Below are 121,896 nucleotides of genomic sequence, written 5' to 3'. Positions count from 1 at the left end.
TGGGTATCACTTTTGTTTCTGGGCTTCCCACAGGGCATGCGGTTTGGCCACTGTAAGAACAGGATGCTGGACTGGGTGGGCCACTGCCCTGATCTGTTTTTTTTTTTTAATTAAAGCAGTGGTTCCCAACCATTTTTTGGCCATGCCCCACCTAAGCATCTCTAAAATCCTGACCCCCCCCCAATATAATTCTTATTCAAAAAGTGAACTCCTATTCAGGTGGAGGAAGCCTAAACTTGGTCTAATTCATTCTCGAATTGCCCCCGTTAAAAATCCAACTGCCCCCCAGTGTGTGTGGGGTGCCCCATGTTGGAAGCCACCTGCCTAACAGCATAGCTCTGGGAGACAGAGAAAAGGAGGGAGAAAATAAAAACAAGGAAGTAGAAAGCAAGGAAGGTGCGTGGCGCCTGGTGACGCCCGGCGGAGCAACGCCGCGCTGACTGGCTGCCGCGTGCTGGTGAGTCACGAGCGCGACGCCCATTGGCTGCGGGAACGGCTCCCTGGAACTGGAGCAGCGCTGGGCTTCTCAGTTGGCTGCGGGAGAGGCGAGGGAGCGGACCTCTCGTCTCTTTCGCTTCATGTCTTCGGACTGGTTCAAGAGGCGCTTCTTGAGCGCGGCGAGCCGAGGGAAAGGCGCTCCTCAGCAGCAGCAGCAGCAGCAGCGGCGAGCGGAGGAAGGAAGCACACGGCCACAGCCGCAGCTCCCCCGGTTGCCGTACAGGCGGCCCAAACTCCTGCGCGGAGCTGCCTCGGCCGGGGAGAGGCAGCCTGGCAAGCGCCCCGTCGCCTGCCCGCCGCGAGACAAGCCCCTCCAGTGGAACGCGGGCTATGCAGAGTAAGTGGGCGGCCGGGGCGCATGACTTGGGGATGCCTCTTGCAAAGCAGCGGCTTAAAAATAAACTTTTAAAAAACAAACAAACACCTCTTGAGGACTACCATGCAAATCGGCAGCGGCTGGAGGTTAAGCCTAGAGGTGTGCAAAAGCAGCAAGTAGCCCCGTAGAGCTTAAAAAGCCAGGACTTTAAAATATGGCACGATAATCCTACTTGCCTACCTAGTTTAGTGCATTTATTTTTCACGCACACGTGTGCGGACGCCCCTTTTGGCTGAGAGTGAGACCTGGCCCGCACGTTTCTGTTTGTCCCTGTAGTATCAAGGAGATCGAGAAATCTGATGCTGTTTTGAAATTTTAAAATGTTTTTTTCCCTAGTCTTACATCTGGGTTCCCTGGTTCAAGTCCCTCTCTCACTATTTTGCCACGACTCACTTTTAGTGATGGGCTGGACCGCTTTGGTTAAATCATAATTTTGTAGCCTTTGTTCTGGGCAATATTGTAAGGTTATTAAAGGTAAAGGGACCCCTGACCATTAGGTCCAGTCGTGACCGACTCTGAGGTTGCGGCGCTCATCTGGCTTTATTGGCCGAGGGAGCCGGCGTACAGCTTCCAGGTCATGTGGCCAGCATGACTAAGCCGCTTCTGGTGAACCAGAGCAGCGCATGGAAACCCTGTTTACCTTCCCGCCGGATCGGTACCTATTTATCTACTTGCACTTTGATGTGCTTTCGAACTGCTAGGTTGGCAGGAGATGGGACCGAGCAATGGGAGCTCACCCCGTCGAGGGGATTCGAACCGCCGACCTTCTGATTGGCAAGTCCTAGACTCTGTGGTTTAACCCACAGCGCCACCCGCGTCCCTGTAAGGTTATTACAAGTTACAATAATGCACAGTCTGTAAGGGTAGGTACAGATAGCAACCACCTCAGCATAACCTGCATGTTCCTGGCTGCAAGTGGTAAAGCAAGAGATTGTAAACCATAATGGTGCAATGTGGGGCTGCTTTGAATTGCTTGATTCTCTACCAAAGAGAACATTTGTACTTTTAATAGTTGTATGGCAAGGAAATGTGTGGCAAGACTGGTTTCTTCTGACACAGTGGTGCTTTGACGACAGCAGCCTGTCGCACAGAATGGATAGAAAGGGGAGGCAAGTGAGAAATAAGCAATTTGCTTCCCCCTTCTTGTACCTATGTAGTAATACCACAGACCCTGATAAGGGAGCAACAACCTAAATGGTGTGACTTAGTGCCTACAAGCCTCCTCTTTATTTTAATGCTTTGACTTTGTGGGCAGGATTCTGCTAAAGTGAAGCACCTGAAGTCCTATTGAGTTCAGCTGAAGGGATTTAACTCCCCAGTAAAATCAGTGGCACATACATGAGCTTCACTTTGGCAGAATTGACCTCTGTGCTTTAGGATGAAATTTGTCCTTGGCTCTGGCCCAGTCTCTCTACTTAGACAGTCCATTCTAGAACTAGGAGATTGAGAAGTTTAGTGAGCAAAGCCAACTGGGATCAATACATTAATACTCACTTCCAGGATCTCTCCATCTCATACCCAGTCTTCCTTTTTTGGGGTTGGGGGTGGGCGGATTGGAAGATTGCAAGTGCAGTACTCGAAGAAAGGGGGGAGGGAGAGGTTTCCGTTGATGAAATATTGGGCATTGAATGTGCCGAAAGAGTGTACTCCCTGGCTTTTATGAAAAAGGTCAAATTCTTTACAGGGTTGCCAGATTCCAAGAACACTGATACCATGTTCTCCTGCTTGCTCATTGCAACACACCTGCCTTTAATTCAGGAATATTTGCTATGTAATAGCAGTAGCATATGGTGTGTTACTGTAAATTGCTCAGAGGTTGTTATTACTAATATTATATTTATCGTATTATATTATATTATATTATATTATATTATATTATATTATATTATATTTATTATATTATATTGCAGTGGTACCTTGGGATGCGAACGGGATCCATTTCGGAGCCCTGTTTGCATCCTGAATAGAACGTAAGATGTGACGGCGCGTCTGTGCATACACGGGTTGCGTTTTGCCGCTTCCGCACATGCACATGACGTCATTTTGAGCATCTGCGCATGCGTGAGCGGCGAAACCTGGAAATAATGTGGTCTGTTACTTCTGGGTTGCCGCGGAGCACAACCCAAAAACACTCAACCTGAAGCACATTCAACCCAAGGTATGACTGTATATCATATCATATCATATATCATATCATATCATATCATATCATATATCATATCATATCATATCATATCATATCATATCATATCATATCATCATATCATATCATTATTCCACCATTCCTCCAAAGAACCCAATAAATAAGTAAATAAATGTTCAATTTTCCAAGAGTAAAGGAAATAAACAGCACAAATAAACACATGACTAATTAACTGCACCATGCACAGTGAACTGCTCAGTTGTGTATATTGTGCATTGCACTGGTCATGAGAGAACGCCAAACTATTGTGCACTCATGATGACGTGCACATCGTGTAATACACTGCATATGATCTTTTCACCTTCTGAACATTATACTTCATGTTTTTATATTTTAAGATTGTTAATGTTTTACTTCTAATGTACTTAAAAAAATACTTATGCCCCTACCACCTGGTTGAGAAACACTGCTCTACACATAGAAAAACACATTGAATTTGAGGTTGAAACTGAAACTGAGGCCATTGTATCAAGTGCCTCTTTTTTTCTTAATGATTTGTTTGCATAAAGCTACAGGAAATCTTATGTTCTCTGCCTGTTGAAATTATAAACCTGTCCTCAGACTGAACTCTTCAGATGAGTTGCATTCTGTGAGGTCAACAAATCCTCAAGGGGGTGGGGGTGGGGAGCCAAACACAGCAGGTTTTCTAACTCTATATGAACAAACACTTTCAGAGAAAATAAAGAAGCAACACCATGTGATTGACAAAAACTGCTTTCAGTGTGAAAGAAAGAAGACAAGTTGCTTATGTTGAGGTTAGTGTAGTTGTAGGAATAGAAACAAGAGCTTCCTTGTTGCAGGAGCTGCCTCAGTGATATTGGACCAAAACAAATGATAACGTTTTAGCCCACCCAGCTCCTTAATGTATTAGGGGCAGACAAATTTTTAGTTGTTTCTGCTGCTTTCCAGACAATTTGGGAAATTGCTATGCAGCGGGCAGGGAAAAGACTGTATTATTACTGTCAATCAATATGACTGGACTTCAGTGTGCCAGAAAATCTTTATTGACCTGGACAAAATAGGTAGCACTTAAAATATTGCAAAAATTGTATCTCTTCCCTATATGTTTAGCCCATATTAGCTCCTCCTATTCACCAAGCTGTTGGAGAGGATGTGCAATGTTAGGATTTATTCAACATATGCGGTGGATATGCAGGAAAGTGGCTCAGTTCTTGGGAGGAAGTATTTGGTGAAATAAAAGCAGTTCCTGGACAAAACAGCTCTAAACGTGCTCAATCTTTTTGTGGGAATAAATTAAATATATGAATCCCTATGGACCCATGTGTTTGGGTGAACAACAAAAAGAAATGGCTGGGTGCCTGGATTCAAAATGTGGGATCAGCGCACAGAAAGCCCCCAGTAACAGAGTATTAAACTCATAAAGGTTGCACAGCAGTATAGCATTAGGAATATAGGTTGTTAAACCCTTTTATTAGCATGTAATAGCTGACCTCTTTCTATCCCTTTTGCAATGAGCAGACACAAACTGTTAAGTAAGTTTAAAATACAGTGGTGCCCCGCAAGACGAACGCCTCGCAAGACGGAAAACCCGCTAGACGAAAGGGTTTTCCGTTTTGGAGGCGCTTCACAAAACGAATTTCCCTATGGGCTTGCTTCGCAAGACGAAATGTCTTGCGAGTTCCTGTGGGTTTTTTCCCCTTTTCCTAAGCCTTAAGCCGCTTATCAGCTGATCCGCTGATAAGCCGCTTATCAGCTGATCCGCTAAAAGCCGCTAAACCGCTAATAGCGCTAATCCGCTAAGCTGTCAATGGGCTTGCTTCGCAAGACGAAAAAACTGCTATACGAAGAGCCTCACGGAACGGATTAATTTCGTCTTGCGAGGCACCACTGTAATTTACTTACTGATTCAAGATCTCCATTGTTTCATGCAGCAGCAAGGATAATATATGCTAAATTCGGTGGAAAATGCAGTAAGATAGCTTCAGACACTTGCTCCCAATTTAGAGCTAGTTTAAGCATGTCTGTTCTGGTTTATTACATGATGCTGAGAGGGGGGGGGGGGAGTAGAAAGGCTTCACTTCCTCCGCAAGGAGAAGGGGCATGACCTAACTGAGTCTGTCTAGCAATATAACTCTGTGGTTCTTACCCCTTCATGCACCACTAGCAGTCAGGCATAGTTACGTTGGAAACCCTAACAAGTTCTCTTTTACTAGTGGGCAAACTCCTAATAATAAGATACTGGAAGAATTTGGAGGGTGCTTCTTTGACATCTGGTACACTAAAGTAAGGCAAAAAGCACTTGTGAAAAAAAAAAACTAATAAAATTGACACACGGTTTGATGCATAAAGAGTCCTTTGCAACTGATTAGTACATCTTTTCCCATAAGTTTATTGTATTAGCCAAAGGCCATGATACAGCTTTATTATGTACATGACCAAAAACGAAAACAGATTACTCCCACCACATTACAAAACTTTGTTAGCATAAAGCAGGCTTCCTCAACCTCAGCCCTCCAGATGTTTTGCGACTACAATTCCCATCATCCCTGACCACTGGTCCTGCTAGCTAGGGGTCATGGGAGTTGTAGGCCAAAAACATCTGGAGGGTTGAGTTTGAGGAAGCCTGGCATAAAGTTTCTATCACACTCCATACAAATGGTAGTCTGAGATAGGAATATTATATTATTTGGGTGTAATTTTGGATGCAGTGCTTAAACTTAACTTATTCTGGGGCTAATACTTTATTTTGTGTGTGAAATACTTTATTTTGTGTGTGTGTGTGTGTGTGTGTGTGTATGATGTTAAAATAATATGTTGTAGGAATCTAATAAAATAAATCAATAAACTTAATGTTAAAACTATGTTGACCCACTGCTGCAATAGATTATGCTACATAACAAGAGCACGGCAAAATAGCAAGTCTTGCCTCTTGGTGTGGGTGAATGTTGAGTCAGTCAGTGGGGCAATATCTTTTGAAAGAGGACACATTTTGCTCAGAAAGAGGAAAGAACATTTAGAACGTCAGCCATTTCCTGTGCTAAGTCATTCTCTCCATAATGCAGAGGTTTTCAACCTTTTTGAGTCCACGGCTCCCTTACTCTGTGGCTCCTCTCTGGGGAAACACACTCCAAGCCTTGTGGAGTGTCTCCTCAGGCCGCCCCCCCCCCCGGGGCTGGGAAGAGGATGCCCTCAGCCTTAGCAGCCTGATGGAGACATAGACATGGGAGGACATCCAAGGAGGGAGGGAAGTAAAGAGGGACAGAGGCCAGTGTTGCTTGCGGTGCCCCTGACCATCACTCAAGGCACCCCAGGGCGTAATGAATCGGATTAATGGGAATTCTGTGGCTAAATTATATTCTTGCTGTGCCCCTGTGCTTGGAACAGCGGAAAGGCGACAGGAAAGGCACCCAGTTCAGCACCCACAGAAAAGACGTGGAGCCCCTAGAATAAACGTAGAGGACCCAGAGTGTAAAGGGAGACCTGCTCCCTGCATAGCTGGGCTGCTGCCCCTTCTCCATAACCACGTGCAATATGCAGGTATTTCCTATCACACCACTTGTCACTGTTTTCTCAAAGGCCTTATGAATGACTGTGGCACTTGCTTGCTCTAGGATTATGTCTGCTAGCCCTGAACTAAAGGCCTGCAGCTTGGATTTCTATAGATTCTCAGTCTTTGGGTGTACTCTCCTACTCACCAGTATCTTATAAGGTCTGATAAAATAGATTGCATCCTGCTTTTAGGCTCCAAGACTACAAAGCTTCTTGGCACCTGCAGGGTGTCATTTGAAGTCAGTTATGTCACCAACCATAAAATGGCTAGTTTTCAATTACATTGGACCTAATAAAATGGAATTGCTTCAGTTATTCTAGTGATTTTGTTTCTTGTGCCATCAGAACCATCAACGCAGAAAAATCAGAATTCAATGAAGACCAAGCAACATGCTGTCATATCTCTATCAGAAAGAGGGAACATGGCAAAGAAGAGGACCAGGAGTGGCTGATTCTGTGCACTACTGAGGTGAGTTCAGATGTAGCGTTTCTGTCTACAGCAGGGATTAATTAGAGCCAGGACTTATCAAGGCTCAGCCTATGGCAGAACCTGTTTTGATTCGGTTCTGAAACTTCATGAAGTCTATAGGTGAATATCTCTGAACATATACAGAGTGCATGAGTTTAATTGCTTGGCAGTTATATTTGTCCCCAACTTTGTAACGTCTTGAGATAATTTTCGAAGATTCCATATTCAGTATAGTGGCTGTCATGGACTGGCTGGAAACAGAGGAAAGGTGGGCGGCACCAACTGGGGAACCCCCAAGGGAAGAAGGCTCAGAACCCAGGGATTGGTGGTGGGATGACAATGAGTGGTCAGAGGGAGAAGATTGGGAGGAGGAGGTGTCAGAAGCTGAAGAGGCAACAGGATTTAGTGAGCAGGAAGAGGCTGTGGCAGAGAGCAGTTCCATAGTGGCCAACTTACTAATTTAACTATTGTCAGTCAGAAAATTGAAACAGGACTTACATAATCATTATATCTAGTAAGATATTTTGAGTGATTACAGAATGCTATATTCACATCCAGTCAGATGTCAGGGTAGGCATTCTTACATTGTGGGAAATGGAGGTTGTGTCATTTATTTGCATTGATCAGATGACAACGTATTTCTTCTTTTCCTCTTTGGACTGCAGATCTTTTCACAGTTCACAGACAGAGAGGTGCGAGGTGCAGTACCCATTAAAAGTGGCAGCTATGTCTATCTAGCTCCTAGCTTTGTCTTAAGTGGCTTTTGCTAACTCTTTTGCTCTCACAAGTATGACATTCTCTCCCATTTATAACTATCTGGCTTCCATTCAGTCGGCTAATTATTTCTGGACCATAGTCATGTGGGGTCAATATGAGTGAAGCACAAGTATTTCTAAACAATTAGGGCATCTTCCTATTCCTCTTGCGGCAAACGCTGAATGGCTTGGTTTGTTCTTCAATTCCTCATTCAACATTCTGAGAATCCCATGAAAGGCATGAGCTGCGGGTTTGTATCTGCCTGGCAAATCCATTTAGATAAAGGAAACAACAACAACAGCAAAGCTCAGAGTAAAACTTGGAATATAGAGGAAGTTTGTACGTCAGAGAGTGGGCAGCTGATGCCCTTGTGGAACTAGCAGATTCTATGGTGCACTTTGGAGTACAGTGGTACCTCGCGTTACAGACGCTTCAGGTTACAGACTCCGCTAACCCAGAAATAGTACCTCGGGTTAAGAACTTTGCTTCAGCGGTGGCAGCGGGAGGCCCCATTAGCTAAAGTGGTACCTCAGGCTAAGAACAGTTTCAGGTTAAGAATGGACCTCCAGAGCGAATTACCGTATTTTTCGCTCTATAGGACGCACTTTTCCCCCTCCAAAAATGAAGGGGAAATATGTGTGCGTCCTATGGAGCGAATGCAGGCGTTTGCTGAAGCCTGGAGAGCGAGAGCGGTCGGTGCGCACCAACCACTCTCGCTCTCCAGGCTTCAGGATGCTATCCACAAGCCTTGGGAGCCCGGCGGGAACTCCTGCCACGCTCCACAGGCTTGCGGATAGCTGCCTGCAGCCCGAAGCCCAGGGAGCGCGGCGCTGCGCACTCCGGGCTTTGTGCAGCTATCCGGAAGCCTTCGGAGCCCGCAAGAATTCCCGCCGGGCTCCGAAGGCTTGCGGATAGCAGCCTGCAGCCCGAAGCTGTTTTAGTTTTGGGATGGCTGCACAAAGTCTCCGCAGGGCGGCGGGGTAAAGGCACCCCACCACCCTGCGGAGGCTTGAAAGGCTGTCCCCGAAGCCAAAACAGCGAGATGGGGCACTGCGCAGCCTCCACCCCGCTGCCCTGTGGAGGCTACAAAGGATGTACCCGAAGCCTCAAGCCTTTGGAGTGCAGCTGCGCTCCAAAGGCTTCAGGGATCTTTGAGGTTGGCGGTGGGGGGAAGCGCTGTTTTCCCCCACCGCCAGCTCCACAAGCTCAGGGGGCAGCAGCAGGGCCTGCTCTCTAACCTTGTTTTTGAGGGGGAGAACAAGAATTTTTTCCCCCCTGTTCTCCCCCTCCTATGGTCCGGTGCGTCCTATAGAGCGAAAAATACGGTAAGTTCTTAACCCGAGGTACCATTGTATAATTGTGGCTTACAGCAAAAGGAAATGCTTGCTTTTGTGTGAATGAATTTCTACCCAAAGTTCCTAACAAGCAGATGTGAGGGTTGTGTTTTAGAATGTTTCAATAATAATATGAATTGATTCCTGAAGCACACACCTGTCTGCTTCAGTTTTCAGACTATAGAGTAGTTTATAATTCTAATCCTCACAACAACACTGAAGCAGGTGAGGTTGAGTGATTGGTGACTTGCTTAAGTGAGAAGTGTGAGTCTGGCTCCCACATACAAAGCAAACATGCAGCCTGCTGCACCCCCAGATATTCTGGCAACAGCATGGAAGAATGTACTAAATGATGGTAAAAGTCTCAATGCTTTGACTTTCAGTATCTGACTGGCCACTACTGGGCACTGTTTGATGGTCATGGTGGACCAGAAGCATCTATCTTGGCCTCCAACTACTTGCACTGTTGCATCAAGCAGAAATTGGAGGATGTGGTGGAAGGCATCACTCAAGACCGTCCCCCAATGCACCTCAGTGGGCAGTGCGTTTGCCAAAGTGACCCACAGTTCGTGGAAGAAAAACAAATTCGGCAGGAGGATGTGGTAATTGGAGCACTGGAGAAGGCCTTCCAGGAATGTGTGAGTGACCTTGTTTCCCCCTTTATTGTCTCCGAGAGGGTTAAGGCTCCTTATGTCACAGATGGCCGTTGGTGCAAATCTTGCTCAAGATCCTGTTGTTTTCACAGCCAGGCAAACCAGCTGCCTCAGCCCTTGGAGGTTTCTGCTGATGAGGCTGTTTATGCCATGACTCATTGTCAAATGTTGTGCCGATGCAGACTTAGTACCCTATGCATTTCTGCTTGGTATATAAAGTTTACTATGACATATCTGTTCCCATGCAAGCTGCCAATTCACAAGAAACGTTTGCTGCACGATCATGTATGTGAAAACATAATCGCACGAAAAGAAAGTGGCATGTGTTTGTTTCAACTGACTTGAGTGTCCGGATGATTAGTTATCTAACGGTGGTCTTAAAGTTAGATTTCAGACTTTGCTGAGAAATACGGCATCTGCATTGCATCATCATCAGATGTTTTTCCCCAACAGGATGATGTAATTGGTCAGGAGATGGAAGCTACTGGCCAATCAGGAGGTTGTACTGCACTAGCTGCACTTTATTTGCAGGGAAAGCTCTATGTGGCAAACGCAGGTGACAGCAGGTGAGTTCACATCCAAATGCAACCTAGGATGAGACCCAACATTGTCCTTTTAGCCTAGTTATATAGCAGGATTCTTCATGTCTCTTGAGTAAGAAAGATATTCAGTTAATGTTAGTTTTCTCTGTTTAACAAAATTAGATGTTTTTTTTTGTTTGTTTTTTTTGTTTGTTTTTTTTTTTATTAAGGATTTTCTTGTTTTACAGAAGGGTAGTGCCTCGTATTTTTTTTTTCTTCTTCTTCTTCCATGTAACATTTTTACAAATCCGTTTCATTTGTTGAGGCATTAGGGGGAGAAGAAAACAGAAATAAAAAAGAAAGGGGGGGTGGGGAGAGGGGGGGATGGATGGGGGTGGGGTCGGGTGGCGGTGTTTCTATTATGTTTAATGTATGTAGAGTTTGGTGTCAGCGTTGCTTGTGTTGTTCACTTGTGTTCCTTTGGTGGTGAGAGAGGTTGGGGTTGGCTTAGGGTGTGATTGTTTGCTTGTGATTGGCTGTGGTGATCTTTGTTTTCGTGTGTGAGTGAGGTGGGTGGGTGTTTTGGATCAGGTTAGCCATATTGATTTGTATGCTGTTGGTGGATTATTGTCATTGTCCTGTTGGGCTGTGTATGTGATAAAGGGGAGCCATACCGGGGTGAAGGCGTCTTCTTCTGTTTGTCCCCGTGTCAGTTTCAGTTTATTAGTTAATTTTTCTAGTAGGGCTGTTTCCCATACTATTTGGTACCATTGGTCCATGCTTACTCCTGACAGGTCTCTCCAGTGTCTGGTTATGATGCTTCTGGCTGCTGAGAGCAGGTGGGTTATGAGTTCTTTGTGGTGTAAATGGGCATTGTTGTCTTGGAAGATGTTTAGTAGGGCCAATTCTGGGGTGATGTCTATTACTTGCTTAGTTATTTTACATATTTCTCGTATGGCTGTTGTCCAGAATAGTTGAATTTTGGGACACTCCCACCACATGTGGAGGTATGTGCCTGAGGAGGTGCACCCTCTCCAGCATTTTGGTGAGGTTCCTGGGTGTATTAGCGCTAGTTTCCTTGGTGTTAGGTACCACCTGTAGGTGAGTTTCAGTGTGAGTTCTTTTCTTTTTGTTGATATGGATTTAAAGGGGGGTTTAGACCACATTCTGGTCCATTGAGTGGGGTTAATCTCATAGCCTATGTCATTCTCCCATTGTTTTTTGATTGTGTCTAGGGGATTTGCGGGATTTTGGAGTAGTATTTTGTATATTGCTGATACCGTCCCTTTACCGTTTCCCTTTGTTGTTAGGAGGAGGTTTTCGAAGGCTGTCAGGGGCCTAGTTGCTGCTGATTTTACTGTTGGGTTGTTTAAGAAGGCATGTAGTTGGTGTTGTGTTAACCAGGTCATTTGGGTGTCTTCTAGTTTGTCTTGTATTTCTTGTGTTGACAAGGGTTTGTTATTTTTATAAAAGTCTATTAGGCGATATAAGCCTTTGGTTCGCCAGGTTTTTATCTGGAGGTTTTGTGCTGCATGGTGGAATAATGGGTGGTACGCCAGGGGGATTAGTGGGGATGGGGTTGGGGAGAGTTTGCCTATTTGTGTTTTCCATGCTTTGAGCATGGTCTGTGTGTACCTGTTAAGTGTTGTGGGAATTTTCTTTAGTTTGTTTGGGAGGAGTGGGTATGTTGTGGTGCAGGTGTTTTCAATTGTGTCCCTCTCTAGGTGTACCCATTGTTTTGTCTCATCTTCTAGTATATATGGGATTATATGGCGTATTTGGTTGGCATTGTAATATGCTTCTATGTTGGGGATTCCCCATCCTCCTTCTGAGGTGGGGAGGTGCAGGTATTTGGGGCTTATTCTTGGTTTTTTATGTGAGAAGATGAAGGAGTGTAGTTTTCTCTGCCAACTGCGAAGTTGTGTTGAGGGGATCCAGATTGGGAGGGTTTGGAATAGGTAAGTTAGTTTTGGGAGTGTGATCATTTTGATCATGGCTATTTTGTCTGAGAGAAAATTAGATGTTTTGTTAAGTGTTGAATATATTACATTAAGCATGTTTGTTGAAATCGAAAAAAAAAGCAGCTGGCAGAGGCCTTAATCAGGGTCAGGAATGGTGTTTAACCCTTTCCTCCCTACATCGGGTTCCTAATGAAAATCCCTTCCCTGTTTCCTGTTTGAACCTTTGCGTGGAAACAGGTGTGTGTGTTTTGTGTTGATTTTCAATGCTAAACTGGTGCAGGGAGAAAAGGGTTAAACCTCTCTTCCCAGAATTTTGAAGTCCTGATCTGAAAGGAGGTCCTGTGTGGCTGTTTTTCCTTGGGAAAATATAAAGATGCTGTGAGCATGCTTTTTAAAGAAGAATTGAAATTTCACTTTTTGCCTTCAGGAGCAGAGTGTTGGGACAGCTAACAGCTGTCTTATGGATCTACTTCTTGCCACTCTTCAGGCATAGCTTGTGGAGAGATAGTCTCTTTGTTGTAATATTGATGAAAGGTGTTTCAAATGTATACTTGTAGGGTGGTGGCATACACATCTTGAGTTCTTGGGCTGGCCCAAAAAGGATCTTCTTCCCCACCTCCTGTATTACTAAAGAAGCTGGTTGTATAGCAACAATCACATACACCTGTCAACTTATTCCTATGTCTGAAAAATGTAATGAGAGAAATCCACTTGAAAGAGTTAACCTTAGTTTTTATATTATTTTATTTAGGGCACTCCTTGTTCGAAAACAAAGCATTGTCCCCCTGAGTACTGAATTCACTCCAGAAACAGAGAGGCAGAGAATCCAACATCTGGTAAGAAAAACACACACCTTTCTGAATATTTTCTAATGGCAACATGTCTGTCTTGCACTACCCATCTCTCATGAGTGGTAAGGTCATCCTGAACAGCAGATTCATTCTGAGATATCACTACTACTCTTGCTTTGTGTTGCACTGAAGTGGTGTGAAGTACTAAGTGTCTGAGTATAGCCTTATATAGAATAGATCTATATTCTGCCATTCAGAATAATGTTAATTAGACTGCACAAACAGTGGTGATTTACCAGACCTTTATTCATATCCAGTGAGGAGAAATCTCTGTAAGGAAACAGGTTTCCCTGCAAATATCATTCCTGTTGCTTTTATGGTTTTGGGACCCTTGTTTTAATTTTGAAATTAGAATACTCTACCAGTAATTTAAGGATTTTCCCCCCCATTCTCCATAGAAATAGAGTATTATGCCACTGATAATTAGGGACTTACTTTTGAAACTGTTACAAGAGTGGAGCTGGGGAATCTCCAGCTGCAGGATAAGAGCTGTGAGAATCAAGGATTGACCTTGGACCATTTAAGAATGTCGACAGGAGAAGCCTTAGTGATTGTATTATGTAAGATAAGCTATTCGTTGGAACAGCTTCACAAAAAGACGGATGCTATGGCTACTAAAATTGATAACTTGGGACAAAAAGTGATTAATTTGGGGCAAAAAGTGAGCACCAATACAGAAATTATTCAGGATTTGCTGCAGGAATCTACTTTAGCAGAACAAAATGTGGAGAAGGAGAAGGAGAAAGTTGTTGTAGCCTAAAGAGGCAAATTGAGGACTATAAGTTGAGGCCTTTTATGATTGAATCCAGAAAAAGTCAGATTTTGAGGATCGAAGCCCGGCCTGGACTGGAGAAGGAAAGTTGGAAAGATTCCCCCATGCAGGGATTAACTGACTTTAGGGACATGGACCTGGGTCAGGAGGAGACTGGAGTTCTGGGGGCCTTTGGATTTGGAGGAATCTTGAAACATGTTCTGAAATACTTCATGGACTTTAGTTTCAATTATGGAAATTTGGCTGACCTGTCGAGAAGGAACAAAAGTATTGATAGGTCGGAGTTTCCCTGAGATCTGCTCTATAGCATCAAAGAATATGAAGAAGACCTGCAGAAGGGACTTGGAAAAGAGTTAAGAGCCTCGAACATAAGATCTCCAGGTTGATGGACTGTATGGAGTTGACGGAAGTGACTGGCAGAGTCCGAGACCGGGGAGAGGAGATGGTGGAAGAAGATTGGAAAATTTAAAGTCTATATATAGAAATATTGTAAAATTAATGAGTGATAGAAAAATGTTGGAATGAAATTTTATGGCCTTAATAGAAATGCTATAAGGAGTTAAGCCTAAATAAGTATACTAATTTTAACGGAAATAAGATTAAAAATATGTTAAGACATTTATATGATAGAAAATAGAGAAAGATGGAAAGGAATTGCTGAAACAATTAATGGAAGTGGAATACAAAGAGGGAGGTGAGAGGTCGATGAAACAAGGGAATGAAAGATAGAATATGGAAAAGGTATGATGTATGTTTTTAAATTGTTTTTGTTTTGTTTAGTTTAGTTTATTGTGTTTAGTTTAATGTGTTAAGGTTGTGTTTTGTATTGTTTATATACTGTATTGTATTTTTTTTGGTATTGTGTTGTTTCCCCACTTTCTCTACCACATTCCCCTGAAAATGATGCTTCCACTTTAAGTATTTTTGAATGTTCTTTTTCTTCGCAGGCTTTCATGTACCCAGAGCTTCTGGCAGATGAATTCATACGGTTTGAGTTTCCAAGGAGATTGAGAGGAGATGATGTGGGCCAGAAGGTCCTTTATCGAGATTACTCAATGGAAGGCTGGTGAGTCACTCAAGCCTCTTGGCTTGGATAAGAGGATGCCCCGGATGAGCAGTGTTTGTGTGGTGGAATTGTGTTGGAAAGGGCATTGGAGGCCATCACTCTGCTCAATGCAGGATGCTCCTGTAACACCCGACAGCCACCCAGCCCCTGCTTAAATGCATCTACAATCTCCCAAGGCAATCTATTTTACTGTCAAATAGCTCTAGTTGTTAGGAAGATAATTCTAGTCTTTAGCTGAAAATCTGCTTCCTTGCTGTTTACACTCTCCAGTCCTACACTTAATCTAGTCTTGCCCTTTGGAGCAGCAAAGTACCAGCCACTGTTTTCCGCATGGCAGTCCTTCATCTCTCTCCCCTTATTGGTCTCTAGTTGCCTATCTGCTTCAGCCATGCTATTTTCTTAACCTGGCAGGATGGCTTACATCAGGCACAGGCAAACTTGGCCCTCCAGATGTTTTTGGGACTAAATTTCCCATCAACCCTGACCACTGGTCCTGTTAGCTAGGGATGATGGGAGTTTGAGTCCCAAAACATCTGGAGGTCCAAGTTTGCCTATGCCTGGCTTACATTATAGGGGGGAAAGGTGTTTGGCTTTCAAGAGGAGACAACATCAAATTCTGAGATACAGTGGTTGTCTCACTGCTCTTGTCGCTCAATCCCTCAAAGGATTGAAAAGCCTAAGTTTGCTCCCAAGAACCCATCAGTAATGTGCAGCTGTTTTTTTTAACATAAATGTGAGATGGAAGCTGCTCAATAATGGTGTTAATTAATGGTAGTCTGGCTTCTGGTTAGAGTATGGTGCTGATAATGCCAGGTTTGATCTCTTTGTGGGACAACTGCATATCCCTGCTTTGCAGAGGGTTGGACTAGATGAGGCCCTTCCAATGCTGCAGTTCTGTGCTTTCTGGGGATCTGAGCTGCAATTCTGAATCCACCCACCTGTTAGGCCTGTGCTCTGAAATGGCTTTGGGATTGACGTCACTGATTACTTTCTTAACTGTGCTACAGGCTTCCTGTACAACCTTGTATACCTCCTTGTGTAACGGAGTACTGCAGTTAGTAGAAAAGTTAATATGTCTGCATTAAAGGAACGTTTATATACAAAGACTGCAGCCACGGAGTAATATGTTTTACATTTAGTGTGTTTGAACATGTTTATCTTCATATTGGATTGTGGCCATGGTATGAGAGAAGGACCGCAAAAATGACCTTTCTCGTTTCAGGGGATACAAGACGGTAGCAAAAGATGACCTCAAGTATCCTCTCATCCATGGACATGGAAAACAGGTGTGCCTGCAGGACCCTTGCAAGCAAAAAAAAGGGGGGGGGGAGAGCCAGTGTGTCCTTCCTATACTGTTTTTTATGCATGCATACATACATAAATTTTAGTTGTATGCCGCCTTTCCATAGTTGGAACCATGCTCCACATGTAAAATATTGCACAGCTGCATACATACCAACAGTGTGGAGCTACCTTGTTAGTGGTGCCTCCACTATGAAACGTCCCCTTGTCAGTTTACATGTTGTCAAGTATGATTATCTTTAGGGACCAGATAAAAACAAAATTGCATTCCCAAGCTTAATGGCTTTTATGTGGCTCTTGAGAAGTGTGCTGCTGCTGCTGGAAACATTGTTTTTTTTAGATTTAATTACATTGTTCTTTGTGTTTAAATGTGTATGGTGATCTGTTGTGAATATTACATTGAAAAGATGAATGTTTTAAATAAGTTTATACTTGATACTTGAAAATACTTGAAATTACCACTGGCTCTATGCTTGTGACACTCTTCCACTCCTTGATGCCTCATCCTTTTTTAGGCTCGCTTGCTAGGCACCTTGGCGGTTTCACGAGGCCTGGGAGATCATCAGTTGAGAGTTATTGAAACAAATGTTGAAGTCAAGCCTTTCCTGTCCTGCATTCCAAAGGTAGGAAATTGATAGGACACACTAAGTCTTTTCAGCCATGGTTTTACCATTGTAGTTCAGCTTCTTTCCCCTTTCTGGGTCCTCTGAATATCTTCAGGTAAAGTTAATTCAGCTTTGTCACTATTTCTAGTATTTTGCCTGATTTTATTTTTTTAAAAAACCACCCCAAAAAATGTAGGTCCATATAGTGCTGCAGCCCTAAACAGAATGGGTAGCTAGTCATTAGGAACCCAATTAGACATGCATGTGTATACGGACTTTGAGGGTCTACTGATGTGTTTGTCAACAGGGGAGAGCTATTGCCTCCATACTATGCATCTAAGTTTCTCAGGAACATCAGGCTTCCCTCATTAGAAAAAAAATAATGCTGTGCTAGAAGATAGCCTTTGGTCCCATCCAGCAGACCTTGTCTTGTATGCCCTTATTGTAGTGACATGTATTTAAAGCATGCGTGGCAGACCTGTGGCTCTGCACAAGTTGCTGGACTCCAGGCTCCCCATTTAAACCATTCTCTAGGGAGACTGCAAACATCCAGCTGTTTTTTTTTTTTTTTAAATATTTTTATTGGATTTTCAAAAATTTTTTTTTTTAAACAAACACAGACATATATCATAAACACAAAACACAAAACAGAATATCTGTAGTTTCATACCCTTACAATCATTACCCTCTTTCCGTGACTTCCCCCCACCCCCCCAACCACCTTCCCATTTCATTAAATATCTCAGCAAGTTATTTGTTCAAATCTCTTAAATATTATTCATATCTTTTCTTATAGTTTATCCTTTATCCATTTTTACTTTAAATCCATTATACACATTAAGTTGTTTCTCTAAGGTCGGCCTAATTTCTCTCCCATAAATTCCTTGCTCTTTATATTAAATCAAAAAAACAATAATATTTCTATTCTAAACCCCAGACTTTTACCACCCTACACTCCCCTCCCCCTCTGTCCCGGTTTTTGCCCCTTCCCGCATTAATGTCCAAAATAAAAAAAAATAAAAAAAGACAGATTTAACCCGGATTTCTCACATCAGAGGCCCTTAGGCCCTAGTTAGTCACTCTCCAGCAGTTTTGTTTATAGTCCTTTTTATTGATCTTCTCTTCTCGAAGGAATTCTGTCACCAGTTCCTCATATTTTTCAAACAAAAACAGTCTTTGTCCAGGATCAACAAATCTCCCATGTTGCAGCTTAAAGAAGAAGTCTCCATCATACTTGTTCGTTCTTTCGTAGCTTAATGTTTCAGTTGTTCCAGGGACTTCCATCTTTCCAAACATCCAGCTGTTTGAGGATAGCAGTTAAGAAAGCTTGCATCTTTTCGTCAATTCTGACTAGGTTGAAGTATTAGACTTTGCCAAACAAAACATCAAGGAAGGCGATGTCCTCATCATGGCAACTGACGGCCTTTGGGATGTTATGTCCAATGACGATGTGGCTCATATTGTCAGGAATTTTGTCCAGGAGAACACATCTGACCCATACAGGTATGTCAGCAGAAAATATTTGAAGAGCATTTGTGCTAAAAGAATTGGGGAATGAAACACACTGGAAAATATTTGAATATGCACACCTCTGCTTTTGCTTATGTTGACATGTGTTCTGGCATAGCAGTGGTAGGGAAATGGCAGTCCATGGGCCAGATCTGTCCCACAAAGCCTCTCTTCTCAAGCTCCTCCTACCAGGAACTGCAGTCAGCTGTTTGATGAAAAGATGTGGGGAGCAGAGAGAATCCTCCCCACAATCTTCCTCATTGCTCAGCTGTTCAGGAAATAGCTGCATGAGAATGAAGCAGTGGCTAGCTCATCTTTGCACACTGAAAAATGAAGCCTCTGTGAGGTGTATGTTCTATGTGTATAAGAGCCCATGTGGGTGCCTCTACCCACCCCCCAGGCATGTTTACTGTGAGGGAGTTTTTTTTCTCAGGCTGAGTTATCTTGATCACCTATACAGTTGTACCTTGGTTTTCAAACAGCTTAGCTCCCGAACGTCGCAAACCCAGAAGTGACTGTTCCGGTTTGCGAACTATTTTTGGAAGCTGAACGTCCTGCTTCCTGCAGCCAATCAGAAGCAGAGTTTTGGTTTTCAAACATTTTGAACATTTTCCATACTTAATGAAGTTCTCTGTAACTGATACTGATGTACAGAGAAGCATTTTAAGCAGAGGTAAAGGCAACAAGAAGCTAACCTGTGTGGTCTCAAGTCTTCAAAATTGTTAGGAATTGCTGGTGGGCAGAGAAGTGTTGTACTCCAGACCTGCTTGTAGCCTTCCCAGTCATTTGGTTGGACACTGCGAGAACAAGGTGCTGGACTAGGTGGGCCACTAGCCTGAACCAACACCCTTTTCTTATCTTCTTAGAGTTACTCTGACAAAATTCTATTCCTTTTACATTTAGCTGAGATTGCTTTGCTAGAGAATTAGTTTGCCAGAGCTGTTGGCAGTACTCAAGACTCAAATTGGATGCTGAAGTGGTTTGCTTCCACTGTAGTGTGTGGGCAGCAGTACCAGAACAGTAAACCAAACTCTCAGTGCCTTAAGTACTGTAGTTCATCCTTCACCTGTCTTTAGGATTGGTAATCACTGCTTTGGGAGATAACAAAGTAATTGTTTGTTTTTATAGGTTTACAGAACTAGCCAAGTGCCTGGTGCAGAAAGCAAGGGGAAAGAAGGATGGATACTACTGGACTACGGGCAGTAACAGGCCCGCTTCTTATGATGACATTTCTGTGTTTGCCATTCCACTGTACAACAGTGGAATGGCAAACACAGTTCTGAACACCCCATGACTACTGAGCAAGTTAATTATGGTATGATGGTATTATTGCTATTAGTGACAACATTTCCAGGCCAACAGCTGCCATGTGGAAAAACAACAACTTTTCACTGTCATTGGAAAGCAAATGCAGAAAACGCAACTTGTACAGTTTGGGTGTCATTCCCTTGGGGCAGCTGTAAAGTCCCACTTCCTTAAAGAAGCTTTTCTAACTCAGTAAGTGGAGCAAGATGGAAGCTTCCCTCTGGACTTTCTTTTGCAATAGCATTAGTATCAAAGAAATGGCCTGCTGCCACTAATGTGAACTTAATCCATTTTATTCTTAAATGGGATTTTAGCAGCAACTTTGTATATCTTACAAAATGTACCAAGCTAAACAGCTTCTATCATGGCTCACAGAAGTTACAGCAAGATGTTAAGCTACATCAATACACTGAAAACATGACCACAAACCACTAAGTGAAAGTCCCAGTGCTTTTCATGTAATAATTCTGTACAGGGGTTTGCCCAGTCTTTTAATGGAATCTATTAAATATAGTGTTTACCAAGTTTTGCCTCAAAACTTCAAGCTGAAGCTGAGGTACTGGTACGTGGTGAGCACTTTTTTAAAAAAAATAATTCTTTTTCTAGGTCAGACAAGCTTGTATTTTGTTTATAATTTTGTATATTGTTGTGACAAACATGGTTATTTTTAAATGCAATAAAATATCTAGTTTTTATTTTAAAATAAATGGTACAACTTTATTCAAGTTGACAGATATACCCTGCAGTAAAGTTCAGCATAAAAAACACCAAATTGAGAATCAATCTAACTGCATAATGTATTTATCTCTTTAGTTAAAACAGAAATAATTAAACAGAATCAGCTGGTCTGTCTCATACGATTGCATCCTGCTTTTTCCATTGGTGGTAAATGGGTTTTCCATCAGAAACTTTAATATGTTCTGAGTATGAAACAGCCCTAGCTAACATGGGATGGGGTTGCTATGGTAACATGTAACATCCTCACTATGCCTCAGAACAATTCTTCATGGCACATCCATCTCAATGCAAATCCAAGCCAGATAGGTTAACCCAGGGGTTGTCAACCTGGTCCCTACCGCTCACTAGTGGGCGTTTCAGGATTCTAGGTGGGTGGTAGGGGGTTCTACGGCACAAGCTGAATCCTTCCATCAAGCACTGGTAGACGGTAAGGAAATTTTACCATCAAGAAAGATGCATTAGTAGGCAGTAGGTATAAAAAGGTTGACTACCCCCAGGTTAACTAAAGCATATTGCTACCTCCCCTCTTACAAGCATACCTAGAAGACAGAACATTATTTTAAAAATAACACCATCAATATGGGCCAATGAGGGCCAAACTACTTAGTAGCTTCTAAAACCCTACAATTTTGAGTGCCATTTAGAAAAGGAAAACTGAAGGGAGCAGAAGGAGATGACCAGAGACAGTCTTGTCTCCTACAGGTACAATACTCTCTTCAAACAGCATACATGGTTTAACAGTAAAATCAACCTACAATATATTTTTGTACAAACACTGTATTTTAGCATTTCATGACAACTTTACACACATTCTGTTCCTTGTTAGACAAGCCAGTCAGGTTTTAATGGGATTTGTTTCTGCATGAGACTGCAGCCTTAGCTCACATACCCAGTGAAGTTCATTCTTTGATTAAAACTATAATTCCTAATGCATCCTCATTTATCTCTTTTGAAATGGGCAATACTCTATAGAGCTATGAAGCTGAGAGTTAAACGGGCAATAGTAAGTTGTAAGCACCAAGACAGTAGCTTGCATATGGATCCACTTAACAGATATTTTTAAAAAATGAGTCCAGATGGAAGAGTAAGCAAACAGGCATACATATTAAAGCTAAACACATAGTCTACCATACACCTACATGCTATAAAAGTCTAAAACCAAACTACATGTATTTTTATAGAATAGAAGCAGAAACAAATTACCCAAGTTTTTGCCTAGAATTGTTTGACCAACAGTGCTCCCATTTCTCTAATAGACTATCTGCACACAGGTGGGGAAAACTTTTTCAGTCCACGGGCCACATTCACTCATGGGCAACTTTATGGGGGTTTTAAATAGGTCAGAGCAGCAGTTGTGACTCTTCCCTTTATATATTATTCTACGTTGCAGTCTGGTTTTTATTAGCTGCACAACCCTCAGTCTTCCATCTAGGCAAGTAAGACAGATCAAGAACACATTGCAGACAGATAAAATCACTTGGGGAAATGGTGGAGGCTGGACTCTAGTGAAGTTGTGTGAACTAGAAGGCCACATTTGGCCACCCAGGGATAAGGTTCCCCTTCCTTGGTGTAAAACATTTAGGGCCAATAAACCTATGTAAAAATAAAAAGGTAAGAGGTTTGAGGGTCACTTTCATAACTGAACAGGCCTTAGAATCTTACCTCCTGGCAGTGCAGTAGATCTTCATAAAATCTTAACATCTAGCAACTGCTTCAGAAGATGCATCTATTTTAGCTTCGGTAACTCTGGAAAAATTGATGACTTGCACACTTTGCTGGAAGGATACAGTATGTTCAAGAGTGAAGAAATACTGTAGCCAGGAAACATCCATTACATACATGGTGGGAACACTACGTGGCAAAGTTAATGGAGGACAGCAGTGCTCCTTGTGTCTTAATACTGCAATTTATTCTTGACTTTAACGTATCTGTAAAGTCTGCAAATACAGGTTTACAAAATGCAACATGTAACTTAGGATACATAATACAGTTAACAAATATGAGTTCATTTGCAAACAGTGCTTTTCTTTAAAAAATGGTTTGATCAAAACTAGCTCCCGGCAAAAGTAAATGCAGTACACATACACTCCGCTGCCTACTGAGAACCAGCTTCAGTAGAGTAGCAGCTTACTCAAGGTAAAAAGTAAAACACTCATTGACTTCTCTTTTTGTAGCAGAGTGGGCAAGATTTTATGATTAAAAAAATTAACTGAACTGCTCGTAGAAAAGAACATGCAGCTCAGTGCAGCACCATGCAAATGAATTACTGCCAAGAACATAATTGATGTAATAGCGCTGCCCCTGGATCTCAACACTGCATCTGACAGTCCTGCTAGTGCTGCCATACTGTGAATTAAAACAAAGAAGCCAGGAGGTTGTGTGCTGATGCAGTTGAGGCAAATCCCTGAGCTGCGGCTACCTGCATCCTTGAACTTTGGCAGGCTCAGGAGAGATCCAGCCATTATCTCTGCAGAGTGAGCAACCGCTGGAAACAAACACAACAAAAACCCATGCAATTTAGTTAATAATAAGGCAATTGGAGTTATCTACCCCAGCAGCTCAAACTTAAAATGTTACATTCCTCAGCACGGCTCCTGCGCAGCAGCTCTTTGTGGAGGATGTAGAGAATGCCTGGGATGCAGTACTGTAACATGTACCACCAGAGCGTGTTCTAAATGCAGAGGAAAAGTTCTCCAAAGGTGTGAACAACACTTAGCAAAGCCAGGACATAGCCAAAGGAAACATGGTTCCGTATCAAAATGCTAGTGGCTTTAAGAGTGAGGGTTTCATGGGAGTTCAAAATCACTAGAGCATGAAGCACTGAAATTGTGCTTACTTGGATGATAATTATTGAAATGTGCAGGCACTAGTTTTAAGTACTTAGTAGGGAAGACTACAAAGCAGTAGGCCCAGATGCACATCACTATAATAGAACAGCTGACCTTGATTTCATTTCCTGTTGCCACATGACATGCTTACTTACATGTCCCTTTGTTCTTCAGCAAAAGGACTCACAGGCCAAGAAAGCAAACAAGCTGGAAACAAACTGGAAATTCTGCAGTCCCATCAAGTTAGTTTGACAGAGTTAACTAAATTTGCACTAACAGAATGACCCCATTCACAATGGGTGGAAATATTTAGGGAAGGGGGCAGTACAAGCTGTGCCTAGCCTTGGAGGAATGGAATGGAAGTATGGAGAACAGGAAGACCGATGTGTGAAAGGCAGGTGAAGAACCAAGACTAATTCCACAATACTGTATTGGTCCAAATGCTACTTTTTAATATCTAAAAGTAAAAAAATATGCTCCATCCACCCCCTCCCCATATTTACATAATCAGTTGCAATTACACTGAAAGAAGGGGTACAGAGAATGCATTTCCATCCAGTCTGTTTTTAAATGCATTTTACAGCTGAAAACTTCTTTATTGCTTAGGATCATCCACGCCAAGTCCCTGCATGTCCTCGACACTGCCATGTCAAGGAATCCAAAATGTCTATAAAGTCTCATGGGAGTATTAGTAGCATAAGAAGCTTTCTCCAAGAATGGTGTAGTTGCTGTATATATGGCACAAAGATTTATGTGGCACAGAGAAGCACTTAAGGAGTGCAGAGTGTATTTACTGTTGATATTTCAGAACAGAGAAAACATTCTGGAAAGTTTGTTTTTAAACAAGCCCAGAACCCTAGGAGCTTACAATTGATAACCCTCACTTAAAAACAAAAGGGACTGATGTATCAACATGTATTTGCTGTGCCAATATTAAACCAAAGCTCTGCTACAATTCGGGACGATACTTGCTAGGATCTCAAGTTCCTGAACTGGTAGGTGCACAGCCAAATGAAAAAATCCTTTTGAAGGGATGCAGCAAAGAGCCTGGCATACCAAAATATAAATAGGATGTGCTGCATGGGAGCATTCAAGTCTGCGATGTAATCCCAGTACTTCTATTACAGTCTTCACAAATACGTTGCTGTCAGTACAATTTGAAAACTGTCCAATGGAAAAGATGAATCCGGAATTAGTCATCTATAGTGGGTAACCAAAAGGCCTGAAAGAAGAAACAAAATCAGTGTGATTCTAGTATGTCTGCCAATTTTCTAATTACAAAGAACTGTTCAATATAAATTGAGAGTTTATACTTCCTGCTTACATAGTCCATGTGCATTTTGAGGTGCACTGTTCTGTAAGTATGTTAAGGGGACGAGTGCACACACAAGCCTCACAGCATCGTATGCACACACAGGGTCCCCGACCTTCCCCTGCAGGGGGCTTGAATGCAAGTAGATTTCTCTGCAATCAACTCTGCTTTGACAAGGTTCTCATCCCTACAAAAAGCTGTACTCACTTTCAAACACCCATAAGGAGTGCCCATTTGTCCGAAGCATGCACATATTCAATTTGGCTGGGGTTCTGTAGAAACATATTGTCTCCTTACCATATTGGAGCATGCACTGGCAAAGGTCATAAATCTTGGGTTGAACTGTAAACAGGTAATAGGGCCTGTGTGCTTCCCATCTAGCACTGCTACTTTCATTCCAGTCTCTCCATTCCAGACGTGGATCTTCCCATCCTCTGATCCTGTAAATTGGATTATGCAATATTAGTATGAAGCACCAACAGGAGACCAATTAATTAAGCAACCCAACTGATTTTCAACTGATGGCACAGCCAATATATACAAAACAGCCAGATACACCCCAGAAGGGCAGAAATCTTTTCAGGCCATAGGCTGCATTGGAAGTGACACTGAAATTACTTTTCAAACTTGGTGTTCCCCAGTTACATAAAGGAGTGTGGCTCTCTTACCAATCATTATAAACTGAGAGTCTGGGGTGAATGAAGCTTCCAGTGTAACAGCTTTTGTGTTGTTAAATCCCTGCAAAGAAAGAGGAAAAGTGAGTTTGGAGGCAAGAAAAGCAAGTCAATGCCTCATGCTAAGCAGCAAGAATCCACTAGAGTCCAGAAGATGATACACATAAAATCCTTTAGTTACCTGGGTTAGAAAGAGTGATCGAAGATTTTGGGAAGTAAATGGCAATTAGGCAGAAACTGTAAATATTTGAAGTATACTTGAAATTAAAGGGATATTAATAAAAGAAACTGATGTGCTGACAATCTAATCCTGCCAGACCTAGAGAACTACTGGGCCCTTGATGAACTACTGCAGTAAAAGAGTTTGGCTCAGCATAACCTGTGTCATACAGAAGCAGCATGTGCAACACCTTGGGCTGATAAGAGAATGAGGAAGGTCTTGTCTGGTGACTTGGTGAATGATGAAGCCACTAAATGAGAGAAGCTAAGATGACATTACAGGAGAAAACTGGGTAAACAAAGTGGGTGGAAAAAATTGGTCCCACCTATGATCAATATAAAAACCTATAAAGGACAGGAGTAGGGTAGGCTTACTTTGTCTCTCAAAGGATAGAGAAAGGACCATGAGATCCATTGATATTGATGGCCACTGTTAATTATGAACTACTATGGAACTTAGAATAATCACGTCTTAAGTAGATAAACAAGAGGACTGTAGGAGGACGTTGCAATGCAATACCAAGTACTGTTATGTAAAGAATTCATGCTTTATCTGCTTTCTTTATCTATTACACTTGCATTGGGTAGTCTGATTAATAAATTACTGTTTCAGTTGCACTATTGACTCACTTGTCACTCTTATTGGTTTAAGCCTTGTCTGCTAGGCTGCAATATTGAACCCTGATTTCCACCAAACAGTAATAGGTTTATGGAAGAAGCGCCTGATAGTGCCTCCTAAAAATGTCTGTAGCATAAACATTTAGACAGAATGATTGTTGAAAGATGAACAGCTGAGAAATCTTCAAAACAATACTAGTGGATCTGTGCAATACCATATTTTTTTGCTCTATAAGACATACCCGACCATAAGACGCACCTAGTTTTTAGAGAAGAAAAACAAGAAAAGCCAGCAAGAGCCGCAGACACGCTCGCTCGGCGCGGCTCTTTAAAGATAAGAGTGGCTCTTGCTGGCTTTTTCGGGAGGTGGAAAAAGGGACTGATGGACTTCCCTCTGTCCCTTCTCCCACCTCCCTGAAAACCAGAGCAAGCTGCGCAGCTATCTCTGAAGCCAGCACAGCAAGAGGGAGAGCTGCGCAGCGCCTCTTGTTGTGCTGCCTTCCCAGCGAAGCAGGATTAGGGACGGAAGGGGCTCCGGAACGGCTCCCTTCTGTCCCTCCTCCCGCTTTGCTGGAAAGGCAGCACAACAAGAGGCGCTGCGCAGCTCTCCCTCTTGCTGTGCTGGCTTCAGAGATAGCTGCACAGCCTGCATTCACTCCATAAGACGCACACACATTTCCCCTTACTTTTTAGGAGAAAAAAAGTGTGTCTTATGGAGTGAAAAATATGGTACATCTCACCTATAACTAAGGAAGTTTAAGACAGAGAGCACCCCAGAAAGTAAGGAAAGCAGCCTCACCGCAAATGTATGAAGAACAGCTCCTTTAAAGGCATCTATGAGTCGGATGAACCCTCCATTGGTTGATATAAGAACAAGTTTACCATCACTGCTGAACTTCAAACCAGTCCACTCACAGGTTCGGTCATACTGCATCTTAAAGGTAGCAAATGGACCCTTCAAGAAAGAAAACCAAATGAGGGCATATAGCGGAACCATCTCAATCATTCTATTTATGAAAGTTAACATGAACCTGCACAAACACAGTCATACAGAATTATTTTTGTTGTGAGAAGACTGAAGGGAGCCAGTGAACATCTCTTGGTCACTGGGATGCTGGCAAAGAATGCTGGTCTAGATAGACCCTGATCAGATAGGGCATTCTTCCAACATGAATGAAATCTCAGGACCACTTAACAAAAATTACGTTTTACTTTAATAGATCTAGAGTATGACTTTTGTTTTCTAGAGTTAAATGCATTATATCTGAATCACAGGAATTCTGCCCGTTACAGACATGTTTATAGAGATCTCTTGGGAATGTTTACAATCTCAAATGTACCTGAACATTACATACCTTATCAAATGAGCGAAGATCATAAAGCTTCACCATTTCGGAATTGACCCCAGCTGCAAAAATCAGCCCCTCTGGATCAAATGAACACACAGGCTTCCCTTGAGGATGCATCAAGCCCTATAATTTGGGAAATTAAAATAAATTACTCCACATAAATCACAATACAAGGAAGAACGCATGCACGCTCTCTCACAGTCAACAATATACATTATACATTATTTAATAATAATAATAATAATAATAATAATAATAATAATAATAATAGAATTCATGCCCACTATATTTCTAAACCAGAATACTGAGTTGGAATGATTAAATGTGAATCATTAACAAAGATGAATCACTAACAGGTATGCATGTAATTTCATAGAATCATAGAGTTGGAAGAGACCACAAGGGCCATCGAGTCCAACCCCCTGACTACTGTGTTTCCTAACTACTGTGGCAAGCAATGCCAGCATATAAATATAAAACTAATATCACAATATCTAGTATTGCTCTATCACAACACTGTTAAGATATTATATAAAATTTCCATGGTTCAACATATAATTGAAAAAACTTAGCTGTGAATTATGTCTATATGATTACAGCCAAACCCACATTTTCATTGGTGCCACAGATACCTGTAAAACTCCATTCAATATATATGGGTGGCATTACTTGAGTCTAAGCTCCGTGAAGAACCAAGGAAAGTTAGTATTTATAGGTAATGTGCCTTGGCATAATCTTATGAGAAACATATTATAAATTACACCATTTTTCTGGACCTCATAAACAATTGCTAAATAACAGTTTACTTGGTTTTTTTGACAACTCTGTATCTGACTGTCAGGGAACTGCCATCAGAACAGGGGTGGGAAACAGAGGGGCAGTTGTGTTACAGGGAGCCTCCAAAAATCTTGCGAAGCAGTTCTTCTTCCAGTGATGAGGAAAACCCCACCTCCAGTGGGGAAGAGGTGAAAGGACCAGAGGATGCCGGTGGGAGCCTCAGCACCACTTCTGGCAAAGCCGGCCAGGAGGGAAGCACACCCCCCTCTGTTGCCCACCCTGTGCAGAAGTCTAAAGCGCAAAGAGGGACGGAAAAGGCTGGGCGTAACGAGGCTTTTATGCTGGAGGAGGTCTAGGAAACAGCACTCCTGGACTCTGCTAGCGATTGAGGCAGGCATGAACTTTGGGTTTCTGAACTGTAAATAATTTGCACCGAAATAAAACCTGTAAAAGACTGGTCGGAGTCCTGCCTGCTTACTCGTGAGCAGCCACCCTTGCCATCTGACACTGACCCTTAGGTGTTCCAATGAATACAATTTAGTTAAGACATATTCATTTTGTTTAAAGGTAAAGGTAAAAGTAAAAGTAAAGGGACCCCTGACCGTTAGGTCCAGCTACAAATGATAAGCTAAAGTTGGATCTAAGAGGAATTGATGGTGTTCATATAGGGAGTCCCAAGATCTTTATTTAAAATTTATTTAATTATAGTTCTGATTTTACTCCTCCCCAAAGCTCAGCCTCAAATAATAACTGAGCTAAGCCTTGGCAGAGAAAATACTCAAAATAGGAACTATCTGCTTTTGAATCTGAACAGATGTTTTGACAGCAGCTATCTGAAATTTCACCAAGAAAAAGGTCGCAGGTATCTAAATGCCTGTTTGTGTTTACACATTTGGCCATCAAGCAGCCATTTACGTTTTTGGAATATTTAAGCAAACATAACCTAGGAGTGCTTGATTACTTCCTACAGTGATTCAAATCTAGACAATGTTAGTTAAGCCTACAGTGGTACCTCGGGTTACATACGCTTCAGGTTACACACTCCACTAAGCCAGAAATAGTGCTTCAGGTTAAGAATTTTGCTTCAGGATAAGAACAGAAATCGGGCTCTGGTGGTGCGGCGGCTGCAGGAGGCCCCATTAGCTAAAGTGGTGCTTCAGGTTAAGAACAGTTTCAGGTTAAGTACGGACCTCCGGAACGAATTAAGTACTTAACCTGAGGAAGCACTGTATCTTATTTCATGATAACAATGCTAGGTTATTGGCATAAAGCAGAGCTGAAATCTTTCATTCCACCAAAGCAGACATTTCTGCAACAATGTTGTTTATGCAAAAAATGAAAAGTGGGACCGAACTATAGTTCTCCTTTACCCGTTTTTATCGAAACTGCTTATATTAAAACATCATTAATGCACACTCTTAATTGCAGGGGAGTGTTCTAATGCAGAGTCTGTACAAGTCACAGTAACATTTTGTCAATATTAGTACTGGCCTACTTGTGTGCCACAGCTGGTCCTTATTTACTAAATCAAAGGCTAAGATATCAAAGTTACAAATTAATGTTTATTTGTGTCCTTGATATATTTAGAAATCAAATAATGTAACAGAGATATCCAATCAGATTCCAGTGCTTCCTACAACTACCTTGCTCTTCATCAATAGAATAATTCTCTTCATCCCAGAGTTGCAGCTTTTGAGGAAGAAACTGGATACATACCCAAAGGCTGAATATTTGCTATAATTGTGTGGGTAACAACCATGCATAAGGTTTAAAAATATTACTAAGAAGTGTGTGCATGGAGGGAGAATGTTCTTTAGGACCACAACACATGGGGAGGTGAACATTTCCCTCCCCAGTTGTGATTCCAATGCTGAACCACCACAAATTCTGGCAATTAGTACTGTATTAGAGAAAAGGCTCAAACTGATGCACAGAACAGATTTATAGGCTTGTAATTCCTTTGGTAACACACCATCTTTTAGTGGAATTGAATACTATGCTCTACAGTCTATTCTACATTCTGAAGCAGCCTTCCAGTGCACCTTATGCCGACTACCCATTAACCAATACTCAATACCTGGCAATTTGGAGATCGAAGATCCCAAAGTCTGATGGTCTTATCAAGCGACCCAGAAATAAAGGTATCATCCACTGGAGACATGGACAGAGCAACAACTCTGAAGGTGAGATAAAAATAAATGACACAAAACTATTTTTTTCATCTTTCATTCTTGCCAATTTAAACAAGATAAAAATTCAACAAAATGCACCGTTATTCCTGCTTCTTTACCAGCAAAATTACGAGTGCACTACTCATCTTACCTTTTGCTATGTCCTGGGAAGTATCTGATGTATTTATTGTCGTGCAGAGAGAGGTATCTGATTGTATCTACAAGAAATCAACAAGGCAAACAATATTATACAGCAACCCTGCATCACCTGGCCAGTAATAACAGTTTGTTTATTTCAATAGAGACAGTTATTTTTCTTGAAACACAGTTATTGTGTGGGTTAAAACTGAAGCCATGAAGTACAGTCTTCTGGCAGAGCCTGAGCAAAATAGTACAGTACTTGCATGTCCCAGCATGAAAATATTTTAGGTTTGAGCCAGTAGGAATAATATACTGTACTTTCTGTCTAAAAAAATATAACCATTTCTCTACCTGCAGTTTGTTTAACTTTTAGCTGTGTTAAGAATTTAGCAGTCATGTAAACCTTATCCAAGTGCCAACCACCTCAGCTCAACAACTGCAGTTAAAATGAGAATTCTGGGATACTGAACTCTGAAAACTACTTCTGGATAAAAAGAAACGAACAGAAGTAAACAAGTAAAAGACAACTAAATAGCAATACTTAAACATGTATATAAACAGGAATAAAACATTAAGATTGATCACTTGCATTATATTTGCAGTATTTCTCAATCAGTATTTTCAACATACTTTTTTGGTTTGTACTCCAGTTACAGTTAAGTAAGTTATACAGCAGATAAAACTAATCTTGTAAAATTATTTCTCAGTCTTTACTCAAAGTTATATTTATAAATATTGATGTAAAAAAGTCAGCTTCTTCAAAAGACAAACTACAGTGGGAGAGCAAATAAGATGAGAATTTCAACTCCCAAGTGGAAAGTAAGGATGCAGAACTCACACATTTTGCAGCCCTTTAATTGCATGAAAAATAATGTGCTTAAGTATTTTCCAGTGGAACTGATAAGAACATGCAGAGGGACGTAGACACATTTTGAAGAACAATTTTGCGAGCCAAAATGAATGCCCAGGACAGACATGCTAGTCTGAAGAGCCAGCTCTCTACCATGCACACTGCAATGCACAGGTTTTTTAAATTCCTGAATCTATTGTTTAAACACACACACATTTGAGAGAGACTGATGGTCTTTAAGTAGCAACAGTTACCTGGCACCAAACGAATGCAGGGAGGAAGCGCTTTGTTTTAGCAGATAAAGCTCTGTCCCAGGCAAGGCAGTGGCTTGTACAGTTATCTCCTGTACCGGGTGGTATCATAGACCCTCAAACTGTACAAACTACTACCTCAGCCTGGAATCAGGCAGGTAGAATTAGGCTTGAAAACTGAGACATTCTTCATAGAGGAGTACATCAGCAGAGCTGGTTCAAGCAGAAATTCAGAAACACCTAAATATTAATTCAAATACACAAATTGTGGCAAGCCTCCTGCAGGAAAGGACTTTGACTTGCCTGCCTCTTCCAAGAACATGTCCATACTGTATGAGTTCTTGAAATGCTTCAGACATTCAAGATAGATACCTTTTGAAGCACATGTCAGTGATGCAAGGTAGAAAAATTTTCTATTGTTTTCCCCCCACTTGTAAAAATCCATTATTTCATAAAATTGATTAGTTACACATAAAACAGTCAAATTCTGCAGTTTCAAAGTTGTGATTAACATTTTGTAGATCACTATCCTTCAGAAGTGTGCATGAATATGTAATAAATATAAACATATTTTTGTGTGTTTGTTTTCCTTTAAATTTCAAACCCTGAGTTGTAGCCAAGCCTAGTAATACTCAAAGTAGACCAATTGAAATTATTAAACCTAGGGTCAGTGTCAACTATTCCATACTACTAGCAGAAGTCAGAACAATGACTCCCACTAAAGCAATGGGACCCCACCCAAAGCTGCTCTGGAGCGGCGGGAGAACACTAAGAACAGCATGTCATGGGAGAAGAGGGGAGATCATTCCATAAGACAAGCAGAAAACACTAGTGCTGACAGAACAACATCCTTCATACGACAATGAATTCCTCCCCTGTTAGTAACGTCCATTAAGTTCAACAGGTCTACTCTGAAAAGGACTAGCATTGGACATAGCCCTATGTAAGGAAGTGTATGTTGCCAAGCTGTTATATCTCGAAAAGTATTTTCAAGTAAAGCTTTGGCTTGAATACAGCATTACAGCTTCAATGGCTAAGTTCGCATGCAACCCTGGTAGTGCTATGCAGATGAGCCTCAACTAGCCCAAACATGATTCACCTAATCCCCACTTCTTATTTTTACTAAAACAATCAATTATGTAAAATCAGACTCAATTGATTTAGGGTTTGGAAATTATTTATTTTTAATTTATTTGTTTATATCCCATCTTTCTTCCAAGGATCTTAAGGTACATATAGTTCTCCCCTGAATTCCATTTTATCATCCCATCGACTTGTGAGGTAAGTTAAAGTGAGAGGCAGTAACTAGTCTAAGGGCACCCACTGAGCTTTAAGACAGAGTGGGGTTTGTACTTTGGTTTCTCAGGCCCTAGTCCAACACTCTAACCAGTGCACCGTGCTGCTTCTGGAAAACCCATGTCACTGCATACTTTAACACTGCCAACCATGGCTGAGGACTGTTTCATAATCAAGGAATGTACACACATTTTGTTTTTTAAAAAGAAAAGTTAAGGAGCCATATCATAATTTTGTACACCCAGCAAGAGAAGGATGTGGTTAATTACTGCTGTGGTATCACCTCTATGCAGAGGCCAGAAAGACTGGCCAGTTCTGAAAATATTCTGAATTTTAAGCTTTAGAGTAAAAAACCTCAAGATATTATTCAAAATACTTTTATTACCCTCTATGAATGCCTACAATTCTTCTCAGATGATTTTTAGAATATTAATGCCTTGATAATAAACTTGACTATTCTTTAAAGGACACCAAATATCTTAACATCTTACTCTCAGGTTATAACTGCTGAATTTGACAAAAGTTTTATTATTTTACTCAAGATGTTACTACATTGAGCCAAAATAGATATGAGTATAAAATAATTTCCTTGTACTTACAGCTTAAAAAGGATAATTTTAGAAGCTTGCCCTACAAAGGGCGAAAAACCTCCACCCTGCGGGCACAGGACCCAATATGGCAAGCAAGGCTGCTTTCCTCAAACATGCCCGCCCACCCCACACCTGATGGCATATATATGAAGACAGGTGTGGGACAGGTAAGGATGCAGCTACAAAATAACAACTGGGAGCTTAAATCAGCACCACCATCAAGCTTTACTAGAATTGGTTGCACTAAGGCAGGCTTCAACCTCGGCACTCCAGATGTTTTTGGCCTACAACTCCCATGATCCCTAGCTAGCAGGACCAGTGATCAGAGATGCTGGGAATTGTAGTCGCAAAACATCTGGACGGATGAGGTTGAGGAAGCCTGCACTAAGGGGTTCCCCACTGAGCCCAGCTTTGTCCATTTGCAGGTGGAGTGTTAAATCAAATCATACTCACAAATGGACTTTAAAGGTGCTCACTGTAACTGCCAATAATTGGAGGATGGCCCACAGGGGTATGTGGGCGAGGGAATGAAGCTGGCCAACAGGGGGGTGGGGAAATAAATTTTTCACCACTTCCAGAGGATGAAAAGCAAGCTAGAAAACTTGTTCAGTGTTTTAATCAAGCATGGTTTGTTCAAATGCTTAAATGTCAACTTAAGGAGAGAACATTATCAAGTTAAAAGTCAGAAATTAATGATTACCCACTAGATAAATGGTAGATGAGAAGCAGAAACTGCTCATCTGTATTAGAGCATGAACAGAGATATTGAATGGATGGAACAAGCCAGGTTTCGAGATGAGAGAGCTGTTGTGAGAGAGGAGCAAACATGTCAACAGTTGAGGAAAGGGTTGCACTGGTAGGATTGGGATATAAATTCAATAAATAAACTGAAGGTGGGAACTGCAGAATCTGCAGAGCAAGCACAACAACAGAAGTGAGGAGAGTAGTTTGGGGAAATGGATGCAACTGAAAAAGAAGCATGAAAAAGTGTGGGAAGGATAGAATGAGTAGGGAAAAAAATCAAAGCCCATATTCATAAATCTCTTTCAGGTTCACGTTTCTGCTCAAGACAAGCTCAAATACTAAAAAATGTACATCTGATGTGACCAACAGAACCCAGTCTGATAAAGATAATCAACATCGTTAACCACATAGAGTCATGTCAAATGAACTGTAATGTTTTTTAGGAATGAATTTATGAATTTACAGACCCCAATATATATTCCTAAGTAAACATAACACATTTACGGTTGGGGAAAACAAGAGATGAGGGCAAGTTCTAAGGCTGCAATTGTAACCTCACATACCTGGACGTAAGTCACACTGAACTCAATAGGACTTACCTCTAAGTAGACATGGTTAAAATTGCATAAGCCAGTAGCAAAGTTAAGAGACACCTGCATACATGTTTAGCTTGCATCAAATCAATGGTTCAGGCTTTCATTTCACCCTGATTAAAAGTTCAGTCAAGAATTGACTAAGGTATCTCTTTAAAATAATAATTTAGAGATTAAACATTAAGAGCAGGAAAATATTCATTTACCTTCTAAAAGCTTGAATGAATAAACCACTCAATGTAGTCAAGCCCAATCTTTTGCTCAAGTATTTATTATCTATCCCTGCCAAAAAGCAGGCAGATATCAGAGACAATGAATAGATCACTTACCATCTATTTTATTGGAACTGTACACCACAGTGTTGGCAGCATGCGTGTATCTGATGAGATCCACTCCATACTTTTTACTGTATAGTGTTCTCTTAGGTCTGCCAGGAAGAAATACAAGAACGATTATACTTGTTCCAACATACAAGAACTCCGCTTAGCCATATCAAAACCTTTAAAAAAGCAATTGAACACCTTCACTCAAAGAAGACAACTGCCATTTTAAGACTGCTGTTTCTGTCACCTTTGATTACCACAAAATGAACTGTGACTAACAAATGATTTTTTTTACATGCTAGTGTATGCCATTAAATAAAGAGATTGTGGGACTAGAAACAGTTCCAATGAATATCTGGTCAGATTCAAAACAAGCTCACTTCAAACCATGGTGTCTGAAGCTGGTTTGTTAAACCACTCAGAGTTTATAATAAATCCTGGCCCAGATGACACAACAAGCAAAGATTCAGAGAAAAGTGAAACCAGATGCAGTCAAAAGCTCCCTTCTGGCTACACAGAGGTAGGGGAGAGGCGGTGGCAGTGCATAAGCCTTATTTCAGCTCCTTGGTATCATGTTAAACCATGGGTTAGCATGATGTGCAGACACAACCCAAATCCGAGCCCTAGATCTAATCTTCCACTACAGTAAGAAATTCCCTCACATCTGTCAAATCTTGTAACATACGCAAAAGGACTTTGCTCTTTACTTTACACATAGCCAGGCAGAAGTAGCACAACAAGTCAGCACTTATTTTGCCTAGCCCAGAGCTCAGCACGATATAGAAGACCTCTCCTATAACACATGGAGAAAACATGGGGGAGGGGAAGGTTCAGAGGAAGTCATAAACATGTTTGGCTACTGAGTCATGCCAGTATTTCTGAATCTTTACCCAGGAAATTTAAAAGCAATCATTGTAGCTTGCTGCAAGAAGAGATTTGTTATCTGTCTCATCATAAAAACTATATATTGTCCAGGAGCTTATGAACATTATGGATGAGTCAATTTTGAACTTGGGCCTTCCGCATCAAAACCCAGTCTAGATACTGCATCTCATAGGCTAAGTTACTTTGAATGTACCAGTAAACTATAGTTTAGTATTATAGGAATGAGCCATGGGATACACCAGGAAGGGGTGGTCAGAAGCATCTACAGTCGTACCTTGGTTTTTGAACGGAATCCGTTCCAGAAGTCCATTCGACATCCGAAAATGTTAGAAAACCAAGACGCAGCTTTGGATTGGCTGCAGGAACTTCCTGCACTCAGTTGGAAGCCACAGAAGACGTTTGGGTTCCAAAGAACTCACTTCGGGGTTTGCGCAGTTTGGGAGCCAAAACATTCAAGTTGCAAGGCGTTTGACAACCAAAGTATGACTGTATTTTTAATTTTAATTACGATTCTTCCTTGTCCGCACTCCAGGATCTCTGGTTTGATTCAACTGATTCATGTAAGAATCATAAACCATGGCTAGAGAGTTTAATCAGAGTCCCAACTTTGGACATAATTGTAGTTAGTTTAAAACTGAAAGCAGAAGCTTTCAAGTTCATCCTTCTCACAGCAAAAGGAATGTTGGGAATGCATAAGCCCAGGTTTGTGGTTTGCTCCTGTAACACTAAACCATGGCCTATAGTGGTAGATTATAGTATTTAAGCAATAAACACAAATACATTTTATTTTCAAACTTGTTGATACTGTAACATAGGTAGGGGAATGAAAATTATGTTCTTGCTAAGTGAAAGGGTGTTACATACGCTTCAGGTTACAGACTCTGCTAACCCAGAAATAGTACCTCGGGTTAAGAACTTTGCTTCGGGATGAGAACAGAAATCATGCTCTGGCGGCACGGTGGCAGCAGGAGGCCCCATTAGCTAAAGTGGTGGTTCAGGTTAAGAACAGTTTCAGGTTAAGAACGGACCTCCGGAACGAATTAAGTACTTAACCCGAGGTACCACTATACTGTGCCACTTCTATAACATCTAGCACTCAAAAATTCATTGCGCTCTGGTATGTTATGTCCTCTTCAAACTGACAAAAGCATTAGGTGAATGTGGGACACTTAATTACAATTCGTCTATCTGTGGTCAGAGTGAGAATCAACAGAGTAGAAGAACAAATATAAAAAGAGCATGTAAACTGTGATTCAACAACAGGTGGCAAAATCCCCTTTTTGTTTATTATTTATTTAAACAATTTATATACTGCTTAGCTATAACCACCTCTAAGCAGTGTACAAGAAATATAATACACAAAAAGGAATTTTTTGATGGAACTATAAAATTGGTCGGAACTATAAAAATACTTCAATTAAAATGTCTTCAGTAGTTCAACAGGGAAGGGGGCTCAGCGGAAAGGAGTTCCATAAAATTGAGCCCACAAAGAAGTGAGAAGGTAAGGAACTCTTTTTGGCTTGATACACACTCCCCTTGGGGAGAGGGAGGGAACAAACTGTATGTGTCACCAATGCCAGCATGCAAGATCATAGGACTGCTTTCATGATAGTCAATTATTAAAAAGGCATTTATTTGGTCTAAGAACTGCCTTAAACAAGGAGAAAATAAAGCTTGCAGCTACACAACAACACATAGTCTGATTACATGTGAGTGTGCTTTTCATTGATGTCTCATTTCATAAGCTCTGGACACTCTTGCTAGGGGCAACCAATTTAACAAGTAAATGATTTTTTCCTTTGAAATTTGAAAAATTGCTTTAAACCTAAATCAGACAGATGCAAAAATAATATGGGTTTCAATAGAAGAAACTTTTTTTTAATAGAAAAGATAGCTTCATTCTTGGCAAAGATTTCACTATCTTCAAGGTTGACTGCGAAAGATTATTTGATGCTCTCAGAATGAAAACAGAAACCATGATTCCTATTCAGCAGTAGAATGAATTGGAACTGCCCCCCCCCCCGCCAATATTCTAAACTTTGCCCGGATAGGGTCAGCTAATGGAGTTAAGTACTTTAAAATACATGGAAAAGAGCAGACTCTTCAAGAGGGGAAGAAGAAGAAGAAGAGTTTGGATTTGATATCCCGCCTTTCACTCCCTTTAAGGAGTCTCAAAGCGGTTAACATTCTCCTTTCCCTTCCTCCCCCACAACAAACACTCTGTTAGGGAAGTGGGGCTGAGAGACTTCAAAGAAGTGTGACTAGCCCAAGGTCACCCAGCAGCTGCATGTGGAGGAGCGGAGACGCGAACCCTGTTCCCCAGATTATGAGACTACCGCTCTTAACCACTACACCACACGGGAGAGCCGCAAATATGGGAACTCTGTCTACAAAAGACAAGAGTATAAATCATGGAGTAGAACTGATGACAGATTATATATCTATGCATAGTAAGAAATACTATTAATACAATTATTTTGAAAAACCCTATCACACTGAATTTTAATAATTTATTATTATGTGTCTTTAAAAGTATTGGAAATTTTGTTTCCCTTCTTGATTCTTCAAGGTATCTAGCAGCTAATGTGAAAACAATCTTAACAAAGCTGCACATTACTGATCAAAGATATACATAGAAAAACTGGAAGGTCACAGTCCAAAATGCCTAAAAATGCAACATAAATCAACATTTTACATTTGTAATGGTATCAGCAGTACCAAAGATGTGATAACACAGCTGCAAGGTGAAAATAAAAAATGACAACTGGCACCCTTCCCCCTAACTCTCACTCACACACAACCCAAATGTGATGTGGCCTAGGGTCTTCCATACCCATGTCATCCCTTTCCCTGTGTGGAGACTATGCACAACTTCATTTCCCAACATCTGGTGTGTGCACATGAGGAGCACACACAAGTTATGTGCTGGGACCACATGAATTAAATATGCAAAATGAATGTGTCTAACACCCAACCCATCCCCCAACAAAGTGAAGCAAGCTAGATACAGCAGGAAAGGGGAAAACCTCTTTGTCCCGCCTCCACGATACCACTGTTGGTTGGCTGTCAACAGAAGACAACCTCTGGCAGAGTCCCCAACCTCTGGCAGAAAAAAACCTCCCTTATAATCTACCCTCTAGCAGAGGCATACCTAGGGTCCCTTGTGCTCTTGAGCTGTATCCCCCGCCCTTATCAAATCTGAGCAGCAGGTGAGGTTGCCTGGACAGGAGGAACGTGTCTCCTTGGGGCAGCTGCACTGTTTTCTGCCTGGTAGCTGCTCTGAGGACCCTTTCCGTCCCCTTCTGCACCTGTAGCAGCAACAACCTTTCCTGAGATCCCATCAGCTGGCAAGGCAGGACCTGGCACTCCAAGTATAACAGGAGGATTCTGCCTGATGGGTGAATTTTGTGCCCCTAGCAAGGGCAAATGTCGCCAACCCCTAGGTACACCTCTACCCCACAGAAGCACAGATTTGGAAGTGGGGTAGGAACTACTTTATTAGTGTACCAGACTTTTAGTAGGCGAGCTGAAGAAAATTCTGTTATAGGTGTGATGCTGAAAATATCACATTCACTACGATTTGGTAATCATTCACATTGTCTCAATGTTTTGGTCTCACATATAAAAACAAGGAAGTGGGTCAAAGAAAGGTGCTTTCTGTATCGACTTTAACAAGACACTGAGTGAGAAGGAAAGAAAACTGAACATAAACCTTTATAAATGCATTTTATTTAATTGAAACCTACTAACAGAAGCAGCAAATTGCATTTGCAAGAATACTTATAATCACCAAATCATTTAGTAGGGCAACACAAATGGAGTTGTGTCTGACCCGATTGCCGGTATAATTTCATCTTCATTTTTTCACAATGATAAAAATGAAAGGGCAGCTACTTAGCAGTCTATCTATTCTACAGCATTATATCTGGTGCTACTGACGGGACAATTAGACTCACTTCATGTTCCTCTGCTGAAACAATCATATTCCAGCTGAGGTACTGTCTTTATACATCACGCCTTTCTCCACTCAGCCCCAATATACCTACATCCCTAACACATCCATGTGCTAAAGATCCCACAATAATGCTATCTTGTTGAAGTCACCATCAACATAGAGATTTTCTCCTAAACCCCTAGGACCAAGCACACTGCTTATTTGCATAGATAAATACAAAGGTTAGGGGGCACAAGTGTCAACATAGGCAGGGAGGGGAACCCAATCATAGAACTGTAGTGTTGGAAGGGACCCAGGGATCATTTAGTCCAACCCGCTGCAATGCAGGAATAAGCAGCTGCCACATACCAGGATCAACCTTGGCGTTATCAGCACCACGCTCTAAGCAATCTAGGCTGACAAACCAAAGGCCCTTTAGCTGATTCCTTTAAGATGTACAACTTGCTTTTCTCTAAGGCAGGAAACACTACCAATCCTTATAGAGCACTTGCACTTTCCCAAGAATATTAGAAGATAAGACAGGCCCTACTCACAGATTTCACAGTGTGATGAGGCGGCGGGATACAAATTGGGGGGGGGGGGCGGCTATGCCCTCGGTTCCTCCCTCCTTGGAAGTCGGGGCATCCTACCAACCCCGAGGCGCTTCTTGTCCTTCAGCCGGTCCTGCCAACAACACACCCACACTGGTCTCCAAGCCACCCTCCTCTACAAGTATCCTCAGATGCCGAGAACCGGTTTATTTTTAATGTTCTAAATTTCTCTCTTCAAGCTCCCCCCCCCCCGCTCCACTGACCCCCCCTTCACGTGCGAGAGGTCTGAAGGGCCTCCTCCCGGCTTCAGAGAGAGCCTCTCTCTCTGCCCCTCCCAGTACACTCACTTGCCCTCCTGGCAGTCGTAGAGCACGATGGAGTCGTCGTCGCTGCTGGAGATGACGGTCTCGCCGTTGGGGCTGAAGTCGAAGCAGTTGATCTTGTCCGAGTTCTCGCGGAACACTTTGGCCACGCGGAAGCTCCGCAGCACGTTGTCCGTCAGCTTCATGCCGCCGCCGGCGGGAGAGGAGGAGGAGGAGGAGGAGGAGGGAGGGAGGGAGCCGGCGGGGCCTGCGCGCCGAAGAGGGCGCGGGGAAAGCGGGAAGCGCCTGCCTGGCGGCGGAGGGAGAGGAGGAAGCCGCGGGGAGGGGACGCTGGTGGGGCGGAGAAGCTGGTCGACGGCGCCCTCAGGCGGGCTCGAGTCAAGCTGCGGGCGGCAGGAGGAGGAGGCGGCGGCGGCGGCAGTTGCAGCAGCGGCGGAGGCTACTCATTGTGTCCGCCATTTTGCGGCTCCAGGGGGCCCTGAGAGGGGAGGAGGGGAGCGCGCCGCGCGGAATTGTGGGGCAGCGGAGGGAAGCAAGGCGGAAGGAGGCGACCCTTAAAGGCGCAGGTGCGCCGGCGGCAAAGGGGGAGAGCAGTGGCTCATGGGATACAAGCAAGTCTCTCTGAGAGGCGGCTTGAGGGGGGAGGGGGAGCGGCGGCGGTGCATTGTGGGAGCCGGCGTTCCAGCCGCGTTAGATGTGAAGAGGCGGGCTCGTTCGTGCGCGGCCTCTTTCCAATCGCTCAGTTCCAATCGCGTGATAGAACGGTCGAGCGGGAACATTCTCCTCTGTGGGCAGCCAGCCAATCCCTGTTGAGTGTAGAGCCCCGCCCCCGCTCACCTTGCGGTGATGCCTTCAGGTATAGCCAAGTCTCGCGAGTCCCTCCTTAACCCGGGAAACGGGGAGCTGCGGGAGACGAGGGCCAGCTCGCGCTGTTAATTTCAGCAGGTTTTCGTCATGCACCCTCATTGTACACCGCTGAGAGGCTATGGTACTAAGCGGCATACAAATTAGAAAAGTAAAAATAAGCGAGGAAGGGGGGGCTGCCCCATGCGTTGCAGTGTCGGTGGAAGAATCAGGTTCTGGCAGGGCCCTCCCCCCGCCACCGTGCACACTTTAATCTGGGCCTTGCCAGTAATTGCCTTGCTAGTAATCAAGAACTGGGATCGGGCGGTAGAAGATTCTCAGCACACAGCCGCCAGGCAGGGCGGGAGACGCTTTGCAAAAGGAAATAACCCCAGGCGTACTACGCTGCGTGTGGCACTCTTGGCAGTATGATGGGTGACCTGTCTAGGATCAGACTAGAAATGTGAAAATGCGGAAAATGGGAGAGGCGGTTTCCCCATGTTTCTGAGCGCCCCCCCCCCCGCCTTGACAATTCTAGATCAGACAAGTGTCTCCAAAACCATAGTTCCAGTTACAGATAGGTAGCCGTGTTGGTCTGCCATAGTGAAAACAAAACAAATTCCTTCCAGTAGCACCTTAAAGACCAACTAAGTCAGTCCTTGGTATGAGCTTTCGTGTGCATGCACACTTATCTGAAGAAGTGTGCATGCACACGAAAGCTCATACCAAGAACTGACTTAGTTGGTCTTTAAGGTGCTACTGGAAGGAATTTGTTTTGTTTCCAAAACCATAGTTCGTTTTTGGTGTGCGTTTGGAGGCTCACATCCAGTTATGAAGTCATATCCTGATGCCAGTGTGCCTCCAGCAGAATCACACAGAAGGCCTGTTTTGGGAGGCTGCTCAGATTATAATTAGAAAGGCTTCTCACTCAGTGGCAAAGCTTATGCTGTTTCCCAGTTTAAAGTCCCTGTAGAATGGTGAAGGTCTTCTGTCGGAAAGCCTAAAGAGCAAGCGCCATTTAGTTTAAGTGAGGGGTCAGCAATATTTTTCAGCCGTGGGCCAGTCCACCGTCCCTCAGACCATGTGGTGGGCCAGACTATATTTTGAAAAAATTAATGAACCCATTAATGCCCCACAAATAACCAGAGATGCATTCTAAATAAAAGCACACATTCTACTCATGTAAAAACACCAGGCAAGCCCCACAAATAACCCTGATATGCATTTTAAATAAAAGGACACATTTTACTCATGTAAAAACGCTGCTTCCCAGACCGTACGTGGGCCGAATTGATAAGGCGATTGGGCCGCATCCAGCCCACAGGCCTTAGGTTCCCAACCCCTGGTTTAAGCCATGGGTCACCAACCCGTTTTGGACCAAGCAGCACATTTTGCTAGAGTGCTGTGAGTGCCAGTCACTGAGCTACAGCCCTTCCTCAAAGATCAAAGGTAATGGATATCTTGGAATTCTTGGCTATTTCTTTATAAAGTGAGGGGTGTGGCTTGGGAGTGTGTGTTGCCTGGAAAGGGTCTCAAGGGCTAGATCAGAAAGGCCCCTGGGCCTGAGTGTTCCCTGTTTCTGGCAAATGCAATGCTGAGCTGGATGTAGCCCTGGTCTGACTTCCTGTAAGGCAGCTTCCTTTGTTTCTGCTAACATTCCTCCTGCTGTATATCCCACACTTGAAACGTTTAATGCATGATGTTCCCTGCCCTGTATGTCCCTGTGAGAGAAAGCAAGCTGCAATCCAGGTGATTGAATACAAAATGAGTAGTGCTGTGGAAGGGATGGTGAGCTCAAGTGGAGTCATAATGGAGACTGAGTCTTGCAGCTACTGATGGTGCGATTGTTCTTGTTGGTTTCTTAGGGTGTGCTTTCATAGGATGACACTGGCTGATCAGTTGCAACTTTGAACATGAGAGATTTTGCCTTTGTGCAGAGCACTGAACTAGATTGACTTCCAAGTCTTTGTACATTTCTGCAATTTTCAATGCTACTTCATATGTCATTTTTGAAATAAAGATGCATTTCCCAAGTATGTGCCCTCTGCTCATTTGAATGGTCCCGTTAGTGTCTTTGTGTGTGCCCTTCCACGATACGTTTGGAAGGTGGCAAGACGAGAATGAGCCTTTTTTGCAAATGCTCCCCACTTGTGGTGCTTTCATTGCATTTTTTAAGGTGCCAGGCAAAAACATTTCTCTTCTCCCAGGCCTTTAGCTAATTAAACATTCTACAGCCTTTTAAACTGGGTGAAGGAGATTGCTTTTGTTTCTTTGTTATTATGGTATGTGTTTTTGTGTTTTTATATTGCAAACTGCCCTGTGATCCTTGGATGAAGGGTGGTAGAGAAATTAATATAATAATAATAAATGATAGTGTATTTTTGTCTTGAGCGTATGCATCATCGCTCCCTCTAATAAAGAACTCAGTGTGTTGAGTGCCACTGGAAATGGCACCAAAATGCAGGACACTAAGAAACAAGAAGGTACCGGCATGCTTGGGTTTGCCAAAGTAAAAAAAAAAAAAAAAAAGATAAGATAAAACCTGGGATTCTGGATTGTCCTGCTTGGAGAGATTGGGTGGGATAAAATTAAGTTGTTGCGCGCAAGGAGTTAGCTCTGCTCACGTATTGGAATTTCCTCCCTCTCCCTGCACCCCATAAATCTGTTCTGGAGAGTTGGGGGAACCCCCAGAAAAGGTTTAGGGGGCATGCAGGGGAGGAGAGAGGGGAAAGTCCCATTGCGTGAGCGGACCTCATTCTGCACACACATGCCCAACTTAGTACTGCATTGCATTCCTCCCATTGACTGGCTGAACAGGACCACTTCTGTTAATACATGCGGATAAATTACAACACTTTACTGCACACTTCTCTGTGAGCTGTGACCATTTGGTCCTGTTTACATCATGGCTCCTTACTTAGGCTCATTGACTGCTGTCAGTTGGGATTATTAGTTGCTAGCATGCATATTCTGATAGCGCCATCCTGCTTGGAGATATTTTGGGTAACGTATTCTTCTTCTTTGGACAGAAGTGATTCAGTCTTTGTTAGTCACACCAAGGCTTGTGTAGGGATGATTGGCAAGAAAAGAAAAAGTCCCCATGTATAATTAAATGAACAGACGATACTGTGTCAATGAGGGAAGTCACATTTAAGAAAGTGAATGAGAAAATTCTTTCTTTGTTGGCAAGTAAAATAAAGTGCTTCACCCCAAACTGAATTAAAAATAGTGACAGTTCCATCTGATAGGTTCTTCTCTTCCCTGTCCTTGTTGTGTGACTCTGTGTTCCATCTCTGCAGGCACTTTTATCCCAGCCTCTCTCAGAATACAGAAAGCTTCTCCATGCTTGAAACAAGAGTATGGTGAGATGGGGGTGGCTGGCAGGGTTGAGCTCTCCTCACCCATACAGTATATGAAAAATTGACACCTATGTACTGCCTGAGCAATTGAAACTCACTTTTTTCTTACCCCTTAGATATGACTGACACAAAAATGTAAATTTGGAGCTGCTCCCATATTATCTTGCTTTGCTCTCAGTTCCTTGCTGAGGGATGTTTTCTGTTTACAGTATTTCAGGTGCTTTGTTTTTAATCTTCTTCCTGGTTAACTGAAATAAAAATGGTGATGAATTCTTGAAGGTGATTTCCATTCATCTGTCAAAACAAAACCAAAAATTAAGCCTAGGGGCACTTTAGCAAATGTATATTTTTGTTAATCTTTAAGGTGCCTCAGGATGACTCGATTGATTTTGTAGAAGCAGGCTTTATAGCATGTTGAGGCACATGTGAAAAGCACAGTTTGCCTTGTGCAAGTTTAATCTTTTCATAATGAAATGTTGGCAAAGCCTTTCTCTCAGATTGTACTTTGACAGACCGATCCTCTATACATCTACCGTACTCAAAAGCAAGTTCCATTGAGTTAACCAAGACTTATTCCCAGCTGCATAGATGCAGGTTGCAACCTAAATAATCTTAATGAGAAGTCTTATATTTTGTTTTGCTGCACAAATGGTAACTCAAGGTAAATCCTCTGAAAGCACAATAAGGTGGTGTTATGGCCACTAATTTGATCAGCTCTTTTCTCTAGGAAGAGAGTTCAACAAGATATACGTATAAGGGAAGTAAAAGCGTCCATGCCAGAATGATGGCTTTAGCTCCTTGGTAAGTGAGACAGCCGTTTCATCCCTTTCACTTAGGCAGTAACTCTGCTTCCATATTCTGGTTCTGTAGGAACCAGGTGACTCTAACCAATGTTCAAAGCTCCCATAGTTCTAAGTGCATTTTGCGACAGGGAATTTCATTAGCGCGAGCAGTTTCTGAGCTCTGGGCACAGAAATCTTAAGTACTGTGCTTAAGATTTCAGATTAAGACTGCAGAGTGGAAGGAGAGGAGGACCTTTTTCTGCCTCCCCACTTTCAGGTACTCTCTAAAGACTGGAGAAGGGACTCTCTTAAGAATATTAGGGGGGTGGGCAGAAGAAGGACTAGACCATGGGTAGGCAAACTAAGGCCTGGGGGCCAGATGTGGCCCAATCGCCTTCTAAATCTGGCCCGCAGACGGTCCGGGAATCGGCATGTTTTTACATGAGTAGACTGTGTCCTTTTATTTAAAACGCATTTCTGGGTTATTTGTGGGGCGTAGGAATTCGTTCATTTCCCCACCCACAAAAAAATATACTGTAGTCCGGCCCCCCACAAGGTCTGAGGAACAATGTACATAGTATTTTAGCTGCATTTCATTCATTTTCAGCTTTGTATTCTTGTTATAAAAAAGTACACCTAGGCATTCTGTTGTTGCGCCCATAAGCTAGGTTTATATCTCAGTTCATATCTCAGTTTCTAACACTGGCTCTAACTTCATACAGCAGCGTTTCCCATCTGGCCACGTGGGAAATGATGACCCAGAATATTGTCTTTGTCACCCCAAATTCTAACTTGCCACTTTTCATTCCCCATAACATCAGGAACATTGCCACGGTACGCAGTGCTGGCATGGCATTTCCTGTGTTTCCCTCATAATAGCAGAAATGACATCCATGAAAATCTTTCCATAAAAGAAAAAACAAAACAGAAATAATATATTTCTGGGTGTGAGAAATTTACCAAACACTTTTTCAGTTTCCTCGAGCTCTGTGTTTATATGCTTGGGGGAGGTAACTTTCTGGAAAAGGGACATGAGCCCAGATATTTGAGTCAGAAGAGGTGAAGGATCTCAGGCGAAGGAGCAGGCCAAGATCTGAATTCTGTGCAAGCAGGCGAGTTGGGTAGGAGTGTAAAGGGGTAAAAAATGGGCTTTGGGATTGTCAAGACTGGGATAGCGGAGAAGTGGCTTACAGAGAAGAGTGGATCACTCTCCTGGGGCTTGGGGGAGTGACAGCCTTGGAGCAATGTCAGCAGCTCCTGGAATCTCAGGTTGCAGCTTTGGTACAGAAGGTTGCATATCGGTTACATCCTTTGCCGGTCCTGATGCCCTGCGAGTGAACCTGTAATTAAGTCCGCCCAGCTATGCTGATTACATTACCTCACATTAATTCTGTAGACTTCCTTGCTTTTCATCACCAGGTGGCAGCTTTCAGGGGCCTGTAATTTTTCAGAGGTTTATATTTAGGGTCCATTGTAACATCTTACATTGTGGGATGTACATGGTTGTAAACTTACACCTAAAAAAATGGTAATGTGATCAATATGTGTACTATGACGTTACCACAGCTTCAAGTGTCAACCAATACATAAAAAGCAGCCATCATAGATGGGCATTCACCTCACCTAAACTCCTCAGGGAAGCCAGATTGTGTGCTGAGGCAAGAGTCTCTGAGAGAGATGTTGTCTGATCAGACACCTTGTCAATGCACCCTCAGCTTTGCCTTGAAAAGGTACAAATAGCCAGTTGTATGAAGGTCACCATTTAGGAGTCTAAAGCAGTTTCCGAATGGGCCCCAAACTACTAACATGTAGTCCAGGGTGGGGAAACCTCTGATTATCCAGATGTTGGTGAACTACATTAGCATGGCCTAATGGTTGGCCATGCTGTCTGGGGATGGTCATAGTTGGGAGAGCCACAACCAACTGGAGGGCTACCGGTTTGCCTACCCTGATTTAAGGCTATTGCCCTTGAGTCATAGGACAGGTTCCTTATTTGTATGTGACTGGTCAGTTGGGGCTCAGAATTTAGCATGCCTAAATGCATTTTGCACCAAAATGGCCATAGCTGAGGGCCAAATGTAATTCTGGGGCAGCCTTTCCCAGCCTGCTGCCTTGCAGCGTCATCCTTGGCCATTGGGCATGCTGGGTGGGGATGATGGGAATTCTTGTCCAAAATACCTGGAGGGTACCAGGTTCAGAGAAGTTATTCTAGGACATCTCATGATAAAGACAATTCTCCAACCAGCACTGGTGGCCGAGAAACTGATTTTGGAGATACTGTTGACTAATCCGTGTTCATTATTGAATGTTGTGTTTCTTTCTGGTGATTTAATGGATATTATATAGATATAATTCCAGGTACAGTGAATCATTTCGGTTAATTTATGCTTGTATGTCGATTTGTAATTAACTTGAACACCTCTTTACACCTCCTCCAGTGGATTTAATAAGGAAGTAGGAACTATCTCCAGTCTTGTATAGTGGAGCTCAAGCCATAGTCAGAAGCAACATTCAGAAGAACATATCAAAATGATTTATTCAAATTAATATGCAGATTAGGGCCATTATTCATTAATGGCAGCTTATGAAGTTTTCATTTAAAGGAGATTAATCTAAGCCCTTCACAATCCCCAAGCAATCCTGTCATGGAAGAAGCAATTCTCAGCAGATCTCCACCAAGATTAATGAGGGCTTCTGGACTACGTTCCAAATACAGGCTTCAAAGTTGGAAATGAAGGAACAGGAAAACAAGGAAACTTTGTTTGCAGCCTGGCCTGGCTGGAGCTGTTGCCAAAAAGTCAAACCTTTCTCCAAGGCAACTTTAATTCAGTTTTGCCATGGCTCCTTTTCTTGCTCATGAGGGAATAGCGGTCGCAGACACAAGCAAAGGGGCGGCGGCTGTGAAAGTGCCATTCACTTCCCCGCAGAAAATGTCAGTGGAGCTGTGAGCTGCTAGCAAATGAGGGTTTTCCATGTTTATAGCCTGGTTTTCCTTTTGCAGACCAAAGCAGCTGACTAAATACTACAAACGTACACTCTGATAACAATAGATTTAAACAGCTAATACAGCACACACATCCAGAGTTTGGAGCAAAATTATCACAAGGCTAAGCTGATGCACTGGGACTTCCATGACATTTGCCCCTTGTTACTTTTGTCTCACCTGTTCGTCCTTTCCCTTCCCTTCTTCTGTGGTCTTTTCCACTGTTGCAAGTTGGTTTGCAAAAACTCCTCAGGGCAGAGTCCAGTTGTTTTCAGCTAACTTTTATTTGGAGCAGACCTATTGCAATTAATGGCCATGGCTCATTTAGGTGTCTTTAGGTTTCAGTGAGCTGCTCTGAGTAAAAAATGGTTGAAAACAGGCACGTGCCTCTCTACTAACATTACTTAGTAAAAGGTCTTGTGGGTTGCTTTTTGGAAATGAAGCAGGCTGGTTCCTTCAGCACCTTGAGAGGTTTGCATCTTGTCTTCTGCTTGTTCTTGCACCTTGTCTTCTGCTTGTTGCTCCCACCTCTTTCCTCCCCTAGCAGATTGATAAAGCTCCCTGGTCTTCTGTGTCACTTGCTCTGTGTCACCCAAAGCAGTGCTTCAGGATGCTGCTGGAATACACATCCCTCTGCGCTGGTGGAAATTGATCGAGTCTTGCTAGCCTTGAGTCTAAAAGATGTAAAAGGTCTAAACAAGAGGGGGGGATTGCCAGGATCGTTCCTTCCCCCATCCACTGTGGAACAACACCCACTTCTCAGTCACGTGACAACAGGTGACAGCTTGAAAAAGGGCTTGCCTTTGAGGTCCCTTTGGAAATGGACTTCAGAGTGAGGTCTCGCTGCCTATCAGCTGGTGGATGCTAAGACACATTGCCTTTGAAGTCCCTTTGCAAAACAGTTTGTGTTCAAATTGCTTTCAGGCGGACTTCAAAGACCATGCATTTCACTTCCAAGTGGCTGGTGGGAGCCAAGAAACTGAACCATACAGGGCTTTATAGCTCCAAACCTATAAAGCCTTGTATGACCTTGTGTGGCAGTTTCCCATACCTTGGGAACACACAGCTAGTTGGTGCACTTGGCAGCACTGGCTGAACACACCCCTCCCAACTCGTTCAAGAAATTGAATTTCTAAACAGTCTTCAAGGGCAGTGCATGTGAAGCACGTTGTACTTGTCAGTCCTGGAGGTTACAAAGGGACACGTGACATAGACAAGATCCTCTGTATCTAGGAGAGGGCTCAGTTGACATATCAGATGGAATCTCTTGTTGCCAAACCGGCAACCTGAGATTCCAGGAGGTATACCAGGTCAGGAAGCATGGCCACATGCAAGCCCAGTCAGTAAACGGTATCCCCCCCTTCCTGTCTGAAGCATTTTTGCCTCCTCAGAGCGCTGAGGATCCCACACCAAAGTAGTAATTGCCTTGTCTCAATTTAGTCACCATCCGTTCAACCCTGACCTCCAGACGTTGGTTTTCAGAACTGTCACTGGTGCTTCTAGATTGCCTGATGACAGAATTGGGTGTCATCAGTCTATGGATGATATCTCAGTGCTTTTGCCCTGTACACAAGGTACCTGAAGTGCAGGTTGGAGGCTGCTATTTTTAAAAATTGGATGCACTTACGAATTTCTTTTTTGGGTTGGGGCAGAATCTATTTTTTGGAATTTATTGCCAGACAGCGTTGGGTGAGGGAAATCTGGAGTGCTTTTCTTACCTTTGGAGGCTTCTGTTGCTTAGCAGCTAGCGGGGCCTGTCTTTTTGCCACCTGTTCAACCTCTTCATTTACAGATGGATACTACAAAAGCAACACAAAACTATTGTTCCCTCCTGACAAGGAAACTACAACTCAGGCAAGGGGAGGAGGTACGGTTCATCTGCTTCTGAAAGGCACCCTTTAGTGTAGGGCATGGGTAGGCAAACTAAGGCCCGGGGCCCAGATGTGGCCCAATTGCCTTCTCAATCCAGCCCGCGGACGGTCCGGGAATCAGTGTGTTTTTACATGAGTAGAATGTGCCCTTTTATTTAAAATGCATCTCTGGGTTATTTGTGGGGCGTAGGAATTCATTCATTTCTCCCCCCAAAATATAGTCTGGCACCCCCCCCCCAAGGTCTGAGGCACAGTGGACCGACCCCTTGCTGAAAAAGTTTGCTGACCCCTGCTGTAGGGGCAAGCAACCTGCCACCCTCCTGATGTTGGACTCCCAACGGAAGCGGATTTAAGGCAGTGCAACCAGTTTCATTGCACTGGGCGCTGAGCCTTGGGAGCACTTCAGGGCGTTGCAACTATGATGAGTAGAATGAGAGGCAGAGAGAGAGGGACATGAAATTTTGGCCTAGCACAGGGCCCCACTAAAATTTGAAAGACCAAAGTCTGCCCATGCTCCCAGTCCCATCAGCCTCAGCTGGCATGGCCAATGCTCAAGAACGATGGGAGTTGTAGTCCATTAATATTTGGAGGGCCACAGTTTCCTCACTCCTGCTTCACTGTAGGAAGACTCCTATTGTTCTATCACCATGTGTGACTCTTGGCTTCTGGACCCTGCTGAGTTACCTCCTGCCCCAGTGTTATGTTACTGTAGAGTAGCTGTGGTTACAGGTCAAAACTGGGTGGGGACATTGAAGTTCCTTGTTTTTTCCCTCATTCTCCAGTGACTGAGCTCCCTGGCTAGCTCAATCCTTTCCATTCCTTAGCTAGTCACTGCAGCTTCTTACTTTGCAATCCTAACATCACAGTGAAATGGCTTCGTAGCCTTCCAGTCTACCCCACTCTGCTTTTGGTGTGGGAGAAGGCAGTTTGGTATACTGTCCTTTTCTAAATATACCGTTCTGCTTAACTTGCCTCATCTAGTTTGTCTAATGGAAGGCAAATGACTTTCAAGCAAGCCCTGCTCCGTAAATTATTAACTTCCTCACTTGATCCATCAAATCGGGTAGGCGAGAAGACCTCTGGACTTTCCCAGGGGGTAGTGAGTAGGCACTCCAGTTGTGGAGGCTGAGGCAAGAGTACATGCAGAGCTTCTGTGAGATGGGTAAGTTAGGAGTGGAGAGAAACCCACCACCTGTCCTCCGTCTCTTTCTCGCCCCCTGATTTCATAGTGCGGCTCAAAATATTAATTTTCCCTGTCCCTTGTTGCAGGTAAACTGCAGCTGGTTAACAACTTGGGTCATGGCCTCTCTCTTTAAGGGTTGGCCTGTTGTTGGCAGAGCTTGCTGGCGCTCCACCGCTTGCTTCACTCGTGAGGTGTCTTCCCCCAACATGGCCCTCCAGGAGCATGGGCTTCATTTATTCCGCAGCGCTGTTGCCAGAGTCCTGCCGGGGCCTATGCTGAAAAGGGCCCTGGTTTTGGAGCCAGGCGAATGCCCAAGGCTTGTGTTGCACGGTCGGCCTTTTGAACTGAGGAGGAACTTGTATCTGGTCGGCTTTGGGAAGGCTGTTCTGGGCATGGCAGCTGCAGCAGAGGACATCCTTGGAGACTACCTCGCCCGGGGAGTAATTAGTGTTCCTCAAGGCATCCAAGATACTCTGCAGAACACAGGAAGGAGGTATTGGTTTGTTAAGGGCATTTCTACTCCACATTTTGTTAAAATAATAACAATCCTAGAGCGGGGTGTGAGGAAGCAGGGCCATGTTAGAGGGTGATTTAAATACACAACAAAGTCTGGGGGAGAAGCCTCAAGGTTCTCCCTTACTGACTTGACATAACTTCTTCCTCATTCTTGGCTGTGTACTGAACAATCTGGTCTTCACTTTTCTGTCAGAAGTATCTGCCATGTAAGCCCAGGCCCAGAGGCTTTTTTAAACAGTAGACGGTAGAGGAATGTCCCTGTTAGAAACAACAGTCCGTGCTACCATTTTGGTTGTGTGCTGTAGATCCTTTAGAGAGAAAATTTCCAGACTTTTTTCTTACTGTGGACTAACCACTATAACTCCTACCTAGTTTTGCTGTCAAAGGGCTGTTGTTGTTTTTTGGGATGTGTTACAGTTTTGCTACTTAGGGCTTCCTAGAGTACTGTATTTCCTAGGGAAACTAGATCTGTGATACATCCATGACCTGTGATAGATCCAAGACAGCAGCCACATTTAGCTGAAACGCTGTGGGATCATTTGCCCCTGCAGAATGGATTGTTATGCCTGAATAGCAGCCTCTCCAGCTTCACAACCCCATTAATGCAAGCACTTTGGGCTGCACAATAGAAGTCCCCCCCTTTCCCTATGTGCCCCCTAAATCTAGAGAGTTGGAGAACCCCCAGGACATATTTAGGGGGTGCTCAAAAGGAGAGGGAGAGCAATTTTGATTGAGCGTTTAAAAGTGCTTGCGCCGGCAGACCTGTTTTGGTGGATACTGCCCTCTGTTGCTTTTTTGTCGCATGTGCATGGATATCTTAGGTCTGGCAGTGATGATGTTTGTCCTGCTTTTGATCACCCTGGTTGGTTGTTCAGCTGGAATCAGGCTGTAATTTCATTCATTAGGACCCTCTAGCTCTTGAGGGTATGACACTGTCAGGCCTCAGAGCCGAGCAACTGTCAGCCTACTGGGCAATGGATGTATTAAAATGATGGCATCTCACAGTCATTCAGAAGGAACTGCCCTGTAGCTCTTCATTTGCAGGGGTTTTCAATGGTAGGCCGAGCATGTTCCAGAAAATAACCTGTTCATCTTATGTTAACCCCTACAGGGCAATGCTGCTGAAGCCCCAGAGCTGCATCCAAGTTATGGAAGGAGCTAAGCACAACCTTCCTGACAGAGCAGCTCTGAAGGCAGCCAACGCTATCCGGGATTTGGCCGAGGGCCTGACAGCTGGGGACCTTCTCCTGGTGCTGATCTCAGGTAATGCCTTGGGATTCCTTGACAGGGACTCGGGTTTTACGGAGAGAGCCTGTCCTCCCTTCCTCCATTAGCTTCCTTACCGTTCTTTCCCCCTTTACTGATCTGATTTATATATATTTTCTCCTCCCACTTGTGAAGGGAAGAAGCCACTGCACAAGCTTACCTAACAAACTAGGTCAATTTGTCTGTGCAAAGAAAGCAGAACTGGAGCGTAAAGTGGCTCAGAGTTGTTCCCCAGTGTGACTCCCACGCTGCTGGCAGCTTCGTAGCTTGTGTGTTCAAATGTGCTCTTCTAGAAGCAGGATAATTGCATTTTCCTCTCCTCTTTCTATCTGCTTGCTTTGGAAACAGTGTCACTGTTGACCCAGGTAGTCCTGTCTGCCATCTGCCTCTGTTTCTCCATCTCAAGGAAAGCTGCATTTTGGGAATCCTGATGGTGCCTGCTGGAGAGGACGAAAGAGTAATTTGGAATGCTAACATTTAGTTTTAAGTTCTCTGCATCAATAAATTACTCTGCTGAAATAGATTTTGCAGTGTGATCTTCATCAGTTGTTCTCTTTCTTTCTCTGTTTCAGTTTTCCTGCCTCACCTTTCTTGTTAAGTAGTTTGAGATCTGTGGGTTTCACTTGGCGATTAATCTCTGCTTTAGATCTCTGTTCTTGCACTGATGTTTCCTGGCTCTCTCAAAGCACCACTCTTGCATCTGTTTCTCACAACACTTGCATGCACTTTGAGGTGGCAAAGTACACTTTCTCCAGGAGATGGCAGCCCTGAACCAGAAAAGGCAAAAGCAATGCTCTTCTAAAGTGCTGTGGAATTGGCAGGGGGCACAGAGCCTACATAGAGCAGGGTTAAAGAAAGTTGTCTGGAAGCTGCTCTGAATGAGTTAAGAAGAAAATAAAATATTCTGTATTTTTATTTGCATTTGGTGTGCTGTCATGCAACTTGCCTTTTGACAAGGAGCTTAGGTGATATCAGAACAGGAAGACACTAGCTTTTCAATATTATATGGATTGTTGTATTGCTGCATGCTGAGTGTGGTGCAGTGGGTCAGTGGGTCTGGCTGTTAACCAGAAGGTTGGTGGTTTGAGCCCAAACAGGGATGGCTGTGGGCAGGATTCCTGCATTGCAGGGGGTTGGAGTAGATGACCCTCGGGGTCCCTTCCAACTCTGCAATTCTGTGATTCACCCACAGATTGTGTTACCGCCCTGTAGATGGAAGCTGGCCTAAGAAGTTGTGCTTGGCACTTCAGTCATATCTTGGATGACACTGGTTTCATACCAGGTTCAATTTCATACTGTGTCTTGGATGACACTGGTTTCATACAAGGTCAGTTTCATACAAGGTTCAGGCTTGGTTGCCTGTAAGTTCCCCTACATTTGGGAGGGAGGCAGGGGGAGTGTGTCCATGTCAACTGCTTGATTTCCTGACAGTTTTTGATTCCATTAACTATGGCTTCCTTAGTGTCTCTGAGTTGGAAGCCAGGGGAGCTGCTTGGATGGCCAGCTTCAGGAATTGGTGCTTGGGGGATGTTTTTCAGACCCATGAAGCCTCCGATGTGAGTTTTACATGGTTTGCTTTTATCCCCCCCATGCTGTTGTCCCCATGCTGATGACATGCAATTCTGCTCCCCACCCCACCCCGGTAGGTGTGGCAGTAGATGTGCTGGCCTTGGTAATGGACTCGATGAGAGCCAGCAAACCAAAGCTCAATCCAGATAAGTCTGTTAGTGGACACTTCCTCTGTCTCGATGAGTGGAATGCATCCAGTTGTTTATGAGGTTACATTTCCCTTAAAGGAACAGATGTGCAGTCCTGAGTTATTTTTGGAACCAGCACTGTCATTGGAGGGACAATTGGCCTTAGTGGTGTGGAGCAACTTCTGCTAGCTGTGGCTGGTAGCCCAGCTGTGACACTACGTGAGTGAGAGTAGCCTGGCTTATGCTGTGTATGTTCTGATAACCTCCAGGTTCAACTACTGCAGTGCACTGTACACAGAGCTGCCTTTGAAGATGGTTCAGAAGCTACAGCTAGTGCAGAATGCAGCAGCGAAATTGGTAACTAGGAGGACATGAATATATTGCACTGATTCTGGTTCAACTGCACTGACTGCCAGGTTGTTGCTGTTTTTTCTGGGTGCAATTCAAAGAGCTAGTTTTGACCTTTAAAATCTTATATGGCTCAGAAGAACTGCTATACCTGCTTTCCCCGTATGAACGTTTTCAGAGTGTAGACCTCCGCCTACTGCGTCTGGTACCATTATGGATGCCAAATTTGTGGTAATGCAAAGCTGGTACAGAAATGGATGAGCAGGGGCAAAAGAAGGATAGAACAAGAAGCAATTTATCTGTGCATCATTCAGAATGCATTTCAACTAAATTTGTATAGCTGTACATACTTGATACCAGTGCAGTAAGTTATTTATTTTAAGCACTGATGTCTATGATATGCTATTACAGTGGTACCTCTGGTTACGAACTTAATTCATTCTGGAGGGCCGTTCTTAAGCTGAGACCGTTCTTATCCTGAGGTGCACTTTTGCTAATGGGGCCTCCCGCTGCGCACGTGCCTCCGGCACATGATTTCTGTTTGCATCCTGGGGCAAAGTTTGCAACCAGGAGCAGCTACTTCCGGGTTAGCGGAGCTCATAACCTGAAGCGTTCGTAACCAGAAGCGTTCGTAACCAGAGGTACCACTGTATTAAAGATTAGGGCAGGTAAAAATTCAGCAATATAAAAAGTAGTAAAGCACAGATATCCACACAACCCAAACATAAACTCCAGTATTTCCTTAACACAGAGAAAGTATGGATACACTAGGTCAGAGATTTGTGGGCCTGCAGGAGGAAGAACTTCCAGTTCTGGGAGGCACCAACTAAGAATACTGGCCTGGAAGCCTGATAATATTTTAATATGTGGAGGTCCAACCAGAGCAATTATTAGGGAACTTAGTGGGGAGAATGTGGCCTCCAAAATATTCTCACTGCTCATGTGCAGAAACATCCACTGATTCTTACCATGGAGAATACATGTATCTTATACATACATACATACATACATACAAATACATACAAATGTTCCCATGACCACCCCTCAGTGTTTCCATAATCAACTCAACAAGGAGCTAAATTCTTCATTATCCACTGTGGGTCCTTGGCAGCTGGGTTCCTCCATTTCACAGTGTACAAGCAATCTGCCATGCTTGGGAGAGAGGATTCTGCCCTCCAAAAATGGAGCTACCTGGGACTTCCGGGTTAGCGCCATCTGCAATGGCGTCGTTCCTCTGACTGAGAGGAACCCGCTCCGTGGAATTCGGGTCGTGCCGCCGTGGCGAAGGCGGAGACCCTTTAAAAATCCCAGGCGGAGGAAGCCTGGGAACGTGGGATTCGGCTGACACAAGGAGCGCCCCCCCCACCCACAGGGAAACCCCTTTTCGGGGGTTCCGAAGTGACGTGGGGTGAGCGACGCGGTGTTTTGAATCAACCGCTATTTTTACTGAGTGAAGCCACGTAGCCGTTGCTGGAGAGCGCTGAGTTTTTCTTGTGGACAATTGGATTTCAAACAACAACCCGTGAGTAGAACGGAAATTGGATTTTTAAAGTATTTTTAAATTGGCACCGATCGGGGAAGGTCTAAACAGGAAGTCCACCTCCCCTTTCTGTAAATAAACTGAAGCAAAGAACCTGTTAACTAAGGTCGTGGAGAGTTTTATGTAAAGGATTTAAATTCCACTGATTGAAACTACCATCAATATTTATTTATTTTTGGAAGCAGGGGAGCCTGCAGGAGAAGGTTAAAATTCGGGATTTGAAGCGCCACTTCCCTAAACCCGGGAGTGGTCTGTGAGAGCCCGCTGACGGTGAATAGATAAATTTGACAGCTGTCAAGTTAGCTGTCAAGATACAAAAGAAGGACTTTGTTTCTACTGTCCGTTTTTGTTACAAGCTTACGTTTAAAAACAAGGAAGGAACTGTTACAACTTAACGTATGGGACCTTTGGGTCTGTGCTGGAAGGAGTGAAAAGGAACTTGAATCCCTCTAGAGGGAGCTTTGGGATATTGTCGTAAGGAGCAGCTGGGAAATTGCTGTTAAAGATAAAAGCCTTGAGAAATCAGTTTTTGACCTTGGACTGTTTAAGGATGGCGGTCGGGAAGGAAATCGAGTGTGAACTGAACAGGACATTTTATCTCTTGGGAAAGCTGCAAGACCAGATAAATGTTATGGCTACTAATGTTGTAATTTTGGGAACAAAAGTGGGTATCAGTAAAGAAGTCGATAAGAACTCGGCACAGGAACCTCTTCCAACTGAACAAATTGAAAAATTTGAGAAGGTGAATCATGTTGTGATTAAAGTGATGAAAGGGGGAGCCGTAACCCTACAGAGGCAAATGGTGGACTACAATTTGAGGCCTTACATGATGGCAACAAGGAGAAGCAAATTTTTGGAGATGGAAGCCTGGCTTGGTCTGGAAAATGAAAGATGGAGAGATCACCCTATGTGGAGATGACCTTTGGATTACAAATCTGAGCCAGGTGGAGGTTGGAGTTTCGGGGGCCTTTGGATTTGAAAGGAGTGTGAAACAAGATTTGGAATATCCTATAGGCCCTATTTTTAACTATGGAAGTTTGGCAGGAAGGAATATGATTTGGCAGGAAGGAATATGATTACCGTTGGGTTGGAGCTTCCCCGAGATCTGGTTTTCAACACCAAAGACTATCAAAAAGACCGGCAGAGGGGACATGAAAGAGACTTAAGAGCCTCAGATTTAAGATCTCCGGGTTGATGTTTTTCTAAGATTGATGGACTTTTGCTAGGGGCCGAAACTGGGGAGGGGATCTGGTGGAAGAAAATTGGGAATTTAAAGTGTATATAATATAATTTGTTTCTTGCTTTTTTAATGAGAGATGGGAAAATCGTGGAATGGAATCTTTTTTGACCCTAGGGGAAGCGTCTTAAGAATAAGTACAGATATATAAGTTTTGATGAGAGTTAAGATTGGATAAAGTAAAAGTGGATGGTTATTTGGTGAAAGAAAGAAGGAAAATTATAGTATAATAAGATAAGATATAAGGATAAAAATAAGATGAAGGATTTGTTGAAATATTTATATGAATTAGAATATAAAGAGGGGAATTATAGTATGCTAAGATAAATTATTGGGATTAAAACAAAGTTGGAAGGATTTGCTGGAATATCTAATTGAATTAGAATACAAAAATGGGAGGCGTGAGGAAGTCAAGGAAATAAGTGAATGTAAGTAAGTGAGTTAAAGGTTTGACTTGTTTTTTATTTCTTTATTTCTTTATTTTTCTTTTTTCGGTTTTTTGATGATGTCTTTTTTGTATATGTACTGGGGGTTTTTTCTTTCTTTTTTTCTTCTTCGATTGTTCTCTTTTTACTCTTTTTTTTCTGTAACCTTTAAAATCTTAATAAAAATTTATTTAAAAAAACAAAAAAACAAAAATGGATCTACCTGAATGAAAGTGTTGTATGATGGGAATCTCCTTGCCCTTTGGCTACCTTTCTATTGGCAAGTGTTCTACAATAAAGATGATGATGATGATGATGATGATGATGATGATGATTGTGTTCTAGACCCTCAAAGCCTACTGTAGCCAGCTCTGTGTTTTTGGAAGCTGGTTCAAAAACTCCCATTTAAGAGAACACTCCCTTCTCTGGCTACTCTTGACTGGATTGCTGGTGACTGAAGAAATGTCATGCTTACTTAGTTGTTTCTCTGGTTTGTCATATTTGCCAGATGTTGTGTCTCAAATCTCAGAGCATTTATCATTTAATGGTAGCTTTTTGAGCTGCCTCTGGTACAAGATTGCCCTCTACTCTTTCCACAATCCTCTTGATCATATCTCTCTGTGGTTGTCCTGTTAGTTGTGATCGCACATCCGTCACACGGGCTGCAAATACGTCTGGTGCTTGAGCTATTTTTCTTTCCTCCCTTTCCCATCCCCTTGTGTCACTTGCCACAAGCTTTTATCTGCAGTTCACTTCGTTTCTCTATTTTGCATAGCCTGGTGCTCTTTTTTAAGCACTCTTCGCTATGAACGAGGTCAATAAAACAACGAAGATTGCTCTGCGTGGCGATAGTGTTACTTTTGCTTGTTCTTTCCTGGCAAACTGCTTCCTTCTGTAAATCAGGGGTGGCAAATTCAAGCAGATTACAGGGCAAAGCTCTCTACCCTCCGGCAGGTTCCCAGGAGCCATAACCATCCACTGAAAAGTCCCCTACTCTAATGCACGGGGAGTAGCAGGTCTGCTGGTTAACTTCTAAAAATACTGTCTGCCGTCTAGCACCAGTTTCCTTCCCACTCCATCTTGCATAACAAAATCTCTTTGCAAGCACTGCCCCCAGGTGGAATTCCTTAAACCAGACTTCAGCACCCAGCAACCCTTTTCCAAGACCCACCCCCCTGCCACCTTGTCTAAATATCCCTGTTGTCACCCGACTCCTTCTCGGCAAATTTCTCTGCTGCCTATTCTGCACCCTTGCTTCTCAGCTGCAAATGCCAGCAAGCTGTCCGTTCTGCACTCAGTTCTGCTTCATGCGTGTGCACTCTCCTGTACACGTCACCCTCCCTGACATCTGAGCTGCTAATTTAAAGGGAATAGTGGAATGGGCTGATGCAAAGCACATGTGGTAACAGCCCCTTGTCCTGGCAGGAGTGTTGCTCCCTAGCCCCAGAGTCTTGGATGAATAATTTGTGTGGAGTGTGGTAGGGATGCCGCAGGCCACGCTGAAGACCACAAGAAGTCTAATAAAGCCCCCAGGCCTTACGTTTGACAACCTTGTCTGGGATACTTCTTCTTTTCTCAAGTCTTTCCTGAACTAGGTTTGGTCTGGCTTGAAAGAGAAGCAAGGGGCAAGAATAACATGCAACCACACCTATGTAGAGCAGGGCTCCATCCTATCTACTGGGACATGGAGAAAATGGTATCTGGTGCGGCTTGCTTGCTTGATAGCATTTATATCCTACCTCTCCTCCAAGAAGCTGAGGGGAGCAGACATCATTCTTCCCCACTCGCATTTATCCTCGCAACAGGTTAGGGTGAGGGAGTGACTAGCCCAAGTCCCCCCATTGAGCTTCATAGCTGAGCTGGCCTCCTCCATCCTCGTCTGATCACATGGAGCTGGTGGTACTGAAGAATTGTCAGTAGGTGGTGGTGCTTGGCTGCCTTGGTTTGCCTCATGGGTGGCTAACTTTTGGCCTTCCAGATGTTGCTCAGGGTTGGAGTCCAACAACGTCTGGAGGGCCACCGTTTAGTTCCACCTGACTTACAGAGACAGAAATGGAAAGGCGGCAGCAGAGGAAATGAGCCCTGCTCGTGGCTACAAAGGAGGTCAGAGATGTGGGCACTCCTGCCATCCTTTTTACCAATATGTTTGTGCAAATGTTCTCGCCGCTCATTTAGCAAACCAGTTCCCTCAAAGACGGTCAGTTCAGCTTCTTTAAAACAGCTTTGCATCTCCTCCCACACACAAAAAAACCCAAATCCAAAGACAAAAGTTCTCTTTTAGAATGCTTTTGCTGACTTCTATTCATCACTACATGCCTCATCATCTCTGGGACCTAGGACACCCCAAATTCTTTTGCCTTCCAGCTGTCCTCCTCAGTCTCTCCCCCCACCTCCCTCCTCCAGCCACATATTTTTGGCCCATATTTTGGCTGAGTGGCAGGAGATGGTGGCCTATGCATTGGAAGGTCCTCTACAGATTCCAGGTCAGCAGTGGGTTAAGCTATCCAAAGAGGCCTCTAAGAATACGTGGAGAAGGCTCATCTTTTTTCTGGTGGTGTTACAAATGTTAGATTTCTTTCCATCACACTTTTGAATGAAGGTTCCCGTTTGTCTCACTGGAAGACTCCTCTTCGCAATGACCTGTATCATCCACCACCTTTTTTGTTTTCTCTTTTTGAACCTTGATGACTTCTCTCATTCCAGCCTCCCCCCCCCCACCTTTGTTATACCAGTATTGCTATATCTCCCTCCTTTCTCTTTTCCCATTCACTTTCAGCCTCTGCCTCCTTGTTCCTTATCCCTGAAAGCAGCAATTTTGTTTCTCATTCACTTTCTCATCTTTTCTTTCCTGTTTCTCCCCCGCTGTGCACTCCTGTCCCCCCCGCCCCCGGACAATCTTTCTGCAGATTCCTGTCAATCACCACTCACCATAGCGATCCCTCTGTCCTTCAGACTATATTGCTACCGCCATCATTTCCCAAACCCTTTCCTTTCTTACACATTACAAAACTGATTGTCTGGACGTTCATATTTAAACACCTTCCTTTGATATCAGCTGAAGGACAAAGAGCCTGTCCAGTCTTTTACAGTTTCTCCATTAGTTGCTGAAGTTACTTATGCTGTGATTTTACAGGTTCAGAACTGTACTGAGTCGTTGATGGAACAGTGATGTATGTTCGAGAAGGAGGACTAATGCATTCAGGAGTCTTTATGCGAATCTCGGCTTCAGCCACTTGGTAAAAAGCACTCCCAGTTGTCATTCCAATAAGCTATGCGTGCAGCTGAAAAAGAATTAGGAAAAAAATATGCTTCCAGTGCAAGGGAAAGGGGAAAGCTGCCTGCAAAATGTCTCCCATTGCTCTCTTTCTGATACAGGACTGCTCTGTATGTGGTCATGAGAAGGAGCCCCGCTGTGTAAAAATGTACTGACTGTGAAGTTCTCCTGCGTTTTAGGAGGAGGGTCGGCACTTTTACCTGCACCCATCCCGCCAGTCACCCTGGAAGAGAAGGAAACCATCACCAGGTTACTTGCTTCAAGGGGAGCTACCATTCACGAGCTGAACACCATCCGAAAGGCCCTCTCCTTGTTGAAAGGTGGGGGGTTGGCACGGGCTGCCTATCCTGCCCAGGTGGGTATGAGATGCTGTCTGACTTTGCCCAGCAACTCTGTGGAACATTTAGAAAGGAGCATCTTTTGTAACTCTAGGTCAGATGTGGGTGGCATGGATAGACTTGAAGTGCAGAAGGAGTGGGCAAGTTGTTTGTTTGCTGTTAATGTTGCTGTTTTGCCCTCCTTAACATCAGTGAGCATAAACTTGGCCAGCTCAGTTTCAGTGAAGCTGAAGAGAAGATGGCAGGTAGTCAGAAAGCATCTGAGGAATGGTGGGCTACTGACCTTGAAAGATGACCAACATCTGTCTGCTTAGCACTCATGAGAGATCTGCTTCCGGATTGCGCTCAGGACTGTGGGGACAGTGAAGTGGTAAACCCCAAATAACACGCCCAGAATGAACTATGTAATCACACACACAAATTGGAGAGGAAGTCTTTTTAAAATATGTCTGCTTTTCTTTTCTTGTTTTTTCCCCTTTCCCTTTGTGCAGGAGTGAGGCTGAGCTTGGAAAGGAAGGAGGATGGTGGGGAAATGGAAAGGCAACAGGGTATTTAAAATCCACTAAAGTAGGACAAGCTAACGTGGTGCCTTTCAGACGTTGCTGGACTCCCAACTTCCAATCAGTTGAAGTCCTCATGGCCTAAGGTCAGGGGTGATGGGAGATGTAGTCCAGCAACAATTGGAGTGTACCATGTTGTCTCCCAATCCCTAAAAAACGTGCCCCTCTGGAAATTAGTAGAAGCCCAACCTTGGTGAAACCTTTTTTTTAAAAAGCTCTGAAGCCATTACCAGAGGATTCTTCCATATTTTTTTACACTGCCTTTGCCTAACCATGAGAGCTCTGAAGTTTCTTTTTTAAATGAATGAATGCAAAAGAAGCAATAGATTAGGGTCTCTTTATTGAACAGACCACTTTAGAAGGATAATGGAATTCTGTGCTTAAAATCCCAAAGTATCCAATCAAAATCCCAATTTATACAGCAGTTGTGGATTATGCGAATTAATTAGGTATATGCCTAGTTCTTAATTCACATTTCACACAATTTGCACATAGTTGGTTGGGGGTAAGAGGCAGGGAGGGTAGAATACTTTTAATATTTAACAACTCCAGAAGTCTTATACATGAATATATGTTTTTTTAATCATGGACTGGGAAGGGTCAGCTGTTTCTCAAAGAAAAGTGAAGGGCAGAAATCAATTCTGTCTGAGTGGTGGGAAAGAGATTGCTACTCTTGGAGTCATTTTCAAATGCAGTTGCTCACCAGTGGCACGGCTGATGTATTCAGTGCAATGTTTAAAGACATGGCTGGGTCATTCACTTCCAATTTTTGCAGAAGACATGCAGGATAAATGAATGTGAATGATTGTAGATAATTGTTTTAATAGGATGAACCCTGATCAAGAGTCTTTCTACATACCGAGAAGCCCTTCTCCTCATCTAGCTTTCTCACTGCCTCCTTTCCCCCCCTCACCCTCTGCTGCTATGATACCTGCTTCTGCAGGACTCACTGCCACTGCTGGTACCTGCACAGCCTATACCTTGATACCAACACTGTTAAACACTTCCTCCTACAGCAGCAACAGTGAGATTCAAAAGGCATTGCCTTTGGGTCCAGCTCCCCTGGAGAATGAAGTCCTGGGGGGCAAGTCCTGGAATTTGCTGCCAAGGAGTGTGGTGCAGTCTCCTTCTTTGGAGGTCTTTAAGCAGAGGCTTGACAACCATATGTCAGGAGTGCTCTGATGGTGTTTCCTGCTTGGCAGGGGGTTGGACTCGATGGCCCTTGTGGTCTCTTCCAACTCTAGGATTCTATGATTCTAAGCAGTCCTGCAGGAGCAGCATGCTAGCCAAGGGTGATGGTAAAGAAGAAGCTTGTCCCACTCCATAATGACTGCTGGACTGGAGCAGCAGCTGCTGGCAATATCTGTCTTCCACCTGGGCCAGGAGGAGGAGAAAGAGGCTGCTGGCTGCTCCTTGGTCAGTAAGGATGCTTGATGATAACGTAGCTCCAGCCATTTGCTTCCCCTCGCCCCCCTCCCTTGGTGCAGCTGCAGTGGTAAGCGGAGAAAGGCAGCCAGCTCATGGCAGTGCCTCCAACTTCCTGGGAGGGGACAGGGCAGCCCATCTGAAACAGTGCTGTGGCCTCCAGGTTGAGAAACGCCAAATTAATCTATTACGTTCATCTGTGCACAGCTCTCAAGTATACTTTGTATTTAGGCAATGCGCACGTGCTGCAGCAGGCGTCATCTCAGAAGCATTCCCTCTAAAGGGAGAAATGCCTTGTTTCAAAGATGGTGCTTGCTATTTGCGGTTTTTATAAATACACATGAATCTATTTAAACATTGCAGCCCTAATCCTCAGCATAAATCCTATGGAGTTCAGCAGGGTTGACTTCCTGCGTCGTTTGGTTAGGATTGCAGGCTCTTTGACTTACAGCTGAATCTATAAAGTGCCTGCTTTGAAACCAGTTGCTTCCGAAGTGTTAGGGGATGGGAAGCCTCCTCTGTGGGCTATTTTACCCTTTGCAAGTCATCGCACAATCTTGCAGTCCCCGTGTGATCAGCATGCATGGAGGATCACACCCTCCTCCTTCTCCTCTTGCAGTTAAGACTCAAATTCATAGCAGACACAGTGGAATGTTAATGAGCCATTCCTGCCCTTCTTGCTTCTAGGTATTGAGCCTCATCCTCTCTGATGTCATTGGGGATCCTTTGGACATCATTGCAAGCGGCCCCACTGTTGCCAGTTCCCACAGCGCCCAGGACTGTTTTCACATATTGACCAGATACAATATGCTGGACACCTTGCCGCAGTCGGTGCAGACCGTGCTATCTGGCTCTGCCATGGGGCATAACACTCCCAAAGACTATTCCCACGTCTTCAACGTTGTCATTGGCTCGAACAGGTTAGCTTTGGAGGAAGCCCAGTGCCAGGCAGAGGAGCTGGGTTATTTGACCCTAGTTCTGAGTGATGCAGTGTGTGGAGAGGTTGGCACAGTGGCTCGTCTCTACAGCCTGTTGATTCAGCTCATTTGCCTGAGCACCATGAGAGGTGCCCGGACCGACCTTTTGAAAGACAAGATGGAAGAAGCACTCTCCAGCCTGGAAGCACAGCTGGCGATCCCAGGCTTGAACTGTACGGACGCTTTGCAAGCTTTGCAAGAATCCCAAGCAGGAAGACCCGTTTGCCTTCTGGCCGGGGGAGAAACCACCGTGCAGCTTCGAGGAAGTGGGAAGGGGGGACGGAACCAAGAGCTGGCTCTGCGAGTGGCTTTGGAGCTGCACAGAGCCAAGTCCACAGAGGCCGGCAGCTTTCTGGAGAAATACGACATCGTGTTCCTGAGTGGCGGAACTGACGGGCAAGATGGGCCGACAGAGGCTGCCGGGGCCTTCAGCAGCCAGGAGCTGGTGCGTGAGGCTGAGCAGGAAGGCTTTGACGTGGAAACTTTTCTGAGCAATAATGATTCATACACATTCTTCACCGAGTTCCAAAGAGGGCGCCACCTTTTAATGACGGGCCTGACAGGCACAAATGTCATGGACGTTCATGCTGTTTTAATCAGAGCTAGAGGTGGTTAGCGATGCACCAGATATTCAGATTCTTCTTACTACAAAGGAAGAACTATGGGCAAGTCTAGGCTGCATGAAACAGGGAGCCTTGCTGCCCAGACTGTCAGTGTCAGATTCCAAAGGTTGCAATTAGACACATGGTAGATGTTTCCAAGGCAAAAGATAATCATAATCCTGGATATTAAGGTTGCATTAGCACCTGGTTTAAGACTACTAACGTAATTTTTTTTCTCCTGATAGGTTTTTTTAAAAAAGTATCTCTTAATTGATTTTTTAAAAGAGGATAAATGCTTTAATTGGATAAATGCACTCTGTGTGGAGCATCCCTTGCATATGATCCAGAAGCTACAGTTAGTGAAGGATACTGCAGCACAGTTGCTGGCAGTAGTGAGACCTTGCCATAGGATTCTGCAGATACTCCACACTCCCTGCCCAGCCACCACGGAAGGGTCTGCTGCTGTTTCTCTTCTGTCCCCGGTGCTCGGATGGAGAGGCCCAAAAAGGGAGCATTCTGGGACTGGGGTTGGGAAAGGCTTTGGAGCTGCCCTCCCATTCCCCTGACTCGCTCCCAGAACAGGAGAAAAAAACACACCAGCTCTGTAGTACTTCCATTAGGAACACTCCCCACTCCAAAAAAGACCGACTGAAAGAAGAGGGGAGCAGAAAAAGGATCACTGTATCAGATCTGTCTTCTGTTTCATGTATGTACAGTGGTGGTACCTCAGGTTACAGACGCTTCAGGTTACAGACTCTGCTAACCCAGAAATAGTACCTTGGGTTAAGAATTTTGCTTCAGGATGAGAACAGAAATCTTGCTCTGGCAGCTTGGTGGCAGCAGGAGGCCCCATTAGCTAAAGTGGTGCTTCAGGTTAAGAAGAGTTTCAGGTTAAGAACAGACCTCCGGAATGAATTAAGTACTTAACCCGAGGTACCACTGTACTATAGATTCCACATCTGTTTAAGTCTGCTGTAGGCTAAACAGCCTACCCAGACACCACCTACTAAGTGATACCTTCTTATTTTTAACAGGAAAACTGCCTTTCATGCTCCCTCTCTCGCAGTCACCCATGTCTAATGCACTACCCATTATGAAATAAAAGAAATATATTTGCCAATTAACTCACATGGTTATGAAGTTCTTCTTTCTATAAGAGGTATTACCTCTGACTTTTTGTCTTCACATTTTGCATGACAACTGAGCAACTCATGACTATAGACACAAGCCTTTTGAAACTCTGAAGAAGAAAGCATTTCAATTTAGTGATGTTGGTGTATTGTAACTTCTTAATTTCATGCATTGGCCCTGAATTTGTTGTATTTACCATCACTAAAGCAAAATCGGTGTAGTGAGGTGGGACACATACTCCTGTGTTCCTTGATTTTGTAGTATGCTTGGCTTTGTTTTGCATTTCCCAAATAAGCATTTTTCTTAGGATTCCCTGCATGGGGGTGTCAGTAGGTTAGCCTACTGTGTTAAGTTTCCCCAGCTTGAATCTGACAGAAGTTTCCACAGCCCAGCCTCTGGGTCCTTGACAAGAGCTTGGAACTGAGAATCTAATTGACCAGATTCAGGGAGCATGTGCATTTTAGCTATTGATCTTGGAGCCATTACTAACATTGAAGTGGGAGAGTGTCATCACCTGTTATGGGAAGAATGGCATGATGAATAGTCCAGATGTACCAGCACAAATGTAACCTGACCCTGTGACCTTTTGCTCACCCTTTTGAGATGGCATTTTCTTCCTGGTTGATATTTCATGGCGGAGTGCACTGTGCTACATGAATGCTGCAAGCTCTCCCATGTATTGTTTCGCATGCTGGCCAGAAAAAACAATGCAGCCTCAAGTTTGTGACCTTTTTAACAGTATAAAGTCAGAAGTCACTGTCACTCTGATTAACTCCTCTAATCCCACAGAACAAAAGCAAGAAAGCCTGCAGAGGCAACCGTCCTGATCCCAATTTGCTGCGCTGCAAAATGCAGGCCATTATTCGAGTGTCGCCAGCCAAGTTTGCGTGTCCACTTGAACAAAACAATGAACAAAACCAGTCTTTCATCATATTTTGTCACATAATGGGGGTTATGTGAATGGGTCATTGTCATAGACCTGGATTTTGCTCCTGTGTGATCCCTTTCCCCAGCATGGTTGATAAATTAGTACTGCAACCCATTCCTCAGCATATTTACTTGGAAGCAAGACCCAAAATGATCCTAGTGTCACTTAGTCTACACATGAAAATGCTGAGGATCATTGTCTTAGTTACTCCAACTTTACTACTCATTCTAAAACGCTTCCAAATCATTGTTTGCTACCACCTGTTGAAATCTATATCTGCCACCTCTGATAAAAAAAAGACTTTGGGCTTTCTGAGAATGGTTAGGTTGCTAAAACCCAGCTGCATAGGTGGTGTTCATGAAAATATTTCCACACAGCTGTGCAATTGTCTGAAAGGTACTCCTCACACACTATATTTATATCTTCCCACTCAGTTCTTGGGTGACTTAGTCTGAAAAAATCCAGCCAGTTCAGAAAAGGATACATTTAAACAAGGTTGATAATTGTTTACAATATGTAAAACAGCAGGGTAAAAACATTGGTTTCTAGCTAAGATAGCATTAAATAAGGGAGCATAATCAGGTTTATTTTATACCAGAGGTTAGTAATCCCACCCCAGCCAGAAGTTCAGCTTGCATTACAGCATGGACATCTGTGTGTGGCAGAGTCAGCTTAAGAAGGCTTGTAGGCAGAAAAGCTTTACCATTATGGAAGGGTGCTCCAGCATGTGGCCCAAGGACTGCATGCAGCCCTCAATGCCTTTTTAGTGGCCCCCGGCAACCTTGGACAACTCTGCCCCACAGCCCTTGCACTGCCTTCCCAAAGCCAGGTAAGGAGGCGCTAGGACAGGGTCCCAGAGTCTTCCCTTCTTCTTCCTAAAGCTAGTTAGCGCCACCCCAACTTTGGGAAGGAGGTGGGAGGGCTCTAAGACCCTGTCAGAGCCTCAAGCCTCCTTCCCAAATCCCAGCTCCTTGCTTAAATGGCTTTGGGAAGGCAGCATGAGCGCTGTGGGGGCATCAATTTTTGGTCTTGCTCCTCCCTGCCCCCTGCACCGCACAACAAGGCAGTGTGTGGCTTGTGGGTTCTATACTGAAGTACTCTTGTGGCCCAGTTGGTATTAAAAGTTAGGCCGCCCTGCATTGTGGGAATACTTACAGGGAGGAAGTTCTTTGCATCAAAGGCATGCAGATAGGTATCTCAATTGGAGGCTGCTTCTGTGGTTTAGCGCATGAAAGGACAAGATGTAAGACTGAATCCCAACAGGATTTAGAGTGCCCTTGTAAGCGTGGGGAAGTATCCCAAGAGGTTGTGTATCACATGAATTCCATATGGACAGAATACGGGGAGAAGAACTTCAAACTTGATTTCCTCAAAGAAATCCCCATAGCTTGGAGATCACAGTAAGAAGGGAAGCTGCTTGGTTTTATCGTTGAGGTTTACAATCAAGTGGCACATTTAGCTAGATTATGAGAATGGCTCACGACGCATGTAGCCAGAGCAACCCTTCTGGCATGTGGGACAGGGTGTGTGATCCTTGCAGGTTGTGAGCCTGGGAGAGCTCAGAGTATTCCTAATGGGTATGTGTTAACCTGGTTTATTTGGAACATTTTAAAGTACCAAGGACAAATGTGTTTTTCCTTCTTGGTACTAGTATATTTAGTTGCAGAGAAAGCATAGCACACCTGAACGATTTAGCATCATGCAGGTGTCTAATGGCAAATAAAATGTGAGCTTTTTGCTAAGAAATAATTGTGATTGCGCAGCTTGTGTTTTTGGGGAAGGAAAAAAAAAGTAAGGGTTTTTTTGTTGAAATCACTCCGAAGCATTTAAGCTAACCAAAATCTGCCTCCCTGCAAAAGGAGGGTCTGAGCCGACTGATTATCTGGCCTCGCCATGCTTTCTGCATCTCCCACAGCAGCAGCCCCAGAAAAGAAACAATTTCTTTTATATCGGCAGAGTTCTTCATTAATCCTTGAAGATGCTGCTTGCTTTCGTTCAGACAGGTTCACAAAGCTTTTGCAGCATTCACTTCTCTAGGGTAATCCCTGAGCTGTTAAGTCTGCATAGATTTCACTAGCAACATCCCTCTGCTGCTACTGCTGTTGTTGTTGTCTTTTTCTTCTTTTTAATGAAACGTTTCAGTGATGATTAAAATAAATTCCTCTTGTTAAAGGGAAAAGGCGCATTAAACAACGGTTAGATGAAAGGAGGCTGCTTTTTGAAGCACACTTCACATCAGTGTTCAGTTGGTTCCTTTTTCTCCCTGGATACTTTTTATCTTCCAGCTTCCTTTCCTTTAATGAGGCAACGGCAGGAATGGGGGAAGTTGGTCAAGGACAAAGAGGCTTCAAGAACACTTTCACTTTTCCAATGTGCACGTGCTCCGCGTGTGTGTGTGTGTGTGTGTGTGTGTGTGATGTGTGCATGACACTTAACACTCACTGGAAGGCCATGCAAAATACAGAAAATAAAGCAAACATCTCTTAGAATTTGGTACCTAAAGTCGTCCCACAACAACCACCAGCGGGTTTTTTTTCCTTTGGGGCAAGGGGTGAAAGAGGGAAAGAGCAGGCTTCTGAACACACGCTGTACCTAATACCATCACATGCCAAAACATGTTTTGTGAGGGATGGTCAGGTCTATGTAAGCAACAACAATGAGAATATTTTAGCACACTATCAAACATTTAAAATCATGTACTCAAGCAGTCAGCACCACAGAGCTTCCAGGAGTATTAATCCAGGAGAGAGGTGTTGTTGAGGCCTTCATTTGCCTCCAATGTAACAGGGACTAACAGCACTTTTATATAGCTCCTGCAAAGAGGAAATTAACATCAAGAATGGCCATTGCTTTGGGATGCCTCTTGGGAAGTGATTCACTAACAGACATGTAGATGCCCCAGTAAAAGAGAGAGAATGTGTGTGTATACACGTAACACAGAGATTAGAAGAATGCCCACTGTTCATTTGTGCTTGTGGCCATGTGAATGAAGCAGGTCATTCATGTTGCCTACTTTAGCTATCATAAGAGTATTATCATAAGAGCCCTCCTGTGGCTCAGTGGGTCAATGCATCTGGCTGTTAACCAGGAGGTTGGTGGTTTGAGCCTACCCAGGGACAGCTATGAGCAGAATTCCTGCACTAAATGACCCTTGGGCAGTGTTCAAAACTCCCATGGTGCATTTCACGACAGGGAATTTCATTAGCAAGAGCAGTTTCTGAGCTCCGGGCACAGTACTTCACCTAATATTTCAGAATAAAACTGCAGAGTAGAAGGAAAGGAGGACCTTTTTCTGCCTCCCCACTTCCAGCTACTCTCTGAAGACTGGAGAAGAGACCCTCTTATGAATATTAGGGGGTGGACAGGAGAAGGACTAGACAGTGTGAAAAATGAACATAGTATTTTAGCTGCAGTTCATTCATTTTCATTTTTGTATTCTTGTTATAAAAAAAAGTACACCTAGACATTCCATTGTTGTGCCCATAAGCTACGTTTAAGGTGCCATTTAACTCCTAGCTTTCATATCTCGGTTTCTAACACTGCCCTCGCGGTCCCTTCCAACTGTAGAATTCTATGATTTGTTCCAAACCAGCCCAGCAAGGGGCGAGGTGAGTATATCCCAAGGAAAGGATTCCTCAACTGGCCCAAGAACAGCTGGTGATCCAGGAGCTTCATGCAGGTAGTCCATGGTGTGTCCATAAATACAAGTAAAAACCACACAGCATCTAGCACAGCAAAGTACCATTTCTACAATGGAAAAAAACACACCATTACGTTCTCTACCAGTACAATTTTCAAGTGGACTGGGAGAGCAGTTTGGGAACCTACAATTATGGAAGGGAAAAGACAAATAGGTAACAGGCTGAACTTTACTTCTGGCTTCCTGAAGATGCCAATATTTTCGCCATTCTGGTATGATGGAGTCCTCCATTCCTGTGTGACACTCTCCTCTCACTATGATGCAAATAGTTTTTGATAAGTTTTGTCAAGATTCAAAAATCTGCAAAACTGCTTTGACCAGAGCACAATGATGGCTCTCTCTCGTCTATCACCTTCACCCATTTGAAAAACCATTGTCAGACTCCATCCAAAATATTTCACACTGCTAAGTAAGTCCCAGGAGCAGTAGACAGCTCATTGGCCCTTGCTAAAGCTGACTTTGTGGCATGGAAGAATATTAGAAGTGTATATTTAGCTTTTATGGCCAGAATGTAAGGTAGTGGTGGATGAGAAGTGTCAGTCGCATGTAACACCTGAAGGCAGACCTATACAGGGAGATTTTAATTGTTTTTTTTGGGGGGGGGTTGTGTTTTAATATTTTGTTGGAAGCCACCCAGAATGGCTGGGGCAACCAGTCAGATGGGCGGCATATAAATAATAAAAGTATTACAGTCATACCTCGGGTTACGAACGCTGCGGGTTGCGCGTTTCCAGGTTGCGGACCGTGCCGAACCCAGAAGTACCGTAACGGGTTACTTCCAGGTTTCGGCACATGCGCAGAAGCACAAAATGATGTCACGTGCATGCGCTGAAGCACATCATGCGTGTGCGCAGATGCAGCGCTTCAGGCTGCGAACGCTGCGGGTTGCGAACCTGCTTACTGCGTGGATCACATTCGCAACCCAAAGTTATGACTGTATTACAGCATAGAGAGTTGTAGCTTACATTCTGAATTGGTTCTCGGTGTGGCTGGATGGCTGGCATCGTATCTAGGCCTAAAAAGAAAGCAAAGCAAGGAGTGGCTTGAATGGGGATGCCAACCAGGCACACATTCAGCCCCAGGAAGTATGTAGTCAGACAGAAAAGAGGATGAGCAATGTAACAGCTGGCAAAGCACTTCCTGAGGGCTGAGCTCATTTTTGTAATAGGAACACTTGTGGCCAAACAAGTGCTAATGGTTGGGATAAGTAGCAACCTTATTAACTATGGAAGCTTTTGGAACTGAATTAAAAACCTTGGCTTCTAGCCTTACCATCGCTTGGGCCTCTTAGGAGACATTAATATCCCTGCTCCACGGCATTCCTATTACCGCTTCATTAAGGATCAGATAATGATAAGTATGGATAGTTTATTCTGCGCAGAGGCTGATTAATGGCTAATATTTCACACGGTGCTTAATGGGACCTTCTTTTATGAAGTGAGCAGAAAAGGTTCTCCTATAATCTCTTCAGCAAACTGAGTAATTCTACCCATTTGCACCAACGTGACAGATTTAACACATACTTTTAAAAAAGCCCCAAATGCCCCTTGAGAAACTTGGGAGAAAGATTATATAATCCTGATGAGGAATCAAAGTCTGTGCACCTCTTCCCTAGTTCTGTAATGCTACCTAAACCTGCATGAAGTCCGAGGCTATCAGACTGCATCGCAGGCACAATAATTTGCCAGCAGCTTCTCTCTCTCTCTCTCTAACAGAATGGGCCCTGCAGTAAGACATGCTATATGAAGTTTTAGAAAGAAGAGTGGGCTCTATGACCTTAAAACTTCAACTAGAGAGCAACCTAACCTGCCATACAACAAAGGCATGTAGCAAAGACACCAGCGAGAATGTGAAAGTTTTAACCATTTCTCCTCAGCCTCACACATACCCCTAAATATGTTGCCTCTCATCCTTTCTTCATGTGTAATACCAGAGTGTGCTTGTCTTCCGGTGGTGATGGAGGAATACTTCAGAAAACTGCTTAGAAGCAGGGGCTTGAATATACTGCTCCAGGCACGCTTTCTGTAGTTAAAAAGCCAGGCTTCTTAAGGTGCACCTGTGCAGATGGCCAGGTATGAGAGAATCTGACTAGAGAAGGCTCTCTTCCGAAAAGCTAACAGACAAGGCAGAAGGTTTACTATTCCCACCAGCCCTGGACAATTATCTCGGGGTAAGACAGCCAGTTTCTTCTTGGCCCCAAATGACAGGCCAAGAAGAAAATTACCCGAGAGAGAGAAAAATAAGCATAAAAGGGATGTGACAATTCTTCCTTTGAGGGGCTGCTTCTCAATCAAACTGAACTGAGTTCTCACAATAATAATTTCAGATTTCCCCTTTTTATTTTAAGAATTGCTGCAGTAGAAGTTGCAGAACCCTAAAGCATCTTTATACATAGTATATCTTGTGACAAAATAGGTGCCCTCCAAAGTGGCTGGAGAGCACGTTGCTGCATATTAGGATTCCATTCACACACCCCACATCATGGTTCATTACATTTTTGCAGTGCCATTCAGTTTTGGAAGACAGCCCTTTATCAGAGTGTGGGCAGGTGAAAGTATTCTTCCCTCAGAGCCGGCCCATCCATGAGATGGGATGAAGTAGCTGCCTCAGGTGGTGGAAACACAAGAGGTGGTGCCCCTGCGAGTGCCCTGAAACGCCACTGCCAGAGAGGCAATCCAGGTAACAGAGGCTTCAATGGGGGCAGAGTAGCGCAGAACTCCACCACCCAGCTTTGCCGTTGGGTGGGAAGGGAGATTTGCCAAGGGCTTCTTCATACCCTTGCCAAATCTCTTCCCACCCCCAGAACCAGCTCTTGCAGATCCTCCCCCACCATTGCAAGGGCAGCAGCAGGGCGTTTCGCCTCAGGCACCAAAATATCTTAGGCCGCCCTGTCCTCCCTGCCTCCATTCCCTCCATAGTCTTTAGGGTTCTTACTAAAGGCAAATACTGCAGCCATTCTTATGCACTTAAATAGTGGAATGCTACATGTTTGCATGCATACATAATCCAACACACACACCCCACAGCGGAAAGCAGGTCATCACTGCATATAATCATGCCCATCACTTCTAAATTGTTATCTGAAGGAGTAGGAGAATAAGGCACTGCTTGTACTTGGGCCTAGCACCACTCTTGCCCGGGCAGCATGCAAAGGGAAGCAGCTACAGCAACATCGGAGGAGGAGGAGGAATGGTCACTAGTGAATGGCTGCGTATGAGAGCTCTCCTCTTTATGAATGACACTGAGCTGTTCCAGCAGGCTTTGACTTGAACAAGGTGAGCAGCCTCTGTTGCAAACCCCCAGCGTACTGCACGGCTTCAATCCCTATATGAAATTAGCAATATAATCACATAGGAATAAAAAGCCATAGAAGACAGTGGGGCAAATGATGCATCCGGTAAGAAGATGAGCCTCTGAGAAGAAATAACCATTGTCTGAACCCTTCCTTGATGCCCTTTTCTCTTCCCAACATGAAGGTTGTAGCTACACAGACTTCACCATGCATTTCTCAATGGAGCTGATCAAAAAGGCAGGTGTAGGCTGTATTGGAAGTTGTCAAGTCAGTCACCATGGAGAATCCCTGGGCCAAAAGTGCTGTGGGGTAAAGCAACCTCTTGAGTTGTGAAAGGAAAATTTGATGTAAGAAAGGATATTTGGCAAGATGGTAGAAATAAAGAGAAGACCCCTAAAAGGTAGCAAAAATTAAAAGAACAGCGGAACAGCTTTGCTGTCCTGTGACAACCCTTTCTGGATTCTATAGGAACCTTAAGGAAGGGCTTTCTCCAAAGAATCCAAGCAGACCTCTGCTTAATGTGCACCCTGGAATTGCATCATGGAGTCACATTTTGGAGTCTTGTTACCCGGCACTCCAGAAGCCTCAAGCGCAGACATTTTAACTTGATGCAGCCAAAATAATTTGGGGCTGTCTTGATGCACCATCCATTGGCATCTCTGAAAAGGAAACCAAAAGGTCATTATTTTGGTCTAGATAGTTTAAGTACTTCATATTAAAAATACCAAAAATATTTCAGATTAATAATTTCATATATAAAAAATCACTTTCCTAAGAGAGTGTTATAGCACAATCCTAACTGTGTCTATTCAAAAGTAAGTGCTATTGAATTCAGTGGGGCTTGCTCCCAGAGCAGACAGAATACTAGAATTGTAGGATTGGAAGGGATTCCCAGAGTCATCTACTCCAACCCCCTGCAATGCAGGAATCACAGCTAGAATTCCTGACAGACATCCAACCTCTGTTCAAAAACCTCAGATGAAGGAGAGTCCACCTTCTTAGGTAGCCCATTCCACTATAAAACAGTTATTACAGTGAGAAAGTTCTTCCCAATGCTTAGTCAGAATCCCTTTTATTGTAATTTTAATCCATTGGTTTAGGTCTGACCCCTTGGAGTGGCAGAAAACAAGCATGCTTCATCTTCTATGTGACAGCACTTCAGATATTTGAAAATAGCTATCATATCACCTCTCAGTTTTCTCTTCTCCAGGCTAAGCATACCTGACTCCCTCATAAGGCTTGGTTTCCAGACCCTGAGAGTCTGAGGACTGTAGCAGGGAGGGTAATAAGGTGAAGTCCTGTTGTGTGAACAGAAACCTGTTGCACCCCCAAACAGGTTCTCCCTCACCTTGTCTTTGGAAAGTTCACTGTGGCTGAATACAGTAGATAGTGTCTCTAAAACAAAGAAAGCGACTTTTAAGGTTCCTAGCATCTAATAGCTTGCTGCTACGGTGACATTAGCACAGATCTTGCATTGGTTTCTTGAGTATGTATTAATATACAGTGGTACCTCGGGTTACATACGCTTCAGGTTACATACGCTTCAGGTTACAGACTTCACTAACCCAGAAATAGTGCTTCAGGTTAAGAACTTTGCTTCAGGGTGAGAACAGAAATCGTGCTCCGGCGGCACGGCAGCAGGAGGAGGCCCCATTAGCTAAAGTGGTGCTTCAGGTTAAGAACAGACCTCCGGAACGAATTAAGTTCTTAACCTAAGGTACCACTGTAATGGTTTGTGTCCTTGTTGTTGCAGGATGTGGTATTTGCTGTATTTTCCTAGGTATAAACTGCAGCTGCTCTCCCTTGTCCAATAATTAAAAAAGAAAAGTGAAACTGATTAGACCTGAGGATTTGTTCTGTGAAATACATGCAAAAGGGGAGCAGGCTCAGGCCCCACCTCTTCATCTCATTCAGCAAGGGATTATATTAACTAAATTAGCAAAACATCTCCTTACATTACAACTGAATCTAGATATTAGTTGGCTTAAAAAGGTTTTTAAAAATTAAACACTTACCAGTATTCCCACAGCCAGCAAAGCTAGAGTTACTTGCAAAATCTCTATCCACTATTCTGCTCCCACATATATGTGCATTTCCCATAAGTATTGTTGTATATGGCTCCTGAGTGAATTTTACATGGTATTGAGCCATGAGAAACAATTCCCTGAAAATAAAAGAAGAAAAAACACACACACAAAAGACTGCGGTTCAGCTCCATTTTTACATGTTTTTATTTGAGCCCTCCTATCACTTGACTATACAAGTCTCATGCTGATTGTAGCCTAGAGTGGCAATTTTCTCAGCTTTATATAAAATGAGAGACAAAAACAACCAAGGAATGTCCTGTCTGCCCTTCAGAGATATTCCAGAAGGACATTAAAGCAAACAAATTTGTATTCATTCTTGCAAAACCTTACCATCTCAAAAATAATTGAATACCAGAAATGTGGGATTTGCCAGCCATCTTAGACACCCAAACCCAGACCAATATGACATTTTTTCTTTAGACCCGAAAAGGCAATACCAGTGCTATTTTTCTAGAAAAAGAGGTGCCAGAGCTCATCAAGAACACCTGAGAATGGCACTGGTACCCACCTGAGAGGTGCTGGAACTGAGTTCCAGCATGTTCTGCCGGGGGGGGGGGGAGAGCCCTGGGCCATACCCTTGTCAGCAGTCTTGCAAATTAAGCCCACAAACATTTTAAGACAATTTTTTACTAGCTTCATTGACCATCACTTAGCCCATGATCACCTTTAAAAAAGAAAGAACCTATGTGTTTTGGTTCCCTCCTTTTCACCTGGTAATGGTTCTTATTTGCTATAGACAAACACATAAGAAGCTCTTTACAAGGCTCCTCTTATCAGTAAGGTTTCTTTCGGTACATTTAAAAAATAAATTGGTGCATGTAAGGAGCTATTGGGGAGAGATTTTTTCCCCTGTTGCGCAAGCTGACAATACCTGGCAGCCATATTTAAATGTTATGGCCCATCCACTGCTGGCCTGAGACCTTTTCCCATGCGAAAATGTTGAAAACACAAACACAAAACCTCAAGACGGGACCTTTTCTCTTTCTTTTTAAAAATGGCATGCAGAGATAGAGGAGGGATGCAGGAAAATGACACCTGCCTCTGAATCTTGCTGCCCAAAGGGGGACTGCTTTGTGTGGCTTGATAAGGGTAACCTGAGAGCTGGCCCCTTATGACAAGAGCTGAGGTAGGGGAAGAAATGTGCTTGAGCAAATCACTGACAGGCAGAAGAAGCTTCCAATGCCCCACCTTGCACAGTAGTGGAAATCTACAGAAAGAGAGCATCCCTGCTCATCCCTCTGCTATCTACTCACTATGACAGGGTGAAAATGAGAGACCAATTTCCAATCACGCTAGCAGAGCGAGCTGCTCCAGCAAGCTGTCAGCACCTGGTACACACTCGTATCAGACTAAATCCCCTGGCAGCCCATTAGGAGCTGCTCTAGGCTGGCTGCAGGATATCTTGACAGGAAGCCAGACAACAGAGTGAACAAACACAGATATTCTGTTAAGAAGGTGTGTGTGGGAGGAATGAAATCTGGGATCTATTACTCTGTTAGAGTCCGTTTGATGTCTACTTATGGGGCTGCCTATTTTCAGGAGCAGAGCAGGGGGGAGACTCCCATGTGAGCGTACATGTTTGCACATGCACCCATATGCAAATGTACACACAGTCTTTAACAAAGATATATATACAAATATGCCTTCATTCTTCCCTTTTTTGAGCTTGGGCCTCCCATTAATAGCAGGGAGAGCGGGTCATTTTCTCTCCATTTACTCAGAGGGGCCTACAGGAAACACTTGCTGGCCTCATTAGAACAACAATGAGTTCTACAGCAGCCATTGTAGGATTCCACTTTGTTGAGTTAACAAAGATTGGTGACTTTGGGTGAATAACTCAGTTTGGTTGGTACAGGCTAGTTTTGTGCCATCTCCAACCCCGTTTCATTTTCCTGATAAAGAATGCAAACATTTACAGGCATTTCTTGCTCCTTGTACTGGTTTTTACTGCTGCTCCTCTTTCTCCACAGACAGTGCTACACATTGCCACAGCTGTGAGAAGAAATGCCATTGTTACACCAGTGTTTCCCTCAGGAAACATGTCAAGTGTGGAAGTAATGTCTGAATACATACATGTTAAAGGCACACATATACACACCCGGGTAAATTATCTGCAATACATCACAGCAGTTATGATGTGCACGGCTGTCCTATGATCTATACTTCCTCTGATGTTACTGGCATACGTAACAAGCTCAAAGCTTAGCACAAATGTATTTTAATACTGAGCCTAATAATGAGAGGCACTGTGGTTGCTAAGCTAACCTTGAAAAGTAGTGTGTGTGGAAAGACGGTGCTATCCTCACAACTTCCAGTCAGGTTGGTTAGGCTGAGAGACAGTGATTGGCCCAAGGTCACCCAGTGAGCTTCATGGCTGAGTGGGGTTTTGAACCCTGGTCTCCCAAGTCCTAGTCCAACACTCAAACCTATACATCAATAGTGGCTCTGTGTTTGATGTTAAACTAAAAGGTGTTTAATGTTAAACCAGAATCAAATACAGAGAATTCTGAAGTAGAGTAATGGGACTGCAGATAGGGATACCATTTTTGAATACTCACCTCTGTAAAAACACGCACATACACACAAGTCTCAGTAAGCTGAAAATCAGCAGAACAAGAAGAGAGCATCTGAATCTTGTTTCTTTACATGCAGGCATTAAAAAAGCATGAGGGAGCATTCAAAAATGGCACCCCCTTCCTGCAGCCCGAAGCAGTCTGATGTACCACCTCAGAACTCTAGATCGTCATTCTTCTGCCTGTGTAGACTGAGCCTTAGTCTCTTCTAAAGAGGGTCATTTTGATAGATACTGTCAAAACAAATTTGATAGATTTTGTGCTTCCAAAGGGAAGAAGCTGAAATAAACAGGCCCTTTTTTCAGCATGGTGGAGGACACACAACAATAGCACAATTTTAAGAACCTGCTGTTAAAAATCTTAAAAGAAGTAAGGTTGCAGCTGCAAATGCAAGGCGTAAGTGTTTTTTAATGACATCTGTTTTCTGTGATAAACAGCAACAAAATATGCTACCATTCCACTCTGTATACAAAGCATGTTTCAGGCAGTTTTCGTATTCATTTCCCAGTGATGTGTGACCTCCACAAGAATACATATACTGAATGAAACATCCTCAGGCAAAAAAATAAAGTAAAAGGCAGCCTCCTCCCTCAGTAGGATATATAAAAAATATGGCCCTTGAACCCTGGGGCAGGGGCATCTCTTGAGAGTTCCCAGTGGTGCTGTGTCCAGCCTCTCTGAAAAGCTTCTCTTCTGTTCTCAGCAAAATGTTTTGTCTTGAAGCATCTGGGTCTTAAGAGAACTCCCCCCTCCTCAGATTCCACCCAAGCCAATCGCCAGCACATTTGGACTACACAACAACCATTACACACCTTAGCTAGAATTATTCTCTCCACAATATGAAAGAGATAGTCACCTTAAATGGGGTAAACAACAGCAATAGCAGCAATAAACATTTGTGTAGCATTTTCAAGTGTTCAGACCACTTCACATGCATTATATAGCCATAGTCCTTACAACAATCTTGTAAGGCAAGTCAAATATTATCCTCCATATTGCAGATTTTCCTGTGTGCGTGCACATGCACACGTGTATGTGTGTTAAGGACTGAATCCGCGGGAGAGGCTTGCCTAATGGACTACTTAATGAGCTCATGGCAGAAGTGAGAGTCGACTTGGGGACTCTCTTAGAGCCGCTACACTGCACAATCTTCCAGTTCCTTCCAAGCATCTGGCAGGGCAGGAGGGAAGGTACAGAACCGTCAGGTATTTGTTGATGCTTCATAAACCGCAAAACAATTTGCTACACTGCCCCTGCATGGACGACAGAGAGGTTACAAAGCTGGCTGCTGGCAGATGGCTGTTATGACCCCGATGCACACAAGGAACAGAGCTTGCAAGGAGAAAAGTGTCATATTGGCGCAGTGGCGCATAACTGCATTCAAGAGTTTGTTTAGATGTGATAGGTCTCTAACACGCTGGCTTGCCACCCAGGGAATCGGAAGACAGTGAAATTCAGTGGATTTGCTGCTGTCCAGGCAACCTGTTGCTCTGATGCCTCTGGACGTGTTTGCCTTGGCCCGGATTCAATCCACTCTTGAATGGGGAGGGGGGTACTTTGAGAAGTGTGTATCGGGGGGGGGGCAGTTCTCTGGAACCCTGCTTCTCTCTGCAGAGCAATGAGGCAGAGAAAAATAACTGTTTCAAAAGGGAGGAGGAGGGAGGAGAACCTTGCCAAACCTCTCTTTGAAGAGAAGCTTTCAGACCAAGCAGCACCCATTTCAAAGATACTTCAAAGGCACAGGAATTCAGGCAAAGGCAGAAGTCATATGTAGATCATCGGTCTAAGATGCGAGATCTACAGGAGCCTTAGGGTGGAATAAGACATCGCCAAAAAACATAGGGGTGGTGCGAAAAACATTAACCACACAGTCTGGTTTCTTCTTTTCCCTCTGTAATATATAGTAATGTGACTTGATGCTGTCATCTTGTGCCTTCTCATCCCATGGTTGCCAGTGATTTAGTGTGGGACAAAAGATTTATCATGCCTTTCATTATTACACATTGTAGGGAAGAGAAGGGAGGATTCCAGGCAACTGTGGTGCTGCCTAATGTTTTGTTTTGGAGAATATCTATAATTGTTTCACTGGTGAATTCTGGCTTTCAATAAAGAATTCAGCCTCTGAGGAGAACAGCAGCAGCAGCAGCAGCAGCAGCTATGAACTGCCTCACAGGAGGCAACCTGTGGCCTTTGGTCTAATTTCAAAAGGAAGTGATCAGTTCATACCTCTGACAAGGGCAATCTGGCTCTCTCCTGCAGCCTGCTAAGTGGGGAATGACAGTAAGAGCTGGAGATAGAGAAAAAAAGGGGCTGTCCTGCCCAAATGTTGGCCCTGACCCCACCTACTGCTGACTTTGGCTGGCCCACCACTCATATAGGGCCATACACACACAGATTACCCCAAAGGGAATGTCAGAAAACAGTTGCCCACCTCTGGATTATCTAAGGCAGGTATTTGCTGACATGAATTAATGGGTCAAGAGACCCATATACAGCCCCTCTCCCCAAGGTTATTGCTTCTCAAAAGAGGATCATTCCTTGACTCTACACACTCCTGTTACCCACCAGCTGTTCAATTTCTATCCATGCCTCAAATTGCTTTTAAAAATAAATGAACTGTTTAGGCTTGCTAACAGAGAAAATGAGCTGAGCTTGGTCCCTGCTCCTGCCAACCTAGCAGTTCGAAAGCACGTCAAAGTGCAAGTAGATAAACGGCGTTTCCATGCACTGCTCTGATTCACCAGAAGCGGCTTAGTCATGCTGGCCACATGACCCGGAAGCTGTCTGCGGACAAACGCTGGCTCCCTCGGCCTATAGAGCGAGATGAGACCCACAACCCCAGAGTCGTCCGTGACTTCGCCTAACCGTCAGGGGTCCCTTTACCTTTATTCATTCCAAACCTTGGAGTTTGTAAAGTGTGGTTCCAGAAGTTTAGGGTCCTCCCTCCCTTATTTAAAGAATATAAAACTTCCTGAATAGAAGCGGCTGCCAGCAAAACGCTGCCCTCATACACAGAGTCAGAAGAAAGAGAGTGAACTCTGTCACTGTTGCCTGCTCAGCATTCAGCTTTCGTCTGCGTTTGACTTTAGTTCCATGTGTGTTGTGATGCACCAAGAAACAGCACGGGCAGCTCTACATAATAATGCACCTGCCGATTAAGTGTGCTGCATATCAATAAGCACAGATGTGGCCTTGTGACACTGAACACTCATTTGTGACAGAGTGCTGCCGCATCAACAATTAGGTCAAGCTAAAACACGGTCACACAAGTTTGTAGTAGTTTGTATGAACAGGGTTTCACCTCAGAAAAAGCAAAACCAAAACTGGCCATCAAATGATATAAAAGCAACAGATCTTCCCAGGTGTAGGTTGTGGGTCAGGCCATCAATATTGCACCGCAGGCATAAAATAAAAACTTTAAAATGCAAAACGTTCAAGCAGGTCCACTGAGACTAGCCTCGTTGAGAAACAGTGGAAGCTATACAAACAGGAGTTTAGTAGAGAAGGCTTTTGTGCATTGTTCACATGTCAAGCAGGCAAACAGCTTAAACAAACATTGGAATAATATTGAAGCTATCATGCTTGAATGTACCAAATAACAAATACCAGCTAGCCAATATTATATTGCAACACTGTTAATTTGCGAGATGTTTGGATAAGGGAAGAAATATGCAGTCCAAACCTATACGTTTTTACATAGAAGTCAGTCCTACTAAATTCAACATAATTGACTCCCAGAGAAATATGCAGCCAAAGTTCTCTTATGTAGTGCCTTTTGAACAATAAAGAATATGCAGCTGTGACAGTCAGCCCTGGCCAGCATGTGCCATGCTCTTTTCCAAAACATCTGAAGGGCACCAGCTTGACAAAGGATGGCACAGAAAGTACAGTAAATTCACAGGTAAAAGATTCGGCAGCGGATCTGGAACCCCTGGGAGGGGCAGTGAACCTACCCAATGCTTCTTTTACCATTGCTTCTTCCTCCTCTGTCCATCAGGCCTCTCTCATTGCTCAAGGAAGAGAAGCGGCCGATAGAAAGACACTCAAACCTGTCGGCTGCTGCTGCTTCTTCCTCTTCCTCCTCTGCATGCATGGCCTGCCCGCATTGTTTTGCCTTTTATTACAGCAGCCCAGCAAGCTGCAGTGTCTAGTTCACATCATATAAACACTTGTTTGGGATTCTAAATGAACAAGACCTCTCCCTTCCACGCACTGGAGTCCGTAGGTATAGGAGGGGGAAATCCATTATCTCCCCCCCCCCCTTTCAAAGAACAACATGGTGGAGAGATCCGTACCCCTCCTGCACTTTTTGGAAACAGGAACCTTTGTCACAAAGGAACAATTTAAATGGCAAGTTCAAAAATTAAGCACTTTGGAGTATTGCTTGCTTATAATATGTGCATTCTATGTGTGTGTTTAATTGTTTCTCCTTGTGCCCTGGTTCTGATGGAAACGCTTCCTGTCTCACATGTTGCTATTAGCTCTGGAGGAAAGATCTTACTGGTGAAAACAGAAGCTTCCTTTCAATCTTTCAAATGAACACTTTTACAAAAAAAAAATCACACATATACATCACATTTAACAACACGTGTGATTTGGCTCAGAGTCCTCATTTATTCACATCAGGATGTTGCTAATGGACTGGACATTCATGTAATGGATGTGATTCCGCCATTATTCTTAAGGTCTTGTCTGAATGGGAAGAGCACACGAATCTTACATTCCTTTGTTGCTCGATTTTCAACAGATCCACGTTTTTAGCATTGCGCTCTCCAGTTTTGTTTGGAGCATCAATTGTGCCATATTTTTCGAATAGCCAGGCTTGATAATCTTGTGAACCATTAGAACTAATTGTCGCATTAATTACTTTCAGTCTGAGGTGTTACTGGGGGGTGGGGCGGGGCGGGAGAACAAGTCAGGCTGCTGTAATAAGGGAGCAGGGGGTTGATTAAAAGAAAAAAATAGGTTCGAACAGGGAAGAGAGATTAGCTCTTTAAAAAGCAAAACATTATTAGTGTGTGATGCTGTTGCATTAATCCCCAAGAGGTGGATGCCTTTGAGTGGTATAGGCAGCAGTTTGAACAAGGAGTCAGTGAACCTTTTGAAAATGCATGTTATGATTTTGCTGGGTGAAAAGTATTATATAAATGTATGATTAGTGTTATTAACCACAGTTAGGTACAAGAGTAGGTATTAGCAATAATTGCACCTCTGCAGGTTTAAGAGACCTATGTGACATTTGCTCCACACTTTCAAGCTGTTTCCTGGTGCTGTTCAGTTTCTGAGAGCAAAATTATAGGAAACATATCAGAAGGCATGTGAGAGAGAAGTGATGTTTTCTGTGCCAGGTGCCGGAACACCAGAAAGCAAGGAGTGAAATCTTTCATTGAGCAAATCTTGCAAAATGGTTCCCCTATAAGGAAAAGTACTTCCTACAGCTGAGGAGAGGTCAAGGAACAATATTTGTGTGGTGGCAGCATGGGGACAATACAGGACAAAAATACCTCATGACTTTCTCTATACCAGAGATTTTCAACCTTTTTGAGTCCACTCCCTTGACCAACTACATTCTTTCCTGTGGGCCTCAGGAGCCCAGTTATACCACCCCTTGTCTGCAGAACTGGCAGCATCTCACCCCTCCCCCCCCTTTTTAACACCTTCCCTTGTCAAGTGTTCCCTCAGCCTCCCCTCCTCTCTCCTGCTGCTGCTGTCCCTGGTCTTTTCTTTAAAAAAAAATTATTATTATTTTTAAAAACCCTGTAAGTTTTATAGACGGTCCTTCAGCAAACCTTGAAGGGTGGTTACAAATACAAGTTAAATAATACAATACAATACAATACAATACAATACAATACAATACAATACAATACAATACAATACAATACAATACAATACAATACAATACAATACAATACAATACAATACAATATAATAATATAATAATAATCCCATTCAAGTCAATGAGGCTTCTTTAATAAAAATAGTAAATATCTCTTTCTGAATTCCTCCGAAGGTTCTGCCTCATCTTGAATGCAGGAGGGAAAAGAGATTGGATCCTTACATTTCTACCTGCAGAGCTCTGAAATAATGTTACTGAGAGTGGCAGTCAGGGTGGAGGTGAACCATGAAGTTCTGAAGAGTCTGATGGAAGAAGCCCTGAGAAGGGGAGTCTTGGGTGAAAAAGGAAATGAAGAGTGAGATGAATCTCCATTTTTTTCCCACACTGTGAAAAGTCAGCCCACCAAGCCTGCAAAGCATAAGGAGGATACAGTATTTGTACCACTACAGCTGGAAGAGATAAGCATGGAGGAATAATACATGGGTGAGCCAGGATCACTAACCCCATGTTAAAACATCAGGCACCTCAGCTGAGACCAGAGTTACAGCACAGTGTATATATTTCTTAGTACATCACATTAAAGCACCTAGGAAGATAGTGAAAACATCTTAGCAATGCAGCTGCAAAGACTGAACAACCAGTTACAGGACTGATTTGAGGAAAAATTGCCTGCAGCAATAGTTGTCTCTTACTGAAACAGCCAGAGAAAAAATATGAGGACACTAATTTGGAGCCAGTGCTGTGAAAGCACACCACGAAAAATGTGTAAAAATGGCTTGAAATTTCATGGAGTTTAGTTTCTAATGGATTTGAATGTAACTGCAAAAATAAATAAATCAGCTTTGGATTTTGGGAAGGGAAAACTGCTATAGGTTATGGGTGCTGCACAGAATGACCATTCATGCAGATGGGAGAAGAAAGCAGGGGTTGGTGTGATTGCAGGGGACAAGGAATTTTTGTGGCCACCATCTCCCATCATATCTGAAAATGCCTTATATCCAAAGGTTTGCTCAATCTGAAACCATTCCTAGGAAGAGGCGTGTATATTCTATTTTACAATCTTAGGTTTTGTGTTTCCATGAAGCAAGGGGCCATCAAAGAATACAGGTTAATGTCCAGAGTCTGGCCTCACCACTGAAAACATGGTCATTTTGAAAATACAAGTAAGCTCTGTTTCCTATGAAGCTACACATAGCTAAAATAGATTTGCCTAAGTGCTTTCTCACTATAAATATTAAACACTGAAGCTGCAGAAAATCCTTACTCATGCTGCCAATGATATAAGAACACCCGCTTGGGTACCCAAAGTTACTTCTCAGCAATGCAAGGAACTTAAATTTGAATTCAAAGAAATATGCTATGTTCTGACTTTAGATTTTAAGACACAATCTTCATCAAGCATTTGCTTTCTTGCTGTGTGCATTGGTTTTGGTTTTAGCAGTCTGGTTGTGGTGATGGAGCAGCAGTTGTGGGATTACAGCACATAAGGAATAACTGTGTTAACCCTACACCCCCACCCCAATGTCTAGGGTTGCCATATGTACGGATTTTCCTGGACACATCCAGATTACTGCAGTCAGCAGCAGTGTCCAGGCAGAAATTGGAGAAATGTCCCAGAAAATCTGGACGTATAGCAACAACTTTGGCTTAATAACTTTTCTGTCCGGATTTCACTGTTTGAAATATGGCAACCCTACCAATGTCATATACAGGTAGCAGCCATTTTAGTTGTGTCCAACTGATGTGCGATTGCTGACGCGCATGTCCTTTGGGGCATAATGGGAACCAGGCAAAATGGGGTGTGGTGTGCTTGTGTGCACTCTGACAACGCATGCGGGGGCTGGGAACAGAACCCATGTGTGAAATGGTCGCAGCCTTCATAGAAGTTTTAACTGGAGCCATTGGCTCTGATCCAGCAAAGGTAAGAAGGAAGTGTGGGTGGTGCTGTGGTCTAAACCACTGAGCCTAGGGCTTGCCAATTGGAAGGTCGGCGGTTCAAATCCCCATGACAGGGTGAGCTCCCGTTGTTCGGTCCCAGCTCCTGCCAACCTAGCAGTTCGAAAGCACATCAAAGTGCAAGTAGATAAATAGGTACCACTCTGGCGGGAAGGTAAATGGCGTTTCCGTGCACTGCTCTGGTTTCGCCAGAAGCAGCTTAGTCATGACCCGGAAAAAACTGTCTGTGGACAAATGTCGGATTCCTTGGCCAGTAAAATGAGATGAGCGCCGCAACCCCAGAGTCATTCACAACTGGACTTAACTGTCAGGGGTCCTTTACCTTTTAGAAGTTTATATGTGCATTCTATACTGCGATGTTTTCCATTCCTGGGGGTATGTGAAAAGGTTTCAACAGGCACACAGCAGAATTTATATTTTGCTTTATCATAGGGGTAGTTTTTTAGTTACAGAGAACAACTCAAAGCTAAAATAGTATTATTAAGAATACCGCCAAATCATCTTCGTCCAGGAAGGGGTACACTGGCAAGACAAAACTCTCAAAAGGGGTACATGATTATTCTAAGTTTTGGGAAACACTGTTCTACTGAATTGATGAGCATAAAACATACAGGGCTCTTGACCTGGGTCTCTGCATCCAGAATTCTGGGGTTGACTGTGCAGCATGATTTTCAGCATTATGGGGAAATAGAAGGGGGACAGGCCCCCTTGATTTCCCCAGTGCCCTTGTCTAACACATTCTGAAATTATCTTAATGAAAAACAAACACCCTTCGAAAACGACTGCTTCATTGGCTGAATGCCCTAATTAGAGCTAAACAAATCTGGGAAAAGCTCCCAACAGACTTACCATTCAAGTTTTTAACAATGAAGTCTGCACTTGAAAAGGGGGAAAGGGGACAGAAAGGTGTTGCAATAAACTCCATAAAACTATTACAGGTTTTTTCACATATCATTTAATTTTCATTGCTGGGACACCAAGAGCCAGTGATCATAGCTTGGCTGTGATATGCCTAAAAGGCTCAGGAGATGAGCAAGAGCACTACTCTTGAGATCTTTAGAAGCCACATCCAAAATTCTCTTGTCAGTGCCCTGGAAAACAAATCTATACAACACAACATGTACAGCTTGACTCTGTTTCTACATAGATTGTTCAAAGCAAAACTGACAGAATAACTCATGAAAAGGTCACAGAGTGGGCACGGCTATTGACAGCAGTACATGAAGCACAGGAGACAAGATGGACATATTTAGGACATCTTTTATGAACGCCCAATAATAGCCTACCTAAACTAGATTTTTTTTTCCTGGGGAGAAAAGACATTTTTTTTCTTCAAGAGTGGGAACTGCTGCTTAAAAACAAACAAAACACCCTTTGGACAAAGGTCTTGCTGCCTGTGGTGCTCTTACTCATAAACTTATTTGGACTACGGCGAAGAACAGGATAGCACAAATAAGCTAAAATGCACAGTTTGTAAGAAGAAGCAAATTATTAAAACATTTGAATGTAAAGGACCATGAAACGTGATATACAGGTGATGATGTTCAGTGATGTCCAGTCCCTGCTTTGTGAAGCCAACAGGTTCTCTTTTCCCTTTATAGTTTTTCCTACCATACACAGTGATTTTTGCAGCTGCCATGAGACAAAATCCAAATGGAACTGAAGAATAAGTCCAAAACATGGTAGACTTCAGTGCTATTACAGTCTATAAGACTAAAGGGCAAGTTCCTCATTGATGAGCCAGTTAACCTACTTGCAAGTGAATAGCTTTGTAAGGGGCTGAAAAAGTCAAATTACTAACTTGCAGCCTTGCTCTGCATGACAAATGATGGTGATGATGATGATGATGATGATGATAATGACAACAACAAATGAGCTATTACTTTATCTGAATAAAGCTTTCAAAGGTAGGGTAGTCAAGTCCAATGAGGAGCAGAAGCTTTTCAGTTTCTCAGCCTGTATGTTTCATTTCCTGATGAATGTATAAAAAGTCTTTCTCTAGTTGCAGGAATTAAAGAAGATCAACAATTGCTTCTGTAGATCAAATGGTAGAGCTTTTTTGGAAGGTCAAGTATTATTCTGGTTTATAGGATTGATTATATTTTAAGTAGGAATGCCAACTTAATTTTTCAGTCTAGCTTTATTGACAGTGGCGTATATTAAAATGTATGCTTTGAAGCTGGTAGATTAACATACAAATTTATGAGCACATGAGAATTCTAGCATTTTAAAGAAAATCAAAGTATGAGCACAGCAAGAAAATCCAAATACACTGTGTCGGTCAATGACCACTTACGCTTCTTTTTGTATATCTACATTATATATTTTCATAATACATCAGCTGACATTCAAACAGTGTCATCCCATTGGAGCAATGAGACTTCCCTTAGCCTATCTGCCCCATTACAGTTCCCCACATGCCCCCACATCTCTTATACAGGATTGGGAAACTCCATGTAGCAGATCTGGGGGGCAGGGAGAGGAAGGGGAAGTACTGTACTGTCACATCTGCTGATGCAACACTGGATATTTCCAGTTGTACCTAGGATTTGAAAGTGCAAATGTACATTCACAGAGTTGGACTATTTTACATGCAATTATACATTAAGCACGGAATGCATTTTGTTCATGGCTGGATTTTCAGATACCAAGCCAGCTGTGGGTTGTTTTATGCTGGTTTACGCTCTTCTAGGCTAAGACCTAGAAGGGGACGCGGGTGGCGCTGTGGGTAAAACCTCAGCGCCTAGGACTTGCTGATCGTATGGTCGGCGGTTCAAATCCCCGCAGCGGGGTGAGCTCCCGTCTGCGGTCCCAGCTCCTGCCCACCTAGCAGTTCGAAAGCACCCCTAAGTGCAAATAGATAAATTGGTACCGCTTTATAGCGGGAAGGTAAACGGCGTTTCCGTGTGCTGCGCTGGTGCTGGCTCGGCAGAGCAGCTTCGTCACGCTGGCCACGTGTCCCGGAAGTGTCTGCGGACAGCGCTGGCCCCCAGCCTCTTAAGTGAGATGGGCGCACAACCCTAGAGTCGGACATGACTGGCCCATATGGGCAGGGGTACCTTTACCATTTTAGGCTAAGACCTAAGAATCACCAGGGCATGAGATGGTTTTGGCACTTTTAAGGATTAGATCCAGGACTCAGAGAAGTCGGTAGAAAGACTCACAACTCAGTATAATTCAGGAAATGATAACGGTGTCCTGTCTGATGCTGTAGCAAGTGACTTCATTCAGCTGTGTTTGTAGGTTGCTAAGGAATGGCCCACAAGCCCCAAGAAATCAGCCTCAAATCCACTTTTGTAAGTAGTCATTTACTGCACCTTGTACAGCTTCGCTCCTTTTGGGCTAGAATTTATGTCTTCGGTCCTGCAATTAAGTCTGTACTGTCTCCATAAAGTAATGGGATATACACACTGTACAGACGCTATCACTTTATGGTAGGATAGCTGCTGTCTGTCTCTTGGGAATCAGTGAACAATTTTTGTGTGTGAGTGTAATAGGATTTATTCTTCATCCCCTGAGGGTGAGTCATTGGGGAGTAATTGGATTTATATTGTAGGAATATCCTTGCAGTCTCTTTAGACGGTATAATAGGATTTAAGCCATGTCTCCTGGTTTCAAGGAATGGGTTCACAGACCAGTGCAACTGACTATCTGTGCCACAGGTCAGAGGTACAGCACACATTTAGATGCCACGTAATGGATTAATTAAAAGTTGGACATAATGTTAGCCACCCCAGTTTGATATCAGCTATAGTAGCACCCTTGAAGTCTTTCTGTTCAGTCTATTTTTCCTTAGAGCCTGTGCGCTGGAAGTCAATAGACTGTGAATCATACCTTTAAAGAACTAAAGCATATTTGCCCATGATGTTTTCCCTGCACAGCACTGATCATTCTTTTCCAAAAGTACCAATGCAAGTTATTACCCGTTTGCAGAATTAAATTCAGAAATAGAACTCTTGAAGGGCACTAAAATCCACTTGGAGCATTCTTTCTTCTTCACCCAATCACAGCAGCTTAGCCTCTACTCAACAGTAATTTTAATTGCTACTCTTAGTAGAGTTTCTGATTTGCAGTGCAGTGGAGGAGTGAGGACACTTTAGGCACTGAAGACAGTATTAGTGACTGCTAGATAGATTGTGATATGCAATTACAACTGTTCCGGATAGAGAGGGGCAAACTTAAAAGTTATTCCCAATAGAAATTTGATTGCATTTATATACCATTAAGATATGACATCAGTCTGGAGCCTTAAAAAAATGTGTGTTTGTTTGTGTGTACATGTGTGAAAGAGAGAACTGTGCTGTAATGCATGTCTTAGATGAAGGCATTTGAAGGACTTGCCTGGAAGCCTCAATCCTTTTAGAGGGGAAATTTCTCCCTTTGGTGTGGGGCAAGGCCCCTCTGTGTCTCCTGCTGCTGCTCTAAAGAGGCTCACATTTAAATTTTTTTGCAAAATGCTTATTAAAATCACAAAGAGTATGTGAATGCTGAATTGGGTATCTTGCTTGATCTGATACTCCACATGAAATGCCAGGAGCTAGGCAAGGAATGTGTCTGTTCAGTGTGCTAAACAGTGCACTGGCCACTGTTAACAGCAAAAACAACAGCAACAGTCCTACAGACACAGCTGAATGGAGTTCTGCAGCATAAATCAGACTCCTTTAGAACTAACTGTTACAGTCTAGTGAGTTGTTCCAAGTCTAGCTGTTAAAGTTACTGCAAGTATTTCTATTGATTTCTAAAGACTCTCAATCTAATTTTTGCAAGTTGCCAAGTGTGACTGCTTGCAGACAATCTCAGCCTGAGCATGATGCTGGAAGCACTCCCTCCAAAAGCCCAGCATGGTATTGTCACCATCAGGAGGGGCACAACTGTTTTCGGTCAGTGCAGTGTTGTGTGGCTGACACATTCTTGGACCTATAAATGGAGGAAAGAAACTTCCAGGTCCCTGCAGATCAGCATCATGTGTGGACGTGGTGTGGCAAAAGTATACTCCTCACTTTAGAACATCTTCTCTATGGTTAACACACTGGATAGAGGGGGGGGAGAGAGAGAATTGCTGGTAGCTACAGATTAACATATTGAGTTTTTTGTTTTTGTTCTGCTACAGCAGCCTAACAAGGCTTCTACTCTGAAATTCATTTCCACTGAAGGAATTAAAAAATGGAAGATGCAACTAGTACATAGAATAAACATCGGGACTCTGTGGTCTTCCCCAATTTTTGACATTCCTTTCATTACTACATTCAAAAAGGGGGTATATTAAATTTATATAAAAGCAGAGATTGAAAAGCAGTTAAAACAAAAATAAACAAAACCACCACCACCACCAAAGGACTTCCAAAAGAGAGAGGGAAGCGCTGCTCTTTCTCTTCATAATCAATTAACAAGATTCTCCATGTCATTACTTGAGAGTCTCTTGACAACACTTTCATGCTGGTGACAAACTTTTACTAATTAAAACCACCCTAACCAATAATCCAGTACATTTAATCAATTTTCTACAAAGTGTGTATATAAATTAATTTTAAAGACAAACATTCGAAATGTCAAATGTAAAGGAAACATGATTACCCAAACCTTTCATTCATCTCACAGGCCAGAAACTTTTAGACTATTATTTCTTGGGTACTCAGCAGGTAATACCGCCAGCAAAACTAAAACCTCCTAACTTCCTGCAATGTTTTTGTGTTTTAATTCTCCTAGTCAGGCTGTCTGGGGAGTTCTGGCTCTCAGTGGAAGCTGAGTAACTTCAATCTTTCTTGTCTTTGAGATTTTTTGGGGGGAGGCTTGCTGCTTGGATTTTGTTTTTAATAACCTGTAATATGAGAAGACTGGCCCTTGGGAATGAAGGGATTACTGTCAAATATCTTTTCCTATTTGCTGGCCTTTTAGAGGCTTTATTCACGTTAAAACCTGGAAAAGCTGGAGGATTAGCTGGGAACTGAAGGAGGGATGTGAATCACTGGTTTGGGATTTTCAAGGACTAGAGCTTTGTAAAAAACCTTTTGTGAAGCAGGGCAGGCCCCAAATATCAACCAACTTCAAATGAATATAATCTGGTGGGGAATGTCTATTGAATTCTAATTAGGTTTTTGAAAATTAACTAGTTGGATGCCCCCTCCCCTTTCAAGTAGGCAATCTTAGCCAGTCTCTATGCAAATGTACAATATTTTTGTTCTGTTGTTCTGGAGAGCTGGGCATCCAGCCAACAAGAGGAAACCCTGTGTTTTAAGGTTTCCTGCTTCTTCTCTAGCAATAATAGACAGCAAAACTTCAGACAGCAAGCAAGGGGAATGTGTGATGGGTCACACAGTTGGCTCACAGTTGGCTATGATTACTCCAAAATTCTCAGCAGCCTTTTGGACAGTGGAACAGAGTTATTCACCATGCTTCCACCAGGGGCAGACTTTGATCATATTTCATAATATGGTGCCCTGTGTGAGGCCAAAATCTGATGCCCCCAAATGGATCTTCTCAATTACAGATCTTCTCAATTTTGCACTCCCTTGGCTCAACGCCCTGTGTAGGGGAACCACCCACACGGCCCTAAATCTAGCATTTCTTCTACAGTGGACACCAGATGCCCCCTTTGCTGCTAACCTCGGTTCCCAAATCCCCTTCGCCCTGCCAGCTTGCCCATCCCCAAGGGCCCCCCCCAAAGCCTGGGCTGAGCCAACACAGTAGGTATGCATTCTCAGGGCAAAGCCCCGAGCTGAGCTCTACCAAGGGACAGAGGGCCTTTGCTTCTTTCTAGATCTGTCTGGGTTCTTCATTCCTCTCAAAAGTGATAAGTTGTGAGATAGAACATTAAGGAGCTAGTGACTGGATACTCATACGCAGCATATCTACAACAAGGTTCCCCAGCACTTTGGAACTAATTTCAGAAGGGGGCTACAGGTGGGAGGGAGTACACACCCTGCAGTTAGTAGTGCAGAATGCTGCAGTACGGTTGCTGATGGGACTGAGCCTATGTCAGCATTTGCTCTGAGATCTGTACTGGTTGCCTAGCTGCTACCTGGCCACGTTCAATGTGCTACTTTCGGTATATAAAGCCCTTAACAGCATAGGACCAGTTGGCTCGTGGAATTGACTTAGCCAATCTGTGTCCACTTGACCACTTTGAGCTGTGGAACGGGCGCTGTGGCGGGTACAATTTATTAAGTCTCGAAGCGGATAAAATAAGAGCAGCTAATACTTGTTCCAAACTTGCAGGAAATTGGTTAGTGCAGCAGCACCCATCCTTTAGAACTCCCTACCTACTGACATTGCTCAGGCACCTTTCATTTTTGCCACCTGCTTAACACTTTTATTATTATTTTTTAGGCGAATCTATCCTGACACATAGGAGTTACATGTGTTTTGTTTCTTTTCGCTAGTGTTGCTTTCTAACCATCTCTTAAATGTTTTAAATACCTGGGTTTTTTAAAATCAACAGTGTTGATGTTTTATATTACGTACAGGTTTTTTAAAAAAACAATTTTGTCAATTAATTAAATAATATGTAAGCATAAGTGCCTTCTGCTCCTGTAGGATGCAAGCCACTTCCTACATCAGCTGTCCAGTGTTGTTGCAGGACAGGTCATGAATCTACCTGCTGCTCAGCATAACCCCAGCTCCAATGAATGTCTTTCTGCCCCATTCTTGCCCACAGGGATTGTGCTGCCTTGAGCAGCCCCACCCACAAATGTATTCTCTCAATTCCCCCTAGATATGAATAAGGCAGTTGACAGTCAGAGGTCATGGTGAGGCCTTAGGCAACTCCCCTCCTCTTCCTCTCCCTTCCGGGCTAATAGGAACATAGGCACTGGCGCCAGGTAGCCAGGGCCAGCCTTCCCAAGCCTAGTGCTCTCTAGGTGTTTGGGACCACAAATGCTATCAGCCCCAACCAGGGCAATGCTAGCTGGGGCTGATGGGACTTGTACTCCAGATCATCCGGAGGGCACCAGGCCAGGGAAGGTTGGCCTATGTTACTCTGTCTGGAAGTGTTTCTCCTCCCTACCGTGGGCCCTGCTACAACAAGAAGATTTGACAAGACTACTTGCTCCCTTTAAGCAGCAAGGAACGCAATAGCCAGAGAGCACTGTGTGCAGATGGTAGCCATGACTTAGAAAGTTCTGCAACAGTGTATTATTCTCCAACTCTACACACACTTACCTGGGACAAAGACCAGAACCCAATGGGCTTACATCTGAGCAGAAAGGCATGTATACGATCATGCAGTTAAGTCACTCTTCAGTCAGGGCTTAATCCACACTGACCTTTTGCCCTGCTCTTAAAGTGTGGCAAGAGGTCCATGATTTAAAACTCTGTGTCTGAGCATTGTTTTTGTTTCGCTTTGTTTGCCTTTTGCCCCAAGCTTTCCGTTTGAAAACTCACTCTTTAAAGCTGAATCAGAGCAAATGTCAGTTCAGGGTTTTCCATGGATTGCTGCTTGCACTGATTCAGCTTTAAAGAGCAGGTTTTTGCAGAGAAAGCAACAGAGTAAAAAGAAAGAAAGAAGAAGATGGGGGGGGCGCTTGCATACAGTGCTTTAAATGGCAGATCGTGCCTGGAAACAGTGGGTGAAAGGTGAGTGTGGTTAAACCCATAGTGAGTTTCTCACAGTACTTTAAATGAGTTACATTTAAAACAAACAAAATGTTGACCTAAGACATGAAGGATAAAGGGCTTCTGGTTACAAATTCCAAACTAGTCTAATTTTGAGGTTCAATCCAGCGAAGTAAATAATGAAAATATGCCATTGGAAATCAGTGAACTGAAGTGCAACTATGTTTGGCTGGACTGATCCCCTTGTTTTCTGAAAATACTGCAATTGTCAGAGAGCAGCTATACAGAAATCCGACTTGAATGGGGGTAGGTGGAGGATTTGAGATTTAATTGTGATTCATTGTGTTAATTTCTGTTGTGGCTTTCTATTTAAAAAAATCCCTCCTTCCTTTGCCATGCAAGCATTGATGTCATCCACATTTACAACAATTATTCAACTCTTAAGTCACATAAAGAAGCTTGGCTGGTGAACTAGGACATTACAGAATCTAAGAACAGTCTGCATTTTTGTCCCTTTCCCCCTTCATCCCAACTCTAAATAGTACCTCTCCTTTTCAGATTGAAAAGCTTTGATTCCTGACAACCAGCAGAAAGCAAATCACAGGTTTTTAAATACCTTATAAATTCCTTTTATCTCCGAATCTTGTATATACTGCTGTTGATTCACAAATTCCAATTAGTAACTTGTTTGTATTGCAGCTAATGGTAGCAACAGAAAAACTAAATACATAATACATCACAAAACTAAATCACTAAACCAGGACAAAATTAATATTTTATCAACTCAGATGATTAGAGTGGGATGCAATTTAGCAGTTACAAACAGTGCACAAGATACAGTGAACAAGGAAGGACATGCAAGAAAATATAAACTTCCATACCAACTAAACATTGGAGCAAAGCAGAATAGGGTTTTTGGCACCATGTGAAGGAAAAAACCCACAGTATTTTGATGAAAGAATGAAGGATGTAAGAGCAATGGGAAGGAAGCAAAATACCAACATTAGGGGCAATGAATCCTCCTCCAAGTTTGGAGAGGCATATTCTAATATCACTTTTTCTTGCACATCCATTTCTTCTTATTTCCTTAATGATCTACATGTCCTCTTGTCTAATATTGCAGTTTGTGGGGTCAGCTCTCTAATATCACAAGTTCAGCATCCAATTTCTCCTTTCATCTGCTACTTCCATCTAAACATGCAACAACTAATGTCTGCTTGGATTTATGTGCTGCTCAGACGTACTGGAAAAAAATCTTGCTGATGTAGTGCTATTTATCAGAAACAGTTCTCCTTTCTTAATTTGACTGTGTTTATTCCGTTTCTTTAATTGCTACTCTTCTGAAGTCAGGCAACAGAACAACAAACTCTGATGCCCTTTCATTGCATATACTAATTAATTCATTGACCATGATTCTGGACTGCTTGTTTTCCTACTGAAGCAGCATCTTTCTTTTTCTGAAAACAAAATTAATTTCTGTACAACGAAGTTTTGAAATGAATAATTCTAAGTGTGATAGGACGACGCACCCCCCTTTTCATGCTTGGTTCCAAAATGAGGAAATGGACTGGGCTGGAGAGGGTCCCTACAGGCAGAACAGAACCTTGAGCTATGCAGCAAAATCCTCCTTTTTAGAAATAAAAGTTAAGCAAATGGGTTAAATCTTTTGCTGCCATATTCAGCATTGGAAGAAATATGAATAGCTACAGATTAATACTGTGGTGCTGAGCTAATTTATTATGTACCAGTCAGATGAGAAGAAATCCGTAATTCTGGGCATTTGCTATTCAATACAGTGTTGGGTGTGTTTGGGCAGTTTTGCGTTAAGAATCCAGTAGCCACTTTCACTAACCATAGCATTAGCAAAAGCTGACTTCTGCCACTGGCTTAAATTATGCAAATTGCATATATTTGCACATTTCGCATAATTGCTTCTGTTAGATGTGAAGAATGCAAATAGTTTTTGCTGGGTGGGTAAGCCCTCTCTCATGACCACTGGAAATACTGCAGAGATCCTGCAGTAAGTTTTGAGATTTCACAAAACATTTTCAAGATCACCTTTGAAGTCTTAAGGACTAGAAATATGCTTTTTTCAAGATTTTTCTGTCTTTTTAATGAGAGTGGAGACTCTCAGGATGCTGAATTTTGAGCCTAATATCAGCAATGGCACTTACAGTACATTTGAAGAATCCACACATCCATGGCCATGTCCTCAGATGGAGGGATGTACCACCATAACACACCAGATGCACAATGCAATGTTTTGAAAAGCTGTTGCCAGAGTTTTATCTTTCATAGAACAAAAGACTGGTTATATCCCCCCCCCCGCCCCGCCGAGGAATTCCAGTATGGATTTTTATCCCAAATTTGGACAAAATGTTGTGATTCCTTTTACAGCCTGACCCAGATGTTTCACTTTGCGTGGGCCGTTAATCTGAGGCTACTGCTGTGCTTACCTTATGGGGACTCAGCTGAGGCTGCAATCCTCTACCTACTTTCCTTGGAGTAAGCCCCATTGTAATGAATGGGACTTACTTGTTAGTAGGCATGTAAAGGACTGCACTGATAGCCTGTAGTCATTCTGCAGTATGGAGCAAATAAATCAGGGGGTCTCCACCTGATCAGGAAATGCAGCTTCATCTTTAACATCCATAGCATATCCAGAATGCATATTGAAACTTGCTTTATTTTTATATTGGCACATAGTTTCTATATTGTACAGAAACAGTTTTTCTGATAATACTTTAACTAGTGAAATGTCTGTGCAGTTTTACAAAAAAACATTTCTAGCCTTTTTGCGCAATGCCCTGGGATATTTTTAAAAAACTTTTTGAAGGGATTTGGCCAACCTCAGTGCAATTAATTAATTAGAACTTGACAGTTAATTAAATAACCCTGGGGATTGCCTCAAAAGAAACCATCCTTCCAAACTCAAGACCTTCTCTAGGCTATGCAAAGTCCCCACTGCACCCTCCTCTTTCCTGAAGCTGTCTTTCGTATATCCCACGAGAGACAGCCATGAGTGGTAAAACCCAGGAGCATCACTGATATAAGCAGAAAGTTCCTACCTTATTTAATTAAAGACAGTTTGTTTCTCTAATGCTCTTCAGACTGCCAGAGAACTGAGATGTGCTGGCAACCACACACCTTTCCTAATGAAATCAGGGCTGGCTGAATAATGTTTTGAATCCAGGACACCTGTGCAGAGCTGAAGTCTCTTTGTGAAAGCATCTGACAAATGACAGCAACATCCTTGCAATGGCAGACAATTCCCTCCACCTCCTTTTCCCCATCTCCAGTTTATTGATTGCAAATGCAGGCACTAATCACCAAGTTCCATGTAGCTCACTAGGACAATGCCTTTCAAGCTAGCCCTTCAAAACCTGTTCATGGTCTTGAACACTTTTCATAATAATGGGGGCCCTGTCTCCTCAATCATAATGATCTGCATCTCTCACAGCTGTTCGGTCTGCTTCTCTTGCACCAGACCGGCACCTTCTGGCTGAGAGGTTCCTACATTTTTATTGCTAAGGTATCACTGCACTGCAGGGCTGGCTTCTCCTAGCAACCACTACATTCATCATGGTAGATTAATGGAAGCCAGCAAAGCTACCTGAGTATATACATACTACACATGCATCTATGAGAGAGGTAGGTAACTAGTGCAAAAATGTCAACCCCAGGGGACAAACTGCTGATATTTGGGCAAATGCCATGTCCCAAGCCCACATTTGCCAAAAAAGCAGGGCGGGGGAAGAGGTGGCAGGGCACACTTAAGGGGAAGGGATCAGCAAGCAATAAGACTGATTCTTAACCCCTCCTGCATCCAGCAATTCTCCTTCGCAAGTATCTGGGGGTGGTTAAAGCTGCCCTGTGGGATTTGCAGAGAACTATTAGTGGATGGAGGGACGCGGGTGGCGCAGTGGTCTAAACCACTGAGCCTCTTGGGCTTGCTGATCAGAAGGTTGGCTGTTCAAATCCCCACGACTGGGTGAGCTCCTGTTGCTCGGCCCCAGCTCCTGCCAACCTAGCAGTTCGAAAGCATGCCAAAAAGTGCAAGTAGATAAATAGGTATCACTCCGGTGGGAAGGTAAACGGCGTTTCTGTGCGCTGCTCTGGTTTCAGTGTTCTGTTGAACGCTAGAAGCAGCTTAGTCATGCTGGCCACATGACCCGGAAAAACTCTGCAGACAAATGCTGGCTCCCTCAGTCAGTAAAGCGAGATGAGCGCTGCAACCCCAGAGTTGTCTGCAACTGGACTTACCGTAACTGTCAGGGGTCCTTTTCCTTTAGCTTTTTATTAGTGGGTGGAGGAAGGTTAAGCATCCATGCCTATCCACTGATGGTTCTTAGCCTCCACAACAGCATTATTGGGATGGGAACAGGATTGAGAACCCCTTATTTCCCTTGTAATGTATAGTTTGAACCAGTGACTTTAGATCCCTGAATTTTGACTGCACATGGATCCTCAGTCATTACATTAAACAACAAAAGAACCAAGTTTTAAGATTTCAGAGGCTAAACCTAAATACCGTACCATACCATATTTTGTAAAAGTTGTCAAACAACTGTAGCAAGCAGTAAAAAAGCAAGCACATTTTATAATGAAAGCAATGATCTGCAATCTGAGAATTCTCAGTTCTAGTAGCAGATTCAGATTCATCTCAAATTTCTTTCTAATTTATGGCTATGAATTTGGAATGGAAGTGCACATTGTTACGTTTTCAACGAGCAACTCTTGCACAAAAGGGAAAACCTCTTGGATGTTCCAGACACTACTCTTGAGTAAGGAATCTTATAGCTGCAGCTGAATATGACAGTAGTCAGTAACACTGCATGGTTACTTTATGTGACTTAATTTTAGGTGGTTTGCAAATAACAAATCACCATTGTCATCTGCAATGATGATAAAAACAAACACTTGAACTTTCATTATTGACGTTTCCCCCTTAGACATCTTAGCTATAGAGTTCACTGTAGCCTAAAAATTAGACTATAAATATAACATGGGGAGCAAGTAGAGAAGACATTAGGAATGAGTGGGAAACAGGTTATTCTCTTTTTTCCCATCCCAAGACCTAATGGAAGTGTCTTCTTCTGTGTACTGCACTTTAAGATGAACACATCAGAATAGGTTCAGAGGAAGGCAGTGAAGATGGTCTGTGGTGTAGAAACAAATCCTCTGAGAAACAATCAAGGGAACTATGTTTGTTTAGCCTGGAGAAGAGAAGAATGAAGGCAAGAATTATAGCACTCTTCAAGTATCTGAAGGGCTATCACATGGCAGAGGGCAAGACTAGGTCTACTAGACTTCACAGGAAAGTAGATTTCAGTGGAATATTAGGAGAAACTTCTTAACAGAATGGATAGTTTGACAATGGAAAAATTACAGAGGGAGGAGGCTCTCCCTTGCTGGAAGTTTTCAAACACAAGCTAGACAGCCATCTACTAGGCTTTCCTAAGCCTGGAATTCCTGTATTTATTTGTTTATGGTGTCCCTAACACCATCCAGTTCTCTGGGCAACATCCCGAAATATTTTTAAAATATAATATCAACAAGAAAATGCAAATAAAATGGCCCAGATCATGCATAATGATAAGTCAAACCATGGTTAGGTGTGAATAAATTAGGACATGGGGACCCAAAGCAAAAATTATAGCAGCTTCGCTCCTACCCTGGTCCTGTTGCTGCTGTGCTAACTGAAACTATGTCATGGCTTGGCTTTACATTAGATCTGAACCTTGTTCCATTCCAGACAAACCATGAGCTGTAACCAAAGTTTGTTCTTGGCTGACCACTTGTGGCTTGTTTTGGAGCAAAAACCATGAGCCCAGGTTCAGATGAAACCAAACTTTATTTTAGCATCAGGTAGCATGGTACCAAATTTCTTCAACCTTGGGTCCCCAGATGTTGTTGGATTACAACTCCCATCATCCCTCACCACTGTCTAAACTGGCTGGGGATGATGGGATTGTAGTCCAACAACATCTGGGGACCCAGGGCTGAAGAATTTTGCTGGAACAGGGCATTTAGTTCTGGAATGCCTAGCAATTAAGGGACCCTTTTAAAGCAACCTGAACCAAAATTACCACCAGAAAGTAATATATTGTGGTATAAATGAATTCTGAAACAAATTGCTTGTGTTTAGAATCATGAGAAGGCACTAGGGAGCTTCACAACCATATGTGACTTTTGCTACTTTTACAATTTGAAGATCAGAGATTAAATTGTAATGAAAAGCAGCTCTCTTTGCCAGAAAAAAAATTAGAACCTCAATTTGTCTGGGCCCCAGTTCACCACTTGGGTTATTCTGTTTTGTCTTTTAAGACTGCTAATTCTCTGAAACAAGGACTGTCCATACGGGTTTTCAAAGTGTCTTTTACAATAGGGCCATCAGGTGCCATTGTAATATGAGTTGCCATTGGCGGTGTATCAGAATTAATCACTCTCATAACCCTCCTATACTTGCTTCTGCAGTAGACAATGGTGTCCTTCCTACCAAGCTGTTTCGATCTCTTTGTTTCCCTACCCTGACCATGGCTCCCAACCCAGGGAGATGAAAATTGGCTCCTATCTCTTTCTGGCTTTTGGAATAAAAAGAAGTACTAATTAAGAAAATTCATTAGGAAAAGTTAATCATCTCTCTCACTGTCTTGGGTTTAACAAACCTTCCAAGCATGAAAAGGGATTGGGAGCTACTGCAGTCCCCAATTAAACCAGCCCTTCTCTGTTGTCTGTTTGGTAAAGCATGATTTGGCTTCAGCACCAGGGATAGTGAAACTGAATATTATCTGTTCCGGCCCCTCCTGAAAGCACACATACACTAATTATGCAACTGAAATATTAAAGTGTGAATTTCTGTTATTTTTTTTTAATGTACTTCTCTCTCTCTCTCTCTCTCTCTCTCTTTACAGTTACCACAGATAAATAATTGGGTGTGTTTCACCCCTCTCCCAGTTTTAGAATTTTGAATCCAAATGTTTAATCAGGGACTGTGAAGTGTGGCTGGAACTCACAAGATGTGTATGAAAAGTGGAGAACTTGTGGTAAGGATGAGGACAACAAGACTGAGATTATGGGACTGGACTGACATCTTGCATATTGATAATTTCAGTTTTTGCCGTTCAAAATAATAATAATCAAACACCAATGCACACTTACCTGGGAGTAAGAGCCACTGAACTTACTTCTGAACACACATGCATAGGACCGCACTGCAAAAAATCTCATTAACTAGAAAAGGGTTGGGTGGGCTAAGCAGGGTTTACTGTGTTGCTATGCCTCAGTTCTCTGCATTGCTCTCCTACACAACTACCAGAATCAGGGGGCAAGTACATAGAAGCAAATTTGTTTCTTTCACAGGGCACACAATTCTGTTTCTTTCGGCAAAGGAAATACGATTGGGATGGATCCGGCCCCCGGGCCTTAGTTTGCCTACCCCTGCTCCATACTGTAGATTCCACACCTTGTGAGAGTCTGATGCCTTCCAAAACTGCTCCTTGTCATGAGCAAATTGCCCTGACCACATCAGAGCTAAGAGGATTGACATTCACTCAATAATAGAGGCCACTCAAGTGGTTGCCAGGGGCAACAAGCTTCAAAGGGCGCCTTCAAGCACACACATTCCTTGTGCTTTCTTTGGAGATTTGTGGCAAAAGGCAGAAAAATAGAGTGGAAATTGCATTTGGTGAGTTAAGGGAGACAAGGAAAGAAAACCCCTTCACTTGCCCCCTCCGCTAGCTTTCAGGCATGAGTATTTGAGGTGGCGGTAGGAGTTGACATTTTACCGGTAAGTCTGCCTCTCTGAGTCTGCTGGTTTTCCTTAACCTCCGCTTTCTCTTTTGAAAACAAGTGAGCTGTTCCACCCCACCCTAACATTCTGCCAAATTCTATGCATGTTTACTCAGAAGTAATTTCCACTGTGTTCAATAGAGCTTACTTCAGGTAGGCAGACCTAGTATTGTACTTTTAGAAAATGGGCGAGGGAACTTGTGGTATTCTAGAAGTTGCTGGACTTCAAATCCCATCATTCCTGACCACTGGTAATGCTGGCTAGGGCTAATAGGAGTTGGAGTCTAGCAACACCCGGAGGACTGCAGTCACCATCCACCCCTACAAATCATTCATTCATTCATTCATTCATTCATTCCATCTATATACCACCTTTATCTTCCAAGGATCTCAAGGTGGTTCTCTCCCCCATTTCACCCTCACAACAGCCCTGTGAGGTAGGTTAGGGTAAGAGATGGTGACTGGCCCAAGGTCACCCAGTGAACTTCATGGCTGAGTGGGGATTCAAACCCTGCTCTCCCAGATCCTAGTCCAACACTCTAACCATATGCCACACTAATTATTATTTGGGGGTGTCCGTTTCCCCGCTCCCTGGGAATGGGATGGAACTTTACCTGGCTAACATTTAACTTGTACGTTCAACCTGTATTATGAGAGGTATTAGACTAAGGAGTACTGCCTCTTTTAGTGGTAAGAGGGGATTGAGGAGGAGGCTGGTGCAGCAACTGATGTGTAACAAAAATACAATGTGGACTGCTCAGTTCTTTAAGCCATGTAAACAATGCTCTGTTGTGCAGTGGTGGTGATCTAGGAGAACAGTATTTGCATAAGCCAATGTTCTACTGTTCTGCATATGATATGGTTGTGGAAGGGAGTTGCAAATTTTCATCTTCCCTTCCTCTATGGTGCAAATAATACCTTGAGTTGACCTACACCCACCTGGCAAATGCAGGCAACACAATAAATATACCAACATGTTTAAACAACATACTGTACTTTTCCGTCTATAAGACGAGGGACTCAAATTTATGAAAATGGGGTTAGATGGCACAGAGTTGTTGAGCTTTTTTTTGTGGAGGATTGCTAAGCTTTTTTGGGGGGGAATGCCGAAAATCACCAGCACACTTCTCAAAATCCACCTCCTGTCTGTCCCATCGCCAGCAGAAGCTACCAATCGCCCACCCAACTGCCGGAGCGTCAGCCAATCAACACCACCCATTGATGCAGCAAACAATCACACACACAATAGCCACTGACAACCTCAGTAGCAACCAATCAAACGTCCACCCTATGCACTACCCATGTATAAGACGACCCCCACGTTTTAGCATGATTTTTAAAAGTACGGTAGTTAAGGAGGCTGTAAAAGAGGCATTGCCAATTAAAAATAAAGTAGAAAAGAGTGCAGATTTAGGCAAATCAAGTAAAAATCTACAAAAAGATAGTCCAGGAAAGAATCTGAAGAACACATTGTTGGAAATATAAGTAACAAAAGAAGCAACATTTTTATAATATATCAAAAGCAGGAAGCTGAATAGGGAGGCAGTTGAACTGCTAAATGTCAAAGGTATAAAGAGAGCATTGAAAGAACAGGGGAAAAACTGCATATAAATGAAGTGAGTTCTTTGCATCTATTACTGCTGCAAAAGCTATTCCCATACCTGAACCATTTATTTTTTTTCAGGCAATACATCACATAAACTGTGGCAAGCAGAAGTGACAAAAGGAAGATGCTCCAGCCAGGTTCATGTTAACATTTATTTGAGTTCAACACTCTTAGTGCAAACACGAGGAAAGCACTCTTAGATGTAATTTAAGAGGAAATTATTTTAGAGTCCACAATGAAGTAAGGCAGAAGTAGTATAAAAACAGCACTTTTTACATTCTCTGAAATATTTACATGTACTTGTTTTTTTTTACTTCAGTTTCTGCTTATTCACTTGGTGATACTAGATTCCCCCCCACTCCCACCCCGTTAACATAAAATGATGTATAACCATCACTATAAATGTCTTTGAAAATTAATAACTCCTCACTGAGAGACAAATTTGAATGTGGAGTGCCTTTACTAGAAAACAAAGTTCTTCCCAAGCCTTTTCTACTTGGATAGCTTCTATCTGCCACCAGGAAGCAGAGCAGAGTCCAATTTGGAAACATCTCTCATTACAAAACTGAACTCTATCACGTTTGTGAAGAAAGACAGGAAATGGACTTCTGCACATAAAAGGCATATGATGAACAGTGGGGTATTGAGGCATGCTGTACAGAATAACCCCAACAGAAACACTGATCCTTATAAATTGTATGCCACCCTGGGATCCCATGAGAGAAAGGGTGGGATATAAATTAAATAACTAAACTAAACACCCCAGGGTACACTGAATACGTGCCCTACAGAACTCATACAGAAACACTTCTGATGCATCTTCTATGGAAGCATTCATGAGAACATAATACTGTAGCTTAGCCTAATGTTTACAAAAGCATGAGGACAGACAAAACATTTATTGGTAGGAGGTGTAGTATGCATATGTACACACACAAATGCAGGTAATTTTGGACATAAAACTGTGTGGCCAGCACCCACAAAGATATGTAGATGTAGTTCAGGCATATAAATTACTACACGTAAAGGGAACAATCACATGTCCCAACTATACCAAAACCATTTCCGCCTCCCTGCTCATGTGAATGCCTCCTTTTTTTTCCCTTGAGGAGTTTCTTTAAATGGTAAGTTTTAGGTAGAAGGAGGGTAGAAATTAAAGGCTTGTTTTTGGAGTTGTGATTCCATCCTTTTAAGAAGGGCAGAATTAGGCAGCGTATTCAAACTCTTTCCAGATAGCAAGCCGACAGACTGTTTCAAGGGCTGCAAGCTGAGCAGATACTGGCAACACTGGCCAGCTCTTGGTGTCTGCTTTGACTAGCTCTTTCACACCCAGGATCAACTTGCCAGATCTGTCTCTGTTTATATTTATGGCTTATTCTAAGTGCTGGAGTAAAAACAAGGCAAGTGCTGCTTACGGCAGGGTTCCTTTCTCAAACCTGCGACAAGCTGCCAGGGAAGCATACTTGTGTATTCTCCTGTCAAATGTGGCACAGCTCCCTAGAACCTGGAAGCAGAATAGGAATCCATATCTATTCATTTAGATGTTGTACCATCTGTCCTTCACCTAAAGGTCCCAGAGGGAAAAACACAATGTGAAATTAACAATCTAAAACTTGGGGGTGGGGGGTGGGAACACAACAACATCCATCTCACAATAAAATCAAACCACAGAACGATAAAACCACAAAGAAGCAGGGAAAGCAAAGTACTCTCAGTACCCCTTATGCCTCCCCCAAGTGAACTTGGACAAAGTGGTGAGTTTTCACCTGCTGCAAAAAAAGAAAACAAGGGTGACACGAGACACACTTCAGAGGGGGTGGTCCTTCCATAAAAATGAAGCTACCACAGAGAAAGACTGAACACACCATGGAGCCTGGGGATATGCTGCTGTACTACTGCAAAGGCCACACAGTTTACTTTCATCCAACTTGTTTCCTTATACACATCTACTGAGAAGCAAGGCCCATTAAGCCCAATAGGATTTACTCCCAGGTATATAGGATTGCACCCTAAGATGCCTATTTTAAATCCACATAAAAAACTGCTAAAATGCTAAGCCTAAAAGGAGTGATACCCAGAGGGTGGATTTAAGAATATAAGAATTGCCTTGCTGGATGCAGACTAAGAGCATGAGCTCAGTCATGTCTACTCAAAAGTAAATCCTGTTTAATTCAATAAGTCGCCCTCTCAGGTCAGTGGAGTTAGCATTGCAGTCTAAAGCTACAATCCTATACCCACTTACTTGGAAGCGATATACAGTGATCACAATAAAGTCTAAACATTTCTAGATGTGGGGAAACAATTAATTATGGAGCTACCGTATTAGCAGAGGGAAAAGAGAACATGTGTGAAGAGTTCAGGCAAAGAAGTGGGACCATGGACAGCTCCAAGTGGAGCTAAGGGGAAAAGTCAATCTGAACACAGACATTCAAAGCAGCAGACTAGCAAATTCATTGCTCCTCCAAAGATACGTGCAATTGGTGATTTAAATCAGCTTACCTCCACCCTCTCTAGGGAATTAGTATCTAAACAGACCATTATTGCTGAAACTTTGGTGGAGACTGGAGTGTAAGTGGCTCCTTCTTGCTCCAAAGGTTCAGAAGTAGAGTCATCAGAGCAATGTCTTGAGGCTATGGAAGTAGACACAATGCTGGTCCCTGGAGTTCTCCTTACATGGAGATCTGTGGCTAAGTGGCATCTTTCATGGTTTATTCTGCATCCAATCTCTCCCCTTCTCAGTGTCCTCAGATATTTATTCTGGTCATAAGGGGTCCAACCCCTGAGCTATGACAGGAGGTCACTAGAGGGAGCCTTTGATTTAATCCTAAAGGATGCCTAGGTTCTGATGCAAGATGAATTGCTGAACTGCTCGAGAACATGAATACTGTGCTATCAAATATATATATAAGGAAAGTTCATTGCAGTCACAATTATTTCCAGCTGGAAACATCTAAAAATGAGGGAATTAGTTAAAAGCAAGTGAAAGTTAAGGCTTACAAGATAGAGAGTCAAATCTCTTTAAGCGTTTGGCAATGTTATAATGCATGATATGACTCAAAACATTTGTGCATCAGAAGAGGATATCTGGGGGCATCAAGAACCCTAATTAATGGAGAGCCTCCCTTAAGACAGCAAATCTGTCTTAAAGAAACTTCCTTGGATGAAGAGGAAGGAACACAGGTGACTGATGAAGAACAGCAAGCAGAGAATAGGGAGGGCTCTTACAGTTTTCTCAACATAAGGAACAGATTACTACTTTTATTGAACTTTTATTGAATTTTTAAATGAATGATCTCAATTCAGGGATGAGCAATGAGGTAGTCAAGTTTGCGAATGGCACCAAGCTATTCAGGATGATCAAATCTAAAGTGGAATGTGAAGAACTCCAGAAGGATCTCTCTAAAGTAGGTGAATGGGCAACAAAATGGCAAATGAGATCTGAAGCAAGTGGGTACAGTGATATCTATTGGGACAAAACAAATCCTAATTTTTCATATACAGTATTCTGATGGGAGGTGAATTTATTGTTACTCCCCAGGAAAGAGAAGCTGCTGTGGTAATGGAGGGGTGCATTGCTGGGTGTGTGACAAATTCAGTGTGCAATAGTAGTGAAAAATGGAAGCACAATGTTATGAATTATTAGGAATGGGATTGAAAATAAAGTAGCCAATATCATAGTGCCTCTATAGAAATCTCTATTGCACGACCACATTCAAACTACTGTGTAGTCCAGTCTCAAAAATAATATCCTTGAACTGGAAATGGCACAGAAAAGAGCAACCAGAATGATCAGGCAGTTGGAGCAATTTCCTTATGAAGAAAGGCTGAAGCATGGTGGGTTAGCTTTAAAACAATAGCTAAAGGATGCTAGAGATTTGCAATTTTATGCATGATGAGAGAAAGTGGGGAACAGGCTAAAGCTGCAGCCCTAAATACACTCACTAGTGAATAAGTCCAACTGAACACGGTGGGACTCTGTTTGGAGTAAATATGTAGAAGATTGCACTCAAAAGAAAGTACTTCTCCACACAACCTGCAATTAGCATAGGAAATTTGCTTCAACAAAATGTGATGGTTACTGGCTTAGATGACTTTGGGGGATTGGATAAATCCAATGATAATAGGTAGGCAAATGGGGATTGTCCATGATGACCACCTAAAACCTTCATTCTCAGATGCCTTTGAATATCCATTGTTTGAGTGCAAATGATGGGAGGGTTTCTTGATGGCTATGCGGGGAAACTGTATTCTGAAAATATACTGGACTTGTTGAAAATTTAGTCTGATCAACACAGTCCAAGATCCAGTGCTGTGGGAGAAGGAAAGGACAGTACCTATTCATTATTTCCACCCTGTTCATAATTTTCATAAATCTCAATCACAATCCCCCCATAGTCAGCCTTACATTATGAAAACCTCTTTAGAAGACACAGTTCAGGCTCTGTTCATGGGCTAGAGGGGTTGGGATAAACAGGGATACTAGTTGGTTAAAGTTGTGCTAGCCACCACAAACCAGTGACAAGACTCACTGCTTGTTTTGCCAAAGGCTTTCTTTTCATACCAGCTGCAGTGGCATAGCTGATGTGAAGGAAAACTAGGCGCCAAGCACCATCAATTAGGCTGGCACTCAAGACAGGGCTGGCATAGAACCAGCAGTTCTCTTTCAGGATCAGTGGTGGAAATGGCAGCTGGGAGAATAGGAGAAGAAAAGGAAATGATGATGCTTGAGAGGGAGCTTGCATGCCTATTTTATCTGTGCTTTCCAGGACCCCCTATCTCCTCAAGTCAGGAACATGCTCTCCCTTGTCAGCCTTGGCCTCACTATTATTGGCCATGCATCATTCCAGAGCATCAATGAAATGCCAAGCTTCAGGGTACTTTTGCAAGCTTGTTTATGTTGCAGCAATAACTAATGAATTAATTATCAAGGTGGAACAGTATGATTTCAACCCAACAGGGAAAGTCGGGTTCTCTATGGGGGGAAAAACAGAGAAGACTTTCAAGTAATTGGGGATGGGTGTGCTCTGTAGGTCAGAGAAAAAAGAACAAGTGATAGCCTAAGTACGTGTATATGTAACAAAGCTGAAGATGCTGAAATTCAAGGTTGTGGATACTCCAGAAAGTGAGAGACAGGCGACATGATTTATTTCATGGAGAAAGTGAGATGATACGCTTTACTTAAACTTTTGTCTATATTTATTTATTGTTACATTTATATTCCCCCTTTGAATTAAGTGGCTCTTCACATAAAAATGTTCTGCATAAAAGCTTAAACTTTATGGAATACAATTAGAAACATATTTTTTTAACTCATAAAATACACAAGCTGTATCAGTCGCACTAGCCCAACAGTATGAAGCCAATTCAAAATAAATTGAATTTATTCAATTTACCACATCCAGATACCACAACAAACCATTGTTCATTGTGATGAGAATGTAGCATGGGAGATGGGGCAGCCTTGTGCTCATCCTTCAGATTCAAGGGAAGGAGGCTATTTTTTAATGTTATAGTTTATACAAACCACAGTTTCCTTTATTGGGGGGGGGGGTAAAGGAGAAAACTGATTTGTTCCAAACCACAAACAAAACCTTTGAACTCTTCTCCTCTAGTTCAGAAAGGAGGGAGGCAGGGAGAGGAAGTGCATGAGCCTGAAGCCCACTCTAGGCTACATTCCTGTAATAGCAGACCATGGTTTGATGTGACATCTAAATTTGGATGTCTTTGTCCTGTTTCTGGAACGCTGATTAAGGAGCTCCACAATGAGGATGCCACTACTGAGAAAGGCCATGTAGCTAACCCTCTTGATTAAAAAATGTAAGTACACCTGGAACGAAGTTTCACACATGACCTGTGTGCGGAGAAATGTTTTATCTACAAATACCGGAAGTGATCTTTTTAAACTACATGTACTGATCAAAATTAAATTAAATTAAATTAAATTAAACGCTATAGGGAGCAGAACAGAGACGCAAAGTGGTGAGAGGCAATGGTTGTTTCCTCTGAGCCTTCATGTTTCCTTTCCAATCTGACGACACTGTAGAACGACATGAGCACCACTGCCAACCCAAATCCCTTGCTGCAGACACTTTGCACCACTGCAATCCATAGAAATCAGTGCTTCTAGATCTTTGCAGTGAAGCAAGGCATCATTATTATTTATACAGGGCTATAACTAGATTCAGAGCTGTTTAATGGGTGAACTGCGCCAAACCATTATGGCTTGCTGCTGCAGAGAGCTTAGAGACTAGTACAAAGCACATTTTTCAAAGCATATTTTCCTCCCTCTTCCAGCTGGTATGCAAACAATGTAAAATTCTCCAAAGTGGGGTGGAGACTAGGTGGAGGACCCTGTGTGAGGAATCAGAGGGCCAGGGAACAGACGAGAGAGAGGGAAAGAAAGAGAAAGAGAGTGTACCGGTGCACTGCTTTAGGGAAATGTGACTTTTGCTAAATGACCACAGAACTCAAAGGATAGCTTATTTCAGTGAAATAAGCCAGCATTTAAGCATGGTTTGTCAGTAATTCACAGGCTGCCTCCCAATACTAGAACTCTTGCACTAAACAGTCAAAGGAGGGGTCATTTGTGAATATGGATAGCTAAAACAGACCAAACTGATAATGCTAAAAAGCATGACGGGTGGAAGGGCGATCAAGTGGGGAGGTGGCATGACAGATGAATCAATATTTTTCTTTCTGACAATCCATGACCTCCTACTGCAAAAGAATTTAAATGACAATGGGTTGAAAGGCTAAAGGAGGGGGGATGAATCATCATCATAACCTCCAGGGTGATCAATATGCCAAATTGGAAGGATGCTGAGCTGTGGTGGGAGTAGCTTCTGGTATGCCACAAACCCTCTTGAAAGCTAAACACTTTTAAATAAAATGGCTGTTGTCTTTTGGTTTTGGCTAAGAGAAACCTAGGTTTTATGTCACATCACATGTGCCCTGTAAATAAAACAAAAACACCTTCCTTGTGTTGCATTTAAAGAGCAAACAAGCAAGAAACAGAATGATAGGCCAGGTGCCATTCACACAAATAAGCCATGCTGAACAGCACACTGTTGAATTGATACTTAGGAAGCCTGATGAAAATAGAAGAATTGTTGATGTAAGGAAACCTATTAGCCCATCCTGCCAAACAAGCATTGTGCTTTGCAGCCTGCTCTCCACTTCTTTGTCCATAGTCGTTTAAAAGATCCCCAGCAATGAAGCTGTGATCAACTCCCATGGGAAGCACATGCCACAGACAAATGGATCACATTGTTAAATGTAAGAGCTGGTACTCAGCTGCTATTAAACTGAGTTGCCCATTCAGTAGAGCTCCATCAGTCCCCTCCAGCTGAAGATCAAGTCCATTGATCTCAATTTACATCACATAAAGAGCTGCTTTGGAAAGTTTAAACAAAGGTTGCTTGGGAAGGTTTTTGCTCCTATTCCTTTCCCATTCATTTTCATAGAACAAGCGGACATTTACTTTAACAGACAGTATTTTCACCACAACAAACATTTCATTTAAATACTACATTCTGATTTCGTTTTAGTTTGCAATCCTATATAATTTACTGGGGGAAAAGCTCCACTGAGCACTATAGGAATTACTTATGAATGAGCACGCATAAGATGGTGTTAAATGCCCTATTGAATCCAATGCAACACAAATGACTAACCTGGGCTTTCTTAATTTCAATGGAATTTAACCATAAGTAATTTTAGTTGGAACAGGGCCATGTTTCATTTCTATCATATAAAAATGCAGTTTAAAGTCCAAATGCATTATAAATAATAAGACTTGGCATATTTTAAACAATACATTTTATTTTGTTCTGTGAAACCTTAAGAAACTAGTATTGAGATATGATAAGGTAAAGGTAAAGGGACCCCTGACCATTAGGTCCAGTCGTGGCCGACTCTGGGGTTGTGGTGCTCATCTCGCTTTATTGGCCGAGGGAGCCGGTGTACAGCTTCCAGGTCATGTGGCCAGCATGACTAAGCCGCTTCTGGTGAACCAGAGCGGCACACGGAAACGCTGTTTACCTTCCCGCCAGAGTGGTACCTATTTATCTACTTGCACTTTGACGTGCTTTCGAACTGCTGGGTGGGCAGGAATTGAGATATGATAGCCATCTTCAAATATCTAAAGGGCTGTCACATGGAAGATGGCTCAAGCTTGTTTTCTCCTGCTCTGGAGGGCAAGACTTGAACCAATGGATTCAAGTTACAATAAAGGAGTTTTGGGCTAAATATCAGGAAGAACTTTCTGACAGTAGAGCTGCTAAACAGTGGAACATACTACCTTGGTAGACTCCTTCCTTGGAGGTTTTAAAGGTGAAGTTGGGTGGCCATCTGTCATGGATGCTTCAGTTGAGATTTCTGAATTGCGGGTCATTGGGCCAGATGACCTTTAGGGTCACTTTCTACCGTACAGTACTATGATTCTATGACTTCAAGCCCCATTTTTGAGAGGGATCATCTCCACTCAGGAACTCCGATTGGGAGCTACCAAGTAGAACCAATCCCAGCAGGACTTGCATTTGGTATCAAATTTAAAAGATGCTAAATACAAGCCTTGCTTGCCAAGGAGCAATCAGGAGCACATTTTAAATACACATTTGATGGCAGATGGGCATAGCTTGGGGAAAACCACAGCCTAGTGTTAACATGAAAACCAGCCCATAGTCCTTCCATACTGTGCATCATTCAAATGCGTAAATAAATTGCACAAAGAAATCTATGTTGTGTTCTGCACCACCTGTTGCAAACTAAGATATGACACATCTCCATGCACAGATGGTATTCATTTCAAGATCAGCCAAATCCTGGCACTTCATTTTGAGTTAACCTGGGTTTGAATAGTGGGTGTATACATTGCTGCCACAACCTGCTTAACACTTGTTTTTCAGGAATGTGTGCAGCACATTCTGCTGCTTGCATTAAGATTGGCAACAAAAACTTAGACTTAAATGGTGGCACCAAAGGGGTGATGGTGGAGAAAATCCAAAAAATAAATTACATGTACAGGTGTTTCAAAAGTGAAATCAGGAATGAAGATAAAATATTCAAAGGAACAGATTGTTACAGAACGCAGAAAGGTGCTTAATGAAAGGGTTAATGTTTTCCTGGTGAGAAACTTGTTTTTTAAAAAAGTGCCACCCTCAAACATCATGTGGGAAATTTCATTTCTGGAAAAGCCTGAATGCTCCAACCCAGGAGATTATCTGCTACAATTTAGTAACCAGTCCAAGCCCTATATGATTGAGCCTACGCAGACAATTGACCTGAAGCTCCAATATTTGGAACAGCAGCTGCCCTTACCCCCACCCCAAACTCCCCTAATGACATATCTCTTGAAATCATTGGTCTTGGTCAAAAGGAAACTGAAAACCACTGAACTGTTGACCTTTGCGAAAGCATCTCCGTGAGAAACTTACACCGATCAATTCACGTTTGAGTTCCCAACTTATTCAACGCTCCTGTGGCGACAAAGTTAGCCAAAGCAGGAGGGGGGGCAGTTCTCAGTGCAATGGCGGGGCTTGTTGCTGAGCCCTGTCACCATGGCATGCAAGAGGTCACCAGCAGGTTAGTGCCCCAGATAAAAACGTGTTGTCTTCTCTTGTCATATTCACCTCCACTTCTTTCCTTTCTGTCACTAATCAGACATCATGTTAAGATGTTTCACAAAACCTTAATTAGAAGAGTTCATTTGAGCAGGTTTGAATAGGAACTCTGTCAAGTGGACTGAGACAAAGTTAGGAAGCTGTAAACACCCAAGTAATGATAAATGGCAGCCTTCTATAGAGCTGAGAGTATGTGTCTATGGGGGAAACCACAGGGATCAGCATTAAGACTGATCTTCCTTAACAGCTTCATTAATGATTCAGAAGAGGAATTAAATAACACAGCAATAAAGTTCCCAGATGAATGTAGCTCAAGAAGAGTTGGGTACACCGACAACAAAATTCATACAAAAGGGGCCTGGTTTAAAAATGTGTCTCTCTCTGTGTGTGTGTGTAATACCTTGCTGAGCTTCCACTTGGGAAAATGCAGGCTAAGAACATTGCCACAATATATTACTGGGAGCAAGAGCTTACCAACATTCTGAAAAGGATTAGACATTTATATGCGTAAAAATCCAGAATTTATTAGGCAAAGTAATTTCAGATACATTTAACCTCTTTTATATTAAGGGTTACAAAACGTTCACTTAGGGACAGCCTATGCTTTGATTACCTTATGCATCCCTCTGATGTGTGAGTTGAAGAGTGAAAGAGAGAAGTACCTATTTAGGCAAAATTCTGTTGGTTTCTACTGCTGTATCTGAGGGAAATATTTTGAAATGCATATACTTGGGAATAAACAGATAAATGCAATTAGGTGCAAAGCTAGATAGAAGTCGGTTTTTGGTGGGTGGTAGCTGCAAAAAAACCAAAAAAACAAAAGCGATTGCAGTTTGAGTCAATGTACACAGCAACCATTGCTGGAAAGTCTAGTTAGTGTTAAGTGTTTTGAGGTGAGATGTACAAGAGTTTAAAGGTAAAGGTAAAGGGACCCCTGACTGTTGTCCAGTCGCGAACAACTCTGGGAGATGCCCAACAACTTGGAAAATGTCACTGCTTATACAGCTGGAAATGTATCTAATTTTTAAATATGATACACCCAAAATTTTACTGAGCTCCATTAGAACCATCCTCCTTTGCGTTTAGCAAATTCTTTTGAAAATGTGATTCATTCTCCAAGTAGCACATGAGTCAATGTGCTGAGATAATGGTTTAAAAAAAACCTGGTGTCAAAATGCCATCACCAGTGCAAGGGGACAGCCAATAACTCTTTCAGTGCCACTGGGACACAGCCCCCAAACAGGTACCGTAACTTTTACATTATATTCATTTGGTCTGTCAAATTCTAAGACTATTGCAACAGCCCTGATTCTGTTACCATACACAGTGCTGTGCCAGAGGGGGTGGCCTGGTGCTGACCTAGATTTTTTTATTCTTTTTTTTTTTTTTTTGGTTGCAAACAGTTCTTGAGGCTTTTGAAATGGAAGTGGGGCAGAGTTTCATAGCTTTGCCCCACTTTCCATGTTTTTAATGTTATTTCAGCTGAAGGGGTGTAATCCTTTTTCTGAAGCACTGCATCTCGAGGCCAATCTTTAAACTCAAATGTATCTCCTTAAGAATTTTATTTTGGGTGGGAGAAACCTGTTAAACTGCCCTATTACAAATGTAGGGGGGAATGTTTAGAAAAGAGCAGATCACGATGAGAAAGTAGGAAATAATTTCAGAGAACATAATGATTAAAATGCTAGCCAAATATAGGGAAGATACTTAGAATCATAGAATCATAGAATCATAGAGTTGGAAGAGACCACAAGGGCCATCGAGTCCAACCCCCTGCCAAGCAGGAAACACTATCAGAGCACTCCTGACATATGGTTGTCAAGCCTCTGCTTAAAGACCTCCAAAGAAGGAGACTCCACCACACTCCTTGGCAGCAAATTCCACTGTCGAACAGCTCTTACTGTCAGGAAGTTCTTCCTAATGTTTAGGTGGAATCTTTTTTCTTGTAGTTTGGAACCATTGCTCCGTGTCCACTTCTCTGGAGCAGCAGAAAACAACCTTTCTCCCTCCTCTATGTGACATCCTTTTATATATTTGAACATGGCTATCATATCACCCCTTAACCTCCTCTTCTCCAGGCTAAACATGCCCAGCTCCCTTAGCCGTTCCTCATAAGGCATCGTTTCCAGGCCTTTGACCATTTTGGTTGCCCTCCTCTGGACACGTTCCAGTTTGTCAGTGTCCTTCTTGAACTGTGGTGCCCAGAACTGGACACAGTACTCCAGGTGAGGTCTGACCAGAGCAGAATATAGTGGCACTATTACTTCCCTTGATCTAGATGCTATACTCCTATTGATGCAGCCCAGAATTGCATTGGCTTTTTTAGCTGCCGCATCACACTGTTGGCTCATGTCAAGCTTGTGGTCAACCAAGATTCCTAGATCCTTTTCACATGTACTGCTCTCAAGCCAGGTGTCACCCATCTTGTATTTGTGCCTCTCATTTTTTTTGCCCAAGTGCAATACTTTACATTTCTCCCTGTTAAAATTCATCTTGTTTGTTTGGGCCCAGTTCTCTAATCTGTCAAGGTCGTTTTGAAGTGTGATCCTGTCCTCTGGGGTGTTAGCCACCCCTCCCAGTTTGGTGTCATCTGCAAATTTGATCAGGATGCCCTTGAGTCCATCATCCAAGTCGTTGATAAAGATGTTGAATAAGACCGGGCCCAAGACAGAACCCTGTGGCACCCCACTAGTCACTCTTCTCCAGGATGAAGAGGAACCATTGATGAGCACCCTTTGGGTTCGGTCAGTCAGCCAGTTACAAATCCACTGAGTGGTAGCATAGTCAACTCCGCATTTTACCAGCTTCTTTACGAGAATATCATGGGGCACCTTGTCAAATGCCTTGCTGAAATCAAGGTAGACTACATCCACTGTGTTCCCTTCATCTACCAGGCTTGTAATTCTGTCAAAAAACGAGATCAGGTTAGTCTGACATGACTTATTTTTCAGAAATCCATGCTGACTATTGGTGATCACGGTATTCCTTTCTAGGTGCTCACAGACTGTTTGCTTAATGATCTGCTCCAGAATCTTCCCTGGTATTGATGTCAGACTGACTGGGCGGTAATTATTTGGGTCCTCTCTTTTCCCCTTTTTGAAAATAGGGACAACATTTGCCCTCCTCCAGTCTGCCGGGACTTCGCCTGTTCTCCAGGAATTCTCGAAGATGACTGCCAGTGGCTCGGAGATCACATCTGCCAGTTCTTTTAATACTCTTGGATGCAGTTCATCTGGCCCTGGAGACTTGAATACATCTAAACTAGCCAAGTATTCTTGTACTATCTCCTTAGTTATTCTGGGCTGTGTTTCCTCTGCTGAATCATTTGCTCCAAATTCTTCAGGTCGGGCATTGTTTTCTTTATCGGAGAAGACTGAGGCAAAGAAGGCATTGAGGAGTTCAGCCCTTTCTGTATCCCCTGTTTGCATTTCACCATCTTCTCCTCTGAGTGACCCCACTGTTTCTTTGTTCTTCCTTTTGCTACGAACATACCCATAAAAGCCTTTTTTGTTGCTTTTAACCTCTCTAGCAAGCCTGAGTTCATTCTGTGCTTTAGCTTTTCTGACTTTGTGTCTACACGTGCTGGCTATTTGTTTGAATTCCTCTTTGGTGGTTTCCCCCCTTTTCCATTTTTTGTACACATCCTTTTTTAATCTTAACTCAGTTAAAAGTTCTTTAGATAGTCACCCTGGCTTCTTTAGGCACCTTCCATGTTTCCATCTCATTAGTATTGCCTGAAGTTGTGGGGCACCATACCATACAGACATACACAAATTACTATAGAGGCTAAAAAGGGGAAAACTATAATACATGGGGTGGTAATAAAAAGAGCTTTCCAACAGTGATATAATTTCTTGAGAAAATGCACAGGCATGCCATTGCCTGGGACTTGAAACACACAGAGACAGAACGGAGTGTTAACAAAGCTGTACAATAAGCAACTCATCTGGAACAGCTGTAAAGAACCAGAATGACCTAGTGGTGGCTTCCTTCACTTTCTGCTTCCTTTCATTTTATGATCCTGTCACAATCCCAGCTCCTCTCCCAGCTTGGCTCTGTTTCTGTCATGCTGCGTAGCTTTGTATGGCAGGTACGAGATGGCTGCCCTGGGGGGAAGATAATTTTGCTGAACTGTCCATGCTTTAAAACACAAGGCTAGGAGAGCTGGAATGGCTCCAGCCATAAAACCTGAAATACCCAACCGAAGACTTCTCAGGAGAACGCCAGGCAAACGAATGGCCGTCAACATCAAAGTCTGACTCAAACCATCTAGAAGGGCATAGGGGAGGGAAAATACAGCCTCAGTGGGGCAGTTGCTGAGAATATCCTGGATGTTATCCTCTCAATAAGCCTTGCTCAGTTGTAGCTCATTCTAAATGTGGGTGCACTGCGTTGAAGAGGCTCAGGATCTCAGGCCAGCATCCAGGGGCTTTTCAATATATCCTTGATCTGCAGGAAGCCTGATCTCAGCAGATCTGTGATTGCAGGAAGCTTCCCCACTTCCCCTTATGCAGCTCAGATGCTTCCACCTGGGTATGTTTCACACATGCAGCAAAGTGAAGCGGATGAATCCTGAGGTGGGCAGTGACGCAAAACAACTGCATTAAGGAGAAGGGCTCTAGCATGTCAAGGGAAAGGGCAATATTTTAGCCTTCTTGCCATAATTCTGTACATAATTTAGGAGTAGAGATACCTCAATAAGGTTGTACCCACACATGAGGAATAGCAAAGTATTTCTAGACTTGTAATTAAAAGATGTACAGTATGTTCATAAAACTTGGTAAAGGGTTATCTCCTGGAAATTGTAAGTGTCCTACAATAGCTTTGGCTTAATGTTTTAAAAGAACATTTGAGGGTTTTAATATTGTGTGTGTGTGTGTGTGTGTGTGTGTGTGTGTGTGTGTGTGTTTCCCATTACTACTACAACTACTAGTACCATTCACATTCTCTGGAATCTGTGAAGACAGAAGAACCTTCTAAGTCTCCTGCGGCACCTCACACCTGTGGAGACTGCAAGAAATAATCAGCGTCAATCGAGACTATAGCCGGGAGGTGTTCATCTAAGAAGTGCATGTTTTTATGATGCACATCTCCCATATGCAAAACATATAAAATGCACATCAAAGAAGTATGCACAACGAGACCTCAGATCTGGAAAGTGAACAGCAGGGATGTGGGATACTATACAGGAATCTAAAATACAACCCCCCCCCCTCTCTCTCTCTCTCTCTGAGTTTAAGAGAAGGTTAATGTTAAAAGAACAACCCTTGACCAAAGCGATAAATAACTACCTGACATTCAGAAGACATCTTAAGGCAGCCCTGTTCAGGGAAGTTTTTAATCTGTGATATTTTAATGTATTTCTGGTTTTTATGGAAGCCGCCCAGAGTGGCTGGGGAAACCCAGCCAGATGGGCGGGGTACAAATAATAAATTATTATTATTATAATGCCACATCCAAATGCAGTGGGCAGGGTGCTGCTGCTGACTAAAAGCTGCTATGCACAATATGCATACTGTGGGATGCCATTTCTGAATGTAAGTAGAAACCTAACACAGAAGGGTGGAAGGTTCCATCTTGGGCTATGTTACTACTTACAGGGAGGCTTTTGTTGGTTTCTGCACCAACAGTCTGAAGTGGTATAGTCCACTTTGCCACCTCAGAACTCTGGTCACCTCATTCTGTTCCTTGTGTAAGCCAGGCCTAACAAGTATTTTGATTAACAAGTACCACTGTATTCTATTGCTATTTTTGAGTGTACGCCTAGCAACAAGGAACACAATAAAAATTATCCTCACCTAGCCACACATCTTACGGCAGCTTCACCCCTCTATTATTGCAGTTAATATTTATTTATTTATTTGCTAGCCATCTGACTGGGTTGCCCCAGCAACTCTGGGTGGCTTCCTCCATAACAAAAACACAGCAAAACGTCAAGCATTCATCACAGTAGTTGGTATTCAACTCAGTTTTACTCAGAGAAGATCTACTGAAATTAATAGACTTAACCTGGCCATTTTTATTCAGTACAATGGATCTACTGCTCTGAGTAAAACTTAGTTGAATACTATTCAAGGATACCTGATTCCCAGTGCTCAGCAGGCTCCAGGGTGTTGGTTTTTTGGGGGGTGGGGGGAGGTTGACAAGATGCCCTCTGTTCCCTCAAGATGTCCTTCAGCATTGCCACTTGTGTCATTATCAGTTTATTTATATGCCACATTTTCCACAAGTAAATCTGTGCTCAAAGCAATTCACAGACGAAAACCAAAATCTAAATACAGTAATACAATAACTATACATAATGAGACATAAGATCTCTGCAACAGGACACTCAGAAACATAATAATCAACAACCATCAGTTTGACATATATAAAAAATGCATAGAGCTTACTAATAGGTCAAGTCAAAATAGCCATTAAACAACTCCTAACAGGTGGCAGCAACCATCTCCTGATGGCAACCACAGAGTCTCTCTCCCCTCACACTTGCGGTGGCAGCCGTTCTTCACCCACGTCAGCTCACTAGCCCAGAGAGTTGGTGGATGAGCAAAAAAAATAAATAAAAAATTAGTAGAATACTCCACCACCAACTGCTCCTTCTCCTTGGGTAGTAAGGGAGGATAGGCAAGATTTTTTGCTACCATCTCTGGCCAACACAGCCATCTTCATCATGCAAGGATGCTCGCTCCCGATATCAGCTCTGCTAACTTGCTTCTGTGTGCAGAAGACAAACAATGGT

General features: G+C 43.0%; 3 protein-coding genes and 1 long non-coding RNA gene across 8 annotated transcripts; 2 read left to right on the top strand and 2 right to left on the bottom strand.

Moving 5' to 3' along the window:
- Positions 1–510: 510 nt before the first annotated feature.
- PPM1M (protein phosphatase, Mg2+/Mn2+ dependent 1M) lies at positions 511–20,398 on the top strand. The gene is made up of 10 exons (XM_081847365.1): positions 511–835; positions 6,933–7,056; positions 9,530–9,784; positions 10,253–10,365; positions 13,033–13,117; positions 14,852–14,970; positions 16,193–16,256; positions 16,788–16,895; positions 18,232–18,380; positions 19,515–20,398. The coding sequence occupies exons 1-10, from the start codon at positions 579–581 to the stop codon at positions 19,678–19,680; spliced, it is 1,440 nt and encodes a 479-aa protein (XP_081703491.1). The 5' UTR covers positions 511–578; the 3' UTR covers positions 19,681–20,398.
- A 1,918-nt stretch (positions 20,399–22,316) lies between these two features.
- Positions 22,317–41,323, bottom strand: WDR82 (WD repeat domain 82). 2 transcript variants are annotated; one of them, XM_081847467.1, is made up of 9 exons: positions 40,883–41,323; positions 35,172–35,269; positions 30,529–30,595; positions 30,281–30,383; positions 27,436–27,552; positions 26,880–27,035; positions 25,238–25,307; positions 24,867–25,009; positions 22,317–24,479 (listed from the first exon to the last, which is right to left on the bottom strand). In XM_081847467.1, the coding sequence occupies exons 1-9, from the start codon at positions 41,041–41,043 to the stop codon at positions 24,450–24,452; spliced, it is 945 nt and encodes a 314-aa protein (XP_081703593.1). In that variant the 5' UTR covers positions 41,044–41,323; the 3' UTR covers positions 22,317–24,449. The 2 variants fall into 2 exon arrangements, with proteins under 2 accessions (XP_081703593.1, XP_081703594.1); XM_081847468.1 differs by having other exon boundaries at positions 30,284–30,383; positions 40,883–41,321.
- Positions 41,324–41,828: 505 nt separating this feature from the next.
- Positions 41,829–67,208, top strand: GLYCTK (glycerate kinase). 3 transcript variants are annotated; one of them, XM_081847348.1, is made up of 5 exons: positions 41,829–41,846; positions 51,966–52,372; positions 53,507–53,658; positions 62,362–62,537; positions 65,193–67,208. In XM_081847348.1, the coding sequence occupies exons 1-5, from the start codon at positions 41,844–41,846 to the stop codon at positions 66,096–66,098; spliced, it is 1,644 nt and encodes a 547-aa protein (XP_081703474.1). In that variant the 5' UTR covers positions 41,829–41,843; the 3' UTR covers positions 66,099–67,208. The 3 variants fall into 3 exon arrangements, with proteins under 3 accessions (XP_081703474.1, XP_081703476.1, XP_081703475.1); XM_081847350.1 differs by lacking the exon at positions 41,829–41,846 and adding an exon at positions 42,954–43,150; XM_081847349.1 differs by lacking the exon at positions 41,829–41,846 and adding an exon at positions 49,486–51,858.
- Positions 67,209–73,562: 6,354 nt separating this feature from the next.
- On the bottom strand, positions 73,563–103,836 carry LOC309333767. 2 transcript variants are annotated; one of them, XR_014152683.1, is made up of 3 exons: positions 103,606–103,836; positions 77,151–77,299; positions 73,563–75,794 (listed from the first exon to the last, which is right to left on the bottom strand). It is a non-coding gene; the product is annotated as an uncharacterized lncRNA (long non-coding RNA). The 2 variants fall into 2 exon arrangements; XR_014152684.1 differs by lacking the exon at positions 103,606–103,836 and adding an exon at positions 79,781–82,350.
- Positions 103,837–121,896: the final 18,060 nt, after the last annotated feature.

Source organism: Podarcis erhardii (genome assembly GCF_964252035.2).
Source record: "Podarcis erhardii genome assembly, chromosome: 2".
NCBI classification, from domain to species: Eukaryota; Metazoa; Chordata; class Lepidosauria; order Squamata; family Lacertidae; genus Podarcis; species Podarcis erhardii.
The sequence above is the reverse complement of the archived record's forward strand: the minus strand, read 5'-3'. Positions and strand labels throughout refer to the sequence as shown.

What these genes read in the sequence shown, in the direction of transcription:
- PPM1M (XM_081847365.1), top strand. Translation starts at nt 579, where the DNA reads ATGTCTTCGGACTGGTTCAAGAGGCGCTTCTTGAGCGCGGCGAGCCGA. An exon ending in TGGAACGCGGGCTATGCAGA is followed by an intron (nt 836 to 6,932) that starts GTAAGTGGGCGG and finishes TTGTGCCATCAG; the next exon opens with AACCATCAACGCAGAAAAAT. An exon ending in AGAAGGCCTTCCAGGAATGT is followed by an intron (nt 9,785 to 10,252) that starts GTGAGTGACCTT and finishes TTTCCCCAACAG; the next exon opens with GATGATGTAATTGGTCAGGA.
- WDR82 (XM_081847467.1), bottom strand. Translation starts at nt 41,043, where the DNA reads ATGAAGCTGACGGACAACGTGCTGCGGAGCTTCCGCGTGGCCAAAGTG. An exon ending in TTCCCAGGACATAGCAAAAG is followed by an intron (nt 30,384 to 30,528) that starts GTAAGATGAGTA and finishes TCTCACCTTCAG; the next exon opens with AGTTGTTGCTCTGTCCATGT. An exon ending in GATCTCCAAATTGCCAGGTA is followed by an intron (nt 27,553 to 30,280) that starts TTGAGTATTGGT and finishes CCCAAATTATAG; the next exon opens with GGCTTGATGCATCCTCAAGG.
- GLYCTK (XM_081847348.1), top strand. An exon ending in CTGCAGAACACAGGAAGGAG is followed by an intron (nt 52,373 to 53,506) that starts GTATTGGTTTGT and finishes TAACCCCTACAG; the next exon opens with GGCAATGCTGCTGAAGCCCC. An exon ending in GGGCTGCCTATCCTGCCCAG is followed by an intron (nt 62,538 to 65,192) that starts GTGGGTATGAGA and finishes TCTTGCTTCTAG; the next exon opens with GTATTGAGCCTCATCCTCTC.